Consider the following 144,179-nt stretch of genomic DNA (forward strand, 5'->3'; position numbering starts at 1 on the left):
GTCTTGCCTAGACCTTACGCTGATCCTGCTATGTACTCTGTCCATGGTGACCTATTTGATGGGGACACACAGAGGTCAAATGAAAAGTTATTAATAAGTGAATAAGACTGCGTTGTATGTCTGGAAGTTGCTATGAGTAGATCTTAAACTTCTCATCACAAGAAGCAATGTGGAGCTATGGGTGGTGATGGATGTGAACGAGTGCTATTCTGATGGTCATTTCACAATATAGACAGGTATCAAATCATTTTGTCGTATGCCTGAAAGTCGTACAATGTTATATACCAATTATATCTCAATTTTAAAAAAGAAGCTACTAGGAAACGAATTGCCCACAAAAGCATAAGGAACAGCAATCCTAGAATGATGGTACAGATTATATAGTGCATACGGATGGCTATTTCCCTCCTTAAAAAAAAAAATAAGCACCTCATGACACAGAAGGAAAAAAAATTGGGAACAAACGAGGGATTTCATAGTAATATGGGCAGAACTTTCACATGCTAACAGTCTAGCAACCCAGGGGTACTTAAGCTCAGTACTTAAGTATACAACCTGAGGTCAGGACTGTATTTACATGGTCTTGTTTTCTGTTTATAAAGAGCATCTTTACTGCCACAAACTGTCACCTCGGCTTTGACTACAAACCCACCAGGTAGGAATCATGGGAGCTTAGTCAAAGTGGGGGGGAAATGGCCAACCAGCTGACTCCGAACGTGTTTTTAGAGACAAACAGGGTTGAGGTGATGGATGAATTCTGTCAAAGGCCGAAACTGAGCGTTCTGCATCTCTAAATGCCATCCCCTGAAACACTGATACAACCATTTAAAAAGTCAGCAGGATTTATTATTTTTTTAATAAATGTATGCTCTTACGTTGGAGGTTTAATAAAACAATTTTTTTTCCCCCTATCACTTCCCTTAGCCGATATCGCCTCAGCAACGGTCAGGCTACTAATGACGTTTCTGGCAGGAAATATGGCCGTGTACTAGGCCTCCTTTTCTTATACGCTTTATCTATCCTTCCAAGTATTTCATGTCAAGCCAAGCTTTCTACTGGTTGCCAAGTTTTGTCAAGTCAGGTACTACAGCACCTTGGATTCATTCATTCACACAAGTGTGCATTGAGCATCAGTGAGCTAGGAAGTGCTACTTATCGTTGGGGAGACCCAATATATAAAATCTGTTTTGTGCCCTCTCGTTGGGGCAACCCCACGAGAAAATCTATTTCGTGCCCTCAGAGAGTTCACAGACTAGCAGGGGAGCCGAGGCAGGATTACAAGTCTCATATAAGGGGGAATGGGAGACGCGCCAACAGAGAAGTACAAAGGGCAACGGTGTTTCAAAGGAGAGTGAGATCATTTCCAGATGGGGAGATCAAGAAGGCTTCATGGAAGAAGTGGTATTTGTGCTGAGCTTCCAAGGGTAAGATTTCTCCTGGAGGATACGAGCGAAAGAAAAGGAAACCATGGTAGGTTCAGGACTAGCGAGAGTTGAAGCTCATGGGTGGATAAAGTAGCTGGGCTGGGAAGATATCTATCGTTTGAAAGGACAGAGGACTTTGCAAGAGAACCTGTTAACGTTTGTTAAGTTGGCCCCACTAACGCCCAGGGCTGCAGGAGCGCTAACACAGAGCAGAACTTGATCATGGTGGACTGAAAGCTGTAACAGAGAAGTTCTTCAGCGGCATCTGAACACGTAGCATTCATTCATTCATTTCTGTTTGCTTGAAACAGTACCGAGTGCCTACTCCGTGCGATGCCCTGGGCCAGGTACTGAGGGTGGTGCGTGGGGAGAAGCCACACAATGCCGAAGTGTATGATGTGGCCCCTTAGGACTTGACCATGTTTATTTCCTTCTTCTTGGTTGGTGAAGACAGTTAAAGGGCAGTCAGAATAGCCCAGAACCTCAGAACGTTAGATCGCGTTGAGGCCCTGGCCAGGTTTAGAAGCTGGTTTAGACATCCCAGTCTTCCTGGATAACGAGAGACACCAATACTAATAGCCAACGCTTTTGAGCTCTACTTTGTGCCCAGCGCTGGGCTAGGCATTTTGTATCTGTGACCTTTGGAGTTTGCACGAACGCTCCCAAGTGAGAATTGCTATTGCACCGTGCTGTCCTAACGTTAGGGTGGGCATTCTCACGCTGCTGAGTGTGTGTGTGCGTGGGGGTGGGGATGTCTGTGTGTGTTGGGGGCCGGTGCCGGAGAGCAGTGGGGCAAGAGGGAGCTTGTTTAGCAAGAGCATGACAAGTTAGGCGCGCCCCTTAGTCTGCTGAAGTAGGCCTACTTAGGACCACCCTGGGATGAACAAATCCTTAGAAAAGTCTCGAAAACCCATCTCTAAGAGGCAGATTTGATAGCGATGAAAGGCCGACCCCACGACCCAACGCCCTTACATCATAAGCCCCGACTCTGCTCGGGCCACACCAGATACTTTTGCGTACGTGAATTCAATAAATCCTCAGAAGAGTCTTGGGAGGTCGTGTTACCGTTTTTCAGATGATAAAGCTGAATCACAAAGAGGTTGGGACACTTCCCTAAGAGTATGCAGTTAATAGAAAACAGAACTGGAGCCCGTAATTCCAGGTTTCGCCCATATTCATTTCATGCTGACTCTAAGAATGAGGGTGCCATGTTTGGTCCCGGTACAGGGACGCTTGGACATCTCAGATTTTGGCGTCTGGTTGGGCACAGAAGCCTAACCTGTAAGCTAGGAAAAGAATACCCATTTACCCCTAAGAGCTGGTCGTCTGAAACTTGAGAGACAGAACGACAAAGAGAGAGAAGGGCGGGAGATTGAGAGAAAGAAGGAGGAGAGGGAGAGCAAGAGAGTGCCAGAAAGAGGAGTGGGGATGAGAAGGGGGTAGAGGGGAAGGAGTGAGAGAGAGGGAGGGGGAGAGGGCCCATGCCCACATAAGGCTCTCCATAGGTCAGCCTGAATTTGGACGGCGGGCTGAAGAGGCACAGTCAAGGCTCTGATAAGACAATTCACGTTGGTTGACCAAGAGCTGTCATTAATGCATCTTCTTTCGTTTCTCACCAACGTCAGAAACATCCCGCTTTTGCCTCCAATCTCCATTCAGCCTGGGTTGGGATGACTGTCCTCGGAGATTTATCTTACTCTGTGCACTCCTAGCGATAATAACTTTGGGCAACTCCCAATCTTGGTTCATCTCTAGAGTGGGGGATTGATACTAACACTAATTCTAACAACAGCAACAGCGACAAGAATAATATGTTTCTTATGGTTGTAATGATGAGACTGAACTAGGCAAAGGGGGCGAACTGTAATGAGATAGTTTCCCTTTATTCAAGGTTTCCGTTTGGCTTCCTGCAATTTGCCTGGTTTGGTCCCGAAGCAGACGCTCCTCCTTCTGACGCAGAAGGTCAAAAGCACCCTGACCACGGCGTCACGAGGCCCGCGCCGTTTACCTCACCGTGTGTCATCACGTAGACATTTCATCATGTCACATCCTCACCAGAAGAAGGGGGAGTACAGGATAATGAATATTTGAGAGAGGTTTTGTAACTTTTATGACAGCGTTGTGGCGATGGTCTATTTTATTATTAGTTATTTTGTTCGTTTCTTCCCGTGCCTAATTTATAAACTAAACATGATCAAGGTGCGTATGTATAGGAAGAAACGCAGTCCGTGTAGAGTTTGGCACTATCCGCGTTTTCAGGCATCCACCGGGGGTCTTGGAACAGATACCGCCCCCCCCCGTGGGTGAGGGGGCGACTGTACAGTTTGCAAACATCGGATTTTTGTTGCAGCTTCTCCATTCCACGCCACGTAAGGGCATCCTTCCTGGAGAAATTTCACGGTCTAAATGTCAAATTAGGTATTCCCCCCCCCTCCGAGCAGCACCCATCAAAGAGTTCACTGTCCAGAAATTCTTTGTCTCAGAGTTCAGGAGAAGTTACTGCTTGCTCTGTTCCTGTTACAAATCAGCGGACTCAGTCGCTTCCCAAAGAGTGAAACAGGCTTCTGATGGGGGGGGGGGGGCGGCTTTTTTTATTTTGTGTCTTAAGGTTTTTCATCAAGGGAGATGCATAGAAGGAATAAGGCTATGGGACATGATTTCAGATGATTAATTAGTATTCATTACTCCTCAGCAAGTCAGTAGTGATTTCCTTAGAGCTCATCCGTGATTTTTTGGAAGCTTTAGTTTTAAAGCAAAATACCCACGTCTTAGAATCCACACCGTCCTCCCTCCCCTCTCCCCCCAAATCTCTTTACTCTTCCGTCTGAATCCATGGTTTCTAAGAAGCTATCACGAAAATAGTGGAGCTGAATCTTCATGAAAATTCCTTTGGAATAAGCCGATTGTTTACGTTGATGTTGTACACTATCCTTGGCTTTACCCGAAAACAAAACAAATCATGTATTACTGGTAGGGTGATTCGATGTGTCATCGCCTGAAGCAGGCGGCACCCAGAACAGAAAGCATTTACGAGAACTAAATTGATCTTTATTCAAATACTGAGCACGAAAATTACCTCCCTGAAAAATTCAAAAGCCTTCTTTTCGACATCAAATGCCTCTTAAGAAACAGCAAACGGGTGGATTAAGTTCCCCACAAAATATGCACGGTTCACAACTTAAGTGAGAACGTGTGTCAAAGAAACGTGCTTTGGGTTTTCCTAGCTATAATGATGATATCGTTAGTGGAAATCCGTAAGAGGTCGCAGATACAGTGAGTTGACTTATTTCCAATGCTGCAAACCAGCGGAAGACCCTTCAGAAGCAGAGAGACCCTTCCGCTTGCTGTCTGCCTGAGCTTGGACAGGTTCTTTTCACTCTCATGAACTTCGAGGAGCTCATCTGCTCGAGAGATGAGCTTTAGTGCTTCACTCGCGGTGTCGTGTGGACGTACGCCGAAAAGTTTCTGCGGGTTTTCACTTAGGGTGAAGGTGGTTTGACAAAGAGCAGGGTGTACGCGTGTGAATGAGACTAGAATTGCTTATTCAACACCCAGTTGTCAGTGAGAACTCTGGGCGCCGGGGACGGTCTTCTGTGGTTGTCGCTACCAGCCTTCGATACATCTTAGCCCAAGACTGCACCCCGAAACCTCCTCACTTATGCATGGCCCAGCAGGGAGCATGCTCCCTGATCTCTTCGGAAGAACTTTTCCTTGACCAGAAGTCACAGGCCCCGGGCAACTCCTCGACTGCTTGCCGGTCTTCTCTGGCCATGCTGGGGAGCTGGTTCCATGGCCCCAGCTCTCCTAAGCACGTAGTCAGTGTTCCCAGCTCCCCCAGGACCCAGTTCTGCTGGAGAGGATCATGGCCGCTGTTCCAGGACAGGGGCCTCGCCACTGGCGAGGGTTATACATCAAGCACACGGTTCAAAGGTGGTCCCAATCCTTCGGCTGACTGCGTTGCCTCGACTCGGCTGCTCAGCGAGGAAGGACTGCTTAACTCTTCTTTGTGGGCCGTGCTCCTGTCTTGGCGAGTTCTATCCATTCCACGGGGATGGTTGGCTCAGGAGCATGTGCCGAGCCGTTTTGGCACCACTGCTGCGGTCTCCTTGCTCTGCTACGGTCTTCTCCGCTCTGGTGTGATCAGCTCTGTGCCCTGGCACTCTTTCTCTTTCCAGGGAACTGGCTTTGCGTCTTCTGTGAGCTTTTGGATTCTTGCAGGCACCCCAGCCCCGTTGAGCAAGCTTCAGCTCTGATCTGCGGTTCCAGTCACTTTCAATGTCCCCAGCCTCTGCTGCAGCGATCACAGCTCCAGAAATTTACAGGGCTGCCTGCCCAGGGTTCTTTCTGTCCGTCTCCTCTCCGCATGCCCAGACCATCTCTTTGTTCCCAGCTCAGTGGCTCCTGAACACAAAGATGCACCTAAGAGCAGGGGTTAACACAGCATCCTCTCCTCTGGAGCTCCCTCTTGTCCAACTCTTGACCTCCTTGATTAGGTCTCAATCTGCTTCTGTGAGGTACTGGAACTAATTATGCAGATTAAGAGCTTGCGCGCAAATTCAAATAATCACCATGGGTTAGAGTAATAGGAAATTCAAGTGGGTTTTCGCACAGGTCAGATCCTTTACATTAAGCTCCCTACACCCTGTCCATATTCTTTGTTGTTCAAAAAAAAATACATACCAAATATGTCTTGAATTTGTGGTAACGTAGCTAGGAGTTGGCCCTTTTTTCTGGAACGAAGAGATTTGGGGTTATGACAAAAATTAGCCTGTGGCATTTTGACAGCCACGTACTATGATTGGTCTGTGAAGTCGACTCCATTTTTATTTCCATCTCCATCCGTCAGTAACCTTTCTGAAAGAAGGGAAAATAATTTTCAAGCTTCTATAGCTCTTGCAGCAATGTGTCAAGTTACACGGAGATCATAAAAGAACAGTCGTTGCGGCAGAGTTGGCACAGACTTTGAGAGGTTCTCCATTGCGAGCTTTGCCTGCACCCGAGGCAAGTGCAGTTCTGGGTTTAGGCACCAGCACTGCTGCTTACTAGCTGTGTGACCTCGGGTAGCGACGTGGCCTCTCTGAACCTTAGTTTCTTCGCTTGTCCAACTGTTTACTTCCACACAGGGTCGTTTTGCTAACAGTAGTGGCAGCTTGCGTGTATTCAGCCTTGGAATAGCAGGTGCTGCGCTCAATTGCCCTCCAGGCATTATCTCATTTCATTCTTACAGCAGCCCTCAAGGCGTGTTATTATTATCAGACGCTGATTTTACAAGTGAGAAAAATGAGGCTCATGAAAATGGAGTCCTTTGCTCAAAGTCAACCGGCTACTAAGCAGTGGAGCTGAGACTTTGAACCCAGACGATGGCATGAAGCTTCCCAATGCATTTTGTTCTCAACCACTATAAAATGTTTCGGTAAGGACCGAATGGGGTAAAATTGACAGGGTATAGAAAATCATAACACCCGGGGCGCCTGAGTGGCTCAGTCGGTTAAGCGTCCGACTTCAGCTCAGGTCACGATCTCGCGGTCCGTGAGTTCGAGCCCCGCATCGGGCTCTGGGCTGATGGCTCAGAGCCTGGAGCCTGCTTCCGATTCTGTGTCTCCCTCTCTCTCTGTGCCTCCCCCATTCATGCTCTGCCTCTCTCTGTCTCAAAAATAAATAAACGTTAAAAAAAATAAAAAAAGAAAATCATAACACCCTATGAAATTGTTTATTACTATGAGAGCTGTACTTAATACCCTGAGGTAATCATGATCAGGTTTTAGTTTAGTTTTTAGTTTTATTTTTCTCAAGCTCCCTAAAGCTATAGATTCCGAAAGCATAGAAGGAGTTATGGCAGGATTATGACATACGGCTGGACAGAGCCAAGGCCCTGAGTCCACGGACTCTAAGACCGATGCCTCCATTTAATGTTCTCAAATGATGGAAGACGCCATCCATTAACTGCTGTTTTGCGGGGGACCTGATGCAGAGGGGATCTGTTTTTCCCCTTCATTTGAGGACCACTGTGAGCTGTTCTGACGATTTGAAGTTTTCCTTAGTTTGAGTGAGTCTTGACTCTGTTTTGGATACCGTTCCCAAGGAGTCTACAAATATCTCCAAGATGGTCATGAGCTTATCAAAAAAAACCATAGAGAACGCAAGGAATATTTAGTTTAAGAGAAACGCCTGTGGGCTTGTTAAAAGGTGGAAGAGAAGTTAAAAAATGAAACAAGGCCCACTAAAGCCTCCTGGTTAAGAGCACAGGCCTGCCCTGTAAGTCTCTCCCCTTAATACTTACCAGTTGTGTGACCCTGGGCCAGGTACCCGATGCCATCAAATCTAAGATGCCATCAATTATATGACACCTCATTCTTTTATATACCAATAAAAAAGAAGTTTCCAATTAAACCGTGACATAATCCCGTAGCAATAGTGCTATGCGATGGATGAGTCGGCTTTCGTTGCATACCTTGAAATTTCTTGCACGTTCGCCTGGAGGGATGCGGCAATTGCTCTCGCCTTCGATTGCTTCGTTTGGCAATCCTTTTGGATATACCGGTGCCAAAAATACAACAGAGTTTTCTTCTTGCCGGCATCTTTCTTCCCGGGGCCCTGTAAATCGCATAATTGTCACTTTGCAAGAAACGAAGGAACGGTATACATCCCTCTGACGATACGTATATTTGTTTTACGAAGTACGCGCTTGCCATTGTGCCATCCGGTTTCCGGTACCTTTCAGCATACACAATACCTCTTATTTTCAACAGCGATTCAGAGCACACCGTGTTGTAAACGTTTAAACTGACAATAAAACTCGCCACGTTAAGTGCTAACATTATATATAAGTGCAAGTGAATTGACAAGAGGGTCAACAAGTCTGACCAAGTAGACACGCGTAATAGCTACTATGTCAGGCTATTGTCTGGGCCACAGTGATTGTAAGCCACCATTGATTACAAGATGCATCCTGATTTCAGAAATGTGAAGTGTGTTCTTAAGATAAATGCAAGGGGCGCCTGGGCGACTCGGTCGGTTAAGCATCCGACTCTTGATTGCGGCTCAGGTCACGATCTCACGGTTCATGGGTTTGAGCCCCGTGTCAGGCTCTGTGCTGACAGTGCGGAGCCTGCTTGGGATTGTCTCTCTCTCTCTCTCTCTCTCTCTCTCTCTCTCTCTCCCTTTCTCTGCCCCTCTCCCACTCAAAATAAATAAATACACTTAAAAATTCGAAAAAAAAAAAAAAGATAAATGAAAGAGAGTCCCTAAGCAGTCTCAGCCTGTTTCCTGATTTGAAACAAATGAGATTGGTAACAGTATTTACTTTAAGGCAGAGCATGGGGATGCAGTGGAATCCTTTAGCATGATGTTGGGCACACGGTAAGTACTCAGAGGTATTAGGAAAATAAAAACTGCTACGGTGAACATCACTGTGGAAAACAAGCACAGATCAGAATATTAAAGGACAGCTAGGAATGTTTTAGCCAAATTCTAACGACATTATGGAGATGAAACCATAAAACATATTTGCTGACAGAGGCCATGACTTCATAATGGCACAGTGGCGAATTGTAAAGGTTGGTTGGCCTCTTGTAAACTGTTTAACTGGTTGTTGTTGTTTTAATTTTTTTTCACGTTTATTTATTTTTGAGACAGAGAGAGACAGAGCATGAACGGGGGAGGGGCAGAGAGGGAGACACGAATCTGAAACAGGCTCCAGGCTCTGAGCTGTCAGCCCAGAGCCCGACACGGGGCTCGAACTCACAGACCACGAGATCGTGACCTGAGCCGAAGTCGGACGCTCAACCGACGGAGCCACCCAGGCGCCCCTAGGTGGTTGTTTTAATGACAGCAAAAAAGTAAGCTTCCCTCATCTCTAATGGAGTACTTTTAAGATCCCCAAATAGCCAGTTTACTAAAACCCCACATTGGGACTTCTAAGCATTTTTTTCCCCTCATTTCAAATCTTTTATATATTGTAAAATGGTGCAACGGCTGTGGAAAACAGTATGGAGGTTTCTCAAAAAATTAAACTACCATATGATCCCCCAATCCCACTTCCGGGTATAGATCCAAAGGAAAGGAAATCCGTATCTCGAAGAGATACCTGCACTCCCCTGTTCATTGCAGCGTGTTTCACAAGAGCCAAAATATAGAAACAGCCTAAGTGTACGTAGATAGATGATTGGATAAAGAAAATATGGTGTGTGTGTGTGTGTGTGTGTGTGTGTGTGTGTGTAGAATGGAATACTGTTCAACCATAAAAAAGAAGGAAACTCTGCCCTTTGTGACAACACGGATGGACCTGGTGGGCATTTTGCTCGGTGAAATAAGTCAGAGAAAGAGACTCAAAGTCCGTGCCACAACACGGACAGCTGTTGCGAATGTGATATTAAGAAGGGGTTGTGGGGGCGCCTGGGTGGCGCAGTCGGTTAAGCGTCCGACTTCAGCCAGGTCACGATCTCGCGGTCCGTGAGTTCGAGCCCCGCGTCGGGCTCTGGGCTGATGGCTCGGAGCCTGGAGCCTGCTTCCGATTCTGTGTCTCCCTCTCTCTCTGCCCCTCCCCCGTTCATGCTCCGTCTCTCTTTGTCCCGAAAATAAAAAAAAATAAAAAACAAAAAAAAAAAAAAAAAAAAAGAAGGGGTTGTGGGGAAAAAAGCTTCAGTACCGTTTCGTTTTATAGACTTCAAACCGCAGAAGACTCAACAACATAGTGTTATGGGATACAAACATATATAGTAAATACTCTAACGAGAAGCAAGTGGGAGAGAAACACAAGATTCAGGACCGTCTTTTTACCGCTGGCTGCAGAGACAAGGGCATAGATCTGCCAGGGTGCCAACGGGGGGACTTCCAATGTCACGATAATATGTGTTTAATCCAGGATGCTTTATATCTCATACATACTCTTTTGCATATAATTTAACAGCAACCCAATTTGTCTTTCCTATTGAAGGCACGCTATTTTTCCGTCTCTCTCAACATCCAGTCATCAAAAAAACTTGTTAACGCTCCTCCTGATGTTCCGTCTTAATGAGGGTGAAGAGGGAAGCGTTTTCAAGAAAGATCACCTGCGATGCCCCCGTGTAGACGGCTCGGGCCAGGCGTGTAGAAAGCAGGGTGAGAGAGAATGTATGGGGAATATAAACAAATCGACTTACAGAATCCGGTTGTTTTCTCAGGTAATTGTCGATAGTTCAAAACACATTTTTGTTCAACAGCTTTTAAGAGCTGCAAACAGACTTACTGGCAGATTTTCTGATCTATTACGGCAATGGAAACCATCTGATGCCTGTTTTCAAACGTGTTTGCAGACGGCCAGAACTTATGACTCAATTAATAAAACAAACGTGTCTATGAACTTAATGTAATCCTTTTGACCTTAATAAAGTCTTAAATCCCGAGTAAATCTGGTTTAAGATTGAAAAATGTACCCAAAAGTGAAACATGCCATGCACTTTGCACTAGACTTTATGACCCTTGCCTCCTACCACTGCTCCCTGGCTAACTTAGTGCCACTTAAAGTGCTTCCCTTGCAGGTAGCAAATTATAAATCCATATCTCTGTAAGAAGCTCTCATCAGCCCACAGGCTTGGGCGTAAGTATACACACACACACACACACACACACACACGCACACACAGAGTTTTCTCTCATCATTGATTTGGTTGGCAGGTTTGAAAAATGACCAAGGACTTTCTGTTCTAATTCTAAATATCATTGTTTGTAATGATAATATGCCGTTCATTTTCCTGGATTTCCCGCTATGGAAATGCTAGACACATTACAATAAAATATATTCTTATGCAAATAGTCCAAATAGGGTTGTTGTTTTTTTTTTTAACCCCCAGAAGAAATGTCTGAAAGAACATCCTGTCAAAAGCAAAATACTAAAGTTTCTCAATAGGCCACTGTTCTTTATCTGAGCTCTTAAGTCTCCAAGTTATTATATTATTACTGAATTGAAAGAATCATAAAATAATACCGGATAGTCGGCCCCTCGCCCCTCCCCATACATAGCAATTACAACTGCCGCTGAAAAGGGCTGAAATTTTATCACATCAAAGAAGACACCAGCCAGCCATGGCGGCATGAAAGCCTTTCTGGAGTTTTGAGTTCGATTCAAAAAGGGACTTGTTTGGCATAGCCTTCTATTGTTTCACAGGCTTCTGTCAATCAGCACAGCGGTTAGTGAGGGGCTCCACGGCTTGCTACCACCAGCCAATAGGCAAACTGGTTTGGCCCTTTCAACCTAGCTGGTTATCTAATCTATTTTTATTATGAGAGGAGAGGAGCATCAGTGGATTTGGTCAAGGCTGAAATTAAACCTGGATGTTTTAATGACGGCCAAATCACGCCTTATCTTATCTGTGTTCCAACCTGTTCTGAATGATTATGTTAGCGGGGAGAGGAGGACAGCTCACTCAACTGGAAATCAGGAAATTCAGGTTCTGTTCTCCCCTCCCCGCCGCCCCCCCCCCCCCAGTCCAGCTCCATTGTTAAGATCTTTGCAAGAACCTTAAGGATCCTGGCTTCACTTGGGAACGTGGCGGTAGTTTCGTCTTGGAAGGAAGATTAATCATCTCTTCTACAAACTAATAGAACGGGACTGAAACTGAAAACACAAATGGGGCTCCTTGTGTGACACTTGGTATTCCCTGAAACTCACCTCAACTTGCTCTGGCGTTGCCAGTCTGGTTGATGATGGAAAACTTCAACCTACCACCGAAGGCAACTGAGTTTCTTATAATTTAAGGCTCTCTTTTAGGTAGTCGCTACAGGCAGTGTTCAGACTCCCTCTGTCAGGCAGGACAGATATATATCGTATATCGTATATATATCGTGTCAAAGGGTTTTCCCTTTCCCTCCACGCCCCCCGCAACCCGCCCAGTGATGTCTGCATGTGGACGAAGGCCTATGTATGATGGCGGCAGCGGTGGGACAGAGGGAACTTACGGTTTTTCCTGGGATATGCTGCGTCCTTCCGAGTTACAGAGCATCCAGTGCTAAAGCCTGCTGTAGCGGGGCGATCTCCCTGTCCTATCCACTGCGACGATGCAGGGCCCCTCTGGGGCTTGAGTTCTCTGAACCTCCTCGTCCTGCACCTGACCTGTCCCCAGTTCATTGGCTCCCTCAGTGTCTCCCGGACCCTGCCGCTCACATAGATGTCCCTCCTGCTGCTGCCACACTTAATGTTTCTAGTGTATTGTAATTATTCTTTCTGTAGGAGCGCGTGACCATGAAAGTGGACCACTACCCAGTACAAGATTCTCTCCATATATTTAGGATTCCTTTTGTTTGACCTACTCGGGGATGAGGCATCTTCTGTCTCGTTTCATCTGCTCAAAATGTATGCCCCTCACCACCAACTTCTTCCTCTCAGTACAGGAAGGATTCTTCCCCTTCCCTGGGTGGCAAATCCATGGTGTGACATATCCTTCGTGTTCTTTTACATCGTGGGTAATAATAAATCTCTATTCTCAGAGCCCCAAGTCTAAGTCTTGCTATGTAATGGAATTTCAAAGGAGATTTAGAGGCCTTCCAATGAACCCGGCTTCCAAGTTCGCTGTCTCGCTAGGGACTTAGAAGAATTTGGTTTGAAATCCAAGCTGAGCAAAGACTTCTTTGTTCTAGATTGTACTAGAAGCTCCCAGCCCCACCTCCCCCTCATCCCACCACATTGATCCAGTGGGAGAGGAGCCAAAGGGAAACATTTATGAAGAAGAAAGTATACATTCTTTCAATAGTTTCATAAATATTTATCTCCGTTATATAAATATATCGTTCTTTTCAACTATCGACCAAATTTTGATGCGCTAGACTGTCCGCTGGAGAGCCAGTAGGTCCCAGTGTGAGGCACCAGGTACCCAGTACGGGGAGTTAGGGTGAAAACAGGTCTCACCGGCCAAATAAGGCTTTTTCAAACAGAAGAGAAAGATCCAGAGTCTCTTGGAACTTGTGGCCCACTTGTGAAAGTGACCGAGAGTATGTGCCGTCTCAGAGTGCTGGCACAGTAGATGATACGGTTGTGTTTGAGAAGACTCTGGAAGTGTACATGAAACAGCACCTGAAAGTGTCTGTCTGAGGAGGCAGGTGGACACCATCACTGGACAGAGGGATGGAGACTCACAGCTGTGGCTAATGTCACACTCAAGCTTCCCTGTAAGTTGGTGCTGTCATTAAAAATCTAGAACCAGGGGAGCCTGGGTGGCTCAGTCGGTTGAGCACCCATCCTACTCTTGACTTCAGCACAAGTCATGATCCCGGGGTTGTGGGATCCGGCCCCAAATCAGGCCGCGAGTGTGGAGCCTGCTTAAGACTCTCTCTCTCTCTCTCTCTCTCTCTCTCTCAGTCTCTCTGCCCCTCTCCCCCACTCACTCATGCTCTCTAAAATAATCATTAAGGGGCGCCTGGGTGGCGCAGTCGGTTAAGCGTCCGACTTCAGCCAGGTCATGATCTCGCGGTCCGTGAGTTCGAGCCCCGCGTCAGGCTCTGGGCTGACTGCTCAGAGCCTGGAGCCTGTTTCCGATTCTGTGTCTCCCTCTCTCTCTGCCCCTCCCCCGTTCATGCTCTGTCTCTCTCTGTCCCAAAAATAAATAAACGTTGAAAAAAAAATTTTTTTAAAAAATAAAAAAAATAAAATAATCATTAAAAAAAAAAAAACAATCTAGAACCAAACTAGCAGTGTTTGAGAGGAAAGTAATGTAACAATCTTATACTTATTAACGAGATGGTCGGTCCACAAACATTTTTGAATTTGCTACATCTCAGGGTTCATGACCTTCCAATGTTATTTATCCCTACGGTTAGTATAAATCTTATTTTCTTTATTTTATAGTTAGAGATTGGGACCCAGGGAGGGGAAAAAAATGATTTTCTAAGGATGTATCTCAACTCATTACTATGTACCTTGTGGTGTTTCTGCGCTCTAATCCTCACATTTTAATTACAAAATGAGTATCTACATAAAACGTGTGGGGGCGCCTGGGTGACCCAATCGGTTAAACGCTGGACTTCAGCTCAGGTCATGACCTCGTGGTTCATGGGTTCGAGCCCCGTATCGGGCTCTGTGCCAATAGCTCAGAACCCGGAGCCTGCTTTGGATTCTGTTTCTCCCTCTGTCTCTACCCTTCCCCCGCTCATGCTCTGTCTCTCTCTCTCTCAAAAATCAATGAACACACAAAGAGACCACATTTGTGTTTCACAGGCACAGTATGATGAGGTCATCATACTGCCACACTTTGAAATTCATATCTTTTCAGACCCTGCAAGAGGCTGGAGAGAGCAGAAATTTTAAATCAAACGTGGTGGGAGTAGAAAAGCAAGGAACGTAGAAGGGAACATTCAAACAACTTTGAGATTCGTTTTCAGCTTTGGGGATTCTAAAGGTAATTAATATTTTTATCTCAACCTAGACGTTACATTAAATTTATTGAAACACCACTTCCTTGTGAGCTAGGAGACCTTGGTCTTGGGCCCTGCACCTCCACAAAGTAGACTGGTTGACGTGAACAAATCAGCCAACTACTCTAGATTCCAGTTTCCTTACGGGTGACAATGAGAGCGTTGAACTGGAGAATCTCTACGTTTCCCTCAAACATTCAGCGAGTCTTTGCGGGCTCCACATTCCGCACATCTATCATGTCTCTCCAAGTCTCCGATTCGATCAATCCCCACGTCCTGCTGACTCTTTCGTGAATATTGGTTGACTCTATCTATGCCCTTTCATCCCAGCTGCTGTTCCTCTTGTTGAGAGCCTCAATATCCTTCGTCAGCCCCGATTGCCTTGACTCTCTTGACTCCTTCCAATATGTCATCTTTAATGGTGTCAGGGTGATTTTTCTAAAACACTGAGTTGATCACTCCACGCTCTTGGTTATAAGCCTTCTGTGGTTGCTTCTTTGCCGTGGCATAAAGCATGCTTGCTCCATCTGGCTCCTCTCTTCTCTCTCCTCTTCTCTCCTCATTTTCAATGATTACACCAAGCTGTTCCTGTCACTCCTGTGCTTAAAACCTGCAGGCATTGTGTCACTATTCCATCCAGTGCCTAGTTCAGGGCCTGGCATGTAGTAGGTGCTCAGTAAAAGTCTGTGGACTGTATTGAATGGATTCAATTGTGAACGTGGCTCTACAATGGCTGTCTGTCGTGGCCATCACGCACTCTGAGGCCCTGCATCTGGAACCCCTGGTACGGGTTAGCTGTCCCTCCTCTCTGCTTCCTCAGCCCCCTCTGCCGGCTCCTACAGCAGCACTCATCACACTCGGTGATCGTTGTCAGCTTACCATTGTGTCCACTCGTACAGACACCGAATGACTTGGGGGTCTTGGTTAGCATTTTATTCCCAATCCCAGCACACAGCAGGTACGCAACCATGAAACGATAGAATAAACGGATGAATGACAGAAGACAAAAAGAGGACACGGTCATATGAACAAACCCCTCTTTATATCACACTGGCTGCTAGTTTTGCCAAAATAAAAGGTTCAAGCCCGTATTTAAAGAAGAAAGAAACTTTGCCCTCATAACAAATGTCCAGAAGAATGGGCTCTTCTGCTGTTCAGGCTCTGACTTCAGCCAGTTGACCCACCCAGGTGCTGGTGGAAGACACAAGCGTTGACCACCATGGCGGACGGCATCCCCAGGATGGGGAAAGGGAACAGTACTCCTCAAGGAGTAGGTGGGAGCTGGAAGTGTTGGAATGCTACACAAACCTTGGGAAAGGACAAATCATGAGAAACCACCAGGCAGCAAAGGCTGAGAACCAGTTTCCATTGTGCGATGGTGCTGTTGTTTGAAAATGAGAACGTATTTATTTTACACGCTATGGCAATTAAACAAACAAAAACCTATATGACCAAAAAGTGAAGATTGATACAGGCACTCAATGAGAGCAGGGAAAATTATACTCACGGAGGAAAAGATTCCATATGTTCTCCAATACCTAGGCACAACTGGGTGCCGCTTTAATGACTTTCCAAATGCACCCCGTTGCTCGTAGGTATTGAAGAACATATGGCACGTTTCCCCTTTAACTGTGAGTTTCCTTGCTTTTGTCAGTTGGTGTCTCAAGCTTAATGTATTTTAATGCAGCTTTTGTGGGTGTGAATCCAGTCCGAAGTTGTTATTAGAGAGGCCATGTTAATAGTATACGCAGATGTTATCTCTTCGTCTTCCCCAGATATGCTGTGAAAATCTACATACACGAGTCTAACTTTGAAATTGTTACTAAAGGCCCTCCGAGAGTTTCCAAACCGTTCTTCTCAGCTCCAAACCTAGCATGGATGATGAATGACCATTTAGTTGCCAATATAGCACAATATTTCAATTTCCTGCCTTCCCAAAGGTATTTGAAAGGTTGTACGAAGTTCATTCTCACAGTATGTGTTGTCTACAACGCCGTGATCTCCGACTGGCTAACCTTAACCAAAACCTTTTCAATTAACTCAACACATTCCTGGAGAAAACCAGCCCGCTCTAGGTTCTGTACAAATATGTCTTTATTGATTTTCTTGGCAAAGACTCTGTAAATGATGGCAAAATCTGTTCTTTTGGATGATGTAGAAAACGGAATATTGTCCGTGTAGGGCAGACACTAAATGAACAAGAAGGATGATCAACATTTTATCTACAAGAATTTACAGATTTAACTCTCTGTAGTTTTTTTGGCTTTTATTTTTTGTTTTTTGGGTTTTTTTTTTTGTTTTTGTTTTGTTTTGTTTTTGCACACACAGCCTCTGAGAATGTTAATGAAAATCTATAGGAAAGGATTAAAAAAAAATCCTCATTCACAGTCCTGCCACCCCCTGCAAATCAAATTGTTTTCGTCTTCCCTCATCCCCTTCCAGTCCCTGTCCATATGCGTACGTAATTTTTACATAATTACACTTCCAGCGTAGAAGCAATTTTGTAATCTGCTTTTTTTTTTTCTGTTGAAAATTATAGCAATTGGATTCTAAGGAAAGCGATATAGCACATTCTTGTGGACAAATAGAGCAGAACCCAGAGTTAAAAACTGAAACTCATGGACCAGGAGTTGCCAGACGGCCAGTGCCCGGCATTTCAAAGTATGGAAATGTCCTTGACTGGACTAGGTTGGCTCATCGGTTGCTTCTGAATCCTCATTGTAAGCAGGGGAGCCCAGAGAGGTCTGCTTGTGAGCGTCCCATTATTCTGAGAGCCAGGCTGCCCAGAGAGAGGAGCCTAGTGCGGGCCGGTGAACAACTCCACTTGGGACTTAATGTCATCCAAATAGAAGGAAACAAGGCCGATTTCTGCCAAGCCACCAGTAGGCGGACTGCAGAATGAGCATTTCTGAGATGTGTGACTTCTTGGAAAGCTATTCCTTTCTGTTGACCGAAGACCTTCAACTTGCTACATAGAGGCTAACTCTGTGAGACTAAGGCTCATTTTAAGGAGGGTGAACAGCAGCGAACTCACCGATTAGCGCTGCAGGTAGAAATTACGACCAGAGAGTATGAGAGTGACAGAATTCCCAAGGAAGGGTTTATACCTACATTAACGGATATGACACGTCTTACAAAGTACATAGATACGTGAGTTTAAAACAATCCCGCGTTTCGATCGAAATCCCAAGCTCTGCTTAACATTTCATCCAAGCAGTCGCCCACTGGAGGAAGAATAAGAAATGTCTCGTATCATTTTCACAGAATTGGCAATGTCAGAGAAATAGTTAATATCCAAGTTCGTGGGTTCTCTGAGCCCCTGTCCTCGAGCTAGTTTTCTCTGTTGATCCTTGGCGAGATTTAGCATCAAACAGCCCCTTCTGGATAATGCTGAGTCCCTTCAGCTAACTATGATGTTAGCCAGAATGTGGATGGCAGCTGTTACGTTTACTAAAATTGCGACAGACCGAAACGTGCACGGGAATTGATGACGCTTTCCGACAAGACGGAATAACCCTATTTAGGACGCAATATTGCAGAGATCTGAAGCTCCCCCTCCCCAAGTATCCTTAACAACAGAGGAGTGTGAACTCGCCAGGGGCCCTGGAGCAGTCTGTCACAAGCTTGAAACTTCTTTGAAGATACTGGTTTTTATCTTAAAGTATCATAGGTTTTTGCATACTACTCACGATACGTTCGTGTTTGTTTTGAGTTCTCAAAATACGTTGCCAGGTAAATTATGTGACTTTTCCTTCTAGCTCTTTAGGGAAAACAGATGTTCCAGAAAGATGACATGTTTAGTCTGTGGCTTACACCGGTTGCGTGCGCCTGTTGAAAGAGCATGGCATGTTGGTTTTGAGAGTTTCTTTTTCAACTATGAGACGATGCTTTAGAATCAATTAGATGCCAGGGATCATTGAATACCTGGAGCATTTTACCACTGAAATGCAGTCCACCGGATTACTAATATGAGATAATGCTTATAAAAACGCCTCAAAATAGTCCGTGGTGCCAAACTTGTGTTAGGTGCTAGCATTTGCTCATTTCGCCTTCCTGTCTACACAGGTCCCTTCAAGCTTCTCCAACTACCTCACTTGCTCCTGTGAAGTTTTCGTACTAGAGTTTTAGAAGGTGCTTTGAGGTGAGACAGAGCTAGATTTAAATCACACCTCGGTCGCTTGTCACTTACCTTCTCTGACACTCCGTTTTCTCATCTGTAAGGCGGGGAAAAACCACATCCACTTCCAAGGGTTGGAGGATTAGACGAGGCGACGTTGTGCGTATTGAAATATTAAATGGCCCTGATTTCAGTGGGTTTTGAGATTTCTTCCAAAACTGAAGATTATTTGTTTTGGATAGGGATTTCAAGTGTTGACCCTGAGTCCGAAGACTCGAATCATATGATAATAACAAATAGTGCCCTTGTCCCAGGCATTGTTCTAAGTGCCTTACAAATGCTAACTCGTTTAATCCTACCAGCAACTCTTCGAGGAGGGCGGTCTTACTATCATTCTTGCTGCATAGATGAAGACATTGAGGCACAGAGAAGTTAAGTAACTTGCCCAAGGCCACATAGCTAGTAAGAACAGGAGGCAGGATTTGAACCCAGGAAGGCTGCATTGCAATCACAATGTGTACACATATAATCTGTGTATATATACATAGTGTGTGTGTGTGTGTGTGTGTGTGTGTGTGTGTGTATGCTCCGTGTATCTGTCTGTCTGTCTGCCTGTCTAGTTGCAGTAATATCCTGTGTGAATGGTCTCTACATTCTCCTTTCTTGTCGTCAGGGTTCAAATCCCAGCTCCATCATTATTTAGCTGCACCTCACTTTTCTTACTTATAACACATGGACGTTAACAGCGGTCACTTTTGTGAGCCAGGATTCTTGGTTGCCGACAACAGCACCCAACTCCAATAAACATAAGCCAAACAAATTCTGTGGCTGGCACATCAGGTTCAGAGAATGGCAGAAACCAAAGGAAACTGCACGACCAGGTTAAATCCTACTCCTCTGTCTTTCTGGAAGCCACTTTCGCCGTCACCACTGATCACTTGATGTCTGTGCTGCTGAAAAGGCATCACTCGTTTCCCATGCCAAGTCCTCGGTGGGGTTATCCACTTAGCCAAACTTAGAGCACCTGCTCATGCCTAGCCCGGGGAGCACGTAGTGTCTGAGCTAGCGTTGGTTGTGGGAGGGGGAATCTGTCTTCCGTCAAGATTCACTCAATGGCGGGGTTTCCCAAAAGGAAGAACGTTCAGGCACTGGCCAGCCAAAAAAGCAAGTCAAAACCAAACGAGAGGAGCAAAAGCCGATGGTTCACCTCATAGATTTGTTGTAAGGACGAAAACGCAAAGCACATTGTAAGAACCCTGTAAGTGTTACCGTTATTATTACTTATATGCTCTCTTGTAGTGGGCTATATAGCATAGGGCTGTCTTTTCAACTCTGATTTGTGCCTTGTTGCCTAAAGTTTTCCGGTGGCTGCTTCTTTTTATTTATTTATGTATTTATTTTGAGAGCAAGAGAGAGCATGCGAGAGTGGGAGAGGGGCAGAGAGAGAGGAAGGGGGGGGGGACCTTCTGTGATTACTTCTAATGCCCTTAAAACCTTTTTATATTTGACTCTGCTTCCACCAGGACAAAACTAGCTGTAATAACAAAAACAATGATTTTACAGGGCACCTGGGTGGCTCAGTCGGTTGAGCGTCCGACTTCGGCTCAGGTCATGATCTCGCGATTTGTGAGCTAGAGCCCCGCGTCGGGCTCTGTGCTGACAGCACGGAGCCTGCATGGTATTCTTTCTCACTCCCTCTCTCTCTGCCCCTCGCGGGATTCCCTCTCCCTCTTTCTCTCAAAAATAAAAGCAAACAGGGGCGCCTGGGTGGCTCAGTCGGTTAAGCGTCCGACTTCGGCTCAGGTCATGATCTCACGGTTCGTGGGTTCAAGCCCCGCGTCGGGCTCTGTGCTGACAGCTCAGAGCCCGGAGCCTGTTTCGGATTCTGTGTCTCCCTCTCTCTATGCCCCTCCCCAACTCACGTTCTGTCTCCCTCTGTCTCAAAAATAAATAAACATTAAAAAAAATTGTTTTTAAATGAATAAATAAAAGCAAACAAACAATGATTTTATATTCACATAGCTCTAACTTGTTTAACTTGATAGCATCTCAATGAAACTTCACAACGGCCTTATGAGGTGGGACTTATTTTCCCCTATGTCCCAGATGAGGAAACTGAGGCTCAGAGAATTCATTTAAATCACCCAAGGTCATAGCTAGTTGGTGGCAGATCCAGGATTTGAATGCAAGCCTTCTGACTCATCCAGGACTTTTGCATAGGTGTCCGTTCGGGAGAGGAGGAGAAATCGCCATCCGCATTGGCGTCTTGTCGTGATTTTCTGTCCTCGGAGATGTTATATCTACCTTCCGAAACGAGTCGTTGATAGTGTAGGCTGACAATTAAGAGTACAGGACCAAATCTGAACTCAGCCTCTCCTACTTCTTGACTGTGAGACCTTTGGCAATCAAAACTCTTTCAGCCTCAGTTTCCTCATCTGTAGAATGGAGACACTGATACCTCGCCCATAGGTTTCTAGTAAAGGTGAAATTGGGTAATGGCTGGGAAGGGCCTGGCATAGTTCTTGGAACACAGGGAATGACTATTCAGCTATTATTATTATTTCTGGACGAATGTAGGAAAAGAAGGGTAGTGTAACGAGGTATCCACTTTTCATTAGTTTGGCGATCCAGACATCTCTCCCTTTTGCTTGAATTCTCCTCAGGTGCCTATATATGTGGTTTCTCTGCTTGGCCAATTCTTGAGAGCCTTACGAAGTCTAGCCTAAGCTTTATTCTCTGTGCAGTCTTCTAGAAGTACCAGTCTCATCAGTCTCTCCCTTCTCTGCATGCATGTCGAGTTGGCGTCGTCTATACCGCGTCACTACGTGCTTCTGAAATCTTGTGTGCATTCCCAGCTATAGTGCAGTGGACCGAGTGCCTGTGTCCCTTTAAAGTTCATATGTTGGAACCTGATCCCCAACGTGATGCTGTTTGGAGATGGGGGCCTCTGGGAGGTGACTAGATCATGATGGGGGGAGCCATCATGAATGGGATTCGTGTCTTCTGAAAGAGGTCCCAGAGAGCTTCCTCTCCAACTCTGCCATCTGCAACCCAAGAAGAGAGCACTCCCCAGAACTTGACCATGCTGGTACCTGGATCTTGGACGTCCAGCCTCCGGAACCGTGAGAAGTAAATATCTGTTGCTTGTAAGCACCCACCCCCCGCCCCCCAGTCTTACGGCACCTAGTATAACTAAGCTCAGACTAAGACAGCTAGATCGTAAGCTCGTTGAGGACATATATGGCGTCACTCTCTATTTTTCAAAACCCCCTCTCAAGTGTAATAATATGATAACCTCGTGGCCCCCTGTGAGGAAGACACAGAACAATGAGAAAGGGCCTCTCTTGTTTTCCTTCCATTCCTGTTCTGCTGTCTAGTAGAAGGGGTCTGTATTTCCAACTCCCTGTGCTAAAATTCCCCTAGGAATAGATCTGGCTTTAACTGGGCAAACAGAGAAGACTTTGAGCCTACAGACTTTAATTAGCATCGTACGTAAAAAGACAGGGTGTTCTCGAAGGAATCTGAAGCAAAAGGTCCATCGAAGTACCTTGGACAATGACTCCGGGCCTCAATCTGTCTTGCACGGTCGAGGAGGTCTTCAAGGATCTTTTCAGATCTGCTCTTCTGTGACTTAGACAACATATTGGTTAGGATAACGCTAGCTGCTGTGACCAGAGAACCCCCCGAAAGTTCAGCGCCCTAACAGCGTGGAAGTTTATTTACCGGTTGCATCGTGGTCCAATGTGGGCGTTTGTAGCCAACGGTAGCAATGACAGGGCCTTTCTCTGTGTATGCATATGTAGGGATCCAGGTTGGTGGAGATTCCGACACCTTCAACTTGGGGCATCCAAGGTTGCCCTGGGTGTCAACATCTAGCAGGTGGGATGGGAAAGAGCACAGAAGATTGTGCACAGGAGTGCCAGGCCTGGAAATGTTGCACATAACTTTTGTCCACTTTTCATGAGCTACGTATGACCGCTATTAGCCGCAAGGGAGGTGGGGACATGTCGTCCAGCTGGGTGCCAGGAAAAGGAGGGGAACATGCATATTGATGAAGCAGTCTTTGCCACGAGTAAAAATAATAAGAATTGTAATTAGCAGCTTGGGGCACTTCTCCCGTGTCAGGTTCTGTGCGATGTGTATTTCTATGCCTTCTCGCGTTTAAGCCTGGCATCCCTGATGAGGCGGGCACTATCTTGGGCCCCATTTTTTCGGACGAAGAAACTGAGATTCACATCATTCAACAGGCACGTGCTAAAGCTATGCTTTGAACCCGGGCCTATGTGACCCTAGAGCTGGACCTCTTGACCTCTATACTTCTGTACCTGTCCTATCCGATTATTCTAGGTTAGAATATATTCTACTGAGTTCTAACCTAACGGAAGCACAGACCGTTTAGTAAAAAGCTTTCTTTAGTTCTTTGGGTGTTTATGTCATGTTATAACTGGCCAGCTTCCCAGTTATATTTCAGCTCTCCACAGGCGAGCCTTCAAAAAGTGCCCGGAGATGAAATTTGCTGCTTCAAACAGATTCTTATCCACGGTTCCCAGAGCAGGGGAGACGTGGCGAGGGCAGGGGCCCCATTCTGCGAGCGGGGAGGGCCGTGGCGAACCCGCATTTCATACCAATCGATTGACCGAAGCTGGTGGCCTGACGGAGGAGGCTGAGAAGCCGGCTACGAGGCTAGCCAACGCCAGGAGAAAAACATAGTATCTTAAAGATTGGGAATCTCAGAAGCATTTGGTTTTCAACCTGCGGTCCTAGTATCTTGTACACACGCCCTATTTTCCTTACGTAGTTTCTCTCACTCAGACGTTAAGGTCTGAGGAAAACAACTACTCTGTCACTTAGTTCTTGTGACTTGGCCACAGTGTGAAATTGAAGATAGTCCTCTATGGCCCACCCTGCCCCCCCCACCCCACAACTTTCTTACCTCATAAGTTGTGACGCCAGAACTAGAGGTAGGGATTTTGTGTTTGCTGTTTAAAACCAGGGACGGCAGTTTCCAGCGTCAATGTGCATGGGAGTTCCTCAACGCAGGCCGCAGAGGAGGCCGTCTGCACCAGGGAGGGGGGGGGGGCACGGCAAATTCTGGTGCCGGTCACACAGCTTCGTTCCAAAGGAGTTCAGCTGCCAGCAGTCAGTAAGAAGACGTTTGTGACGATTGGTCGGTGGAGGGCGGCGAGAAGGCCTCAGGCAGGCGCCGGACACAGGCAAACAAGATGGCTCCTGCCCCCAAGGATCTCACAGTCTCCTGGGACAACACGGTGTGACAAAGGTTAGCATGGGGGAAGTGGGGGGGGGGCGCAGGAGCAGCCAAGGGTGTTGCCCTTATGCACTGAAGACCTAGGCTGTCCAAGGGACAGCCTAGGGTATGACAGGGGTGACCCACAGTAGTGAGTTTTATAGAGCCCTGCCCCAAACCTAAACGTCTCGACCCCTTCTCAAACAAACCTATGAAAACCGTGTTGTGGCAAGTTAGTATCTTCTCTCTTTTCTTCACAAAGGAATGTGTTTTCGTTCCCCTCGTAAATATTTCTTTGATATCCGCGCTAAGCAGGACACTGTGCAAGGGCTACGAAGAGACGTGTCTGTGACCCCTGTTAGGGGTAGGACCTAAGGAACAGATGGATAAATCACACGGCAAGCAGGTGCTCGAGACCCGCAGAGGGCATTATAGGAGCACAGAGGAGAAACACCTCATCTGGAGCGGGGACAGGGGGCTAAATGCTGTTAGTGTCCAAAGGCTCTTTGGAAGCGTGAGCCTGAGCGGAGTATTAAGGAGTAAGGAGTTAGCCAGGACAAGGGGGAAAGGACGCGGCAGGATGCGTGGGAGAGGACATTCTAGGTAAAGGGAATTGTGCAAGTATGTGGGTAAAGCTGTAATAGGATACTGAAAATTCTTCAGTGATTCCATTGGGTTCAATGGGTTTTAAACAGATAGATGATAGATGGATAGATAGATAGATAGATAGATAGATAATAGATCTGATTATAAAGATAACACAGATTCTTTGTGTAAAATTTGTGAATTCTACAGAAGCTCAAAGAAAAAAGTAGACACCACCCTGAATCCCTTCAGTCTGAAAGCATCGCCATTAACATCTTGCAAATACCTTTCATCCACATGACAGTATATTGTGATCATTTTCTCAAGTCACTGAATAATCTTGCCATCGTGATTGGTGGCGTTGGCCTAGTATTCCATTGGGTTTATTAAACCGAGCCCCTCTCGGTGTTTGTTTAGATTATTTATACTTTTTCACAAATATAAACAGGGCTCTCATCAACAACTTGTCATAGACCTCGTGGCCCAGGGGTTAAGAGCAGGGACTGCTTGGGTTTGGACCCAGGCTCTGTCATCCTTGGGCTACTTACTTGACCTCTGTGTCCTCATAGGTAGAACACGGATGAAATGGTACCATTCTCAGAAAGTTGTGATAATTAAATGAGTCGATGCATGTAAAGTTCTTAGAATGGGGCCTAATACCTGGTAAGTGCGCATCAAATGTTTGCTATTACCAATTTTGTATACTTCTGATCACTTCCTGAGGATAAAGTCTTGGAATTACAATGGCGGGGTTAAGGAGTATATTTATTCGTAAGACTCGTAACGCATGTCGCCGAATCGCTCTCTTCCCTCTTCCCCGTCGTGCATGACAGTGCCTTTTATCTGAGGCTCATCACGTGTCCTTCTGCAACCCTATACAAATGCTTCATGGGACAAGGACCGTGTCTAATCCACCATTGTACCCTTATTACCTTATCCCGGTGCCTGGTAGGTAACAGTTGCTTAATACGTATTTGTGAAATGAATGACCTACGTCAACCCTGGATATTTTTGTTTTAAAAGTGTGGCTCATTTTTTAAGCCAATACTTTCTCTGAGTTTATCTATTGTTTGCCTTTTAATATTGTCTCTGGTGTTATTTTAATTTGCATTGCTCTCATTAGCAGTGAGGCAGAAGACATTTTCCTCGTATTTATTGGCACTTTGTATTTCTTCTTTTGTGAATCGTCTGTTCATACCATTTGTTTATTGTTCCACTGTGGTGTCCGTCCCTCTATGACAGATTTGAAGCATTTTCTGTGCATTGGAGACCTTAATCTTTGTTCACGTCTGATCTCTTTCTCTGAGTTTGTCGTGTGCCTCTTAAGTTTGCCCATGGCCTTTTCTTGACATACAGAATATTTTAATATTAGATTGTCAAATCTTTTCCTCTTTATCTTTATAGTTTTCTCCTTGCTGCTACACAGTCACTGCAGTGAGCGCGTTTTCCGTTAGTTCTTGTGGTTTCAGTGTTTACCTTTAACTTTGTATATCGTCTGGAATTCATGTTGGCTCAATTTATCCCCAAACAGCTAACAACTGTCCCAGCATTTTTCTTTCCCCACCGATTTGAAGTAACATCCTTATCATGTGCCGTATGGCTATGTACTTTCGGGACTGTCTCTGTGCTTTCTTTCCTGGTGCCTCTGTAGTCCCATGCTGGTGTCATGGCATTTTAATTATTGTTGCTTTAACACACAGTGAGGTACCTGCTGGGGCAAATTCTTCTTCAGTACTCCCCCTTTTTGTTCAAAATTATCTTGGTTATTAAGTACATCAGTGAATATAAAAGTTGTGTTCTGTCCACAGGTATTCTGAGATTCACAATCCTCCGAAATATTTTTTATCTTCCTTCGAAACATGCAGGTATTTTTACAGGTCGTGGTCCTGGCGGAGGGCGACTAGAGCCAAAGCACATATGTTTTTCCCTCTGTGAAAACATTTCCAGTCCCTTGTTATACAGCGTATTGCAGAATTTTACCATTTTTTTAAAGTGTGTTTATTTTGAGAGAGAGAGAGAGAGTGCGTGTGAGCAGGGGAGGGGCGGAGAGAGAGGGAGAGAATCCCAAGCAGGCTCCGCGCTGTCAGCACAGAGCCCGATTCGGAGCTCGATCTCACAAAGTGTGAGATCATGACCTGAGCTGAAACCAAGAGTCAGATGCTTGACTGACTAGGCCACCCAGAATTTTACAATTTTTACAAGCTAGAAGGTGCCTTCAGGATGATCTGGTCCGGCCACATTATCTGACAAATGAGGCATTCGAACTTCAGCGGTCAGGTCGTTAATGGCAAAGCCAGGGAGAGAACTGAGGGCTCCTGACTCCTTGATGCCACCACAGAAGAGGTCGTAATGAATAATTATGCTATCATCTCGTGCACTGACATCCATGAGAGCATTTAACACGTATCCTTTGGTGCAGAATCCTCCTGAAATCGCCTTCTTCTTTGCCTTTTCTTCCTCACACCCCAATTTAAAGGTCTAAACAAACCGCTCTCTGCTTCTATCATAGACTTTATAAATATAAATGTTGTATGTAGTACATAGTATTTTACTGGAAAACTACAATAAGATAAATTTAGACGATGGTTTGAGCGTATAATTATAGCATGTCATGAAACAAAGAGAGTTAAAAATACAAAGCTAAGCCCACAGCAATAAATATTGTACAAGACGCTCATTACTTTACGGAAATCCAAAAGATTTTGCAAGACCTCTCTTTGAAGACTTTCATTCGGCTTTGTTAGTACAAAGTCATCAAATTGAGCTGTGCTTTTGGATATCCCCAAACTGTACCTTCTAAAGTAATTGTTAGCAGTTAAGGAGATTAGATTGCAGGGCTTTTGGAATAGATACGTAGCCTATCGTATTTAGCTCCCTAGGGCCTAAATCAGCTGACTGGCAACGACCAAAAATTATGTTGACCTCCACCATACATGTTGGCCTCTTGAGAAATGTTTGGATTATAACATTTAATGTTCTGAGCCCAAGTAGCATGGTTGTACTCCCAGCAACCTGCAGGCTCAGAGATCATGCCAAGTTGAGACGTAATTACGTAGCTAGGATTTAAATTGGGGGAGGAAGCGATGGGAAAGAGGATGGGAACCTACGATTCTCTTCCTGGTTGAAAAGATCTGATACACAAGTGCACATTTCAGCATCAGCATTCAGGAATGTTTTACGTCGCTCACAAAGGGAACCGTTCATAATAATGGATGCAGGAGACCTTGGCCAGTCTTGGGAGAAGAAATTGCCTTAGTGGAAGGAAGTCATGCGCCAGGGAACTCCTACTCTTGGGTTGTATTAAAATGTTATGCCCCTCATTTCCATCAGTAAGAGTTGAACACCCTTTGGGTATGTGCCATGCCATTAGGTATAATGGAAGCTTATGGGTTTGGGGCTGGGCTCCGTGGTGCGGTGGACGGAAGTTAGGGAAAAAGAGTTTTAGTTCCATTTCAGGTGCTATGAGTCTGGGCAAAGCACTCTCCCTCCTTCAGCTCAAATGTTACCCTTTCTGAGTCATGGACACCTCTGAGACCCTGATGAATGTCATGGCTTGCTGTGGAGAAATGCATACACGTCTGTTACCCCTCCCCACCCAAGCCCCCACACCACATTGGGTTCAGAATCTCTACAGGAGGTGATAGCTTAGATCCCTTTCTATACTATTAGGACCTCTGCTCAAAAAGCTTTCTTTACAAAGTAAATTACAGGCAGAAAGCCATAGAAAATATGAGAGGGTAGCAGCACCTGGCTCAGTAGGTAAAGCATCTGACTTCGGCTCAGGTCATGATCTCACGGTTCACGGGTTCAAGCCCCGCATCGGTCTCTGGGCTGACAGCTCGGAGCCTGGGGCCTGCTTCGGATTCTGTGTCTCCTTCTCTCTCTGTCCCTCCCCCGCTCATGCTCTGTCTCTCTCTCTCTCTCTCAAAAATAAATAAACGTTAAAAAATTTTTTAAAAACTATGAGAGGGTAGTCTTGAGTTTATAAAAATGAACAATATCCCCTTAATGGTTACATTTTTTCATGATGGGCTTTTCCACAGTGTGTGTGTGTGCGCGCGTGTGTGTGTGTGTGTACATGGGCACATGTGCCAAATTTGATGGAAGATGGCCAATATGAAGAGCTTCACCACCGTTTACTAAAACCATCACCATCCTCTTATTTTGGGTAACTTTGGTAGCTGGTCTAAGAAAGAAGGTAAATAAATAAATGACTCGGTCCAGTTGTAAGATTCCTACGGTGCATGATTTTCGAAAAATCCTGTATCTGTCAGTATTACGTATGTGGTGATTTGTTCATGAGGGATAGAGCATACCCGCTGTCGTGTTAGAGTTAGCCAGGAAAGTCTTTAGCTTTCTTGTTTCATCAAGTTATTCATTTTGAAATATGGTGATTAAGGGGAAAGCAAGAATATGCCTAGATTTTTAGTGGCCTGAGACAGGACTTGGCTTGAGACCTGCTCCTAACTCTCAGTCTCCACCTACCACCTAATTGCCTCTGTTTGCAGCTCCCAGTTTTCTTATCTAATGTCTTCCTGAAGATTCGGGTGATGGTCCAATGTGCCAAAGTTGAACAAGTGGTTCACATGCTGTGAGTATGATCTTGTTCTCGGAAAGCTAAAATACTACTTACTTGATCATGATACTTTGCCTTTTAGACACTCTTCAATGACTCATGTGGCTAGAATTTCCCACGTACTTTTTAATTGGATTTGAAATTCACGCTTGCACCTGCTGTTGGCCAATCTAAGCCCAGTATCATGTCAGGATGAAGCTGAAGACGTGTCATGGGGACAAATCTAAGGATCTTTGTCGCAACTGGGTTATATTTCGAAACTTTGACGAAGTTAACGCTCATATCCTCTGCATAGCTCTAGGAAGGAGTTCCAATAAAGTGTTTAATCCAGCTCCTTTTTTGAAACATATTTAAATCAAACTGTTACATGCAAAAAAGTAAAAAGAAAAGAAGAAGTCCGAGAGTGCTAAAAGGGCTTTAATGGACGACATTAGTCCCTTGCCCTACCCTGCCTCATCCCATTCCCTAGAGGCACCCTCTGTCAAATCTATCGCTATTTCTTCTGATATTTACCTCCATTCTTCCAAATTACACACACAGACACTTTAAAAAAAATTTTTTTTAATGTGCATTTATTTTGGGGAGACAGAGAGACAGAGTGCAAGCAGGGGAGGGGCAAAGAGAGAGGGAGACACAGAATCCGAAGCAGACTCCAGGCTCTGAGGTGTCAGCACAGAGCCTGACGCAGGGCTTGAACCCACGAAGCGTGGGATCATGACCTGGGCCAAAGTCGGACGCTCAACCGACTCAGCCACCTAGGTGCCCCCAGATACGTATTTTGTTTTGTTTTGTTTTTGAGTTTAGACATTACCTACTGATTTTTTTTTTCTTATGTCAAATCTGGATTTTAGCTCACATATATGCCCTCCTCTCCCCCTACCCCACCTCTTCCCAATATATCTCATTTTCCCCTATTCCCACCGGGACTGACTGCTTCACAGCTGATATCTTTGGATTGACCTCCACTTCCTTATTCTGTTGGGTTCTCTGCGTCCTGCACTCCTCTGTCATCTAGTTTCTTGGTTTGTACTCTCGCTTTTGTAGAATGCATCCTCTAGAAGCGTCTTGAGTCTGAGAATTTGGGGGGGGAAGACACATGCTGCACTTGCACACCTGAGACTGTCTTTATCGTGCCCTTGCTTTGTAATTTGGTTGCATATCAAATTCTAATTTGAGAACTGTCTTCACTCAGAAGTTTGAATGCATTGTTCTTCCAGTATTGATTATCATTTCCCCACCCTTTGCAGGCACTCATGTTTGAATTTCCTCCTCTCTAATGAGCCACTTATCATTCCTCCACCCCCTTTCTACCTCTAAATACTGTGTTTCGGGGATGCAGATCTAACCTAGTGTTTCATTATCCATTGCTGTGTGACAAACTACCCCAGAATACAGTGGCTTTAAACGATAACCGCATTCTTTTTTCTCAAGGTTCTGTGCGTTGGCTGGCCTCCACTCCACGAGATGTCATTTGAGACTGCTCTCAGCTGCGTGCTGGCCTGAGTTAAGGGGTGCTTGACTAAACTACAGTGCCCAAGATGATGCACTCACATGGCTGGCAACTGGTGCTGTTGGCTATGAGGTTAGTCAGGGCTTTTGGCCAGAGCGTCTTTGGTTCTCTTCCACGAGGCATCCCCATTGGCTTGGACTCTGACTGGATGGCACCTAGTTCCCAAAAGGAAGGACATGAATGCATGTTGCAAGGCCAGCCTACACCCGAGGGGTGGGAAAATAAGCACCAGGTGTTGGCATGAGGAACAGGGTGAGCAGCTGAAGCAGGAAGTGCTTGTGAGCGGCCATCTTGGGAGATCAGCTCCCGCGTCGAGTTTCCTCAAAGACAGTTTGTGATCCTGCCTGTTGTTCTTCTTAGCGGTTGCACGTGATTTTCCAAGAGGAGAAGGGGACAAATAGTTTCACCATCTTGAAATCAGAAACCTATTCAACTGCTTAAAATTATTTGCTTATTCGATATCAAGAGATTATACTTATGAGGTTTTTTATTTATTTTGGGGGGGAGAGGGGCAAAGGGAGGGGGGAGAGAGAGAGAGAGAGAGAGAGAGAGAGAGAGAGAGAGAATCTTAAGCAGGCTCCATGCTCAGCGTGAAGCCCGACATGGGACTTAGTCCCACGACCCTGGGATCATGACCTGAGCTGAAATCAAGAGTCAGACGCTCAACCAACTGAGCCACCCAGGCACCCCTACTTACGAATTTTTTTTTTAATCCTTGTTGAGACTTGATTCTTCAGACTGCTGCGGCAGGTTGTTACTCAACATTAATTAACCTTGGCTGCACAGAGCTGGCCAGTAAATTAAATTAAAAGGTGACAGAGAGTTGGGGAAGGAAGCTAACATCCATCCATCCATCCATCCATTTATTTATTCATCCTTCATTTGTAAAGAGATGTTAAAATAGAACTTTTTATGTCTCAGTTTTAGCTAAGGCTACAAAAGCCTGAGAATAACATCTCCAATTCTAAAGTGGGACCCTTTTATGGAGGATGTGCAATGAGGTTTGTAGAGACTGGTTTTGTAGTCCATATCCCATCAGCAATCCTGAAGGTATAAAGAGGGTTGAAAATAAAGACATAGGGAGAAAGACCATTCCTGGAATAGAGAATTGTTGGGTCGTTATAGCCTGCTCTGTCACTTTTCCACCTCGCTTCTATTAGGGTGGTTCCCCCACACCTTATGTCAAATGAAAGGGATTAGAAGAGATCATCCTGAGGGCTCGATATGTGTCCCTTGAAGCTTAGGAGACGTAGAACACAGGAATCTGATTCTTGGCTGAGGAATCTAGAGTCTGTGTCTGTGGACCTGAGGAAGAAGAGGAGGGGAAGAGGGAGGGAGAGCGAGGGTAGGAGTAAAAGCAACTGAGGGGAAAAGGAAGGTGTACCATTTTGCTGTTATGGATGATTTGCTTTTGTGCTTTGGGCTAGGTGGGTCTGTAGGGGAAAGTCATCTTGGAGACATCTTAAAAAAAAGGACTCCATCCAAGAGGCTGTCTGGAGGGGGAGGCAAAGTGTCCCAGCAGAACGTGGAGCTCAGAATCCCAGGACTGCGAGGTGGAGTCCTAAGAGGCCAACCCGAAGGGGAGACTCACAGATTAATGGGATAGAATCGAGAGTCCAGAGGTAAACCCATTCATCTATGTTAACTGATTTTCCACAAGGATGCCAAGACCATTCAATGGGAGAAAGGATAGTCTCTTCAACAGGTGGGGTTGGGACAACTGGATAGCCACATGCCAAAGAATGAAGTTGGACTCTTACTTTACACCATACACACAAATCAACTCAAAATGGATCAAAGGCTTCTATGTGACAGCTAAAACTAGTGGGAGTGGTAGGGCCAGGATTTAAATCCTGGTCTCCTTGGCTCGATAGCCCAAATACTCCCAACACAGTCCCTACACAGCCACCTCGAAGCCTGCGACCGCTCACCTGGGTTCCTTGCTGGGGGAAATCAGGCTGGATGCCTGAGGCTGTTAATTGCTGGCCGCCAGTGGATGAGCCCGCCCCATTCAGTCCCCTGCCTTGCACTCTCATTTCCTACCTCCGTCCCCATCCCCGTCTGCAGCTGGCCTAGGTCCTCCTGTTTCTGCGGGAGTAGAACAGCTGGGTTAACCCTTTCCTTCTGTTGGGGATCTCAAGGGAGGGCATGAGCCAAGGGCTGCTCCTGGAGAGGCCTGGCAATGCTTTTACTCTTCATTAAAAGTTTATTTGCATTATACACTTCATTATATGCAATTGGGTTTCTTATATGGCACTCCAGTGCATAAATGACTCCCTAGACGCATTTGTGAGTTTCCATTGTTATAATATAAAGGCTGGCCAAGTCACAAGGCAGACATGTTTTAAACTATTCAATTATTCCCAGTACGATCACCAAATCCAGGGGACGTTTGACTTTACACCCTCCACAGGATTGCTTGCTGGACAGCGTCAGTATTTCTATTGGTCAAAACCTTTCAGTTTTTGAATAGGAGTCGTCAGGACGTTGGAAAAGGCCACGGGTAGATAGCTACTCCCCTTTTCAATTTATTATGAATTGACTTGTACCTGTTGTACCGCGGGCTAGTTTACGCAATATAAATGGAGATCCTGGAAAGGCTGATAGTTTGATAGCGAGAAGATGATGGGGCCATGGGTATTGTGTCCTTTTAAGGGCTGGTGAGGAGACAGGCCGTCATGCATTCATTCACTCGCTCACTCATTTTCAACCGACGCTGAGCGTTGACCGTGTCCTCGGCACAGTACTAAGCAGCATCGGGACGCATATAAGATGTGATGCCGACCCTCAAAGAGCGCGCTGTGCAGCGGGGCAACAGGTAAATGTACGATTTCATTGTAGTGAAGTATCTGCCGTGGGAGAGGGACGTTCAGAGTATTATGAGAAAACAGACGAGAGAGCAGTGCCTGAAGAGAAGATGGTTGATGAAGAGCTGTTTGTTAAAGCCAGTACTTTTCTTAGCAGAAAGGCGTTTGGCTTTGGGGAAAGTGGGTGTTCAACTGGCTGGGATAGAGGTGGCCCCTACCCAGGGGGCCCTGGGAACCCCCATACTGTACGTGGCAGAGTTGCTGCCAGTCTGGTACCCTGCGCAGAGGAGGGCTGACTTCTTCAGGTGCCCGGGCCCGTTATGTGAGCACGAAGGACGTTTCTGTTCTCCCCAGTGCAGTGACGACGTCGCGTCACTTGCCGTAGCCTCTTGGTCCTGCCCCTGCTCTCCATCGCCTCTGCCACCATTAAGGTCCTTATTGCGTCCCTCCCGGGCAAGGGTGGCAGCCTTCGAGCCACTCTCTCCCTTGTCAGAGGACTCAGGTGAAGGAAAGGGCCGTGGCCGTGGACGCGGGGACCTGTTGCGCGGTAGGCAGCCCTCTCCTGGGCCTCTGCTCGAGGCCGTTCGCGAACCAGCCCATGAGCCGGAACCCAGACGCAACGGCTTAGCTTTTCTGTTTTCGGGACCCAGAGAGACATCACATTTGCCGGTGGACACTAGAGAAGTGGGTCTGAGAGCACGGATGTTTCATTCCTATTACCAAAAGGAGAGCTGGAGGTCCCCGGGCTCCTGATTGGTGGGAGGGTCAGGGTCAGTGACATTGTCATCCCAGCTCAACCATTTGCTAGCTGTTGGGACCTTGGGCAAGATACTTAACCTCTATCTGACTATGGTTCTTTTTATTTTTATTTTTTAACGTTAACATGGGAATAAAAATAAATTAATAAAAACTTAAATTCAGTTTTTAAAAAAATTAAAACTGACCTTTATGAAGACCTCAGAGAATTGTGAGGATTACGTGAGGTGATGCACAGGAAGCAATCGGAATCGTGACTGTTGTATAGTAACGAGAGCTTTTACGTTTATTGTTTTTGATATTATGGAGATCAAGTAGCTTTGTTATGATTATTTCTCCGATTTAAAAAAAAAACAACAATTTCCATATTGATAGAAGCTTCTAAAACTGTTTGATTTTTTGAGAGAGACGGAGCACAGAAGGGGCAGAGAGAGAGGGAGAGGGAGAGTCCCAAGCAGGCTCTGTGCTGTCAGTCCAGAGCCCCACCCAGGGCTCGATCCCATGACCTGTGAGATCATGACCTGAGACAAAATCAAGAGTCGGACACTGAACCGACTGAGCCACCCAGATGCTCCTATTTATTTTTGAGAGAGAGAGAGAGAGAGAGAGAGAGAGAGAGACAGAGGGGGAAAGAGAGCATGAGCGGAGGAGGGGCAGAGAGGGAGAGGGAGACCCAGAATCCCAAGTAGGCTGTCCGCGCAGAGCCCGAAGCGGGGCTCTAGTTCACCAACCGGGAGATCGTGGCCTGAGCCGAAGTCAGACACTTAACCAACTGAGCCTCCCAAACACCCTGATAGAAGCTTCTGGTAGTGTTTTAGGGTTACCAAGCAGCCAGAGCCTTCCGTGCAGGGTACAAACGCTTCCCGGCTCAGAAACACAGCGTGCTCTGTTGCCGAAATGTGTTTAAATCTATTTCCCAGGGACGTTCCGTTACTGCGGGTTCTTTCTCAGAGCTTGATCACGTTCAGAAATGGCAATATGGTTGTGTCACTTTCTTTCCGCCGTGGAGGAACGGACACGAGCAGAAATGGGGGACGGTTAACGGGGAATGCTCTCGAAGGCCATGCGAGCTGAGGCTGTGGCCAACAGGGAATGTTGAGGTTTCTGGGGGCTGTTTCAGGGCCAGTAACAAAGTGGAGTGTTTTGAGTCCGGTTCTCCCAGGGGGCTCCTACCCTTGTGATTACTCATTTGGTGTCCTCCGAAGCGTCTCCCCCGCCTGTCCTTTCTTCTAGAAGGGAGTCACGGTTTTTTGTGGGTCTGGTTCATGTAGGATGGGAACTATCCACTGCTTCAAGTAAGGCCAGAGTCTGGGAGTCCCCCATTCCTTAGAAACTAACTCTAAAGAGATGGGGGCAGGGTGAGAGGAGGGGCATTCTAGCTAATCCATGGTGATTTATACTTGGGTATGTCATCAGAAGGGTTCAACTCAAGGTGAGGTAATGGACCTACCACGACCTGTCGGCCTTGTTATGTCATCACAAGGAACAGCTTTTGCCCAGAACATGGTGGATTTCTTCCTAGTGATTCGCACATTCCCCGGGAGCCTCTCACTTGGCGTAACTCTCTGTCATCTTCCAAATGCGTCAGTGGCAATTCAGTAACACACACAGGTCGGGGCGCGGGTGTGTTTAAGCAAGCGCTTTGGCTCAGGCCTCTCTTCATTCCCTTGGGACAAAATCACGCCTTTCTCAAAGGGGAGGAGGGCAAGTCTGGCCCGAAGGTCGCCATCGCGGGTGTGCATATTTCTGCACAAAGGAGAGTGAGATCCAAGGGGCCTCCACCAAGAGTAGCAATAGGAAAAGGCACCTGACGTCTCCTGTGTATAGAGGGAATTTCCAAATGCGACCCTTCGCCCCCAGTTGCAGTGACAGGAGGGGCCAGCGGTAGCTTCACGGTGTAATACCCTGAGTCTCGTCTACTTGTTGCGGGGGGGGGAGAGAACAACGCGTATTTAGCAGAGGCAGCCCTTTATTTGATTAGCCCGGCTGTAAAGATTTCTTGTCTTTCGCAGCTACGCGGCTGTAAGAGAGGGCCTGGCACCTGAAGGCCAGCTCCTACTGGGACTAATTCCATCCAGACAGCTCCAAGTGCGTTCATTAGGGGCTGATTAGGTTTCACACAGGTGGGGAAGGTTAGGGGCACAGATAGGGAGGCGGCGCTGATGAAACATCCTCTGTTTCCCAAGTGAGGAAAGGAACCGGCTCCGCGCTCCTTGAGGGATGCCTGGCGGCGGCTGCTGGAGCTCCCGTCCCCTCCTTTAAGGGCAGGCCTCAGAACAAGTTGGGGAGAAGTAAGAACACAGAAAATAATCTATCTGAAGGCTGTCGAAAGAGATGCAAAGTTCCTAACCATCGCACTCAGGCCTGCGGATCAGAATGAATGGGAGAGGTTTTTGTTTTTTGGTTTTTTTTTTGCCCCCTAATGCAAGCATTGTACTCAGCCTGAAAATAGAACGCTACACCCATTCCTTTTCATTGTAAGGACTTTTTTTTTTCCTCCCCCACTGCAAGCAGCCTCCCCCGTTAGCCAGCTCTTCCGAAGCACTTTAATATGGTTTTGTTTGGGACCAAAGAATGCAAATGAGCTGAAATGCAGATTCCCCTCCGCTAACAAAATAAACAGCCTGGAGGCGCCTGGGGGGGGGGAGGGGCAGCAGTTGCGGGAGGGAGCCAAGGGGCACTCGAGTTCACCTGATAAGGGGTCCCCGCCACTTTGTTGCCTCCAGCCTCCCGGAGCACCCCACCCCACCACCTGGCCTTGCCCCATTCACCACTCCTCTCCCCTGCCCGCCCGCCGGAGAAAACTTTCCTGCCCAGCAGGTGGTGGGGGTGGGGAGGGGGCCCAGAGTGTTGTGCAAAGCGCGTCCCCCCCTTCCCCTCTTCAATTCATGACCTCACTGGTGAAGAGCCCCATCTTTATTATTGTTAGAGCTCAGCAAAGCCAGCTGGAAGCCAATCAGCGTGACTCCCCCCCCCACCCCCCACCCTCCACCCCCCACCCCCCACCCCGGGCAAATGAGGGGAGCGGGCGGCCTGGTCCTAGACTGATGGCCAGCGAGCCGGTCTGGGGCTTCAGTTCTGTGGGTGCAGTGAGATGTGCGGCCCGGGGCTGGGGCCCGGGGTGGGGGGGGAGGGGGGAGATGGATCCTCCGGGGCGGCGTCGTTGTACTTCTGGGGGAGCCCGTCCCCCGCTTGCTGCAGGGGCAGCTGCGGTGGGGGAGGGGCCGCCCATCACCGCTCTCAGACACAAAGGGCCCCCCGGAGACTCCTTGACTCTGGATGGCTAACCTCCCAGCCTCCTTCCCGAAGCACAGCGGTCCTGCCTGCTTCTGGGTAGGGCCACTTTATCTATGTGCGGGGGACATCGCCTCGGCGGAAGCGTTTCCCAGATCAGAAGCCAGCTCTCCAATAAGGCCGGCCCCACCCCGCCGCTCTTGGCCCGTGCCTGGAGAGGCTCCCCTTAATCTGGCACTCAAGACCCTCGCCACGCCACGCTCGCTGCCCCCCACCCCCCACCCCGCACCTCTTGCCTGGCCCCCAAGGGACCCAGATGGAGCGCCAGGGGCTGTCCTCCAGCCCTGCCGAGGGTAGCCCCGCCCCCACATTTGGACACATGTCATTTCTTCTGACCCCGGTGCCCCATTCACTATGTCTGTCCTTCAAAGGCCACCTAAGCCTCCCTTAACCCCGTGGGCCCATTCAGAACCTGTGCCTCCCCTGGACACCTCTGGCGTTTGTGGCCTCTCTGCCTTCGGGGCCCTTAGCCTACGTCTTCTGGAATGCTGCATGTGCGTCTCTCATGATCCTCTCCCCTCTAACCAACCGATGGCCAGCTCTCCGAGGGCCGAGCTTTTTCTGATCTCCCTTATAGAACGTCTGGAGTACCAAGAAGCTGGTAGGGAGCCAGTAAATAGCAATTCTATTTGACCACCTGTCGGTTAGCAGCCCCTGAGAGCCCGGCTGAATGTTGGTTTTTTCCCTCTCCCGGGGCCTTTGCTCACCATGAAAGGGGAAGAGAAACTAAAGGCTGTGTGTGTATATGGCTCACACACATACATATCTCCCTCATTTATTCCTTTCAGTGATTGCGTGAGGGTCGTTATTCCCATTGCATAGACGAGGGAAACCAAGGCGCGGAGAGAGAAACTTGCCTAGGTGTCCGCAGCTAGGAAGGTGCCGTGTTGGACGTGACTCCAGGGTGGTCTGATGCCAAAGCCAAAGCGCTTTCGTGCTATCATCCTGCCTTCCTGACTCTGAAGTACCGGGCTCCAGGTGGGCGGTGGGCGGTGGGGGTTGGGAGTGGAGGTGGGGCACCATAGTTTCCAAAGAATAGACGTTAAGTTTTTATTATGCAGTCCCATGTGAATCAATAAGCATTCGGTAGGTACGAAAGCATTTGATCCATACTGTGTTGGATACTGGGAGGGACACGGAGAAGAACGAGGCTTCTAGGAGCTCTCATTCTCACACAGGAGAAAATACCTATTGGACCAAAATCTGATAAAAAGCAGGCTCCGAGGGGCGCCTGGGTGACAGTCGGAGAAGCATCCGATGCGCGATTTCAGCTCAGGTCATGATCTCGCGGTTCGTGAGATCGAGCCCCACTGTCAGGGCAGAGCCTGCTTGGGATTCTCTCTCTCCCTTTCTCTCTGCCCCTTCCCCACTCATGCTCTCTCTCTCAAAATAAACTAAAAAACAAAACAAAAACAAAAAACAAAAAACAAAACAAACACCTGGCTCTGACAGTGAGCTATAGGTTTATGAGGAAATGAAAGAGGGATCAATTTTGACTGAAATTGTTGAGAAAGTCATCTTGGAAAAGGCGTAATTTTAGTTGAGTTTCCGTGGAAGGGTCAGATTTTTATAAGGAGAGAGAGAGAGAGAGAGAGAGAACCCCCAAGACTAGGGGACATTGAGAGCAGAGAGACTAAAGTTGGGAGGGTCCTAGAAGTTATGTATGGGGAAGTATTTGTTCCAGAGCCCAGAACCATTGGCTGAGTAGTGGTCACAAAATCCTAGGCCATACTCTGTCTACAAATAAGTGAGTAAGATTCTTGATCTCAGTGATGACAGTACCTGAAGTCTTCAACTCGAGTGGCCCGGAGCCCCCTGCAGTAGCCTAGGGCCTTCTCTTTGGACTCGGTGGCTTTGTGTAGGATCTTGGACTTCTCAGTCTCCTGAACTGTGAGACATCGATGTTTGCTCTTTCATCCACCCAGTCAATGATAGGCTGTTACAGCAACCTGAACGAAGACAGCAACCCGGTGCTAAGTGGGGTATAACAAATACCTAAAAGTATGGAAGTGGCTTTGGAAGTGGCTACTTGGGTAGATCCTGCAAGAGTTCGGAGGTGCATTCTAGAAAAAGCCTGTGTTGCCAGGAACAGACCATTGAGGGTGATTCCTCCGGTAGAGGTCCGGAAAGAAAAGAGGACAGCGTCAATCTTCTTAGAAAATCCCTGAGTAATACCGGCCAGAATGTTGGTAGAAACGTGGATGGTAAAAGATATTCTGATGAGGTCTAAGATGGAAACGAGGAGCAGGTTATCGGAAGATGAAGAAAAAAGGCTGTCCTTGTTATAAAGTGGCAAAGGACTTGGCTGAATTGTACTCATGTCCTAGTGTCTTGTGGAAGGTGGTCCTGGTGAGCTAGGAAAGTGAATTATTTAGCTGAGGAAATTTCTGAGCAAAGCTTAATCCATATTGCAAAATGGAGAAAACTAATGGCGTGGTCCAGCCACCATTTGATAAGGCGATTAGTGTGGACCAGCCCTCCCAATAGAAGCCAGGCACTATTCTTCAAGACAATGGAAGAATGACCCTGCAGGTGATGCAGAGATGGTCAGGGAGTGCATAGCCCCGGAGACGGAGACGGGGCTGCCTCTATTTAGGTTTCAAAGGCCAAGGGCAAGGCCTCAGGCCAGGAGAGCTGCAGGCACAGGACTCCGAGCTGGGACTGGGAGAGCCGCAGGTGTGAGTCCCCAGCCTGTGGGAGCTGCAGGGCTCTTGCCGAGTGCTGTGCGGGTGGGGCCCGTGCAGAGAACCGCCACATATCCAGCCTGTCTTGTTGGGGTGGTGTTACTACCCCAGTGGATCTGGAAGGTAGAACATCCAGCCAAAGTGGGTCATTCTGGAGCCTTAAGATTTAATGTTGTTTGCCCTGTTTGGCTGGGGACTTCACCTGAGAGCTGTGATCCCTTTCTTCTTTCCCGTCTGTCGTCCCTTGTCAATCCTAGGCCCCTTTTGGAAGCACAGAACTTCTTGGCTTCACGGTTCACAGCTCAAGAGGAGTTGCCTCAGGATTAATCCTAGCTGAGGTCTCGGCCATGTCTGATTTAGATACTTAGATGAGACGATGGGCTTAACACTTCAGATTTAATGCCGGAACAAGTTAAGACGGGTAGGGCTGTCCGGGTGGCATGGACGTATTTTGCGTGTAAGAAGGACGTGCATCGTGGGAGGAGAGGGGTGGCGTGGCGTGGGCCGAATATGTATGCCCCCCCCCCCAAACTTCACAAGCTGAAATCCTAACCCCGCAGTGTGATGGTGTTAGGAGGTGGGGGCCGTTGGGGGTGATTAAGTCACGGGGGTGGAGCCCTCATGAATGGGATGAGTGCCTTTATAAAAGAGGCCCCACAGACCTGTCCCCCCCCTTCCTCTGAGGGAGGACACAGCAAGAATACAGCCATCCATGAACACGGAAGTGGGCTTCCATCAGACACGGAATCTGCCAGCACCTTAATCTTGAAGTCCAGCACTAAGAGATGTTGGTTACTTAAACCACTCAATCAGTGGTATTCTGTTCTCACCCCACACACTGACTAAGACAGTCTGTACATGGGGCGGGGCGGGGGGGGGAAGGTCTGGCTTCTCTAGGATAGGCAATCCTGGTTGTTCTCCTAATTGCCCGTCTCCAAGCTAGAGGGTGTCCTGGAAAAAGCAGAGGCTTTGGAGTCAGACGGACGTGCGCTTGAGACCTCAGCTGCGGAACTTGGCAGCTGCGTGGTCTTGAACAAGTTGTTTTGCCTCTTGACGCCTCATTTCCTTCATCTGTAAAATGAGGATAGTAAGAGCTTCCCTGCTAGGCTATTGTGTGGGTTAAAACAGATACCATATATATGGTAATTGGCTCAGATCACATATAAATGGTAAGCCCTCAATATATAAAACTGATTAGTTACATTTTTGTGCTTCCATGAGAATTGCCCCTATTGGATTATAATCCACACGATGGGTGGGGACCATGCTTGCTTTGTCTAGCACCTAATACATCGCATTCCTGTTGTAGGTGCTCAGTAAATATTGGTTGGTTGTCTCTTGGTTGGTTGGTTGGATGGATGGACGGATGGATGAAACAGACACGGTCTAGCAAAGTGTCTTCATATATAGTTGACTCTTAATATTTATTTGTCACACTGACTTGCAACCAGACCAATTGGGTAAGGGACAGGGAAACAGGGAAACCAGAAGTTCAAGAATCCTTAAGACTTATATCAGCCATTTCTTTCCTCACTAATCTTTGTGAATGGAGAGTTAAAAGTTTCCCTTCTTCCCTTTTGGTGACCTGGTCCATCAACCTCTCTCTCTAAGACGGAAGTTTCAAAAAGGGTGAAATGCTAACTCCTCAACTGACAGAGTCAAAACTGACCAGCCACAGGGGTTTATCTTTTTAAGGTAATTGCTTGCTGCTAAGCTCTTTTTTTTTTTTTTTGAGAGAGAGAGAGAGAGAGAGCGAGAGAGCAGGGGACGGGGCAGAGAGAGAGAGAGAGAGGGAGACAGAGAATCCCACGCAGGCTCTGCACAGTTGCAGAGAGTCCAACACGGGGCTTGAACCCATGAACCGTGAGGTCATGACATGAGCTGGAATTGAGAGTTGGGGGGCACCTGGGCGGCCCGGTCTGTTGAGCGTCCGACTCTGTCTCAAGTCATGATCTCGCGATTTGTGAGTTCGAGCCCTGCGTTGGGCTCTGTGCTGACAGCTCGGGGCCTGGAGCTTGCTTCGGATTCTGTGTCTCTCCATCTCTCGGCCCCTCCCCTGCTCATGTCTCTCTGTCTCTCAATAAATAAACGTTAAAAAATTAGAAAAAAAAAAGAGTTGGATGCGTAACCGACTGAGCCACCCGGGCACCCCAAGTGCTAAGCCCTTGAAAGGAGCATCTTGTGGGAGACTGAGAGGGCGAGATACTCATTGATTACAGTGAGCTTGAAATATAGCTTTGGTCAGGTCCTGAGAGGCTTGAAACTTGCTCGAGATCTAACAGAGAGGAGAGGATAGTGTTTAATTCATTTTAGATGAAAATATGTTTTACATTTATTTATTTTTGAGAGACAGAGAGAGAGCGTGAATGGGGGAGGGACAAAGAGAGGAGACAGAATCTGAAGCAGGCTCCAGGCTCTGAGCAAGATGTCAGCACAGAGCCTGACGCGGGGCTCGAACCCACGAACCGCAAGATCGTGACCTAAGCCGGACTCGGACGCTCAACCGACCGAGCCACCCAGGCGCCCCATTTTAGGTGAAAATATAAATCTCTACCTTGGAATTGCTATTTCCTTTCCTTTTGTCCTTCTACAGTTTGAAACCAAATCCTTAACGGTTGCTTTATGCTCACCCAGTCAGCCAGCATTTATGTAAAAGGTTCAGCCTTCTATCAGACTTAGGTTTGTGTCTTCATTAAGCATATATTTGCTGAGCACCCTGCCAGTCTGGGATCCTTCTTTCTAGTGGCTCACGCGGGTTTGCCGAAGCCCAGGAAAGTCTCTGGTTAAATGGCATGACAATCTTTGTGCCCTAAATTTGACCGCAAGATTTTTAGACATGCCTCCGTCTTGTGAGAGCAGGCAGCTGCCTCCATGGCTCTACTGGAGGGACATGGAAAATAAGTGTACCCTGAAATATCCCTTTCTTCATTAGCAAGCTCAAAACCTCTCCCCTTAGTGTTACCAAGAAGGTCAATAGCAAGGGAGGGAGCGTTATCTTTTTTTGTAGAAAGATGTGGGTGACAAAAGATGTTTTATCTTTCCTATTAACATGGTAGCCCAGGTTCCTTGGTCTACTCAGCTGGGTGGAAGCTTGGCCTCTGTGGGGGCAAGATGGCTGACGCCACCTGAGTTGGGAATAGAATGCTTGTGGAACAACCATGAGATAAGAAGGAATGGAAAAGATTCCTGTAGGGCAGAGCCAGAGACAAATGTGATCTACTTCATAATCTTGCTTCCAGATGACCCTGTGGGTGAGCCTCTCTTGCAGGAAGGCAAAATGTAGTCTGAATAACTTCAGGTTCAAATTCACTGAAACCAATACTTTGGGACCGTTGCCTACTGTTTCTGTATGAATTGAGTGCTACTTTCTTTGTTTGTTCTATGATATAAGTGCATTCATGGTGCTCTCTTTACAAACATCATCAGTATTATCACCTAAACTTAAGTTCAGAGGTCAAGGTAGCCTTGTCCATAAAAAACAAAAAACAAAAAACAAAAACAAAACAAAACAAAACAAAACAAAACACATTGCCAAAAATCTTCTCAGATCTGGAGGAACTTATCTTCCAAAGTTCTAGGGAGGGAGTTTTCCTTCCTCTGAAATTCATCTGGGCAAAGTGAGAAGTTGAAAATGGGCGTGAATGATCCTTCATTACACATGTGTCAACCTTATCCCCACCCCCCCCCCTTGCTGGCCACGGCTCTAAATATATAAAGACATCAGGGTACAGGCAAAAGGAGACAGAGAACTGTGGAGAAAGCCAGGACAGACAAATGTGTGGGGGGCAGGGCAGAGAGAGAATGTGCTAAGGGAGGGGACGAGAAAGAGAACCAAGGGAATGGGAAGAGCTGTAAGGCGATATTTTGTTATATGTCAGGTGTTGTTAGAGGTGCAGATGATGTAGCAGTAAACAAAACATGCATAATCGTTGCTCTCATGGAGCTTACCATTCAGTGGGGGGGGGGGAGGTAAAAAATAAAAAAGATAACTCGCTGAAATACATAGTAAGTGTCAGGTGCGATGAAAAAAACTCACCTACGCAAGAATAGCAAAGCATGGGCCAGGGACTTGCTCTTAATTTGTTTTTAAGTTTATTTCTTTATTTTGAGAGAGAGTGCTTGCAAGCAGGGGAGGGGGCGGAGAGAGAGAGAGAGAGAAAGAGAGCGAGCGATCCCAAGCAGGCTTTATACAGTCGGCACCAAGCCCGACGTGGGGCTCGATCCCACAAACCGTGAGATCATGACCTGAGCCGAAACCAAGAGTCGAAGGCTCCAATGACTGGGCCGCCCAGGTGCCCCAGAGTAGTAGACTTTTTTTTTTTTTTTATCAGAGCTTTGTTTTGAGTCATTTTCAGATCTCAGTTCCTTGCTACAGGATAGTTTGAAGTCACTCCATTTGTCCAGCAAGTCTTGTCATATGTATTTATTGAAACAGGTCACCGTTCTGGTCTTGGAGCCAGAACACAGAGACTGTGAGAGAATATAATGGATATGAAGCTAAAAGAGACATTTGAAGGCAGGTGATAGAGGGGTTTTAAGGTCAGGCCAAGGACTTGAGACTTAACCCTGTCGAAAGGGCAGCCTTTGTAGATTTCTCAAGAGAGAGGTGATGTTATCAGATTTATTTCCTCAGGAAAATAAGGGAGGCAAGATTGTGTAGGATAGATGGTGGTGAGTAACTGGTGACAGTAGGACGTTTTTATTAAATAATTTTAAGATTGCAGGCAAGAGCAGAAATGGGCCGTGGCCGTGAACATGCAGAAAGACGGGGAATGGGCAACGCAAGCTATCGGAGAGGTTAGAATCCGCACGATTTGGTGGCCAATTGGCACTGTGTGGGAAGAGAAGATAAGGGAGTCCAAATGATTTCGAACATTCTGGGCTGGTAGTACCGTGATCTGAGATAGGAACCACCATGGGAAGAGGAAACCTGGTGCAGCAGGAGGCAATGGGGGTGTGTATTTAAGAGATGGGTTAGGTTTAGGGGCGCCGGGGTGACTCAGTCAGTGGAGCTCATGCTTCATGAGTTCAAGCCCCATATCGGTCTCTCTGCTGTCAGCGCAGAACCTGCTTTGGATTTTCTGTCCCCCTCTCTCTGTCCCTCCCCGCCCCTCAAAAATTCATGAACACCTAAAAGAGAGGGGTTAGGTTTAGACGTCTAGATGTGTCCGTGGAGACAAAATCCCCTTCTTCCGTGGGACTGACGTCCTAACGGGAGTGAGGTAGGGGGCATTGATAAACAAAAACAAAATAAGTAAATTATAAATCATAACAGAAGTGCTATGGAAGAATTCATTGAGATCAAGGGAATGCCTATGATGACTGCAGAAGAGAGGGATTCAGAGGGAGAGTGAAGAGGGAGAAGCAAAGAGGGCTGAGGGCAGACCCTTTGGGACATTGACGTTAAGCGTTTGATGGCTAAATAACAGTGATTAATCCGCAGAGGAGATGAAAAGTGAAGTAGAAAGGCTGAGAGGAGTACAGGGTGAAGGGAGGAAAATGTTTCAATCAGAGGGTATCAGTGTCAAATGATGCCAGGGGGTCAGAAACAGCGAAGGCAGAGATGAGGCCATTGAGATCAGAAACTAAGAGGCCATCGGTGAAGTGACAAAAACAGAAGCCAACTCATTCGGGTGACATTCATTCACAGTATGATACACAGTTGTAGGAGTTCAGAAAATAAAAGGTAGAGTTGGGATTGTATCTCGGGTTGGCAAGAAATCAAGTTATGGGGAGCATTTCTGGTTGGGGGATGGTGGGTGAGGAAGATACGGGCGTATCTGCTGGCCGAGAGCAAGGACCCAATGGGAAGGGAGAGTGTGATCACTTAAGAGGATGGAAATTGCTACATGATGAGAGAACCAAGAGTCTAAGAAGGATTTATCTTTTAAAGCTAAAAAACATTGTTGGGGGTAACATTGGAAGAAAACACCAACTATAACAGGAGACAAGGCAAGCGGAAGTTGAGTGACGATATGGGAAGATTATGGTAGAAGGAAACTGAAGACGTTTGCATTTTATAGCGTCACAGTTCAAGAGGCATGAAAAGGATCAGGAAAACGATTGCGAAGAGACAAATACGAGGATTGGGCAGTGTTGTTCTGGGTCCGACTGAGGTTGTATCTACGAGTGTGTGATGTGATCACCCAGCATGATGAGTTGCATGTGTGTTCATTAGGCTCTTTTATAGATGGGAAGGATTAAAATAGGGTCGCCTGGGTGGCTCAGTTGGTTAAGCGTCTGACTCTTGACGACGGCTTAGGACGTGATCTCACAGGTTCGTGAGTCACGCGTAGTCAGCGTGGAGCTTACTTGGGATTCTCTCTCTCCCTCTCTGCCCCTCCCCTGTGTGCCTGCGTGCGTGCTCTCTCTCTCAAAACAAATAAACTTAAAAAATAATAAAAAATAAAACAATGAGTGCATCAAGGATTGAGTTTAGCACAGAAGTCTCAGAAAGAGGATGAAATTAGGGAAAATATATTATCGTTGCATTTGGAGTCAAAATGGTTGCCTCTGGTTTCCAGAATGGGTAGAAATGGAGGTGAAAGCAAGTGATATTAGGAGACTAGAATAAGGGGGTATACATATACGAGTGGAAAGTCCAATGGAGTAGAAGATAGGTTTGGTGGGAGTGAAGGAGAGCAGAACTGGAAGACTTCCACTGCAGATGGAGGTAAGAGAGGGCATTTGTTTTTGTTTTTAATTTTTTTTTTAACATTTATTTATTTCTGAGAGACAGAGACAGGGCGTGAACGGGAGAGGGGCAGAGAAAGAAGGAGACGCAGAATCCGAAGCAGGCTCCAGGCTCTGAGCTGTCAGCACAGAGCCCGACGCAGGGCTCGAACTCACGGAGCGCGAGATGATGACCTGAGCCCAAGTCAGACGCTTAACCGACTGACCCACCCAGGTGCCCCAAGAGAGGGCATTTGTAAGGTTTCAGATTTCAAGGTTAGGACCATCTCAGGGAATAGCAAAGTCATGGTGTGGCTGCTAAGTTGATTGCTCAAGTTTAAAGCTCAAGTATAATGATGAAGGTCATTGGAATAAGGGAGGTTGCAATATTGTGATTTATAAGAAATAAGTATCTGGTCATTCAGATCTCTGATATGTATTTGTCCACGGTCCCTGGCTCATAGGTCCCCTCAACCCTTGGAATATCCTGAATGACGAGAGTGATGAGAACATCTTTTGTTATAATATTTGGTCTCTTGCTTCAGGAACTGAGAAGTTTCTGAAATTGCTTCAGAGCCATAAAAGTGAGATGGGTGTCCTGTCATTTATAACAAGTCCCTTTGCCCCATGACTGGGTTTATGTTCATGAGGTGACTTTCAGAAAAGCACCTTCGGATGGGGGGTGGGTTCCCAGGGGAACCAACTGTGAATAGAGGGTTGGAACTTTCAGTCCCACCCCCCGATGTGAGGGAGGAGAGGGGCTAGTGGTTGAATCCTTGGCCAACAGCTAATGATTTAATCAATCACGCCTATGTTATGAAGCCTGCGTAAAAACCCAAAGGACTGGGTTCAGAGAGTTTCCACATTGGTGAACACATGGAGATCGGGAAGAGTGGCGGCCTGGGGAGGGCATGAAAGTTTCGTGTCCTTTCCCCAGATCTCTTCATCTGTCTGTTAATTCATATCGTTTCTCATATCCTTTACTGGTAAACAGAACTGCGTCCCTGAATTCTGTGAGTCGCTCTAGCAAATAAATCGAACCTAAGAGGTCGTTGAAACTTCCAATCTGTATCCAATCAGTCAGAAGCACAGGTAATAAGTAGCCTGGGGCTCCCAACTAATGTCTGAAGTGGGGGTTGGGGGGAAGTCTGGTAGGACTGAACCCTTAACCTATGGAATCGGATGCTAGCTCTGGGTGGATAGTGTCAGGATTGAGTTGAATTCTCAGACACACTGCTGGTGTCCAAGAGCTACTTGGTGTTGTGGCAGGGAGAACTGTCCCCACCCCATTGGAATTGGGTCTGGGAACACCAACTCTAAAACTGAGGTCAAGGCCGGGGTCATGAGTGAGTCATCCACAGGAAGATTGAAGTTGTCCAAGACGGTAAGAGGAGGGGAGATGATGGAAAGACTGTGATGATGGGGGTTCCAGAATGTTCGGTGAATGCAAGGGAGTGGCTGTGAAGGAGATCTGGAGATGACCCTGAAGGAATGTTCATCTGCCAGATGCCGAGGGCTTCCAAAGAGAAGTTATCGGTGAGAAGGAATCTAGAAGGTACGGTGTGGAAGCTGGAAGCTCCCGCCAGTTTTCTTTACCTCAGGATACATGGAGTGTGGACGAATGAAGGGGACTGGGGGGTGTGGCTGCTCAGGCAGTTGGTCACCCTCCTGGAAGGTTCTTCTTAGGGAAGCCCATCTGCGCTTATTGGCGGGAGCTTGGGTTGTGGCTGAGGCCTGGTCGCGTTGCTTATAACGACGAGGCTTCTGGCTGTGGAACAGGGTCCACGTTTGAAGGCAACGTGAACATTTCCCGTTAGTTGACGGAACGGATGAAATCGTTCATGAGGTGGTCTGTTCTGAAACCGTAGTTAAGTGGGCGGTGCCGGCAGCGTTCCTGATGGTGATTTCCCCCCACCCCGAGATTTTTGAGGGGGGCCTGGGAGAAGGTTGAGGGTGTCCACAAAAGTGGTCAACGGTGCCGCCAAGCCGAAAACTCATCGGCGTTGCGTGTTTGGCTGTTCGGAGCTTTGTTTGCCGCTTTGTTTCTCTCTGTATTTGTTCGGCTCGCTCCACCATTTCCCCTTCCGGACAGGAGGCGAATATGAATATAGGCAATATTAATTAAAATACCCTCAAACCTCAAAGTCTCAGAACGTAAACGAGTATAACGTATACTGGCTGAACATGTGTGCATGTAATAGGGTCAATAGTGAAAGCCCCTGCTGCGAGAAGGCATAGCAAAGCATTTTTCGCAGACTTACTTCTGGGATCACTAATGATTAATTAGTGTGTATCATAATGTAAAGCAAATGTCACCCTAGCTACCTGGGGTTGCTGTCATGTGAGAGTGGAGCGAGTTCCCGTTGATCACCAACAGTAAAATGAAAACTGCCTGCCATCTTGTGGAAGATAGTGGGTATCTCACACCCAGCGCGGGGTGGGGGGGCGGTGGTGGAAAGCAGGCAAGTGTCTTAGCTTCTCGCAAGCTCTCTTGGGGGGTCTTCACGGACGCACTGTTTCCTGTAGGTAAGTGTGGCCAGAATTGAAATCGAAAAGATTGACCTCCCAATGCAAAATCGCACCATCGTTATCTCCTGCCTCGGCACCTATTTCGAAACTGAGGCACCGAGCGCCAACAGTAAAGGGACCGTGTCTTTCCATCGGGTGGCGGCTTCCTGAAGCACTGTGAGTTGGCCTGACCCGCTCAGTTTGTGGGCTAGCCCCGGGAGAAATTGCAGCTGAATGGGCATTTCAGATCGCCAGCTCAGAGGCAGAGTACAGGCTACGAAACAGGGGGCTGAATGCCAAGCCGGTGGTTCACGTATTTTTTCCACCGAAGCAGCGTTCTCGGCGCATTCAGGAGTTTAACCTGCTCCTCGGGGGCCCCTCAAATGGCTCTGCTCAGGCAGCCGTCAGCTCAGTTGATTACTGTAACTCGCTCAATCCCAGGAAAATGTGTGTCCTGGGGAACAAATAGTTATTCCCTAACTCCGATCACAATTGAGAAAACAATCGAATCAGTAAAGGGCCGCTTAGAGGAGACAGGTGAGCAGAGCAATGGAAGGAATTGGTGTTTGGAAAAGGAGGAAAATGAGCCTGTCTGCATGTTTTTTTAACAGGTGGTTTTGGTCAATTTGAGGTGGGCGGGAGTTAAGTGGCTGTTTCGTGAAATTGACGGGTCAATTTCGTCAAAATGGTCAATTTGGTAAACTTGTACAGACCCAGTCAGAGTCTTTTTCAGAGATACCTAGATCCAATTCTGTCTTATAGCCCCAGTCCTTAGCCCTTAGCAGTGCATTCTCTCTCTCTCTCTCTCTCTCTCTCTCTCTCTCTCGACTTCATATATCAAATGGACTTCTGAGTTTCAAGTTCATAGTATTCCTGACTTTCTTATAGTAGTGCAGGAGCTAATCTTAGTGATACTAAGATTTATTTTAAAAACATGGAAGGAGGGGCGCCTGGGTGGCTCAGTCAGTTGGGCGTCCGACTTCCGCTCAGGTCATGATCTCGCGGTCCATGAATTCGGGCCACGCGTCGGGCTCTGTGCTGATGGCTCAGAGCCTGGAGCCTGCTTCGGATTCTGGGTCTCCCTCTCTCTCTGCCCCTCCCCCTGTTCATGCTCTGTCTCTGTCTCAAAAATAAATGTTAAAAAAATTTTTTTTAAACGTGGAAGGAGACTATGTACTAAAAATAATGCATATCTAAACAGACTCACAAATTCAGAGAATAAACGTATGATTGCCTGAGGGGAGGGGGGTTGGGCACAATGGGTGAAGGGGAGTGGGAGACACAGGCTTCCAGTTATGGAATGAATAGGTCATGGGGATTTCAAGCACAGTGTAGGGAATAGAGTCAATGATATTATATGGGGTATGGTGACAGATGGGGGCTGCCCTTGTAGAGAGCATAGCATAATGTATAAACATTTTTTTATTTAAAAAAATTTTTTTAACGTTTATTTATTTTTGAGACAGAGAGAGACAGAGCATGAACAGGGGAGGGGCAGAGAGAGAGGGAGACACAGAATCTGAAACAGGCTCCAGGCTCTGAGCTGTCAGCACAGAGCCCGATGCGGGGCTTGAACTCATGGACCGTGAGATCATGACCTGAGCCGAAGTCGGACGCTTAACCGACCAAGCCACCCAGGCACCCCTGTATAAACTTTTCAAATCACTATGTTGTACACCTGAAACTAATGTAACAGTCTCTCAACTCTACTTCAATTTAAAAAAAAAAACTTTTTTTAAATAATAATACATCTCTGTTGATGAATGACTTAGGATAGTTTTTTTTAATGTTTATTTATTTTTGAGAGAGAGACAGCGTGAGAGGCGGGGGGGGGGGGCGGGCAGAGAGAGAAGGAGTCACAGAATCCGAAGCAGTCTCCAGGCTCTGAGCTGTCAGCCCAGAGCCCGACGCGGGGCTCGAACTCACAGACTGTGAGATCATGACCTGAGCTGAAGTCGGACGCTTAACCGATGGAGCCACCCAGGCGCCCCATACTTAGGATAGTTTTGATAAGAACTTAAAATTATTTGTGCTACTTTGCAGCCTATATTTTCGTCAAAGGGCTCCCATGCAAACTTTCCACAACAAATAATTATAGACTCATCAAAAATAAGAGGACACTCTCGTGGGGCGCCTGGGTGGCTCCGTCGGTTGAGCGTCCGTCGTCGGCTCAGGTCATGATCTCGCCGTTTCTGACTTCGAGCCCCGCGTCGCGCTCTGGGCTGACGGCTCCGAGGCTGGAACCTGCTTCGGATTCCCCGTCTCCCCCTCTCTCTGCCCGTCCCCTACTCGCGCTCTGTCTCTATCTCTCCAAAATAAATAAACGTTAAGAAAAAAATATTTTTTAATTAAAAAAAAATAACAGGATACTCTCAAACATTTATCATTCAGGAACCAGGTTATATATGCACGTGTAATCAAAAGTTGTATTTCTCCAATGAGAAACCACCCAGTCATACCATCAAAAATGAAAGGAATAAAAAACCACCACGTTCCCTGAGGAGAAATTACATCATTTGATGACCTTTCCTTTGTGTTTTCTTTTATCCAATTTCTTACGACGATTTCAAAACGTGCCCCCTCCTTATAAATTCTGATCCAAGCATTTTTATACCTGTTAGTTCTCTAGAAAGGAGAACCACATCTCCCAGGAAACTCAGGAGCATTTTGACACAATAACGGCCAATGGTAAAGAAAACAGTTTAAGTGTATTATAGTAGCGTCATTCTTTTTGGCTCTGTTTTGAGACGGCAAGCGTGAAACCTGATACACACAAGTTGGAACCAAACTAAAACGGGGGCGGGGGGAATTCTCATTTTCAATTACACTCTTGATGAGGTGCGAGTTTTAAATGCACGCTCTTTCAAGATACGAAGGTAGCTGTGTATTTTACCTGTAAGAATAAATGTCAGCCGTGAGTATTTCACGGTACTTGGAATTTAGTAGAGCTGGAGTTTTGGAAACCCAAATAAGAATTTATGTTTTCCCGCTGAGATCAAGCTTTCTGATGGGTGGAATATATTCTAGGTCCAAAAAGCCCAGTGGTGAGAATAAATAAAATAAATTGCTTCCCAACTGCTGAAAGAGTATAATGTTCCTCAGTCTGATTGCTAACAAGCTGCTGTTAAGGCTATTCTAGGACCATTGAAACTGTGGGTCTTAGCTTTCTCTCCCTCGGCATTAGATGATACACATCATTTAATACGAGCAAATTCATTAAATGTTTTACCCTTTTATAATTCCAGGCTGCTGGTGATGGACAGAGCTGTATTATAATAGGACGTGAAAGTTATTGGCATAAAACTATTTTTTGTCACTCGTTGGGAAAACGGAGTAGCTCACTTAAGGTTATGCTACCCTGGGGCACAGCTATTATACTTTTCACTAATGGAAATATTCTACTAGACCTGCAACGACTACGCATTTTGTTTGTTTATTAAAATAGTGTTTAAAACTACGCGTTTGTTACAGAAGGTGACACGCGAACCAGGAAAACAGCGAAAGCAGCCGCCTTCTGCATAAAGGGCTCCAAACGATAACAAATCCATCTGCAATTTAAATTTCTTTTTCTATAGGTATTATCTCAGGTCCTCTTTGTGTGTTTTCTCCTGTTTTTCTTTGTTAGCCGTGGATTGTGCAATATGAAGACGGTGCCTCGCCTTTGGCCCCCAGTTGAAGCAGGGCTCCGTGACATCAACGTCATCTTGTCCCTCCTCCTGATGCGTCTTTGTCTGATATGCAGTGTCATTTGGTGTCATTGTTTAGCTCAAGCAGTTGGCACTTGGGAAAGTCTGCGGAAACCTTTAATTCATCCAATCAGGACTGGCCGGGGGAAAAAAAAAAAACGCTCGCTAATACAGACAGCCCCATGCCTGGCTCCTCAAAAAATTGCACACGAATCTCAGCCCTGATTAGAAAGAAAATCTTTGGGGGTCACACAGCTGCCAAAGTAGGGGGAGGTGCAGAGAAGGGTAGAGGCGTAGAGGAGAAAATCTCCGAACAGGAATGACTTCAGGGGTCTAATATTTGTCGCCTTTAAAAGGGGGGCATTCGAGAGGTGAAAATAACCTGCTACCTTATGGAGAGAGAGGACGCTGATTATACAAGAGCCCTGGTGATATAAGTAGTGAAAAAGTGAGTCAATCAGTTGGGTATTTTGAACTCATGACATCAAACAACGGATGTGGCTGTTCCCCACCCCCCCCCCCGAGGTGACTCAAAGGACCATTCTTACCCCACTGTTCAGCCTCCGGTGATCGTGCAGGTGGTTCCCGCTCAAGACACGGCCGGAATTACATCTATCAGACGCCAGCATACGTTTCCATTTATTTTGTTTTTATTTCTTTGTTCTGTCGATTCCGACAAAAGACTAGGCAACTAAGTGGAAAGAAAACCAGTCAAACCAGTCATTGGGCTGGTTTCCTCCCTCCGTTTACTGGAGTGTGATGGTGTCCCAGGGACCAAACGCAAGAATCGGAGTTGGAACTTGGGTTGTGCCTTTGCCGAGAGCACATGTGCGCAGCGTGACTCAGTTGGCGGGGAGGCTGAGGTTGATTTAGGTTCGGTTGTTCATTCATTTATCCACAGTATTTTCTGTAAAGATCTAATTGGCTTTATTAAGTGATTCACAAAGCAGGCAGCATCCTTTCTAACAAGTCGAGGGGAGCTCTCTTTTCACCCACCATATTTCTTGAGCACCTGCTCTAGGCAGTCACTCCGCTGACAATGAACGAGACACATCAGTTCCTGGGATACAGCCGCCTTGAAGAGGCAAATTACATACACTACAGCATGCTACAAAATGTGCAAACTCTCTTTGACTTTGTAAAAAGCCTCCTCCCTTCTTCGACCCCCGTTTTCTCAGGTGGGATGGTGAGTGCCTGCTTCCTACACACTCTCCCGTCAGGTGCTGCTTTGAAATCCCAGAATGTTCTAACACTAACACTTCTGTGTTATGTGTCAGCGCTTAACTTCACATCAACTTGCAAGTGCCACTGAGTCTGGGAGCACGCGTGAAGGACTTGTCTGTGGCCGGTGCCACAAAGGCAATCAACAGTGCTCCAGCCCCGCACCTGTGGGTTGGCTTTGCTCCTGCCCGTGCACGAGGGCCTCGAACGGGCAGGCGTGTTAGCCCAGCCGTGACTGGGTTTGCCCTCGCTCTCCTCTTACATCTGCACCGTGCGTGGGGACCCCCCCCAGCTGCTGCCTCCCGCTTAAGACCAGCTTGAGATGCTGTGACAACCACCGCTGCTTTGAAAGCCACGAAAAAGGGACTTGGGCCAAGTTAAGGCCTCCTCAGTCAAAATAGAAAACACTGGCTTTGGCCAATCCTAGAGGTCAATTTCAACGAGACCATCTTCACTAAGAGAAATGACTCCCTATGTTTCTGTAACTCTGTACTCTTCTCACTCCACACACACACACACACACACACACACACACACACTTCCCTTTTAGGACTGAAACCTTCCTGATTTGGCTCTCGGCAATCTCTCCCCCCAACCCACTTACTGTCCAAATCGCTCACGTGACCGTTCGACCCTAACTCTAGTGTTGCTAATACAAGTCCTCTCTTTCTCTCACGTCCTACATCTAATCCTTTGGCGAGTTCTTTGGGCTCTATTTTTGAGATATATCCAGAGTCCGACCACTTCTCACCATCTCCACAGCCACTGTCCTAGTCCAGGCTGCCATCATCTCTCTCCCGAATTACTGCCATCATTTTTTAACTGTTTCTATTCTTGACCCCATGTAGCCTATTTTATACACAGCTGCCAGAGTAATTCTTTTAAAACGGAAGGTAGATTGTTACTCCTCTGCTCAGAATTTGCTATTGTCTTGCCATTGTCCTTAGTCATAGAATAAATTATTTACTGTGGCCTCCAGGGCCCTGTGTAATCTGCTCCCTGCCTACCCTCCAATCTCATTTTGTACGATTTCCCCCTCTGTTTCCTAAGCTCCAGCCACAGTGGTCTTCTTTTGGACTCTCAAACGTGGCCAAGTTCATTTTTAACTCAAAGCCTTCGTATTGGTTATTCTGTCTTCTCATCATGTGGGTCTTGGCTCAAAAGTCATCTCCTCAGAGGGGCACCCGGATGGCCCCGTTGGTTAGGTGTCCGACTTTGGCTCAGGTCATGGCCTCACAGGTCATGAGCCCGAGCCCTACGTCGGGCTCTGTGCCAACAACTCAGCCTGGAACCTGCTTCGGATTCTGTGTCTCCCTCTCTCTCTCTCTCTCTGCCCCTCCCTGGCTTGTGCTCTGTCTTATCACTCTCAAAAAAAAATAAACCTTAAAAAATTTTTTTTTAGAATATACCTTCCATGAGGACAGGGACTGTCTACCTTGCTAGTTATGGTATCCCTAGCACCTAGAACAGTTTCTGAATTATAGTCGGTATGCAACCAGTATTGTTGAATAAATGAATGAATGAATGCTACGTAGCAGGCACTATTATACAAAGAATTGGTGCAAAAAAGGGAAATTGGATTAATAAGTGACCTGAATAATGCAGATGGATATGCGCTTAATTCCGGGTAAGAGTTTCCTTCTGTGTTAGTGACATATACCAGGAATACCACAGGGCAAACTGCACTTGAGGTCGACAATGGATAAAAGTCTTAGATACTTCACCGCTGTGGCATGCCAAAAGGTGTTAGTATTCCACCCGCCATGAACGAAATGCTAAGCAGTGCTAAGTTTCCCAAGGAGGCTCTTGCAACTTTCCCTGACTATCCTCTTTCCTACCTCATCTGTCGAATTCTAAGAGAAACATGGCCAACGTGACGATAGTGGAGAGTCATTTACTGTGAAACAACCCCTCCAACTAACTACTATATTTACTACTCCTTTGCCACAATTTCACATCACCACCACCGTTAACCCAAGGAGGAGAGGAGAGGGATTGCAGTGGCTATTATGATGTGCCACCTGAACACCCCATTCAGTGCTAGCTCGGAGTGCTGGCTACTGAGGTCTCACAGCTGAGTCCCTCTCCAGGATCTGGCTTCATCTCAAGGGAACCACATCACCCAGCCTTATGCCCTTCCTCTGGCGAACAGCTCCTATCGAAAGACTTGATGTAGGACTACGGGACCCAGTCCCCTTGCCCCAGTTCAGGACAACTTTGAAGGGCCATCCCAACTCTATAACCCACCGTGGGATGGCTGAAGCCTCTTGCAACTGCTCGGTACTTTATAATCTTCCTGTGTCCAATCCTGTTTCCCCAGTTCTCTTAAAGGCGTTATTCTGAGAGAACTCTCCCTACCCTCCAAAACTCCTGTATATAGATTCCATGTCAGAGTGTATTTCCCAAGGACTCTGACTTAAGACTTGGTTCTAGGAAGAAAAGTCTAAAACCGAATTTTGGAAGTGGATTACGCACCAACGAGCTCAAATGGAGACCATTTCGCTGGTGGTAGGTGGAATTCTAACAACTTTTGGCATCCTGTAGCTGTGACGTTATTGAGACTTTTATCATTGGTGAACTGGGATGTGATACCCAGAGGACGTGAAGACACCGGCAGGAGCAGTATCTTGTGCATTTGAGTGTTCGGGTGAAGTGGGAATTATAAGGACTGGGGAATTGGATGGCTTTTCCGAGATGCTCTCAACACTTTTGACAAAGACAATGAAAGGCTAATGAGGGCCAGGAGCTGATTAAAGGTGGAGTGTGGATGCCAAATATCCTCGGCAGCGTGTGAAGAGACTCTCATGTCTTTCAGCTGAGAGGCAGAGAAAGTGGAGGATCAAGGCCAGGGCATAATTATAAGGATCCCAGGCCCGTGACTTAAAATTAAGTCACATCACCCAGTTGTGGACGCGCCAGGCCTCTTAAGGAAGGAACGTGACTGTATATACCAAGGGAGCCACAGGACCTATTCAACAGGTGTTAGCAGGAGCCAGGGAAGTACGGCAAAACCTCGGATCGTGAGGAACTTGGTCCTCGAGTGTTCCGCAAGACGAGCAAACATCTCTAATGAATTTGAGCTTGATAAATGAGGGCTGTCTTGCAATACGAGTAGTACGTGAGGCCGAACGTCACATGATCACGACTGACCCAATGGCTCTCGAACTTCGCTTTGACATACGGGTGCTTTGGATTACAAGCATGTTTCTGGAACGCATTACGCTCGCAAACCAAGGTTTTACTATGGTACTGGATCCTAAGTGTGCTGCATCGAGAGGTGCAAGACATAAAGTTGGATAAATGAGAACTTACTGCCATAAGATTACTTTCCCATGATGTAGGACTTACTCCGTCAAAGACCCTAGAGGGTAGAGCTAACATGCTGCCGGGAGGACTCTTCGAAGCTTGGGAAATGTGACCGTCCAACACCAAGTGAAATCAAAATGCTAGCAATTACGTGGAAGATGGTGGAAGAGGGAACCAGAGGTCTCCAGAATTGGTCATGCCGATGAAAGGGAACACGGTGCGAAACGGGAAAACCGCCCCCCACCGGTCAAATATCTTGGGCAAGAAGGACGCCCCATTTCCCAAAGCAATGAAGAACGTGCTGGTGAGAGGGGTACCACCAATACTGAGGAGCTTATTGGCTGTCCTGTGCAGACCAGGGCTGACAGTAGGAACTGCTATAATAAACTTGGGCTACTTGATGGCAAAGGTGATGGTAAGATCTGGACGAAATAGGGGCTGGGTGTCAGTGATTCGCTCTCAGGAGCGAAGCGGATGCAATTATTGTAATGAACAGCAATGTCAGAGTGGCCATCCGGGGGTCCTGACCCGCAGAGAGCTGGTGAATGGAACACGTAGGTAGATGAGAAGCCAGCAAGGTTTTCCGCTTAGTGTTACAACGAAATAAAAATAAAAATAAAGAAATGGATCTTCAGAAAGGGGAGCCTCTCCAGTGAAAAAACCACTACTCTCTACACAGTCTCCAGCCCTGAACCTGTTCTCAGATCTGACACCGAGGCAAGGAGAAAACTCTGTCATGTGGCCTCCAGTCCTTCCCTGAGGGGACTTAAGACCATCTACCTGAGAAACTATGCGGTGGGGAAAACGGAGTCCCCGAGTGCTTGGAGGATCATTAGGATCGATTGGCATTGGTACCCGGATACCGGAAGTGTCATCGTGGCTCCTGTGTTCGAGCGAGGGATGGGTGGGCCGGGTCATCAGCGGCGTCCTGGCCCAGGCATAGCTCGCCTAGGTGCACTCCATCCGTGGGTTCACTCGGTGCTCATTACCCCAGTCCACGAATGTGTCATTGGAGTGAATATTCTGATCCTGAGTCTGCTTTTGCCCTTGGAGCCCAGGTATCGTGCTGTGAGGAAGCCCGGGCTACGTGGAGAGGCCACGCGTGCGGTATTCTGCTCAACAGTCGCGGGCCCCTGGCAAAACACCCGCCACTAAGTATCCGACGAGGGGGTGGACAAGTGTTCGGATGCGTTTAGCACCCGGGCCCAGCTTTGGCCTGAGGCCCCACCACGCTCTGTCCAATTCGTGACCCGTAAGAAAGGCTGAGAGATAATAAATGATTATTATTGTTTGGAGCCACTAAAATGTGGACTAACTTGGTCTATAGCACCAGATGCTAATCCCTTTGTACTCCGTAGCCCAGATGAGGGACTGGTAAGGACTAAGGCACTCGTTCGCCAGCTGTGATGGAGTACAGGCGACTCCCCGAACTCGGGGAATGTCTCTTCACCCCATGATGAATTTCCCCCCAGCAAAAGGAGCAGGCGATCGCCTAAGGTTCTGGCTCCGTCCCTGAGGCAGCCTGCATCCAGGGAGCGGCTGGTGCGGCTTTATGTTTTTATAATTTCTTAAGTTTATTTATTTATTTATTTATTTATTTATTTTTAAATTTTTTTTTCAACGTTTTTTATTTATTTTGGGACAGAGAGAGACAGAGCATGAACGGGGAGGGGCAGAGAGAGAGGGAGACACAGAATCGGACACAGGCTCCAGGCTCCGAGCCATCAGCCCAGAGCCCGACGCGGGGCTCGAACTCACGGACCGCGAGATCGTGACCTGGCTGAAGTCGGACGCTTAACCGACTGCGCCACCCAGGCGCCCCTAGTTTATTTATTTATTTTTGAGAGAGAGGGGGAGAGAGAGAACGAACGCGAGCGGGGAGAAGGGGGGAGAGAGAATTCCAAACAGGCTCTGTGCGGTCAGAACAGAGCCCGATGCCGGGCTCGATATCCCGAACCATGAGATCATGACCTGAGCGCAAATCAAGCGTCAGATGCTTTACTGACTGAGCCACCCAGGCGCCCCTGATGCAGCTTTATAAAGGCAGGACCCTCTTGCCTTAGTTCAGGACAATCCTGGAGGGCCACCCTGACTCAAGAGCAACCTTTGGGATCGTTCGAGACTCCCGTTGCCAACGCATCATCCTTCCCCCTCTGCCCAGTCCTGACAGCGTGCCCCTCATAAATGTTCCGCGTGCAAATTTTCGTCTCAGGGTCTATTTCCCAGGGAACCTGACCTAAAACGGCATGTAGGGAGAAAGGGTTATAGCAGCACCCTGGGGTGTTTTAGAGGGCTGCTATATAACACGGGGTTGGATTCATCCTTTCCAAAGCATGGCCGGCGAGGCTAAGAGCTTCATTGTCTAAAAATAGGTTGTCTGCAATCCATGCTACCTTTACTGTCTTTCTCCCCTCCCACTGAAGGCAGAGTCCGATCTTACACCCACAGACCTGTCTTTGGAGCTACAAATCCCCTTCCAGTTCCAGACTGGCAGCAAAGTACAGGGACCTCCACTTTTACCAAATACTCTTCTGGGATTTGGGGCTCTGAGAGAGAAAAACGAAAAGAAAGAGGAAACCTGTGTTTTCCCAGCTGTAGTGCTTTTTACAACTTTCCCACTTCAAATCTTAAGTAAATTTGGTGATTTTAAGTGATGAAGAAAACATCAATTGTACGAATATAGAATGTTACCTTTATATCTTTATTTTGGTGTCCAAGCACAGGTAATAATAAAACTACAAACGTTTTAGCAGATAAAGATAATCTTAGAGTATACTGTCTGATGAGCGGTTCTTGAGCTGAATTTTCTTTTATAAAAGTTTATTTTGAGAGAGAGAGAGAGAGTGAGTGGAGGAGGGGCAGAGAGAGAGGGAGAGAGACAATCCCAAGCAGGCTCCGCTCTGTCAGCACAGAGCCCGATGTGGGGCTCGAACTCACGAACCGTGAGATGATGCCCTGAGCCGAAATCAAGAGTTGGGTGGCTAACCAACTGAGCCACGCAAGCGCCCCTTGAGCTGAATTTTCTCAAAAGAGCAGCGAACATAGAACACAGCACCGGCACGTAAACTGGTCTTGAATTGTTGGGAATTGCTTTGGACCTTGGAGAAGGATGATGCTGGTTAAAGTGCCGGTCAGATCCCATTACAGATCCTAAGGACCTATTCAACTCCTTTCTGTGATAATGGCATTTGGTCGTATTGAAAAGGACAAGAAAACAGTGGCTGGTGCACATGCGTGGTAATGAATTTTGACCTAAAACCCAGCTGCTGTGGTTGGGGCTCCAGGCAAATTATTTTCTTTCATATCTAAGTGTGAAACCAGTATTCTCTGGCATTTGTTTTTCAGATGATATTTTACAGTTTAACGTAATTTTTAAGGTTTATTCGTTTTGAGAGGGGGAGTAGGGGAGGGGCAGAGACAGGGGGAGAGAGGGAGAATCCCAGGCTGTCTCGGCGCTGTCAGCATGGCGCCTGACGTGGGGCTCGAACCCACAAACTCTGAGATCATGGCCGGAGCTGAAATCAAGATTCGCGGGCTTAACCGACGGAGCCACCCGGGCGCCCCAATTTAGTGTAATTTTTAAAAGACCAGTTTGCTCCTGGCTTCAAGGACGATGTTTTCCTGTTGCCTTTTTCCTAACTAAACAACTTTTTTTTTCTCTACAAATCTGCCTGTAACTTGCTGGATGATTTTACCAAATTGCATTTACGTTCTCTGCCTTAGTTTACCCCTTTTTACAACGGAGATTAATAGCAGAGTGGCAAAAGGCTTTGAATGCTTACAGAGAACCTTTATCTTCCAAAGGATATGAGGATTAATACCAAGACTATTATAAACCTAAGATTCTAGGGCAGAAAATAGATAGAAATAGAAAGAAAATAAGCGGATAGGGATCTAAAAATAAATGGCAGCATCTAGAACCAGATACTGCTTTGCATGTACATGGGGCTTTATCGTATACGGTGTTTACATACAAGAGATGTTGGGAAGGGGGGGTGCTATCAATTTCCTTTTTTTTTTTTAACGTTTATTTATTTTTGAGACAGAGAGAGACACAGCATGAACGGGGAAGGGTCAGAGAGAGAGGGAGACACAGAATCTGAAACAGGCTCCAGGCTCTGAGCCGTCAGCACAGAGCCCAACGCGGGGCTCGAACTCACGGACCGCGAGATCGTGACCTGAGCCGAAGTCGGACGCTTAACCGACTGAGCCACCCAGGCGCCCCTCAATTTCCTTTTACAAAGAAGAGAGCTGAAGTTCAGAGAGGATAAGATTCTTACTCACTATCTCCTGAGTAATGACACCAGAATTGGGACCCTAGGTGTTCTATTTAGAAAGTCCAGGGATCTTTTCCCTAAAGACACTAAAGTTGCCTTGTAAAATGCAAGAAAGAGAAAGCAAAAGTGAATTAAAGAAAGTCCCAGAACACCGTAGGGAGTAAGGAAAAGCATTCAAACAGACATTTTCAGATACATGCATTTTTTTAAATGTTTATTTATTTTTGAGACACAGAGAGAGAGCAAGCATGTGAGCAGGGGAGGGGCAGAGAGAGGGGGACTGAGGATCTGAAGCAGGCTCCGAGCTGACAGCAGCCAGCCCCATGTGGGGCCTGAACTCATGAACTGCGAGATCCTGACCAGAGCTGAAGTGGGACGCTCAACCGACTGAACCACCCAGGCTCCCCAGTACATGCATATTTTTTAAATGTGTTTTTCCCGCTTAAAAAATTTTAGGGGCGCCCGGGTGGCTCAGTCCTTTAAGCGTCCAACTTGAGCTCAGGTCATGATCTCGCGGTTTGTGAGTTCGAGCCCCGCGTCAGGCTCTGTGCTAACAGCTCAGAGCCTGGATCCCGCTTCAGATTCTGTGTCTGCCCCTCCCATGCTCATGCGCTGTCTCCCTCTGTCTCTCAATAATAAATAAACGTTAAAAATTGAAAAAAAATCTTAGCTGACACTTGTAAGATGAACTGATCATCCTAAATTCTTTTTCCGAGAAATCCAAGGCGACATAGAAGTAATATTCATTGGGACCCCATGTGTCAAGCACTGTGCAAGATTATTTACAGAATTCGTTTTTGTGATCTTCGGTTACCCTGTTATTTTACACGTGAGAAAATTGCAGTTCAGAGGGGATAAATAACTTGCCCAGAGTTCCGTAGCTTATACGGAGCTTCACTGGGATTTCAGCCCCGGCTGTCTGACTTCAAAGTCCTTGTTACAATTAATCAACTAATCAATTAAATTGATCAATTAATCAATTGATTAAACAATTAATCAATTAATTAATCTCTGCTGACAGCTCAGAGCCTGGAGCCTGCCTCAGAGTCTGTGTCCCGCTGTCTCTCTGCCCCTCCCCCGCTTGCACTCTGTCTCTGTCTCTCTCTCTCTCTCTCCCAAAAATATATAAAACATTAAAATAAAAAAGAAACAAAAGTGTTCGAGCCCCGCATCGGGCTTGCTGCGGTCAGCTCAGAGGCCTGTTTTCAGATCCTCTGTCTCCCTCTCCCTTTCTGCCCCTCCCCCAACCATGCACACGCGTGCGCGCGCGCGCGCGCGCGCGCTCTCTCTCTCTCTCTCTCTCTCTCTCAAATGAAACAAACATTAAAAAAAAGTGTGGTCTGTGGATTAGCACCATTTTCATCAACTGGGAGCCCAGCACAAGTACAGAATCTCAGGCCACCAGCCCCGTCCTACTGAATCAGAGCCTGCGGTTTAAAAAGACCGTCCGGTTACTTGCATACCTAGTAAAGTTGGGAGATGTTCTTGTATAGGTCGTCAGTGCTCCAGGGAGTAGACGGGAGGTGTCAGGGAGGGGATGCCTGGACCCACGTTTTGAAGCAGGGGCGGCTGCATGTTAACTCTCCCTATTTCCTTCAAGCTGGCTTGTCTCTTGTGGAAGCCACTTCTAGTCCCCAGAGGGTCTGGGGAGGCCAGTACGGGACCAGTGATGGGAGGATCGAGATAGGGTTCTCTTTGCTTGAAGTATAAGGGAAGGGCTCAGGGAAGCAGTGTAAGGAACTGAGGGGTGATAGACGTGCAGGGATGATCAGAGGGCTCCGATTCCCTTCCCTCTTCCCTTGCATGATCACCCCCTCAGGAGTCGGGGAGGCCGCAGGCTGCTGTGTGTGTGTGTGTGTGTGTGTGTTGCCGTGTGTCTTTGGATGTGCGTGTACTTGCTTAAGCCTCTACCTCCGGACTTCTCTACTGCTATAAGCCTAATTGGTGCATTTTAATAATAAAGTCTCTTTCCCAAGAAGCTCATACCGGAAAGCTGTGTTTTCTTTGGTAGAGCGGCGTGCAACTCGGTCTCCAGTACAATTTCCGTTTGCTCTGGGGACTTGAGAACACTCAACGTCTTGCCCTTAACCAAGCACCGTTCTCATTAGGAAAACATTGCAGTAGGGAGCCACGCGAATGTCTGAGAGGAACGCATGCATTCTCACTTTGGAGCTTTTAAAATCGAGCAGGTTGCAGAAATGCAGATTACAGACGTATATCGCGTTAAAATTGCTTTTGCCACTAGAAAGCTAAAAATAGCCCTCGGTTCGAATTTCCTGCTGCTTCTTTCTAAACGAAGGAGTTAAAGACTGAAAGGCAGGTGGACGCTGCCGCTCCTTTAGAATGAGATGAATAGGGGTTGATGGCAGGAGCTACAGGGAAGCTATTGAGGCTGCAGATGCAGATGCTGCCCTTACTTCCCACCAAGTTCAAAGTGGGGCGAAGCTGCCCGGGTAATTGGCTATGAAACAGCAAACCCTCTGGATAAAAATGGCCCCTGCGACTTAATTGCCCATGGTTCTGGGCAGCGGGTAGCCACCTGGTTGATTAGTGACCCTACCTATATTCACAACCACCCAAGTTTAAGTGCGAGTGCAATTGTGAGGACACTGGCACCGAGTTCAGTCGGGGGCCTCGGAGTCTCAATCAGTTCTGACCACCCCAGGTCCAGGTCCCCCACCTTCCAGATCTAAGCAGATGGTCCTACAAAGCCCCAAGGCAAAAGCCCATTTTCCAATTAAGCGGGACGAGGTCATGCATATTTGTAAAATAGCAAACCGCAATAGCAACAACTGTGATGAGAGAAAGGCATTTTATGTGTGCGGCACTTGATAATTTGCCGAGCCACTTTCCCTGGAATTTCTATTGTGGTCTTCACAAAAAGCTTGTAACGCGCGGCTGATAGTGCCCATTTTCTCGCCGGATAAACGAAGACTCGGTGAAGGCAAGTGAGTTTCACAAGGCTGCACGAGAAGCGGGCCGCAGAGCGGCACTCAGATTTGGGTCTTTTGACACGAAATCTCAATCTTTACGCACGGTGGCATTTCGCCCTAATTCTCTCCTCCCTTGCACTTCTGCAGGACACTGATAGGATGCTTGACTGTCAGGGAGTAAAAGACGGCGATTGCGATTGGTGGAGTCACAGACTCGAAGCCCGCGGACGACTCCCACACGGGTAGCTCCCGCTCAAAGGTATTCTGTGGCTGCCGCAGTCCTGCAGACCCGCGAGGGAGGAGAGGATTAGGGCGAGACGCTACCGAGTGCGCCAAGCATCGTGCAAAGATGCCACGTGTATTTGACTCAGGGAAGCCGGACCTTACAACTAACTCTGTGAGGCAGGCTTTGTTTGTTTTACCAACGCTTGCCTCAACTGTATTTTTTTTCCCAACTGCACTGAGATGTAATTGACAGATAAAATTGTGTAACTTGAAGGGGTCCACTTCTTGATGTGAGCCATTTATATATTGCGATATGATTAGCGCCATAGTGTGAGCTAACAGCTCGATCCAGTCATATAATTACCATTTCTGTGTGTGTGTGTGTGTGTGTGTGTGTGATGAGAACATTTAAGATCTACCCCTTTAGAAACTTAAAAAAAATTTTTTTTAATGTTTATTTATTTTTAGAGAGAGTGAGAGACAGAGCGTGAACAGGGGAGGGGCAGAGAGAGAGGGGGACACAGAATCCGAAGCAGGCTCCGGGTTCCGAGCTGGCAGCACAGAGCCCGACAGGGGGCTCGAACTCGCAACTGGGAGATCATGACCTGAGCCGAAGTTGGACGCTTAACCCACTGAGCCACCCAGGCGCCCGTCCCCCTTTAGAAACTTTCAAGTGTAGAGTACAGTATTGTTATCTATAACCGAGATGCTGTGCACCAGATTCCCAGAGCTTATTCACCTTTTAACTAGAAGTTTGTACCCTTTAATGAACCTTTCCCCCATTTTCCCTAACCCCCAGCCCATGGCAACTAACATTCTACTCTCTGTTTCTAAGAGTTTGGCTTTTTTTTTTTTTTTAATGTTTATTTTTGAGAGAGAGAGAGAGACAGAGTATGAGCGGGGGAGGGGCAGAGAGAGAGGGAGACACAGAATCTGAAACAGGCTCCAGGCTCCGAGCTGTCAGCACAGAGCCCGACGCGGGGCCCGAACTCACAGACTGTGAGATCATGACCTGAGCTGAAGTCGGACGCTCAACTGACTGAGCCACCCAGGTGCCCCTAAGAGTTTGCCTTTTTAAGATTGTACATGTAAGCGATATACGGTATTTGTCTTTCTCTGTCTGACTTATTTCACTTAGCATAATGACCCCCAGGACCATCCACGTTGTCGCAAATGACAGGATTTCCTTTCTCCTGGCTGAATATATATATGGTAGAATATCCTTTTCTCTCTCTCTCCCTATATCTATATTTATATCTATATCTACATATCTGTATACGCATACGCATACGTATGCGTATATGTATATGTATATCTCATCGTCTTTATCCGCTCATCCATTGGTGAACACTTAGGTTGTTTCCATATCTTGGCTATTGTAAATAATCTGCAATAAAAATAGGCATGCAGGTATCTCTTTGATAGCCTATTTTCTTTTCCTTTGGCTCTATACCCAGAAGTGGGATTGCCACAACATATGGTAGTTTTAGTTTTAGTGTTTTGAGGGGCCTCCATATTGTTTGCTATACTGGCTTCACCAATTTATATTCCCACCGACAGTGTATAAGCGTTCCCTTTTCTTCCCATCCTCACCGACACTTGTCATCTCTTGTTGATAACAGCCATTCTAATAGGTTTTGACTTGCATTTCCCTGATGATTAGTGACGTTGACCATCTTTTCGTTTTCCTGTTGGCCATTTGTATGTCTTCTTTGGAAAATGTCTGTCCAGATCCTCTGCCCATTTTTATTTATTTTTTTTTATTTTTTTAATGTTTCTACTTATTTTTGAGACAGAGAGAGACAGAGCATGAGCAGGGGGCGGGGGGCAGAGAGCGAGGGAGACACAGAGTCCAAAGCAGGCTCCAGGCTCCGAGCTGTCAGCACAGAGCCCGACGCGGGGCTCGAACTCACGGACTGTGAGATCATGACCTGAGCTGAAGTTGGATGCTTAAGCGGCTGAGCCACCCAGGCTCTCCGTCTCTGCCCATTTTTAAATCAGATTTTGTTGTTATGGAGTTGTATGAGTTCATTATGTATTTTGATATTAGTTCCTTACCTGATATATGGATTTCAAGTATCTTTTCCCATTCTGTAAGTTGCCTTCTCATCCTTCTGATTGTTTCTTTTGCTGTGCAGGAGGTTTTTAGTTTGACATAGTCCCACTTATTTATTTTTAGCTTTGTTGCTTGTGGTTTTGAGGTCACCTTCAAAAAATCATTGCCAAGACCTATGTCAAAGTGCTCCCCCCCCTCCACTGTTTTCTTCTATTAACCTTAGTTTCAGCTCTTACATTTAAGTTTTCAATCCATTTCAAATTAACTTTCGTGAGTGGTGTAAAATAGGAGTCCAATTTCATTTTTCTGCGTGTGGTTATCCACTTTTCCCAGCACCATTTATTGAAGAAACTATCCTTTACCCATTGAGTATTCTTGGCTTCCTTGTCAAATATTGGTTGACTATATATGGGGGGATTTATTTCTGGGCTCTTGATTCTGGGCTCTTGATCCATAGGTATATAGGTTCCATTGACCTATATATCTATTTATGCCTGTACCAAACTGTTTTGATTACTATAGCTTTGTAGTATTGTTTGAAATCAGGAAGTGTGATGCTTTGTTCTTCTTTCTCAGGATTGCTGTAGTTATTTGGGGTCTTTTGTGGTTCCATACAAATTTTAGAATTGTTTGTTTCTAATTCTGTGAGAAATGCCATTGGCATTTTGATAGCAATTGCACTGAACATATAGATGGTTTGGGGTAGTGTGGGCATTTTAATAACAGTCCTTGGACAGTGGGCGTCCTTGTCTTGTTCATGACCTTGGAAGAAAAGCTTTCACACCTTCACCATTGAGGATGATGTTGGTCATGGGCTTGTCACATATGGCCCTGATTGTATTAAAGTATGTTCCTTCCACACCCAACTTGTGGAGAGTTTTTATCATGAAAGGATGATGTATTTTGTCACATGCCTTTTCTTGGTCTGCATCTGTCGAGATGAGCATATGATTTTTATTTTTCATGCTATTAATGTGGGAGTCACATTTATTGATTTGCATTTGTTGAATCTTCCTTGCGGCCCAGGGGTAAAACCCACTTGATCATGGTGTGGGATCCTTTTTACATACTATTGAATTCAGTTTGCTAATATTTTGTTGAGGATTTTTGCATCTGTGTTCATCAGGGAGGGATACTGGTCTGTAGTTTTCTTGTAGTGTCCTTCTCGGGCTTTGGTATCAGGGTAATGCCGGCCTCATAAAATAAGTTTGGGAGAGTTCCCTCCTCATCAATTTTTTGGGAAGAGTTAGAGAAGGATTGGTGTCAATTCTTCTTTAAATCTGTGGTAGAATTCACCAGTGAAACCACCTGGTGCTGGGAGTTTTTTGGAGGTTTTTGAATATCGATTCAGTCTCCTTAGTCGCTATTTGTCTGCTCACATTTCATTTTCTTCCTGACTCAGTCTTGGCAACTTGTATGTTCCTAAGAATTTAACCATTTCTTCTAAATTATCCCATCGGTTGGCATATAATTGTTCACCGTAGTCTTTTTTGATCCTTGTAGGTAGTTTTTTATTCCCCATCTTACAGTTGAAGAAACGGAGGCACAGAGAGATTAAGTAACTTGTTCATGGTCATACAGTGGCAGAGCCAGGATAGAAACCCAGGTAGTGCGGCTCCCGAGTCTACGATTGTAGCCCTATGCAAAATCACGTCCCCATAGTAGAAGTTGGATATCCATCCACAGGTGTAAGGCACACATGCCAAACTGATCCATATCAATCCTATAAATGCCCCAGCCAGTAAGTGGTGAGGGGCGATGGAGGAAAGCTGAGCTTAGCTTATGACCTAGCAATGTACCCCTTATTTAGATTGCCCAGGGACACGGCTAGGTATTTATTTGCCTTTCTGACTTTGGCCCACGGCGTCTGAAAAACATTTTTCATCAATGGATATGGGTGTTATAATGTCCCCAAATATAGGTATATAAGTGAAAGTGGTCATAAATCATTCTTGTCTGCTCCTTAAAGCAAGTCTCCTATTGATTTCTACTCAGTAGCAAGTTTCATTCATTGTATGCAACTGAACGAACTAAATCTTTTCTTTATAAATCAGAACAAAACAATTGATACTCAGTTGATTCCATCCAATCTCCTCCCCAGTTACTGAGATTTTTCTACATTTTGTTTTATTTTTAGTTTTTCATGTATGCTAAGGTTTAAGTTTAGGAAGCAACCGCTGTGAAGAAGGAAGCCGGAAATAAGACAGCAATGTTTCCAACAGTTTAGAAGTGAAGACATATATTCCAGCAACAAATCGCCCGGCTTCAAATCCCAGCTCTGTAAGCAGCTGGGAGATTTAGCTGCTCTTTGCCTCAGTTACCCATCTGTAAAATGAGAATAATAGCATTCTTTACTCATTCTTGGATGAGTAAATACATATAGGTGCTTTAAACGGTATCTCAAAGGTAAATTCTCAATACATATTAGCTGTTATTTTATTAGTTGAGGCCCCAGAAAAGCACAATTTGAGAGGTCCTTAAGGACCGTATCCATGATGTTTTCCTTTGGTGGAAGACATATATACCACCCTCACGGTGGGTTATATCTTTAGAGCAAGAAGGGAGTAAGTGAGTTATGTTGGGACTGGGCTAGGTTGAGATACACAAGTGGGTCGGTGATCAGTGTCTTAGGTGGGAGAATGGCTTTGAGGTGATAGTCACTGTCTAGAAAGAATGCCGTGATCTAGGGTAATTGTGTTAGGGTTGCTGACCTTGCTGTTGACGAACGATTGTTAAAGACGAGGTCTAAGACGCATTCTGGCACAGATTACCTGTGCAGTAAATGTTGAATGAGGGATTGCATAATATATACAATATATTTACACACCCCAGTTAAAAAAGTAGAGCGTATATTTTATCCTTTACTGACGTCAACGTCAGGAAAGTTACTCAGTCTCTTTACCCAAATAGGCCACCATCTAACTGAGACAGTAACAGGCTTGTAGACTTTAGATTAAATTCCAAGGTGAGCTTTATGACAAATCAGCGTGAGTTTCCTGCCAATGTCCACTTCGCATTCATCTCTGTAAGTTAAATATTTTTTTCTTTCTTGCCAAGGGATCGGGCTCAAATTGCTCAAAGCGCTACGGCGTTAAAGCCCTTGGAAGCAGCTCTAAACCGATGACAAACGGGGAGTCGGTGGATATACAATTGAGCCTTGAACAGCGCAGGGGTTAGGAGTGCTGACCCTCCTAGCAGTCAGAAATCTGCCCATAACTTTTGACGCCCCCAACCCTGAACTCCAAATAGCCTGCCGTTGATTAGGAGCCTTATTCATAACATAAACCGTTGATTAACACATTCTGTATACGTATTAAATTCCATATGCTTACGATAAAGTAAGCTAGAGAAAAGAAAATGTCAGCAAAACCATAAGGAAGAGAAAACACAAATACTGTACGCAGAAGGACGGAGTTCCAGTTGTCCACACCGCTTAGCTGGCTTGATCAGCGCAAATTTTACTGACTTCCTTTCCTTTGCTGTCGCACGTGCCCCCTTTCCTTTCAGGGCTTTCCAATAGCCTACTTGCGCTGGAATCCTTCTTTCGGGGTCCGTGTGGGTGAGGGTGGGGCCTCACACCAAGATAGAAAATAATATGTGCTAGAAAACAATCGAGAACCATTTAACTGATCTCCGAAAACAAAATTGCCCTTTATCTTCCCCAAGTTCCTTTTCTTGCTCTAAATTGGAACTGGAAGGGTAGACCTGTCGCTCTGCATGTTGTTTTCTGTTGCTGCTTTTTTGATCTTTCTCGCCCTCCCACTCTTCCGTGGCGGGTAAAGGCAAGACTTCAAGACCTCAGGCAGCTAGGCAGACTTCCCTGAGAGATAGGCCAGTAAGGAATTGCATATGTGGGCCAAGCACACACAGCCTTGCTTTTCCCGGCTCATGTGAGAGGAACACAGTCTCTCAGTCTGAGTCTCCCTTGACAAGTGAATTTCTTCTGTCGTAAGACAGGGGCCTCGAACACGGGCCAGCTCCAGGGCAACACTCATATTTTTGACTCTTCTTGCATTCATTTCCAAAGGGTCGATTCTAAATATATTCTAGTGCATGAGGAAGAGGAGATAAGAATGATTTCATTGTGTAACTTCACAAACCTAGGAAGGTTTGCAGGTTATTTAGAAGCCTGAGCAGCTCTGTATGAATTGAGTCAAGAGGTTCGGCTGTATCCACATATCGTGGTGGCTGTTTCCCCTAAGGCTGTCGTAGGGAAGAAAGAAAGTACAGATCTAATTTTTCTTGAGCTCACAGCTCTGAGATGAGTATAACTTGTTCAGACCTGGCTTATATATATATATATATTTTTTTTTTTTTAAGCTTGGGACTTGCAATTTCTCAGTGCTGGAGTGGGCTTTGGGTAAGCACGTGTCCTTTGCCCTGGCAAGAAGGAGGTCTGTGGAAACTCAGAGATCTCACTGGTCATTGACGCAGCCTTTGTGAGTCCCTAGAATGCGACACGTTTAGGTTAACTCCCACCACTGTATCCAATCTGGATAAGTCAAGGATTAGATAAAGAAAGGAAAACCGTTTTTTGTCTGTTTTACTCCCAAGATAAATGTCTAAAGGGTTAGTCAATCAGGAACCTCTGCTCATTTCCAATCTGGTGTACTTGTCGTGGTGTGAAATGCAGGAAAAGAAAAGAGAAAAATTAGTCGCTGTTCTGTAGAAGCCTGAGAATGTCTTTGAAAACAGACCGTTGAAAAGCGATCTTTTAACTGTTTTTTTTTTTTTAACGTTTATTTATTTTTGAGACAGAGAGAGACAGAGCATGAACGGGGGAGGGCCAGAGAGAGAGAAGGAGACACAGAATCCGAAACAGGCTCCAGGCTCTGAGCTGTCAGCACAGAGCCCGACGCGGGGCTGGAACTCACAAACCGTGAGATCATGACCTGAGCCGAAGTCGGACGCTTAACCGACTGAGCCACCCAGGTGCCCCGAAAAGTTATCTTTGAATTGCACTCCTAGGTATTTATCCAAAGGATACAGAAATGTTGATTCGAAGAGGCACATGCACCCCAATGTTTATAGCAGCACTATCAACAATGGCCAAAATTATGGAAAGAGCCCAAATGTCCATATATATATATATATGATGGAGTATTACTTGGCAATCAAAAAGAAGGAAATCTTGCCATTTGCAACCATGTGGATGGAACTGGAGTGTCTTAGGCTAAGTGAAATAAATCAGTCAGAGAAAGACAAGTATCATGTGGTTTCACGCATGTGGAATTTAAGGAACACAACAGATGAACACAGGGGAAGGGAAGGAAAAGAAGATGAAAACAGAGAGGGAGGCAAACCATAAGAGACTCTTCAACACAGAGAACAGACTGAGGGTTGCTGGAGGGGGAGGTGGGTGGGGGGATGGGCTAAACGGCTGATGGGCCCTAAGGAGGGCACTTGTGGGGATGAGCCCTGGGTGTTGTATGTAAGCGATGAATCACGGGGTTCTGTTCCTGAAGCCAATACTAATGGAAACTTGAATTTAACTACATTAATTCTAAAAAATAAAATTGAAATTTTTAAAAAGGGATCTTTGGTCTTTCTCTGACTTATTTCACTTCGTCTAATACCCTCAGATAGTCAATAGTTTAATAACATGGTTTGGTGACAGATGGGGACTACACTTAGGGTGGTTCGCACTGAGTCATCTACAGAATTGTTCAATCAGTAGACCGTATACCTGCAAGTAATATAATACCGTATGTTAACTATACTTCAATAAAAAATGAAATAAATAAAATGTCTCCTCCTATACTTTCCCCTTCAAAAAACGTGATCTTTTAAAAAATGAAGGAAAGCAGATTACTGGAAAATGGAAAACGATTGCAGAGCTGCAGCACTGCAGCATTGACAGTGAACCTGGAAGTCACCCAGCCCAGCGTCCTAACCAATACAGGACCCTCCTCTCGAATCCTGAGTATTTCCAGCGATGGCATCTTTACCACCTCTTCAAGACGGCCAGTCCCTCTCTGGATAGCTCTAACAGATAGAAAATGATTCCTTATCCTGAGCCATTTTCACGTTAATGCATATGAAGATAGAAAAAAATCCAGCGAGCCATTTGCTAACAAAAGATTCCGAGGCACTGTCTTTATGATGAGCAACTCATGTTAAACCAATTTAATTTCCTCCCGCGATAGAGTTGCAGGTCTTGAATAAAGAGGAGAGCAATCAGTGTAGGACACATCTGGACTTCGCTACAGCTTTGTGGATCTGCAAGGCATTTCCATTAATGAGTTAGGGATATCATGTCTGGGCTATACTATTATAGGAGTCTTATTCCAAGGGCGCCGAACAATGCTTAGGGAGGAACCTGGGACGATATATCCCAGAAACCACATAGGTTTGTCCAGGAGCTTTAAATCTTTTTTTTTCCTGGCAAGGTCTGGAATGAGAGAAATAAGAGAATTCCTACTAAATTTGCAGAAGACAGCATGTCGGGAAATGGGACTGGAGGATAGGGGAAATAAAAGCTGAAAATTCCTTGCAAGGCAAGAGCAGCATCTGAGGTGACCTTGACCAATTAGAAAAATGGTCTGTCAGAAAGAGGCTGACATTTGATGTTCAACAGGGACAGCGCTGGGCAATCCACATGCTTCCCAAATCCAAACCACATGAATACCTGCCGAGGACTGGCTGGTGAAGCCATCACTCTGAATCACACCTTGAATAAATGGAAACAAGACAGGGCCATTGTTTAAAGAGCTGGTATAAGCCTGGGTTTTGCGAACAGAGTTATGATGTACAAAAGCCAGAACATAATGCTTCTGCCCTATATTCTGCATTAGTAGGGGCTTTATTAGATACGCTCAGGCATACCGCATGTCGGTCTCCGTATAAAACGTGGAGTGGAGAAGCTGGAGAGACGATCAAGGTAAGAGGGATAAAAAGCAGTCCTCCTACAGAATATGTGAGAAAAGTTGAAAGGACTAAATTTATTGGAAGGCTCAGCGTTGACTCCTCACTTGCCTTTCTCTCAGCCGATTTCTCCAAACTCACCTGACTTTAACATCTCCTCTCCACGTTGCTCATGAAGTTCTATCTAAAGATGTCCCTGTTCAGACCTGTTTATCAGGATATTTCAGACTGGATTGGATTGTTTGGGTTGGCCGCATGTCGTGTAGAGAAGCCAGAGTGGAAGAAAACATTTGGTGCCACGTGATACGCCTTGTACATAACACCGGGATGGCACACAGTAGCTACCTAATGACTGACTACACGCGAAGGAACGGGAGGAGGGAGTCACCTAGATGGGTTTTTTTTTTTTAAGTCTGGTTCCTCTCTGTGTCAAAATCAAGTTAATATAAGAATGCCAAGAAGAAGAATATGATTAATTATAAGCTGTAAGTTGCCTAAGGCGTTGGGAGGAATCTCTGGAAAAGCACTTAGAAGAAAGGGAAAATGTAAACCGAGGACAGTATTATTGATGTCTGTAATTGGTGACATGCTAATATGATTTAAGACAATTATTTGTTTTGCTAATAACTCTCCTTAATTAACCTGCCTGAATGTGTCTAACGCACCTTGCCTGATAACCTGGTACATACTAGATGTCAGATACATGCTAGTTATTGTTTTGTAGATTTCAGAATATTTCTTCAATTAACCCAATTATACTAGCATTGATTTCCCTGATTCGGCATTGACATTTCATGCTGTGCTCTGAACTCTACTGAAAACATACTATAAGAATTTACTTAACTACCTTCCGAAGCGTAGAGTCCAATGGCTATCCAGTTTAACCTTTGAGGACTATTCGATTTGAAAATCTAGTGAAGGGCCTTTCCATCAAGATTGGGTACAAGGCATCAGCAATAGCCAAAGTATGGAAAGAGCCCAAATGTCCATCGATGGATGAATGGATAAAGAAGATGTGGTATATATACACAATGGAGCATTAGTCGGCAATCAAAAAGAATGAAATCTTGCCATTTGCAACTACGTGGATGGAACTGGAGGGTATTATGCTAAGTGAAATTAGTTAGAGAAAGACAAAAATCCTATGACTTCACTCATATGAAGACTTGAAGAGACAAAACAGATGAACATAAGGGAAGGGAAACAAAAATCATATGAAAACAGGGAGGGAGACAAAACAAGAGACTCATAAATATGAAGAACAAAATGAGGGTTACTGGAGGGGTTGTGGGAGGGAGGATGGGCTAAATGGGCAAGGGGCATTAAGGAATCTACTCCTGAAATCATTGTTGAACTAGATGCTAACTAATTTGGATATAAATTTTTAAAAATTCAAAAATTAAAAAAAAAAGGTTGGGTACAAGGCAAGGATGTCCTTCCTCACCAGTACTTTTCAGCATTGTAGTGTAAGTCCTTGCTAATCCAATGAGGCAAGAAAAGGAAATAAACATACAGATTGGGAATGAAAAAATGAAACTGTCTCTGTTCACAGATGATATGATCACTTATGTAGAAAATCTGGAAGAATCCACAAAGATACTGCTGGAACTAATAAGTGATTATAATAAGGCTGCAGGATACAAGGTTAATATACAAAAGTCAGTCACCTTCCTGTATGCCAGCAATGAACAAGTGAAATTTGAAATAAAAAAAAAACACAATGCCATTTTCATTAGCACCCCCAAAAGTATAATACTTCAGTATAATCCAACAAAATATGTGTACGATATATATGAGGAACACTGCAAAACTCAGATGGAGAAATCAAAGAAAAACTAAAATACGTGGAGAGATATTCCATGTTCATCGATAGAAAGACTCAATATTATCAAGATGTCAGTTCTATAGATCAGTGCCATCCCCAACAAAATCCCAGAAAATTATTTTATGTATATTGACAAACTAATTCTGAAGTTCATATGGAGAGCCAAAGGACCCAGAAGAGCCAAATCAACACTGCAGAAGGACAAAGTCAGAGGATTGACATTACCTGACTTCAAGACTTATTCTAAAGCTACAGTAATCAAGGCAGCGTGTTATTGGTAAAAGATACACAAATAGATCAACGAAGCATAACAGAGAGCCCAGAAATAGACCCACCTAGATATAGTTAACTGTTCTTTGACAAAGGAGCAATGGCAATACAATGGAGCAAACATAGTCTTTTCAACAAATGGTGCTGGAACAATTGGACAGTCACATGCAAAAACAACAACAACAACAACAACAACAAAAGAACAAGTCTAGACACAAACCTCACACCCTTCACAATAATTAACTCAAAATGGATCATAGGCCTAAACGTAAAACATAAAATTATACAATTCCTATATGGCAACATAGGAGAATACCTAAATGAATACTCTAAATGTCTGCTCGGTGAAAGACAATGGCAAGAGAATGAGAACACAAACCACAGAGTGGGAGACAGTATGTGCAAGAGAAGCATTTGTTAGAGGACTGTTATCCAAGATCTCCAAAGAACTCTTAAAACTTGGCAATAAGAGCACAAACAACCTGATGAAAAAACGGGCCAAAGACTTCAACAGATTCCTCACCAACGGAGATAGGCAGATGGTAAGTAAGCATATGAAAAGATGCTCCATATCATAGGTCGTCGGGAAAATGCAGATTAAAACAACAGTGAGATATCACTACATACATATTAGAATGGCCGAATCTGGAACAGTGGAACAATCTGTTGTCAGCAAGTGCTGGTGAGGATGTGGGGCAACAGGAGGTTTCACGTATTGCTGGTGAGATTGCAAAATGGCACAGCCACTTTGAAAGACAGTTTGGAGGGGCGCCTGGCTGGCTCGGTGGTGAAGCGTCCCACTTTGGCTCAGGTCATGATCTCATAGCTCGTGGGTCCGAGCCCCGCGTCGGGCTCTGTGCTGATGGCTCAGAGCCCGGAGCCTGTTTCGGCTTCTGTGTCTCTCTCTCTGCCCCTCCCCCACCTGCACTCTGTCTCTCTGTCTCTCTCAAAAATAAATGAACAATAAAAAAAGTTTTTAAGGAAGACAGTTTGGAAGTTTCTTACACACATACACAAAATCCTGCACACAGATATGTATATCAGCTGTATTCATCATTGCCAAAACTTGGAAGCAACCAAGATGTCCTCCGGCAGGTGAACGGGTGAATGAACTGTGGTCCATCCAGACAATGGCGTATTCTTCAGCACTTAAAAGAAATGAGCTATTGGGCCACGAAAGGCCTGGAGGAACCTTAAATGCATGCTCCTAAGTGAAAGAAGCCAACCTGAGAAGGCGTCTCAGATTCTAACTTCATGACATACAGAGAGAAACCAAACCAAAACAAAACTATGGAGACGGTAGAAAGATCCGTGGTTGCCAGAAATGGGGGGGGGGGGGGGGGTGGGGAGGATGAACAGGGAGAGCAGAGGGCGTTTAGGGCAGTGAAAACAGTCTGTATGATACCATAATGAAGGATACATGGAATTATCCATTTGTCCGAATCCATAGAAAGTAAACATCAGGAATGAACCCTGATGTCAGCCATGAGGTTTGGGTGGTTGTGGTATGTCAATGTACTTTATCAACTGTAACAAATGGAGCGCTGTGGTGAGCAATGTTGATGGAGGAGGCTATGTGTGTGTGAGTACAAGGGGTACGTGCGAAATCTTGGTACTTCCCTCTCAATTTTGCCGTGAAGAATGCTCTGAAAAAATTAACATGCTTAAAAACATCTGAGTCAACTTGAGAGAACCCCACTATTAATCCTTCTCGAACAATGGGAGTCGGTACCTTCTGGATCCTTCTAATGTTAGGGCATACGGTAAAAGTGTTGCACATAGCAGTGATCGTCAACTAAATGGTAAATTTGTTGAGTTGTTTTCGGTAATGGGAGCTATCCTGGGCGCCTGTGATAACCGCTCTTTCAAGGTAAGGCTTCCTAGAGATGACGACAATGTAGTTTATAAGGGACATTTTTCGTGGAACTGCGAAGAAAAAGTGTTAATGCTTTGTAATGTAAATTTCAGCTAGGTCGAGTGTTCTGGTCTGGTTGACAAATTCCTGCGGCTGGAGAAAGGGTTGCAGGCGTTAAGTGGCCAGTCAGTGACAAAGGGCTCATTTTCTTCACCACCACACCCACCTAGGTCTGGGAGGCCGTGTGAGATTCGGCGCAGTTTAGCCCCAGTAAAAGGAAGGTTCCTTGAGCAATGGTTGCAGCGTGTTCTGCCAATGGAGTTCTGGGTGAGCAATCAGAAGAGGCAATTCACTTCTTCCTCCTGAGGCAGGAAGCGCAATATTCAGTCGTCCTGCGTTCTCAAATATTCGTAATCGATCACTGTCCCCGAACAGTTCTGCGCAGAACTAGCGTGATCGTTTTTTTAAAATATTCATCAAGGGGCGTCTGGGTGGCTCAGTCGGTTGGGCGTCCGACTTCAGCCCAGGTCATGATCTCGCGGTTCGTGAGTTCGAGTCCCGTGTCAGGCTCTGTGCTGCCAGCTCAGAGCCTGGAGCCTGCTTTGGTTTCTATGTCTCCCTCTCTCTCTCTCGGCCCCTCCCCTGCTTGCGTTGTGTCTCTCTCTCTCAAAAATAAATAAACATTAAAAAAAAAGATACATTGTGCAATGGGATTCTACTGCGCTACAAATCGGGGTGACCACCCATCCTGGTTTGCCCTGGCTCATCCCATATTTTGAACCGAAACTCCTGCTTCCTGGGGAGCTCCTGCAGGCAAACCCAGTAGCCTGACTGAATAACACTAACCAATGTGTGACCTTGGGTAAGTCCCTTGTCCCCAGGCCTTAGCTCTCACCTCTGTGCAATAGGGGACCTATGCATCTATGTGCCATGATTCTATGGAAGTGCGTCCTCTGGGTCTGACTCAGTATCTCAATTAGACAAAGATCCCTGAAATCGGCCCCCAGAGCTACAAACCATCTCCAAATATTCCTACCTTCCTTGAATAAAGAACTAGGCTCCTTTTACTTTGTACCCCTGTCATGTTCTTGCGGTAGTAAGTTCCAGAATATTTCTTCTCGTTCTGTCAAGTAACACATCTACTTTGCATTCTGGACGTTCTCCCTTTTCTTTCTCCAGTTTTTAAAGCGTCCTCCCTGGTTCTGGGACAGGCTGGCTCTTAGTAGTTTTGATGAACACACACACCCATGTTCATGTTACCCACAGTGCTCGTTCGCAATCCCCGCTGTCTGGTTTGAAATGTGTAGTTGATGAATTATTGATGAATGAACACAGGGCTCTCTGAGAGTCTTTCCTTGTCTGTAAATGGGGGTAATTATACCTGCTCTCAAGGGTCGTTGTGGGGATTCAATGAGATTATGTATTGGCAAGAGCCTAAGACCGCCTGTGTCCTAGTGAGCCCTAGGTAAACGCCAGGCCCCTTCCCAGGTATTCCCACGCGCTGACTTAGCACCTTTTTCTGCCGCCACCCTCCTCCCTTTCCCCTATTTCTTCAACTTTCTGAGGGGCGCACTGCCCCCAAACGTTGTCACCTTCCCGATCTTTCCGCTTGGAGTTCAGCTCTCCTTATTTTGTACCTTCGCAGAATCCTAGAATCCTACTTGTCTTCATTCTGCTTTACGTCACAGGCTCTGAACTCCTCCCTCTGCGCTCTGGTCTGTGGCCTTTCGCAAACCACGCTTCTGCCTCTCGAGCTGGCTCTCTGCTCGGCTTGGCCATCAGGGGTCACAAGAGGGAGACTACAAGGCCAGAGAAGGAAGAAGGGACCTGCTCTTCTGTTTCCTCCCAGGGGGCTTCCTGCCTGCTTGCTAACCCTGTGACGATCACCCCACCCTGGCTTCTTTCCCTTGGCGGGAGGCGTCCCTGTGATGGCCGCGGCCGAATCCGGTTTCCAGTTTCAACAACATGAGGGCCAGCCAGCAGCCTTTCCTCAGGGGTCTGGATCCCGAACCCACAGAGGACCTTCCCTGAGAACAGAGACCCCGCCCCTCCCCCACCCGGGGTTGGGGGTGGGGGAGGGCGTGGGGTTGAGCGGCCCTCCCTCCCGACGTGTCGCGGTGTCAGTTCTGGAGGGTGGCCGTTCCGCACGTCCGGGTCTCAGTGGTGCCAACCTGGTCCCCTCATCCCCCCCGCCCCCACCCCTGTGGGTGGCAGCGGCTTCTCACGGTCCTGAAGCCCTACTTCTGTGGTAGCCTAGAGTCCTCATTTTCTCCCTTCCGCCATCTAGGCGACAGCTTTAGGCCTAGTTGACCATCCTTGACGCTAAATTCTGCCCAAATAATTGGTGTGGTTTCTGTCTCTCCTCGGACCCTGACCATTACCAGAGAGCTGGTTACAGGAGTCACCCCACCATTCTCCTTGAGTTTCTTGAGGGTGAGACCTGTCTTACTCATTTTCATTTCATTGCTCCCGACTTCCCCCACACCCACGATACCTGATACAGAGTCAGTATCAATAAACGCGCGTGGCTCTGTTTGGTTGATTTGATTGGACGGATTTGGTGAACCCGAGAAAATGGTTTCATTCTGGCACACGTCACTCTGAATCCTGAACAATACCAGCCCTGGTTTTGGTATTTTTTTTGGTATTTTGGTATCCTTTCCCTAACTCAAGGATAGGGAAGCAGATCATTGACCTAAAAAAATGTGTCTCTGTTCAATCTAACTTTCTCAAAGTGTGGTCCTGGAACCATGTTATGATCTATTTAAAAAACAGATTCCCGTGTGATTCTTTGAAACACTATAAAATTTAGGGCCATATTTAGCTCAAGAATGACCTGAAGGTCCACATATATGACACACGCTTTCTTATATTTTTGGGTCTTTGCATCAACTCTTTCCTTATTCTTTTAAAAAAAATTTTATGTTTATTTATGTATTTAGAGAGAGAGAGAGCAGGGGAGGGGCAGAGGGAGAGGGAGAGAGAGAATCTCAAGCAGGCTCCGCACTGTCAGCACAGAGCCTGACGCGGTGCTCGAACTCACAAACCGCGAGATCATGACCCGAGCTGAAGTCAAGAGTTGGGCACTCAACCGACTGAGCCACCCAAGCGCCCCTCTTTCCTCATTCTTAAAACATACCTCACCTCCTTTCTTTGAGCCCTCCTCTACTCCCAAGGCGGGATCGGGTGCCCCAGCTCTGTGCTCCCTTGCCGACCATCTCCACATCCCCCCCGATGGTGGTAGTCATTGCACTATCTATGATTCTGCCCTCCCCGGTTGGCTCGACCTCCTTGAGGGCAGGGGCCGCCTTTCATTTCCATACATCTATAGAAGGAGTATGGTAGGCACGGAGTATTCTTTTGAAAAGCAGATTACTTAACGATTCGCATCATCAATACTTGGGATTTGATTACCCATTTATTCTCCTCCACTGTTTGTTCCCATTCCTTGGCCTTCTAAAAATTTCTCATCATTATTGGTAACTTGCAGTTACTCTGCAGATATCCTTTCCTTTAATAGCTTAGGAAGGGTTATTAAAAATCGCCTATCCAAAGGAACTTTTGAAATAGACTTATTGTTATGTCTGTTTTAATTATTACACAGGAGAAAGGTAACTTTGGGCTTAGAGGAGGGCAACAATCAAAGAGCCCCACTTTCAGGTGACCTGTGTTTTCTCTGATTTGGTTCTTACAACAACCTAGGTTTGAGTTGGTAACAGCAGACATCAAATAAAGTGTACAGAGAGGGAATCTGAGAGAAAGATTATGTTCACAGCGATTTCCAACTCTATGGGAAAGTGCATAAATTCATGGGCTGGCAAGGAAAATTGTCTCCCTTGACTCTTTTGTGGTATAATGAGGACCTTCTACATATTTTTAACATGAAGCCTTTAGAAGCTAGCAACAAAAAGGGATCACTTATATTTTTAGGAATGGATGTTTTAAATCAGTTTTCCAAGTGACAGAAGACTTTCGTATTTCCGTGGCTTCGTTTTTCAGTCTCCTCCGAGGAGATGTATGGTTCTCTGTGAATTAAAGGGATGTATAGAAATGCAAATGTTGCAGATTATAAAATTGTATAAAAGGACCGTCTGCCAAATTGATTTCAAGCTATAGGGGACGTTGTCTGTGTGCTTAAACAAAAAGGAACAGGAAGTTAACAAAAAAAAAGAAAGGAGGGAGATTTGGGCAAAGAGCTTAATGCCGAAAAGAGGGAGTGGATGCTTGGCTTACTTAATAAAAACGGATTTGTATAGAGGCCAGACATCAGATTGTTCAATTTAATGATTTACCATCCTTACCATATATATATATATATATATATATATATATATATATATATATACATATATATATATATATTTACTTTCAAATTGCACCAACTGTATAAAGTATCATTCTTTATTTCAAACGTGGAACAGTGATAGAGATCCTAATACAAGCTATACTATGGGAAGGAATTCATGGCATACACATTATATTAAGAGCAAATTCGATGTCGATCCAGATATGTGTGTGTGTGTGTGTGTGTGTGTGTATACACTGACTTGAGAGTTCTCTCTATATATATCAAGCCCGTATTATCAGAATTATTAAGATTATGCTGACAGAGGGGGATCATTTAAAAACTCATCAGAGGTCTTATTTGAAGAGAGGTGGCAACATGGATTAAAAGGAACAGTGATTAGTTTTAGGGAGTTGCTAATAAGGCTTATAAACACAGTGAATATCAGTTTCTCTAAAGTCTGGAAGCTTATTTTCAAATTGTTCTCCCTCTTCCTTCTCTCTATGGTCAGCACTCTGGAGAGAGGTGCTCTTTTCATTTGTGCTCTCTCTTTTCATTTGTACATGGGAACCCAAAGTGGGTTCTAGGGTTGAAGCATTTTGGAATGCTGACTGATTGATTCGTTGGAACATTATTCCCCCCTCCACAGTCCCCAGGGTCTTGGCTTATGCCTCTGGGATCCCATCTAGTTCATTCCGCCTTTTGTTAATTTCAAAAACAAAGAAGCCAGTTGATTGAACAGTTATTATATGCGGAGCACCGTGTCAGATGCTGCTATACAGGGAGAGGATACTGGGATGAATAAGATATCTGCTCTCGAAGGAGTTTATAACCGTATGGTAGAGGGAGACTTGCTTTCAACTGTTACAACAGAGGGGCGCCCGGGTGGCTCAGTCGGTTGGGCAGCCGACTTTGGCTCAGTTCGCGATGTCACGGTCTGTGGGTTCGAGCCCCGCGTCGGGCTCTGTGCCGACGGCTCGGAGCCTGGAGCCTGCTTCCGATTCCGCGTCTCCCTCTCTCTCTGCCCCTCCCCGTTCACGCTCTGTCTCTCTCTGTCTCAAAAATAAATAAACATGAAATAAATAAATAAATAAACAAACTGATACAACAGAGTGGGCTGAGTTTGAGGCAGGGGAGGGAAGAAAAGGGCAGGGTGTGAATAGCCGGTTATTGTGAAATCCTAACTCTCCAACACCCAAAACGAACTATTGGTGATGTGATATGCTCTAAACATTGGGGCTATTACTGTTATAAGCCCCACCCGCACGAGTATTACTCAGACGCATCTCAGTAATGTTGATGAACAAGGAAGGCCCCTTGACAAACTACAGTTTTCTTCCCCAGTACTAACTTCCACGAGCATTTATTTTTCTTGTGGTTTTGTATTCACCCAGTCTTGCCATCTTTATGTCGTAGCCGGAAATAAGTCACGGAGAGGTTCAGATGGCATTTATTAGCCTATTAAACCCAGATGACTTCAGGGACACCTTTTCGAGCACCCCAGAAACTCCTGCAAGCTTTAAAAACTTCTAGAATGCAGCGTAGGATTCTAACCTTTCAGCTAAGAGCACTGTAAATATCGCCCATCAGTCTCTTTCTTCAGAGCAGTATTAACAGCTCAATCAACCAACTAACTGAAAGGACAAATGACAGAGCTGGTAACTTGCCGTGTTATCAAAGCTTCGCTAAGCAGCTCGGAGAACACCTTTCCTAATGAGTGAGGCGTCAGGCCCTAAGAGCTGGTTGGTTTGGGTATGATAATCAGAAGCGAGGTAGTTAAAAGGGTTGTTAATTGAAAAATCCCTGATTAGGGGTCAGGATGAGACTTGCAAGAGATCTGTAATGACAGGGTGCTTTGGGGCAATGTGCTGGCCTCACACAATGGGATATCCGTTAGCGGCCATTGTCAAGTTTCCTTTGGTGTCGGAAGTGCAGGGTGACTTCAGTCTCTGAAAATTGGAAGGATGCTATTCGTCATTGGAAGCCCAGGTAGTCTTTCCAGGGTGTTAAATTCAAGGGCATGTGGGGGGAGATGGGAGTGACAGGACACACAGGTGTGGCATATTGAAGGAAGGGTTTTCTCCTCTCCCCCACCCACCCCCCCCCCCGTGATCTTGTCGTGCATATGCTTGCTTATTAATTGCCCTATCCTGTGTGACCCAGCCGACAGGAATACCGCACTCTTGTACCAAAGCCGGTACAGAGGTGGGGAGGACTGGGAGACCCATTTTACTATTTGTCGAGATGCAAGGGTGGATTTTTCAATCATTTTGGGGAGGGAGTGAGAAAAGCAAGGTCTCTGTTTCTGTGGTCTCTCAGTAGTTTGGTGGAAGTAACTTCTCTCGGTTTTCCTAGTCAGTCTCTGGAGGCAAGTTATTTAAGGCTGTGCCTAACACAGTACCTGCCCCACAGTATTTTTTAAGATGTGTGATCTTTTTTGTCCCAAGGAGAAATGCTTTTCTTTCTTTCTTTCTTTCTTTCTTTCTTTCTTTCTTTCTTTCTTTCTTTCTTTTCTTTCTTTTTTTTGTTATTGTATTGTTAACTAAAGGTATTGTGGTAATCACCTCCCAATATATGGAAATCAAACGATCATGCCGTATACCTTAAACTTACCCAGTGATGTATTCCAATTATTTCTCAGTAAAGCAAGAAAAAAGACATATACGCAAACCGTGCTACTTGTCTAGCAAAATTGTAGTCTGGGCATGATACATTCAGGGATAACTGGCTAGAGAGAATGAAACTATTCGTATGAATGATAGTCTTTCAGCTCATGTGGGGCAATGTAGCCATTTCATTAAAATGGTAATCACCAGAACCTTTGAAACAACACATCTTGGCTCCATTCGTATTTGGGCCAATTGATTCATCTTAGAAGGAACATAGATCCTTAGTTCCAAATCACAGGCTTTCTGTGATATATATAGAGAGAGATAATCGAAATTCAAAACATTCATCCCAATATCAGTTCATTTATTCAACATACATCGGACTTCTGCATTGCATGAATTATTGTGCTAAGCGAAGAGGAATGGTTTTCCAAGGACAAGAACCTTGCCCATCTTTCTAGATTGTAGCCCCAGCATCTAGCTTAATACATAGAAGACATAGCATATACTTACTAGACACATAGAAGATACAGCATATATTTACTAGATGCTTGTTGACAAGGGGATGAATGGATGAATGAATGAGGGAGAGAGGTGACAGACACACAGAAGTATCATAATGCCAGTTAGAGTGGAACAAATGGTACAAGCTTCGTGCTGTGGGCACCAAGAGAAAGATGCCGTTAACTCCAGCTTGGGTAAGGTTGGTCAGGAAAGGCTTCAGGTATAACCTAACATTTGCACTAACACTTCCAGGTTGAACAAGATAGGCAACATGCACGCACCACACAGAGGAAGAAGAGAATTCAAGGCTATATAGTAACATGACAAAGGTTGTGGCACTGTAAAAGCACGCGCCGTGGTTTAGTAATGACGAGAGTGCCAGCGATTGGAAGGGCAGGGCCAAGTCACGTGAGACCCGCAATGTCCCAAGATGTGCCCCATGGAAGGTTTCAGAAGACACTAATAGGATTCAACCTACTAACCAAGGCTTTCTTAAACTCTTAAGCGCCTCTGTTGTAAACTGTGGGGAGTCTTGGCTTTTATCGAACCTACAGTTGGGGTCTGCGGGACATTGTCATTTCCTTCAGAAAGTGTTTTCCTCACCCAAGTCAATGCCCCTGTGTATTTCCCTCATCGTAGAATTTATCATAGCTGTATTATAATTGCTTATTTAGGTTTTGGTTTCCTTCACTGGACTGAGAGCTCAGTGAGGGCAGGAACAACGTCTACACTGTTTATCACTGTAGGCTCAGCGTCTAGAACAGTTTCCGGCACAAAATACAACCCGCCCCAAGAAATGAATGTGGGCCTTCTTGTGGCGGGTTGTATTTTGCAGAATGGCCCTACCCACACATTCACCCATCATTACATTAAAGTAAAGGGCCATTCTCTCTCTCTCTTCTTTCTGTCTCTCTGGCCCTGGCTCTGCTGCTGTCTTGGAATGATCCCCTGTGGAAGCCAGCCCCGCCCCCCCCATGCTGTAAGGAAGTCCAAAGTTGCCCATAAAGCGATCACACCGGAGAAACACATGGGGAGAGGAACCAAGGCTCCTAACTCATGGCAACATGAACCAACGGACATGTGAGCGAAGGAAACTTCAGATGATTCCAGCTCCCACTCGCTGGGTCTTCCGGCTGAGACCTCGGACATGCCGGAGCAGATACAAATCCATCCACACTGTGCTTTGTCTGAATTCCGGACCCACAGAACCCATGAGCGATAATAAGTGATTACCATTGTTTTCCAGTACTAAGTTTAGTGGTAGGTAATAGATGTGTCAGTAAGAGATAATAAATAAGGTACGTGTGTTCCGTAGACCAGACCGGTGGTTCATGACTTCTAAAAAAAATCTTAGATCCATTTGAAAATCTGGAAAGCAAAGATGGCCTCCATTTTCCCTGCCTCCTGGTCTTTACAGCCTCCCCCCTTTTTTTTTTTCAATATCTATTTATTTTTGAGAGAGAACGACAGACAGAGCAGGGGAGGGGCAGAGATAAAGGGAGACAGAGCATCCAAAGCAGGCTCCGTGCTGACGGCAGAGAGCCCCATGTGGGGCTCGAACTCACGAACCATGAGATCACGACCTGAGCCAAAGGCGGACGCTTAATCCCTTCACCGCCTCCCTCTTATGTGCGGGCAGGACCTGTGGCTTGCTTATAAACAATGGAATATTGTTCGTCACCTCCAGTGATTACATTACCTTATATAATACTCCCTCTTGCTATCAGACTGACTCTAGAGTATTGCTCTTTTTTCTTGGTTTTGCTAAAGCAAGCTGCCATGATTCCTACAGCCACGAGGAAAGGAATCCTGCCAACAGCCAGAGTGAACGTGGAAGGCTTGGCAGCTATGGATCCTCGTTGAGAAAAATGTGGAGAGACTCACACGCACATAGAATTCTTACGTAATATTTTAGGTTGTTTCGCGACCCCTGATTCCCACAGATGGCTCCTAGGTTCAGAACGACTGCTCTCGCTTGTTTGCAGAAGCGTGCGAAGCCTGGAAGATTTTCTTTGTGATGTTCTATACTGAATATTTTATTGACTTGCTTAATAGTTCAATACCTTTTAATTCAGCGTTTTATACTCCAGGACTGCATTGTCTCTGCTTCTGCATCTTTGGAGGCGGGTCACTGGTACGGGTTTCATGCTATTTTTCCACTCATAGAAGGAATCCACTCCCAATCACTTTCTCTGTCTCCCTCCGCTGCCCTTCTAGACCCCAATCCAGGGGAACATCAGCGGACTTCAATAACCAGCAAACAAACCGGAAGAGCCGACAGAGTGAGGCTAGCGAGTTAATCGCTGAGTAAATGCTAAGGAACGCAATTCGGTAGATGGTTTGCATTTTTCTTATATTTCATTGGGAAGTTACATTGAAGACACAACCAGGTTGTTTCTCTTGATCATAATTAAAATGCAATACAAACAAAAATCTCTCTTGTGACCTCACTTTTAAAGCAAGTAGTTTTCTCCACCGTCTTTCTTCGTTAATAATTGCTGTGCTCTAATAAAATTAGAGGGTGTGGCAAATAATGCTTATCATGAATTCTCTAACACTGGCACGCAAACATCCTGACTAAAGCCAGCGATCTATGTTTTGTCGTTGAGATAAATGTTTGTCGTTCTCGCCTTTTATTCGGACTGTCCGTTTCTTTGCCGGGGAAGCACAGTCAAGCTCTGCCAGTCTCAACTCCCATTTTGGACGGTACTGAAAGGAAGGGTCCATTCCCGCCCCCCGCCCCCCCCCAGGGACGGATGGAATTGTAGGGGGAGCTCCCGCGCATTGAGAAGCATGGGACACACCTGCTTTTTGCCTTCTCTTCGTCCTCAATCATGCTTTGAGGAGCTTACCCAGAGAGGGCCGCAAGCAAGCGTCCCCACGGCTCCCTGGAGCCCGCCTTCTGCACTGGGGAGTATCTGACTCATGGAGATGTCCTCGTCTGCACCCCACGTGGAGAAAGCCTACGTCTGGGCCAAGTGCGTAGGGTGTCGAAGACTCCACTTGCTTGCTTCGTAAATGACCGCGATGCAAGTCACGGGTAGGCGTGCCGATTGACTTAATCTGTCTCTCCTTTCCCAATCGCAAACAATTTGGCTTTGCCCATTAATTTTTGTAGATACCACTAAAAGGAACACCGTAGCTAATGTTCTATCAGACCCAATTACGCTAGTGAACTGCTTCTATTTTTTTTCTTTCATGCTGTGGCATTTCCTTTCCCCTGAAAACACTCTTTCGCTCAGTCTAGCAATTAACTGCTTGAACAGTATAATAAGGAAGCAATTAAGAGGTGACAGAGAAAAATTAACACTCCATTTCACATTAAAGGCTAAGTGAGTATCCTTGCCATTGTGAGTTAAATGTGTCTTTGAAAACCTGTAGTTTGGATGTATTTTCCTTTTGAATAAGGAGCCCAGCTACATGTTTTTTGTCTAGCATCCCAATCTGAAAATGGATGATAACTAATTGGGTGCTGTCTGCTTAAACAGGCTGTATTAATTGTAGTTTGCTCTCCTTTAAGTGTCAAGGAAAACAAAATCTTTGTAATGTGGAGGCATAATGTACGGCTGCCTTCATTTGAATATGCAGGCCATGTCCTAGTGCAAATAAAGCAAACTCCTGGATGCAATGTTGCCATGGCAGGCAGCATTTGCATAATAAATAACAGCTATCATGAGACTTTCTTTATGAAGTTCTCTGTTGTGTTGTCAGCTGTAAGAGCCTCCACGAAAGCAGCCAATATTGAGGCAGGAGAGTGTGTTTCGCTTGCAAATGCAACACCCCAACCTGAGTCACTGGCAAGAATCCATTATTCTAGGGTTGCTGGCTAAATGGGACGGACTGTGTTAAGTACGTACGAGGAATACATAGTGAGGAACATCAACACGCATGCCCGGGATGACAAAAATACGACTTAACTCCAAGACGTTCGGTTGGGTTAGCTCAGGCACATATCGTTAGCTTGCTCTTTCGTGCCAGCATCGTCTGCCTCGCGTAAGCCCGGGTCGGAGAAGTTAGAAACATCCCTCTTGTTTCTGGTGATAGCGGACTAGAATGATAGTTTAAGGGGTGTGGGACATTCTCAATAGCTTTATCCTATGAAGTTCAATTCTCTTACTGTCCTGAGGCTGCTGGAAGTTTCCTGATGCTTATTTGAGAGCTTTCCTTCAGGGAATGTACCGGTTTGCTTTGAGTTGGTAGTAGCACTTCTCTTTTACCACTTTCAGAAACCCTCGTTCACTGCTTACTCCCTGGGACTCAGAAAGACGGAGCGTTCATTGTGTGCGTGTGTGTGTGTGTGTGTGCGCGCGCGCGTGCTCCCCAACCATTGACTGAAGTTCATGGAATGAGATTCCTGAGGGCGTTGCCTTACATGGATTTGCGCATTCTGCCAATCTCTTTGGCCCCTGACCGCTGTGTTCAGTGATAATGTGTGCCTTATTTCGTGCGAGCCTTACAATCCGTAGACACTCTACTTTTGGGCCTGAGAAAACCGAGTTGAATTTTGTGTCCTTTCACTCCGGAGCTCCTGATCTTTTGGCCACTTCGTGCCCCGAGGGCAGAATTTTTAAAAGCGACCATTAATGAGACCTTCCTTAAACAATGACCATTTTAATGACCGCAAACAGCGCTGTATTTTTTTTTTTTTTCTAAAGCCAATGAAAATAGCAATATTCACGACTCTAGGGAAGAAAGGTGCAACAAATCTGGAGCTGATTCTCACCTCTTTATAGCCTGATTTACAAGGGCAAAGACGTTGGAAAGAAGTCTGCTCTCGATGGAGGCCTAATGGGTTGTCTTTTATTTCCAAAAAGCAAACAGGAACGAGGAATAAGAAAAACACCCAACAGCAAAACCTCAACAACTAAGCTATTAAAGACTATTTACTATCCTTTTTTTTTTTTTCTTTAACATTTCAGCATCTTAAAATTTCCTTGCTTGTATGAGAACTTGATGTTCAGGTACCTTTATAGAGCAATTTTCTATAGCCGAGTTACACATCTTATAATAATGACTCATAATGGAAGTAGGGCATGAGGTGGCTACAGCAGCCGCAAAAGAGCACCATTCAAATATGCCATATTCCAAAAATAAAATAAACACTTGCGTAGTTCAGCTTTTAAAATGAAATCCTTAAAAGCCAGGCATCGGTGGCAAATACAGTAATAATATTTAATAACTGTGGAGAGAGTGGTGAAAATGGCAAAAAGTGACCAGTTGGAAAACGAGGGCAGGTTGTGGAGTTAAGATCTGTCTCACACCTTCCAGAAGGATTTCGGTATCCAAAAGCATTTCTTGCAGCACAGTTTTCTTTTTCTTGTCTGTAGATTTCTTACAATGTGTGATCGGCTCTGGGTTGGGAGGCGGGGTGGGTTTCTTCCGCCCCCCCCCCACCCCCCCGCCCCGCTTCTATCCGTTTTTCTTGTAAATGAACATTTCCCTTCCAGCTATTTCGTTGCCTATCCAGCCAAGTCATTCTTGGATTCTTGAAGTCTCTCTTTTCTGCACCTCGACGGGAGTTATAGTACCGAGTCTGGCTTTCCTTTTACTCTTGAAAATCCATCTTGGCAAAAATAAAATCATGGTTCCCTCTCGTTACCCTGATAACATGCCCGTCCTTTGATGTGAGGCAGTAACAAATCCATGTTTCATTATTGGTAAGTAGCTGGACTCTTTCCCCATTAGGAAACTGGACAGCATCTTCCCCAGTGTCCACGTTCTCACCCGCAACCACACTTCGATGGAGACTTTGAAATTCAGCTACAGCTGTGCCCATTTGCTATACCACCATCCGGTCAGGAACTTGCAACAAAACCCTCCTTCATCTGATCATCAAGAGGCAAGGGGGACGAAAGAAAGGAGAGCATTTATATCAAAGATTTCAAGTGACCCCACTCATGTCTGAGACCCCACGTACCGTACGTGTGTGTGTGTGTGTGTGTGTGTGTGTGTGTGTGTTGGCGGGGGGCATGTTTACAAGTCTGTGCGAAATGCCTTTTCTCCGGAAAGCATGGCAACTTCGCACAATTTTCAAAGGAGGGAGAGACGGGCATTCTGTGACGCAGTCACTGTTAACAAGTGAACGTTTGCGTCCCTCCAAACTTCACGTGTTGAGATCTAATCCCCAGTGGGATGGTATTAGGAGGTAGGACCTTTGGGAGGTACTACACTTGATCTTAGCCAAAAGGCCGAGAAGCGATTGGGAGGTAATTAGGTCATAAAGGTGGAGCCCTCGTGAATAGGATTAATGCCCCTTACAAAAGAGACCCCGGAGAGCTCTCTCTTCCCTTCCACTGTGTAAGGACCCAGCAGGAAGACACCCATCTGTGAACCAGGAAGCAGGCTCTCACCAGAACCCTACTAGGCTGGTATTTTCCTGTAGCAGCCTGAGCAGACTGGCGGTCAGCCCCACGCATGCCAAATGGTAGGAGCCGATGGGTCCTAACTCTCTGGCACACTTAATGCTCCCTGAAGAAGGGACACTTCCTTCTGATACCAGCCCTTCTCTCCTTTTCTAGACTGCTGCTCACTCTGGCCTTCTCTGCCTGGTTCCTAAAGCTCACCACATCCATCACCCCGGAAACAGAAACAACAGGTTCTTTAAGAAATTCTTCCCGCCAGGATCCCTGAGCTTTTCCGAATGCGTCAAGGACACGATAGCCAACGCACTAAGGCAATCCTTTGTCGGGACGTGTTCTGTTAGGCTTAGTCCATTGCGATCATCCAAGACATAAGAGGAGAGGTTCCGAACACTTCCAGGATGAAGGTCCCTTTTTAAAAATATTAGGTGACTCCGCGTGATCTGGCGATCGATGAGGCACAAAACACTTAACTATACAACTATGACTCATGAGCGTGTTTATGTAAAGATGGAGTTTTGCGTCATGAAATACAAGGAGATAAACAGCCGAAAAGCAAAAAGTAGTGGGAAATGGTGATATGTGGACGTGAGAAATAGTATGTATCCCGTCCGCATAGAATGCACCGTGAGTTTTTTCCCCAAGGTCCCTGGTCCTCAAGGTTGGGAATCTTGAGATGCAAGGGATTTCCTCTTTAGCCAAACAAAATACCTGCAGGCCCTTCCGCCCTTCTGTTTCCCTGATTGCCCCTCCCTGCTGGTGGTCTGGACCCCTCAGACCCCTCCAGCCGCTTACTGAACAGCCGCACCTCCGGGCAGGGCGACAGTTCTCAGTTCCAAAGCCGGCAGAGACTGGACGCATGTGTAACTCACCACTCTTGCGATAACGGAGTCCCATGTGCTGTGGCTGGCTTTTCAGTGTCTGTCTTCTCTCAGCCACTCGTAGAAAGAAAAAGCCAGGTCTTTTTTTTTTTTTTTTTAACGTTTATTTTTGAGAGAGAGAGAGAGAGACAGAGCACGAGCAGGAGAGGGGCGGAGAGAGAAGGAGACACAGAATCCGAAGCAGGCTCCGGGCTCCGAGCTGTCAGCGCAGAGCCCGACGCGGGGCTCGAACCGATGGATGTGAGATCGTGACCTGAGTCGAGGGAGGCCGCTTAACTGACTGAGCCACCCAGGCGCCCCAAGCCAGGACTTTTGTAATGACTTTCTCCATAGTCATCCGCCTGTCCTACAAACCCCCCCCCCCACCCCTACTTAGCCCACCACACACACCCACTCACGCCAGCCAGTTTCTCTCCTAAATCCCAGACTCTCTGGCATATGCCCAGCCTAGGGCAGATTCAGTCACCTTTTCTTCTCCTGACATTCTAGGCTGAATTTAATCCTTCCGCACACTCCTTCCTCATCAGATACCTTAAAAAATGCTTCTCGTTGTACTCCTTGTACTTGTGACACGTGTGCCACCATATCTGCTCGGTCCCCTTGGGGTGAGTGTGGGAGGCAACAGGGCAGACGAAGGAGCTTTCGAGCTTCTATCCCAGAGCCATCTTTCCGACCCTCAGATCTCTTCTTCCCCTTTGTTCTCTTTCCTGTCAGTCAAATTCTGTCTCATTACAGATGAACATCTTCAAGTACCCGCATTTACATATAACATCCATAAGATAACTTTTGTCTACAGCAAAAAAAAGGAGGATGATTACATTTCACGTATAATTGAAAATGGGGTTGTTCATCACGCACATGAAAACCTCAATCAATTATTTGTAATTTGTCTTTGGTCCTCACATCAGTGCCTCGCTGAAGCCTTTCACTGAATGTGAACGTCTCCTACCTAGTGAAAGAACTTTCTGGTAATATATTTGTATTCATTATGTAATCATTGGGACCCGGTATAAGATATTTCGCTCTCTAATTCTGATGCTGTCAGTAAAGCCTCATGGAGCTACAGCAGAATTTAAAACACAAGCAATAGAGACTTCAGATAGGAAGGCAAAATGCCACTGGGAAAAACCAGAGTTAGCTGGCCTTTATGGCCTTATAGAGTCTTACCCTGTATTATCGCAGGGCTTAAGAGTATCTTAGCCTTTCAGAGCTCGATGAAGCTTTGAGATCACGTGGCTCTACTCTAATTTGGAAAATGGAGTAACTGAGGCCCTGGGAGAGAAAGGAACTCATCTCAGGTCATATGCTACTCAGTGGCAAAGATAGGAACCAAAGTACTCAGTAACAGCTAAAAATTAACACCAGAGGGGCACCTGGGTGGCTCAGTCGGTCAAGCACGCGACGTCTGCCGTCGGCTCGGGTCATGATCTCACAGTTCGTGGGTTCGAGCTCCGCATCAGGCTCTGCACTGAGCGTGTGGAGCCTGCTTGGGATTCTCTGTTTCCTCTCTCTGTCTGTCTCTCTCTCTCAAAATAAATGAATAAACTTAAGAAAAATTAACACCGGAAATGTGGTTGAATTTCAACACCCTGATTGTCCCAACAAGGCGAAAGAAGAAAAAAAACAAAAACGCGTAAGGAAAAAAAATCCGAATCGTGGGTTTGTTACTTACAGCCACGAGTACTTGCTTCGGTTACAAATGTGTTTCTTTCGATTTGTGACCCCAGATCTAATGGGAAGCAGGTATGTTCTCGAGAGCGCGCCCTTAAAAGAGATACCGGGATAAAGAAATTTATGGGAAATCTATGTGATTGGGGGTCACGGGAGTTCAGGCCCCATGAGTGAAAGAAAAGACGTCTCACGGAAGACGGAGGGTTGCACTGAGAGGCACTTTGATCAGACGGCAGCGTAGAAAAACTTACGTGGGAAGTGACCTTTCAAGTGGGACAGTGATTACAGGCTAAGAGCAGCTTGTCCAAAGTAAAGGGCAAGTACCTACGCCCCCTTCGTAGAGATGTCCACGCAGAAGCTACCTGGACCTGGACAGTAAATGCTTTGATGGAAAACAAATGACGTCTGGAACACGAACGGCGCACACTTCCTTCTATTTTGAGCACCCCTCTGAGCAATTGATGTGTTTAAGCCTTTTACTCCTCCCCACTGTGCCGTAAGGCAGTTATGAGTCATTTCCCAACCGGGGAAGCTGAAGCCTGAGAGGTGACGTGTGTGAGAGGCTGGGGGCTGCCGTAACAGAGCTCTGCAGGCTGGGGGGGGGGGGGGCTCCAACAACAGAAACCGGGGGTCTCGGTTCTGCGCTCTAGAAGCCGGAGATCATGACGTGGGCACGGCCGGCTCCTTCTGCAGCCGGGAGGGAGAATCTGTTCCAGGCTTCCCTCCTGGCCTTCTCCCTGCATCTCTCTGCGCATCCTCCTCTTTCTGTGTCCAAACGTCCCCCTTTTTTTTTTTGTCAACACACTGGTTATATTGGATTAGGGCCCGCTGTTATTTATTGTTTTTTTAATTAAAAAAAAATTAATGTTGACTCAGTTTCAAGAGACAGAGAGAGCAAGCAGGGGTGGGACGGAGAGAGAGGGAGACACAGAATCCGAAGCAGGTTCCGGGCTCCGAGCTGTCAGCACAGAGCCTGACATGGGGCTCGAACTCACGAGCTGGGAGATCATGACCTCAGCCGAAGTCAGACGCGTAACTGGCTGAGGCGCCCAGGCGCCCCAGGGCCCGCTGTTACTTTAACTTGATTATCTCTATAGAGACCCTCTCTCCAGCTAAGGTCACACTCCGAGGTACCGAGGGTTAGGGTTTCAGCATATGAATTTTGGGGGCACACGATTCAACCGGTAACGCTAGGCAGTGGGTTCAACGTCGCCAGCCAGTAAGTGGTGAAGTTGCAGTTCAAACCCGGGGCAGTCTGGGCCCCGGAGTCTGCTCCGAACCATTCCTTTATAGCATCTCTCAATTTTAACCTCAGTATCGCTAGAGGTTTATACCAAGTGGGACAAAACTTGAAACATCTGTGGGGCCTAGTGATGCAAACACGTTTCCTTCCGATGCAAAAGTTGCCTGAAATTGACACCAGACAATGGCGATGCCTCGAACGGTGTCCGGGGGGAGCCATCACTTGGCGGTCAAGGATGAGGCTGCCTTCCCTCCCCTGACTCACCTCCCGTTGTGCACTACACGCAGCCTTTCTTCCAAACCCAGCCATTGCCTTGCCCCGAACGCTTGTGCCCGCGCCTTTTCCCACCTCTGGGACTTCGCCTCTGCTATTTGTTCTAACTGGAATGCTTTCACTCTCTCGTGGGAAAATTGTATTAATCCTTCAAAGTTTCTCTCCAACCTCATCTCTCTCTTGAGATCCCGACCAAATGTGGTCTTTTCCTCTTTTGAACTCAAAAAACTTTTTGAGGATATCGTAGCAATTCATAGCATAATTTCTTTCAGGACACTTGTATCCGTGCACCTTAACCTTTTATTTATTTTTTTAATTTACTTATTTCTTTTTGAGGGAGAGAGAGAGCACGCAAGCAGGGGAGGGGCAGAGAGAGAGGGAGAGGCAGAATCCCAAGCAGGCGCTGTCCTGAGGACACGGGGCTTGATCTCAAGACCCCGGATCATGATCTGAGCTGAAATCAAGAGTCAGACACTTCACTGGTTGAGCCACCCAGGCGTCCCTGTGCCTGTTAACCTTTTAATCTTCCCCCCTCCAATTCCATTCACACACTCCCACTGACAATACCTTTCATCACCCCGAGTGCCTTTTTTGCGCAATTCCAGATACTTTATTTAAAAAAAACTCCCCCGCTTTGGGTCACCTGGGTGGCTCAGTCGGTTGACTCTTGATATCGACTCTTGATATTGACTCTTGATATTGACTCTTGATATTGACTCTTGATATTGACTCTTGATATCGGCTCAGGTCATGATCCAGGGTCTTGGGATCAAGCCCCACACGGGGCTCCGTGTTGACTGTGGGGCCCGTTTAAGATGTTCTCTCTCTCTCCCTCTGCCCCTCTCCCCCCAACTCATCCTGTCTCTCTAAAATAAAAAAAAAAAAAATTAAAAACCCACTGAAACAATGACAAAATTTCCCCCAGCTTTATTGATCTATAATAGACAAATAAAGTTGTATATATTTAAATAGGTCTACACTGTCAAACGATTACCACGATCAACTGAATTAACATATCCATTTCCTCACATAGTTACTTTTTTTGTGTGGTGAAGACACTTAAGAGCTACTCTTTTAGCGAATTTCAAGTATACAATACAGCGTTATTGAATATAATCGCCATCCAATGTACATTGGGTCCCCAGAGCCCATTTATCCTACATAGCTGAAATGTTGTACTCTGATACCATACCCCCATTTTCCCCACTCCCGCAGCCTCTGGCAATCACTATTCTACCCCGTGCTTCTATGCGTTTGACATTTTTAGATTTCACATACCATGCACCATTAGTCTTTCTGTATCTGGCGTATTTTACTTAGCATCATGTCCTTAAGATACATCCACGTTGTCACAAACGGTAGGGTTTCCATCTTTTCAAGGGCTGAATAGTACTCCGTAACGTATGTATATGGAATATATATATATATTTGCAATATACCTGGAATATATATCACATTTTCTCTATCCATTCATCTACGTCCCCTTAGATTGTTTCCATGTCTTGGCTATTGTGAAAAATACTGCGATGAGCATGGGAGTGTGGTTATCTCTTCAAGATATTGATTTCCTTTCATTTGGATCTGTACCCTGAAGTGGGATTGCTGGATCATGGCTTGACTTTCGTTATCAGCCCACAAAAGTCACCCCCCCACACATTCTTTTCTTCATACCCATATCTTTCTTTGCATTCTTGAGACAGCTTTATTAACATCTTTGACATATAAAGATTGCATATGTTTAAAGTATAGGGGGTGGGGCGCCTGGGTGGCTCAGTCGGTTGAGCCTCCGACTCCTGCTCAGGTCATGATCTCACAGTTCGTGGGTTCGAGCCCCGCGTCGGGCTCTGTGCTGACAGCTCAGACCCTGGAGGCTGCTTCAGGTTCTGTCTCCATCTCTGGCTGCCCTTCCCCCTCCCTTCCTCTCTCTCTCTCTCTCTCTCTCTCTCTCTTTTTCTCTCTTTCTCTCTCAAAAATAAATAAATGTTTAAAAAAATGAGAACAATAAGGTATGGGGCGCCTGGGTGGCTCAGTCAGTTAAGTGTCTGACTTTGGCTCAAGTCAGGATCTCACGATTCACGGGTTTGAGCCTTGCGTAGGGCTCTGTGCTGACAGCGCGGAGCCTGCTTGGGATTCTCTCTCTCTCTCTCTCTCTCTCTCTGACCCTCCCCACTCTCAAAAATTAAATAAATAAATAGATAAATATTAAAAAAAAGTAGGGGTGCCTGGGTGGCTCAATTGGTTGAGCATCCGACTTCGGCTCAGGTCACCATCTCACGGTGTGTGAGTTCAAGCGCCGCGTCGGGCTCACTGCTGTCAGCCCAGAGCCCGCTTCAGATCCTCTGTCCCCCTCTCTCTCTGCCCCTCCCCTGCTCATGCTCTATCTCTCTCAAAAGTAAACATAAAATAAAATGACTGTATCATGATCAGGACAGTCGTCCCTAACCCACATGTGCTCCTGCCAGCAGGTCATTAAAGCCCCTCATCAGAGCACATAGCTTGGTAAGTAGGGCATGGGCTGGATTTCAGCCTCTCTGCAACCACCTTGGCCTGGAGCGTTTGTGCAGTGAGCAACCTATACAAACGTATACAGTGGCCATTTTGGTGTCCGCCAGTCATATGCATATTCATAAGCACTTCATCTGACAGCCCGTTTCTACACGCATGCAAGGATACATTGCCTGACTTGGGCAGACTCGGTCAAAAACAACGCGATCACTTTGCTCCACCAGGACGCCCATCGCTGCTCAAAAATCGTTGTATTTGGTTCATTTGGATTTCCCAGAACAGCCTTGCCGCGAGTCGTTCCAAACTCCCCTGCTCGCTTCCCAAGAGCGGTCCTACTCCTCACCTCCTACCGTGTAGGACGCATGTCTTCCATCTCCTCAACACGTCTTTCCACGCACCTGTTGCCTCCTCACTTCCCCACCAGGTCTCAGAGGAGAGCGTGCTTCTTCTCTCCCAGGCTCCCCCCGCTCCGGTGCTCCTTTTCTTTTAATGTTTATTTAGTTTTGAGACGCACAGAGAGACACAGAATCCCAAGCAGGCCCCGCGCTATCAGCGCAGAGCCCGACGCAGGGCTCGAACTCCCAGAACGCTGAGATCACGACCCGAGCTGAGATCCAGAGTCGGCCGCTTAACGGACCGAGCCACCCGGCGCCACCCACCTGCGGTGTTCCGAACGCGCTTGTCTCACCGCTTTCAAGGTCGCGCTTCTCCCGTTGCCTCCTTTGTCAGCTCTCTCCAGTCTCTCCTACGAAATACATTTTATTTAAAAGGCACACGGCGCCTGTCTCTTGAAACAGACAAGCCGTCACATTCTCACTTGATGCTACTCCCCAGTTGCGGGTTAATTGGGGTTTCTTTTTCTCATTCTCTTTCAGCCCCTTCTGTCGATACTGCGTCTCTCTGCCCCTGTGCCCCAGCCCGCCGGCAACCTGATTCCTGAGCCTTGCACTCCCCTCATACTTTTAGAGTTGCGACCACCTCTCCAGACGCAGTCTCCTGGCCCTGCGGTGGTCCTTTGCGCCATGAAACTTCTCGCCAGCTTCTCTGAACGCCGGCTGCCCTCTCCTGCTTCAAAACGTTTCCTTCCTTACAAATCTGGGACTTAGAAGAAGCCTGGTTCTCCTCCTGTCTCGGTGAGAGAGCACCGCCCTGTGATTCGTTTGCTGTCATCCTTCAGTTCCCAGCTACCCCCAACCGTGGCCATTGCCTGGGATGCCATTCTGTGCCCTCTGTAGAAGGTACAGGACCCCAGCCCTCAACACTGGACGTTTTTACTGAGTCGATCCTCCGCAACGCGGTCCTCCCTTGAAGCTACTTCTCTTCCCGACAATGACTCTGAACTTCAGCGTTGCCTTTGACTTCTCCCTCTCGCCGCCACCAATTCTGTGCTCGAGGCTCAGAAATCCATGCTCACGTTAGCGTAAGAAAAAGCAATGAGGAGGCCACACCTGCCACCCATACACACAAGTCACAGAGGGCGTTCTCACACCAAATCTAAGCGATCGGGGGGTTATTTACTGTTTCAGCACACTACGTGCTCAGGCTCGGATCACTGAGAGCGGACATTAACAGACCCCTTTGGAGCTGCGGCCTGGCATCTTAATAGCATTACACTGTAGAATAGCCATCTTATGTAACGGTTTGAAATCTGGGATCCTCCTTTCTTCTCATGCAGAAGAGAGCAACGTTCAAACCACGTTAATTGATGTGTTTTGATCAAGAAGAAGCCAAGGTTCGGCGTGAGGCTTATTTCCACAGTGACTAAGTGGAAAAGTCAACACATCAGTCTTCCCGAGCCCGCAGAACTCGCATTTCCATTCTTCCGTCCCGCAACTGACATTAAGTAGCTCAGATTCAAATGCAAATGCCAGCACGAGAATGCAGACACACTTTGAAATCAATAACATCGTTTTGTCAGGCAATTCATTTAGTATTTCTAAAAACCCGTGAAGTTTAAAAAACAAGGGAGTTGAAAGCTAGCTCTCCTGTTCCTCGAGTTTTAATGAGCCTGTTCCTTGCTGTGGGACAGAGAAGCCCTCATTATAACTTGTCAATAGAGCATTGGCACCCACGATGGAGGGAGCCCTGTGATCCCAGTTAATTTTCTTTCCTTTTTTTTTTTTTTTTCCAATCTGGATATAGTTGAAAAATCTTCTAATGGGAAAACTAGCCGTCTGTTTGAACTGTTGCTGTTGTTGTTTTCTTCTAAATCATAGACTCGTCTCCTTAAGAATAGCATGCTACTCTTACTGGGCTGGTAAAATGTGTTTGACCGAGACTCTATGGGCTGCGATAGTATGTGCCCATAAATGATATGCAACTCTCCTCTCTCTCAGATGAGCTCCCACACCAGACCTTAGCCTTTGAAACAGGAAAGATAGGATGTAGGATTCTATTGCAGAGCGGGCTTTTGGAGGTAAAGGCGAGAAAAGGGAGACAATTGGTGGGGGTGGGGGTGGGGAAGCAATTCACCTACCCCTTGACATTTCACTTGACATTGTAGCCCTCAAAACCCTCAACAAGCATGAGACGAAGCACAGTCCCCATCTGATCTGAGCTAGGGTTTGTGGTTATCATTGCTGGGACTCATCGATGACTCCGTACTGCTGCGCTACAGAGTTCCGGAAAAAAATCTCCCTGCTTCTCCCTCCACAAGCCCTGATTCAAGGCAATCTGGTGTGTGTCAGAGTCGTTTGTATTCTACCAAAAGTCTCCTTTGGTTTGGTTTCGGGGACGGGCTGTAACATCCTACCGGTTTAGTGAGGTGCATTCATTCAGCAAACGCAGATTCGGTTCCATGCCCCTTGTTATAAAGACGCACTGTGTGTCAGGCACGGGCCGGGCGCCAGGATCGCACAGGAGAAAATGCAAGTTGCAAAGTGATCGAGTCCATGCCACCAGCCTGCTTAGCGATGCAACATCACCCACCGAAAATTTGATGATGTTTGCCGCGTTTGGAGAGGTTTTTTTGGTCCTGATGAGACTCCAGGTTCTGCAAAGCACTCTGTTAGTCAAAGTTTAAAATACAGGGTACCTCAGAGCATACTCCGACTCCGGGCTTTCTTCTTTACCGTATTCTAGAAGCAGGGTGCCAATGGGCTTTACAGTCGCAGACGTTCAAGTTAGAATTCTGGCTGGATTTTTGGTAGTTGTGTGGCCCTGAGCAAGTGACTGCGTCCATGAGTTTCTGAATCTGTAGAATGGGCGTAAGAGTGGTCCCTCATTCCCAAGGATATTGTGAGACTTGAATGGGCTGACGCCTGGACACAGTTTGTCATTGTGGCCAAGGGTTAGTCAGTGTTCAGCAAATGTCAGCCCAGACTTATCGTTCTGGGTCCCTGCTTAAGAAAACATACAAATAGGGGCGCCTGGGTGGCTCAGTCGGTTGAGCGTCCGACTTCGGCTCAGGTCGGGCCGATCTTGCGGTTTGTGAGTTCGAGCCCCGGGTCGGGCTCGCTGCTGTCACTGTGGAACCTGCTTGGGATGGATCCTCTGTTCCCCTCTCTGTGCCCCTCCCCCCACCCCCTGCTCACGCTTTCTGTCTTTCTCGAAAAGAAATATTTTTTAAAAGGGAAACATACAAATAAAAATGATATGGGGTTCTTGTCCCAGCTTTAAGATTGGCCCCCCTGGTTGAAGCTGCTAGTACCTGGAGTGACAGCAGGTGCAGTAGGCTCATTTCTTGGCATGACATTGTGAGCTCCCGCGCATGACAGTCACCCCGGGTGCCCCGCAGGGTCTGGGAGCACCCCACTCACTTCCTGCACGGTATCAGGGTAATGCTCTGCTTCCAGAAAGAGTTTCCAAAGGCGGCAAGAATGATGTCCCAGAAGGCCTGGTAATGATTTGTTACCCAGAGTTTGAAATGGAATATGTAACTGCTGAGGAGGCAAAGTCTCCTATTAACCCCATAGGGGTTCTCTTAACTGTGTAGAACTAAAGAGATTGTCACTCAAAAGAGATCTTAATTCTAGGGTTTATTCAGTTATACTTTTTTTTCCCCTAGCAAAGACGCTGAAAATGTAGAAAAAGGAAAGATCAAGCATTTTGCCATTACCGTTCGAAATTTCTTTGAACTTGTTGACCCTGTGGTATTCTCAGAAGCATCTGAATACTCATTACAAAACTACCCTGCATTTTTAGAACACCTTCTGTATGGCAACCCAAAGCACTCCGCGACACCGTACAATCTCATCCTGCGTCGGTGACATTTCTCTGCCATGAAGTCAAGCACAAGTCAGATTAGTCACTTCACTCTGCTAGCCACAGAAGATCGCGTCCCAGTGACATTTATCTCTCTGTTCCCAGCGTTCCTTGATGTATGGATTCCCGGGAGATCTGAGGCCAAGGGTCTTACACATTAGAGTCTATTTGATGGCATTTTTGTGTGCCTCCTTCTGGCGGCCAGGGTCAAGGTGAGTTGCCCCTTAGTTGGCTTCTCCCCGGACCAAACAAGAAACAAAAGTGGGGCGAGGGTTGAGGGCCCTGCAGGAGAATACCCTATTCTACTTTCTCGATTCAGCCCGTGAAGACCACTTTGCCACAGTGTTACCCAGCCAGGCTCACCCAGTGAGGTAGGGTAGCCGTGATTTGCCTACAGCATCTCTCAAAAGATACTAGTGTCAAATCAGTTTATTCCCCGGCTGTGTCCTGTGAATACACGGTGTGAAACTGAGTCCATTTTTGTTTGTTTGCGTGTCCGTTTTTTCCCAAAGCCGCTTCTAGCCAACAAGCAGCGTGTTGCGATGGAATGCTTAAAACGGCCTCGGGATTCAGTCTGGCTTCTTCTGTCCCTTTAACTTCCTCTGTTGCTTTTGCTTCGTAGAATGAGTTACGTTCTCGAAACAACTCGAGGGGTCTGCGCGCACGCGCGCGCGTGCGCGCACACACACACACACACACACAAACACACACCATGAATAATGATGTGGAGGACAAAGGCAAAATGAAATGTAGATAAAATTAAATTTCCTTATAACCAGCAGCCCATTGAGAAATACTTGTGGGGGCAGAGTATGACATTTCTCCAGGAACTCCCACTGTCTTAATGATAATGCCTTGCTAGAGGGAAAAACCACCTTAGCTTGACAATAATAGCTGGGCCTTCAGGATCCTGGAAGTCTTCTTTACCATATGAAAATCCATTTGGAACCTTCCCTAGACTTTACTTTGCTGAATAAAGGCATTGGTTCCTTGGCCGTTTTACTTTTAAATACCTATTCGGCCATTTCAGGTGTCACCTCACCAAATCTCACAGCTTTTGTTATACTATCACCCAAATGATTTTAACGGAGTCTTTTTTTAAAAAAAAAAAATCTTTTTTAATGTTTATTTTTGAGAGAGAGAGACAGCGTATGAGTGGGGGAGGGGCAGAGAGAAGGGAGACACAGAATCCAAAGCAGGCTCCAGGCTCCGAGCTGTCAGCACGGAGCTTGACCCGGGGCTTGAACCCACGAACCGGGAGATCGTGACCTGAGCCGAAGTCCGACGCTTAACCGACTGAGCCACCCGGGCTTAGTCATGAGTAAACTTCTATTTCTCTATAGCAACAGTGGATATAGACCTTAATAAAAACCTCACTTTCCTTCCAGACATACTCTCTGATGAACATAGAGATTACTGTATCCATTTGAAGATGAAGATTTATTTGTCATTGGTTCCCTTGCCTTGCCGTTGACTCTTCCTGGCTTTCTAGAGGAATATCCGTTCATTCAGTTGCCTTTTGAAGTATCTGTCCTTGTGCATATCGGGAGCAGTTGTGACCCTTGTTGGACAAAACGTAAATAGAGGTGGGTACAAAGAGGGACTCTGAATCATATGCTTATCTGCATCCCTATGTCACTACCTGCCCAGCTGGGCCCTGAGGCCCGACTTTCTGTGCCTCTTAGTCCTCATTTCTACCTACCGAAATTCCAGCTATCTTCTAAAGTTATACTTTAATTTCTCCGCATTAACACCCTCCCCTCCCCCGCCACCGCCCCGGGGAAGGGATCCGTTTTACACGAAGGAGCTCAGAGGTCACCTAAACTCCGTGGTTCTCAACCTGGGCGAAACGTTGGAGTCGCTCGAGGAAGTTTAGAGGAAACGTCAACGTCCGGATCCCGAATGGGGTCAATTCAATCAAAATATCTTGGTGCGAGGTACAGCCTGGGCACCAAGATGTTTCAGAGGATGCCAGCGGCCAGAGAGGATAGCCATGGCCCCAAAAGTTCCATGTGGCTGCAGCTCGGAGAGTGTGAGGGTGCAGGGTAGGGGCAAGGAGGAGAGACCGGAAATGTTGGAAAGGCTCAGCTTATAATCCATGCCAAGGAGTTTGGCCTCTGTCCTGGGGGCCCTGGGAGCCTAAGAGGGGTTTTAACTGGGAAGCAACATGAGCAGTTTGGTGTTCAGGGAACGTTTGTTATCGGACAGAAAGTGATCGGCAGAAGCATCATTCCTAACCTAGACGTGCCAGGCCCCATGCCTCCCGTAAGCACAGGCTCAGTATCTTCCCCTAAAAACCGGCACAGGAATTCTTTTTTCAGACGGCGGGTTCTTCTAAGCGAGTTTTAGAGGGGAAGACCGTTCACGATCAGCTTCTGGATCACCAAAGAGCTAACCTTGATGGAACGGAGCGCCTGCCAATTAGCCGACAAAACCTTGCAGGCCAAAGCTTACGTAAAGGTCCTCCCTTGCTCTGGAAACAGAGACCGGCAGCTGTGGGAAAACAGGTCTGGACCCTTCCCTGCCCTGGTAAGTGGGGTTCAAGAGTCCAACACGGCTGTTCGTTGAATTGAACACTGCTTGTTAAAATTATACTCGAAATAATGGTCAGCAGGCAGGCCTTTATTTTCCGACTCCCTACTTCTTGGTGATATCATGGGTAAGCGAGGCCGCCGGAGGGGTGACCTCTGGATGTGGCATTATGGGTGTGCACACAGAGACATGTACAAATATGGTCCGCGGTTCATTGTGATTTTTGGAGGGGCTGGGGAAAGATTACCAGCCGAAATAGTGTAAGCCGAACCTGACTGAGGTGTTTTCAGTGGCATCGCCTTCGTAGTGATGATGCCCGTCGTCCGCACTGGGTCAGGGAAATCGTCTGCCTCGCACGGGCAGCCTTCCTTGTGATGCCAAGGAGGGCGGGTGCCTGGGCCCAGTTCAGAGTATACTCCAGGGACCCTCGCGGTGGGCGTTTCATGGCTGGAGTCTCATCTCCCCCGCCTCCCGCCAGTGCCAGCTTCATTTTCCTCTGATTCAGAGAAAAACAGCACATCTGTTTGAAATTATATTTACTTTACATTGTCACCTGGAAGAAAAGGCTTCTGCTCATGAAACTGGTGAATTAATATGGAGCGCTTGGGACTAAATGTGATGGATACTCTCAGCAAACACCTGCACCATTAAAGGCAATTTTCTGAGACCAAATGCTGTTTTAGGGAAGATAGAAGCGACTGTAATTGAAGTCTTGGGGAAATGTGACCCTTTATGCCTTCTCTTGCACAGAAATCATCGCATGTCGTTATGTTGAGGTAAGCATAAAATTTCAATTACATTTTGGCATCTGAACGTGAGAATGCCGCAGTTTGGCCCCCCCCCCCACATTGAATTCTCTGCCTGTATCGGCTGTTTATCCCTTCCTTTCCTGGGCAAGAAAGATTTAGGGATTAAACAACAACAACAACAACAACAAAAAGAAATTACCAAAAACAAGAAATCGTAATCCATGTAATTACTCTAATTGGCTAATGGGGGTCTTTCCTCAATAGCAGATAATTCTTTGCCGTTTTACAGACACGTGTTTACACTTCCAAAGGCTTCTGTGAGAGGGGGTTCGCTTGTCTGCCTCGCCCTACGCGGCTGAGCCGAAAGCACGCATCGCGCACATCCTTGGCAAACAGACGCAGCCCTTGAATTTTCCTGCGCGCAACTTATTTTTCTGAAGTTTCCACTCCATTTGTTTGTTGAGACGATGCCTAATGAAGTATTCACCGATGCCAGCGCCGCTAATAAAACGTAAATCAAATCGGGCTCTCCATACCATTCGTGCGCTAGAAGGAGGCAGCCGTGAGAGTTCCTGCTTGTTTCCAGCTGTTTTCTTGTCATTAGCTTTTAATTTCAACAGCTACCTCCTCGGGCCGCCCCTCTCTTTTCTCAGCGCAGGTATTTGTGCTGTTCGCGTGATTGTCAGTTCTGTTCTGCTTGAGAGGTTTCAGTGTACGTTGCCATGGTTACAGGTGCCAGGATGGGAAAGAAATGCGCATTCTTGACTCTACGGTACATCGAAAAGGAGATGCGTCTAACTGGATTTCAAGGAAAGGGATATTTTAACACAGGGTGGAGTGCACACCCTACGGGACACTTGGGAAGCCAATGAACACTGTTAGTGTGATACGGAATATCACCTGAGCGAGTAATTTGGGCAGTTTGAGTAGCTCTCGGCGCCGCCGCCGCAGACCGCCAGTGTCGTCTGTTTGCCTGCATTTGTTGTTTTCTCCCATTCCCCAGCAGTGGGGTTCTGTAAATTTGGTGACATGGCAGTGAGCGCTATAGTCGTTCAAGGGCCCGGGGACACGGGGCTGGCTCTGAGGTTTTGCAAAAGCCCCCCTTCTCGTTTGTCGCCAGATGGGTTAGGGGACGGCTCGGGGGGACTGGTGGTTTCCCTCTCTCCGACGGGAGGGGCTCTGGAAAGCTGGTCGCGGGACGGACCCCTCGGCCTTGCTGTGATGCTCTCTCTGTGCCCACCTTGCTGCTCAAGACGGTCTTCCCTTCCGAGAGCAGAGGCTGCCACTGCTGTCGCCAGTCTCTCTCCCTGCGCCCATCCTTTGTGCGTCTAGGGCCCGCTTCTCGTCTCTTTCCTTCGCTCGGCTTCCGTGGTCTCCAAGGCGGCCTCCCCAGGCTCCTGCAGCATTCGCTCCAAGCTTCTGCTTGCTCGCTGTGTTCGGTTCCCTCCTCGTCTCAGTGACGCGAGGGAATGAGGACACTGGTTTCCTTTGTTTCAGATACGCTTGAGTTGGACGAACGCCGGACTGATCTTTCTCTCTTCTTACCGCTCTCCGCGCGAGGAAAGCCCCTGTGTTTCCCTCCTTGGTGTCAACACCGTCCTTGGGAATAGAGCGTCGTTGGCTGAGGGCACGCGCGGGGACACTGGAGCCCAACTCCCTGGGGTTCCAATCTCAGCCGTGCCACTTACCAGCTCTGTGACCCTGGGGTATTGTTAATGAGTGGTGAGGTTACGGGTCTCCGTTTCGGTTACGGGTCTCAGTTTCCTCATCTCTAAACTGGGATTCATAATTGAAACTATTCCGCACAGTTTTTATTATCTATGTATCTATCTGCAGAGAGAGAGAGAGAGCATTAGGTAGGTGCATATTAAGCCCCGTATAAATGTTTGCTTTTACTCAGCAAACATTTATCTTCAACTGCTTGCCCAGCTCCATGCTTGGCCCTGGGACGGAGAGCAGGGAACCAAACGGAGGTGTCATCCTCGCTCTCCTCCAGCCTGTATCTGTTCTTCTGTCCGCCTTGGGGAGCAGGCATGGCAAGCAGGAAGGAAGGAATTACAATAAGGGGCGATGAGAGCTAACAGTTCTTGCAACCTACAGTTTTCAGAGCTGTCTAAACATGTCATGTCAGGAAAAACACCTGTGTAGCCATGACAAGGAATTCTCTGCTCTCTGAAGTGTTTGGGGTCTACACAGACAGATCCGTGAATGAGGGAAGATAGTTGGCCTCTCAAGAAGAACTCCCACAGAGGGTTCAGCCCGGAGGGGCCGTGTGACTGACAGCAATAAAAGTTTCACTTAAGCCAGAGTCGGCCCGAGACTTTCTCGCTTTTACAAACAACACAAAGGATCTAATTCTCTCTAATAAGCACAGCTACCAACAGCAGCCTGTACAATAACTTTTAGAAACCTGACCTTGTGACCCAGAGGCCATCCTGAAACCACCGCACCCGCCTCCCCCACCCCTTCCCCCCCATCGCTCAATAAATGTCCAGCCTGATCTATTGTCCCACGGAAGAGAAGGCCCATGGAGTAATTAACAATCCCCTCTCTGTTCTGCAATACTTACTCCAAACGTTGACCATTCAGAGGCTCTGGAAAGACTAAGCAAAGATGATGTTCTTACCAGGTGATTAGATGACAAAGAGCCCGCTACCAGCCTTCCGGAGCACCATTGAAAGCCGACCGAGCCTCAGCATTCCTGGAAGCCGCGTAATTAAGAGCCGGCCCTTGTTAAAGGACCGACTTCTTCCCACCCTAGAGGCTGGTCTGCTTACAACAGGGCCGCTGCGAAGGGATTGCGCCGTTGACTTGTTTTGAGTCTATTGAAAGATTGGAAACTGTGCGTTGCGTTAATGCTCCTGGTTGCAAGGGGGTGGTTCAGCAGCCGGCGTACCACTCTGGTAACTTGTTATCGGGAGAAGAAAAACAAGCCCTATTATGTAGGCTGGTGGAGCTCTTGGCTTCCGACCTGTCCTCGTAGAAATTTCCCGGCGGTAACTTTTTGTTTTTTCCTTAATTTATTTCATTCCGAGCAGTATCTGTGATTGGTGGAAACCGGGAGGAGCTGAGGTTCAGGGCTCTAAAGGGGAAGGCTTGGGCTTTGTTTGGCCCCTGGTGCCAGGACGGAGGGAAAATGGCACACGGGCCCGTGGCCCAGGGTATGATGGGCTGCGTTGGGTTGGAGAATTGCCTGCAGCAGGCAAATGTGTCTCAACAGAAGAAGGGAACCACCGGCCGGGACCAGCGAGACAACATCCGTTTTCAGAGTCACGGTCAAGTGTGAGGCCACAGTGAAGGGTCGAAGCAGGGAATCAGAAGCTGGGGATATGAGGGCCAGGAGGCAGTAAAAACAACCCTTAAGAGGGGCGCCTGGGTGGCTCAGTCGGTTGAGCGTCCGACTTTGGCTCAGGTCATGATTTCGCAGTCTGTGAGTGCGAGCCCCACGTCGGGCTCTTTGCTGACAGCTCGGAGCCTGGAGCCTGCTTCGGATTCTGTGTCTCCCTCTCCCTCTGTCCCTCCCCTGCTCATGCTCTGTCTTTCAATAATGATTAAACGTTAAAAAATTAAAAAAAAAAAAAAAAAAAAAAACCTTAAGAGCTCGGCCTCCCGAGACAGGCTACCCGGGTGGGCGTTAACTTCTGGCTTCGCCCCCTCCCTTGCTGTGCGACCTCCGGCAGTTACCTAACGGTTCTGTTTCTCTTTGCTCCTCCAGAAAATGGAGGGAAAATAACACCCCCCGCATGTGCCACTCATTGACCTGTTTGCTTTTAGATTTATTTCTCCCCCTTTCCCTACCTTAAAGGTCCCGGGGACTACCAGTAAAGCTTTGGCATCCCGGCACCTAGAATGGCAAAGGCACGTGGGAAATGTTCAAGATACGGTGGTGTCTGAAAAGCAAAGGGCCGAGAAAGAGATGTGAGGCGGTCGAGCACTGTGAGCGAATACGATGAAGAGATTGAAGACCGAAGCGCAGTGACCTTGCTCCCGGCGGCCCCCGGGACCGGCCCCAAACAGCAACTTGGGCAGCTATCCCCACAGCCTGCCTGAATCTGGGTGAGGGGAAGAGACAGTTGTCCAAAGTCGCCAGCTTCTATGAGCCATGCCCTTCCCCGGTCACCAGAAGGGCGTAGAGGTGAGGCAGACAGCCGCCCAAACACGCTTTGGCCACAGCCAGCTGGTGTGCCGTGAACGCGTTATGGGACGCGGCACCGGGCAAGGCGCGTTCGTCGTGTAAATCTGATAGAACAGGATTTAAGTTCCCCGCGCGGCCACTTTGTGGCCGTACGACCACGGGCACCCCACCAAATGCTCTTCGCGCCTCAGTGTCCTCGTCTTCAAAGGGAGTGACGGTAAGACTTTGGGGGCCATTGTGAGGATTAGATACACCACGCGGGAAGCTGCTTGGGAGGTGCTAGCTTCTATCCCTCGTGCTCCCAGCGCAACTGCAGATATCATCAGGACTCCATGCTACTCGGGTCATTTAAGTTGGGCTACAGTGTCACGCATTCTCTTCAAGTCGGCCGTCATTTGCTTTCCCGTTGGCCACCTCGTTCTTCCTTGCGGGTTCACCTCCTGGTTTGGGGCGGGCTTATTTAGCCGATTTATTTGGAACTTTGGCAAAGGGTGCTCCCCTTCCGTCCGTGTGCTGGCCGAGTGCGATCAAAGTCCGCACGTACAGACAAAAAGTGGGCTCGGCCTCCTCGAGGCCGGTGTCGCTGTCCAAAGAAGCCCAGCGGGCCGTGGCAGCAGGCATCCCAGGTGGCGCTGAACGTGATTCCAGCCTGTGGCCAGAGAACACGGGGCAGTGTCCGCCTTCTAGGAAGGAGGGCTCACAAGATGGCGGCCGGGGGTCATGGCTCCCTCCGGATGAGCCTCAGATCGGGATAGAGCTCATTGCCCAGCAGGACAGTAGTAGAAGTTCATAACGGGGACGGTTCCATAGATTTGTGCGTTGGGAACACACGGCCGTGAATGGGACTTGGGCACGATGGTATCTGAGCTTAGGGTAGCAAAGTTACTACTAGGCCCGACCAGGTGGTGGCGCTGAGTCTTCTAGGGCCTTCCAGGCCCCGGGGGGTTACATGGATGGTGCCTGTAGTCGCTCCCGCCCGACCCTCCGTACCGAACAATCATAGTTTCTGCCCCTCCCGCAGCCTGTTCTCTTATAGATTACTTTGTGTTACAGGCCTTGCTGGTGGGCCAGCCCTAAGCAGACAGGTTTTATGCCCCACGACCCCCCTCCCCCACCTAGACACTACAGCTCTTTAAAAAGCAGGTGGAAACCTGACCAACTGTTTGCCTCGAAGGTGGCCTGGCACAGACAGCGGTTTCCCCAAAGAACAAGCTAGACCAGCCAGATTCTTGCGATGGGAAAGGTAAAGAGAACTACATGGTAATGGATTCTAAGGCGTGAAAGTTCCAGGTAGAAGGGGTTATGAGGGCCTAGGAGCAAGCAGAAGTCATCAGGAAGTAGGAACTCGGAGTAGACTGTAGCTCAGTCTTACAGAAAAACAGAGGAAAGCGGAAGGAAGCCGGAGGGAAGTGAGAGAAGGGAGAGAGATCAGGTTACAGGTGAGTCAGACTAATAACATAGCACTCGAGAAAAAGTCCAAGAATTCCAGCTGTCGAGGTTCCCACAGCTGTCCTGGGTCCACTCGCGGTGACCATAAGGCCTGGTCGGATGACGGTCGGATGATGGTGTCTGGGCGGACAGTTAAGGGACAGACAGCTGATGCGACCGAGAAGCCTGCATTCTCATGCTGCATCCACGCTGCTGCCGGTGCTCCCAGGGCGGCACCCTGGCTTGTGTGCTCACTGGGGGGGCCTCGGGCTCCTTCGATCTTGTAGCTCGGCGCTCTTGGTCCTTGGAGCCCTCTCCGATCTTGTAGCTCGGCGCTCTTGGTCCTTGGAGCCCTCTCCACTCAGCCAGTGGATGGTGAAAGCGACACGAGGGAGGCACCCCTCGTTTTCAGCCACTCTGTCCTATAATCGGACACACTCCAGCTTCTCCGCATCCCTTTGGGCAAACTAGCTTCCTGGCTCTTTCTAGGTTCCGGGAGGCTGGGCAGCCTCGTTCCAGCGACAGTTCTATACTTTGTCAGCTGACCTTCCCTAACACAGCTCTTGAATTCCCTTGAACCGTCTCCCTGATTGTCCCTTATCTGTACTATCCTCCCTTCTTTCTGCGTGCTTCCCTTTGCAAGTTACAAACCCCCCAACCCCAGTGAGATCTTTCGCATGCCATCCAGCTAGGTTTAGCGTTCTCTGCGACGTGCTATGAAAATCCCAGGGAACTAGACTCTTAGGCTCAATGCCCTACTTGGGCCACTTCAATTTCGCGATGATACTGGGGACCTGTCTGCCATCTGAATCCTGTATTTGTGAACCAGGCCAGCCCTGGGTGGGAGGGAGAAATCGAGAGGCAGATAAAGGGCCATGAGGTTGAAGTTTTCCGCCCCCACGAGGAGGGACAAAATTGGGATTGGAGATCCTCTACCGTGATGGTTTTTATCAATGTTTTAGATAGAATTAAGCATTTTTTTTCCTTTCGTGTTGCTTAAACAGTATCAGTTTAGCACTCTCAGATTCACTGAAATATGAATAAACAGAAAAGCCAGTGTGAGCCGCGACTGAAGGGCGATGACCATAGCTGTTTTATCACGTAGCTCTAGCAGGAAATCGAAGGACTATGCCTTCTCTAATATGTATCTTTCCAGCTTTAATGGTTTGAAAAAAGGTTGAAAAAAAATTTTTTTAGAGTCTCCTGTTGCCTTTCAGATGGAACCTTGTTTTTATACCCCAAAGCTAAAACGGAATTCCTTTCCAGAAGCTCCCTCCCTAGGCTCATCCTAGAGCGGTCCCCCTTCTGCCATTTACAGATTTAGAGTCTGTCTGTCCACTGTGGTCTGGACATGCAGACATGCACTAATAATCCCAGAGCGGTAGAGACACCGTTGATGAGAATTCCTGAACTCCCCTTCCGAGGGTAACTGGGGTGGGACTCCCTCAAGATTCCAAGTGGGACAAGCTTAGCAGTCGTTCCTTAAGGGGTTTGCGCCAGGGCAAGGCTCTACTTGAGGCTTCTGGTTGCTGAGAGAATCATCGAGTGAGTCTGAGCCAGAGTCCTTAGTGGCTGTAGAGGGTCGCGCCAGAAAAGCAAGTTATCAGATGCCAAGCCTAGAGGGGTAATATTAGGGCTGTAGACCAGTGACCAAGCTGAGTTTGGGATTCTGGAGAAAGCAAACGCAGAATAATTCGTTTACTCACTCAGTCACTTGTTCACCAAATACTTCCTGAGCATTGATTATATACCACGAATTGCATGTGACCTTGCTGGTGGTCGTTCACGTGGGTCAGCCTCATTTAAAGGCGTACCTCCAAGCAAAGATGGTCTGAATTTAAATCCTGGCTCAGCAACTTACTATGGGTGTGACCTTAGACTAGCTATATAACCTTTTTGTGTGTCAGCTTCCCATCTGTAATATGACATGTAACAAATGACAATAATAAAATGACAGGGAACAGAAACGTGCCTCACAAGGTTGCAAGGAGGATTAAACGAGAAGTCTCATAAAGCGCTGAAAACCTGGCCCCAGGGGGTTAAGCATGCGTACATGTTTATCAAATCACTAAAATAGAGTTGGAAGGGACCCCTGTTTTCAAGTTGAGACGGGGTAGACATTGGACCCAAAAGATTCCTTTTGTATTGTACGAAGAAAGGGTCCGAAAAGCAAATGACTGACACGTAGATTTTAGGAATAATTTTCAAGCCAGGAAGTGAACATATTCCTTCTATTTTATTGCGTACGTGTTTTGCGCTCTGCTTTTTAACCACAAAAGATCTGGTGTCTTACGACAAAAATACATTCAACTATTCCAAGCATGAGGGCCAACATAATTGCTGTGGACGAGCTTCGAATTTGGTCCTCAACTTTTGAGTTTCGAGCGGTGACGGGAAAGAAGGAAACACAATCGACTGTGCAGTTCTCACCATCACTGAGCGGGAAGAACACGCATTCAGTACTAGAAACCAAGCATTTTTCCTGCAGTCATTGTAAAATATGTCTCACGTCGGGTATTACATGAGGGACGTTTGTCGCAACAAACATTACCTGGGTGCGTACGTAGGTCCGGAACCAAGGGGATCTGGTTTCGCTTCATTACTTGTTAGCTCTGCGATCTGGGGCATATAACTTAAAATTTTCAGGACTCTGTCTCATCTTAAAATGGGGATGATAATAGCTCCTACATCCTAGAGTTTCTGTAAGAATTAACTGAGATATCAAGTATTTAATATAGTACCCGGCAGTATCGATCCCTCCATAAATGGAAGATCTTTTTTTTTCTCTCTTTCCTTCTCCCCTCTTCCTCTTCTTTTCTTCCTTCCTCTTTATAATCTCCCCATCTTCCACCTCCTCTCCTTATTCCCACCGTCTGATCTGTTGTATTTGGAAACAGCCCCTTCATATTCATTCTGGGTGCGTATTAATGACGACAACAACAACAGCTAACAGCTCTACGGCACTCACTATGTGCCGGGTGCTAGTCTAAGCATTTTATATCCCTTGATTCGTTTAATTTCTGTTTAAAAACTAGGCCAATTATGTACAAGGGTGAAAGCCATGTGGACTATTTAAGGCAGCGTGTTTTATTGGAGGTCAGTGAAATATCAACAGATAGTGTCGACTAAGTTATGGGGACTTACTGGGTATGTTTTCTTCACACGTTCCCATGGACTTGCCCCTTCTTTGGCTAAAAGTGGAAGCTTGGTCGCTTGAGTGTCCACCTCTTGATTTCAGCTCAGGGTCGCGGGATCAGGCCCCACATCGGGCTCCGTGCTGAGCCTGGAGCCTGCTGGAGATTCTCTCTCTCCCTCTGCTCCTCCCCTGCTCGTACGCGCGCGCACACACACACACACACACACACACACACAATCCACCCCCCCCCCTCAAAAAATAAAGTGGGAGCCCAAAGGAGAAGGGAGGCCTGGGGTGGTTGGCTTAGGCCAACTCAGACCTGTGCTTTATGGATAAGGGCTCTCACTTTCCTTGGCTTTGCCTTTATTTCTAGACCCACTTATTCAATCACAAGCCTAAGTCTCAGAGGCCCAGACAGAGATGTGATTCTAATAGGGGTTTGTATCCTGGGGTCCAATTCGTATGATGCCCCCGCAGTGTGTATGGTGGGCTACATGGGGTCTGGGAACCTTGTGAAATTATGTATGACCCTGTGTTTATATGTATATGTTTCCAGGGTGGTTGGTAGTGTATTCAGATTCTTTCAAGGGATCTTGGCTCCCGTGATGTTGGCAACTACTATTGAAAAGGAACCAGTGAGAAGACTCAGCAAGGCAGTGTCCCTCCTTGATGCGGGGATTTTCTGGGAGAGACTTGGAAAGCATATGTTATTTGTCGTAGGAAATTGCAGCAATACTTGGCCAGACGGTCGGTCAAGGGTATTGCTATTAGGAATTCTGAGATAGCGATGCTGCCTTCGCTCTTAAAACCGACAGGAACATAGGCGTCAGCCCATGGATGTGAGGTGGTGACTTCGGTAGGCTCAGTAGATGGAGAAGAGCAGAAGCGTATTTGGGTTTTATCAGAGCATCTGTGTACCTGCGACAAATTACAATACGTGTAATTGATACTTGGTTGACCCTGCTCAGGGCCCTTTCCTGGGGTCACAGGCCACTTGTCATGACTCCATAGCTGCCTAGCGGCTCTGTGGCCCAGGCCACTCATTCGACGAGTATTTGTCCTGGGCCTACACGTTAGAAAGCTCCCTAGGGGACCGCAAAAGGCAAAAGATAGCCAGAGGGGGACGCCCGGGTGGCTCAGTTGGTTGAGGGTCTCACTCTTGATTTCAGCTCAGGTCATGAGCTCACAGTTTGTGAGTTTGAGCCCCGCGTCGGGCTCCGTGCCGACAGCCCGGAGCCTGCTTGGGATTCGCTCTCTCCCTCCCTCTCTGCCCTTCTCCCCACCGCTCGAAATACATAAGCAAACATTACAAAAAGATGAGCGGAGGAATTATAATAGCAACACATACTCTGCTTCAGGCACTCTTACAAATGTTTGACCTCTACTAAGGAACTTAATGTCACGACAGCTTTATGAGGTAGGTCCCACTCTCCTCGTCACTTGACAGAGGAGGGACTTGGAAGACAGAGAAGTCAGACAGTTTGCCTAAGGTCACACAGTAAATGGCATAACTGGGACTCAAACCCGGGCAGCGTTGCTCCCGTGCCAATGTCCTTAACCATCATCCTACCCTGCTTTACACTTGGACACTGGAACATACTGTGTCATTGCTACCTGTGTCCCTGAGTATGTCTTCCCATAAAGATGGGAAAGAGCCTTTATATAATCTTTTGGTTTCCCCTCTGGACCTAGCACAGAACTATGGGTATCTAATAGGCCCAGGACGAATACTCGTCGAATGAGTGGCCTGGGCCACAGAGCCGCTAGGCAGCTATGGAGTCATGACAAGTGGCCTGTGAACTGAGAAAAGGGCCCTGAGCAGGGTCTGATGATGGACTCAACCAACTCTCAATTACATATATTATAATTGTTCACGGGTACGCAGATCCTCTTATATTCATAAAATAGAAATTTATCTAAAGATGTTACAGGGGCGCCTGGGTGGCTCAGTCGGTTGAGCGTCCGACCCCGGCTCAGGTCATGATCTCACGGTCCATGAGTTCGAGCCCCGCTTCGGGCTCGGTGCCGACAGCTCGGAGCCTGGAGCCCGCTTCGGATTCTGTGTCTCTCTCTCTCTCGCTGCCCCTCCCCCGCCCATGCTCTGCGTCTCTCTGTCTCTCAAAATAAATAAACATTTTTAAAAAAGGGGTTACAGAATTCCTAGTAGCTCTGTGTTACTATGAATTGTCTTAGTCAATGGATACTTAGTCAATGGATACTTAGAGTGTAACTTCTACCATTGGTGATGTTTTTATAAAAGAGTCATTTAAAATTTTTTTTTCAACGTTTATTTATTTTTGGGACAGAGAGAGACAGAGCATGAACGGGGGAGGGGCAGAGAGAGAGGGAGACACAGAGTCGGAAACAGGCTCCAGGCTCCGAGCCATCAGCCCAGAGCCCGACGCGGGGCTCGAACTCACGGACCGCGAGATCGTGACCTGGCCGAAGTCGGACGCTTAACCGACTGCGCCACCCAGGCGCCCCCATCCATTTACTTTTTAAATCAATATCTATCTTCATATTTAAGGTTGGTTTCTTGGGTGTCAGGATGGCCGAGTGGTCTAAAGTTGGTTTCTTACAGACAATATATAGTTGGATCTTATTTTTTGATCCATTCTGACAAACGTGTCTTAATTGGTGTACTTAGATCACTGACCTCTGAAGTGGTTATGGATACATTTGGATTAATATTTACCATATTTGTTCTGTTTTCTCTTTGTTGCCCTTGGTTTTTCTTCTTATTTTTGTCTTCCGCTCTTTTTTCTGCCTTTTGTGGTCGTAACTGAGCATTTAATAGTATTCCATTTTCTCTCCTTTTTTCCTAATGTTTATTTTTGAGATGGAGAAGGGGGGGAGGGAGAGCGCGCAAGCAGGGGAGGGGCAGAGAGAGGGGGACAGAGGATCTGAAGCAGGCTCTGTGCCGACAGCAGAGAGCCTAATCCAGGGAACGAACTCAGTAACTGTGAGATCATGACCTGATCAAAGTCAGAAGCTTCACTGACTGAGCCACTCAGATGCTTCTCTCCTTTTTTGTAGCATAGAAGCTATACTGTCTTTATTTTACTTTTTTAGCGGTTGCCCTAGAGTTTGCAATATACTTTTACAACCAATCCAAGTTCACTTTCAAAGAACACTAACACGTCACAGGTAAGGCCAATAATAACACATATTATGATACTTTTTATATCACACTTATAATATATTCCTTCCTCCTATCCCTCGTATCATCGCTGTTATTCCTTTCACTTGTACATAAGAGTATATATATACGTATATATAATCAAATACTTTGTTGGTTTTATTTTGAACAAACTTTTATTAGATCAATTAAGAACATGAAGAATACAGTTTTTATTTTATCTTAACTTATTCTCTGACTATCTTCTGCTCTCCCTTTCTTTTTTAATGTTTATTTTTGAGAAAGAAAGAGAGCCAGAGCGCGAGTGGGGGAGGGGCAGAGAGAGAGGGAGACACAGAATCGGAAGCAGGCTCCAGGCTCTGAGCCATCAGCCCAGAGCCCGACGCGGGGCTCGAACTCACGGACCGCGAGATCGTGACCTGAGCGGAAGTCAGACGTTCAACCGACTGAGCCCCCCCGGGCGCCCCTGCTCTTCCCTTCTGAATGGACACCTGTGTGTCTGACCTGTACCGTTTTCCTTCTCTAAAAAGAACCTTTAACATTCCTTGCAAGGCAGGCGTCCTGGCAACAACGTCCCTCATGTTTTGCTTTTCTGAGAAAGTCTACATTCTCCGTCACTTTTGAAGGATCATTTCACACGATGCAGAATTCTAAGTTCGTGGGGTTTTTGTGTCTTCACGCGTTAAATCTTTCACTTCTCTTTTTGTTTGCCTGGTTTCGGAGGGTCAGTTGGATGCAATCCTCATTTTTGCCCTCTACGGGTAAGTTATTTAAGTTCTATTTTTTCCTCCGCCTGCGTTCAGGATTTTATCTTCTCTTGTTCCTTTCCCCCAAGTTTCAAAATGACAAGCCTAGCGGTAGTGTTTTGTGTTTGGGGGGTTTTGCTTGTTTTTTCTTTTCGTTTTTGTTTGTTTGTTTGCTCTCTTTTTGGTTGGTTGGTTGGTTGCTTTTGTTTTTGACCTTATCCCACGTGGTAGTCTTTGAGCCTTCCTGGCTCTGCGTTTTGGTGTCTGCCGTTAACTTTGAGAAAGTCACGGTCATTGTTGTTTCAAATGTGTCTTCTGCTCCTGGCTCTCCTTTCTCTCCTTCTGATACTCCCGTTACTCAGAAGTCACACCTTTTGTAGCTGGAGCTTCTATTGAGACATCCGCCAGCTCAGGGATTCTCTTCCTCAGCTCTGTCCTGTTTACCCATAAGCTCATCAAGGACACCCTTCATTTGTTACAATTGTTTGATCCCTGGTATTTCTTTTTCATTCCCTCGGAATGTCTGTCTCCATGCTTCCCTGGCCCATCCGTTCTTGCACGCGGTCCACTACATCCATCAGAGCCCTTAGCGTGTTCATCATAGTTGTTCTAAATTCCCGGCCTGACGAGTCCGACGTCCCTCCTATCTCTGAATCTAGTTCCGGTGCTTGCCGGAACTGGTTTTTTTTTTTTTTTTTTTTTTTTTCTTTACCATTTAGCAGGCTTTGTCATTTTTTCATGACGCCTGGGCCTGAGGTATTGGGTAACGCAAGCCGCTCTAGATAGGCCTTTGTTGGTGTAGTTAAGGTGTAGGGCAGGGGCGAGTGTTTTATAGTCTAGTCCTCTGATTAGTCTTTTCGTGAGCCTGTGATTCCAGACGGCGAACTGCACCTGCACTTCTCGGTTCTCTCCCCTCTTTCGTGGGACAGGATAGCTGGAGTTGGGCATTTCCTCCCCCCTCCCCACGTCTGTCAAGCTCTGGTTAAGTAGTTTCTCCTGAGAGCAGACCTTGTTAAGAACAGAATGCTCTGCAGTATTTCAAAATGGCCCCTTCCTCTTTTTCTGCTGCAAGCATGAGGGGGTTTTCCTCTGATACTCCATTTGGGGCTCAGGTAGAGCTCCAGGAGGTAAAGCTCACAAAAGTCTGTGCGCGTGGGGGGGTGGGGGTGGGGGGGGGATCCCTGATGATTTGGCTCCCCTGGAGTTTTTATCTCTCAGGCTTGTCTGCACTCCAGCAACTCGTGAATTTTTTTTCAAGGCTTTTTAAAAAATGTTTATTTATTTTTGAGAGAGAGAGAGACAGAGACAGAGCAGGAGTGGGGGAGGGGCAGAAAGAGGGAGACAGAGAATCGGAAGCAGGCTCCAGACCCTGGAGCTGTCAGCGCAGAGCCCAAAGTGGGGCTTGAACTCACGAACCGCGAGATCAGGACCCGAGCAAGTGGGATGCTCAACTGACCGAGCCCCCCCCCCCCCAGGCCCCCCAGCGGTTTGTGAATTACAGTTCAGGGTTACCCACTACGGAACTGCTTTCCTCAGCCGCTTCAGCTCAGGTAAGTTTTGATTCTCTGTCATCACCTTTCTCTCTGATCTGGGGGGAGCCGTAGTTTGCCCTGTGACCTCATTTCATTTACAGGCCAAAATGCGTTGTTGGTTTTTCAGCTTGTTTCGTTGTTGGCTTGTTACCAGGCTGGAGTGGCGACTTGTAAACTTTTTACGTGATGGACCAGAAACCGGAAGTGTGTCTTCTTCCTTTTTTGTGCCCCTTTTACTCCATTTCCTTCCTTCTTTTGTGTTTGACTAACTGGAGGTATTCTTTGGATTCTCTTCTCAGTTCTTTTCGCGTGCGCATTAAAGGTCTTTTCTTAGCGGTCCCCGCAGAGGCTATGTTGTAAAGCAACGTCCTAAATTTAGCACACTCTAGCCTTAACTGCATACTCTGCTCCTATACTGCTCTGACCCTGGCCTCTTATGTTATTGCCACAAGTCACATCTTTACATATGGCGTGCCCACCAACAGCCGTTTGTAGTGTTTTGCGCGTATGTGTCTTTTCATTCCTATAGGAGCTGAAAAGCTCCTCTATTCGTAAAACAAAAATACGGTAACACTGTGCTTCGTATTTACCTGTGTATTTACCGTTACTCGACTTCATCTCTTCATGAGTTCGAGTTACTGGCTGGGATCCTTTCATTTCAACCTGACTGACTCGCCGTAGCATTTGTTGTAGGGCCAGGCTCCGGGGTCGTAAACCCTCAGGTAGGGTTTATCTGGAAAGGTCTTACTTTTCCCTTACATTTGGAGGTGTGATTTTGCCGTATGTGTTTTCTTTCAGTCACTGTTACTCAGTTCGCCAATTCAGATGCTAATCTCTCCCAGGAACACCCTGACAGACACACCCAGAAATGACGCATCACTAGCTCTGTGGGCATCCCGTAGCCCAGTCCAGTTGAGGCAGAAAATTAATCATCAGAAGCACTGTCAAATGTCACTCCTCTCCCCTCGGGCCTCCGTGATTTCTGATGAGAATCTCCGTTATGATCTTGCTGGGGGCTCACTTGTATATGATGAGTCATGTCTCCCTTGCTTCTTTCAAGACGGTCTCTTTGTCTGGGGGATTTGACAATTTAATTAGAACGTGTTGGATGTGCATCTCTGTGTTTGTGATTCTTAGAGCTCGGCGGGCTTCTCGAATGTGTCGCTTTGTGTCTTTCATCAAATCTGGGAAGTTTCGCTCATTAGCTCTTCAGATATTCTTTCTACGCCTTTCTCCCCTCATCTCTTCCCGGGACTCCCATTCTGTGATGTTGGGATACACAGTGCTCTCCGACAAGTCTTGTGGGCTCTGTTAATCTTGCCTCTTTTTCTTTCTGTGTCTCACACTGGGTAGTGGGAGTTGCCTTCTCAAATCTTCTAAGGTACTCTCTCGTGAATTTTGGATTTCAGTTCTTGTATTCCTCCGCTCCAGAACATGGTTTCTATCCTTTTGCCGATACTCTTTTATTTGTTCGTACATCATTCTCCTGGCTTCTTTTAGTCTTTTATCTGTGATTTCTTTTTATCTCTTTGAGCATATTAAATAGAGTTGACTTAAAGCATGTGTTTAGTAAGAAGTTCAATGTCCGTGCTTCCTCTGAGTCGGTCTGTTTATTTGTTTTCTGATTGGACCTTACTTGGTGTCTTGGCATACTTGATCCTTTTTGTTGAAAATTGGACTTGTTTCACATTCTAATGCGTAATGTGGGACATAGGCTCCCTCTACCCGCAAGCTAGTTTTTGGTGCTTGCTGTGTGCTGTCACTATTGGCTTAGTGAGTTTTCCAAACTGCTTTTGTAAGAGCTGTATTCTTGGTCTCGTGTGAACATTTTAGCATATGTTCAGCTCGTGTTTTGACAGACATTTACTTGAATGGCCAGAAGAAGAGAGAGAGAGAAGAGAAGGGAAGGGAAAAGAAAAAAGAAAAGGAAAAGAACAAAGAAAGAAAACCTCTGACACTCTGCGGATTTACTCTGTGCTGGCCACTTCCTTCAACACTTAGCTACGCTGTTGACAACTCTGCCTTAGCCTTCACTTCTTTGCGCCAAGCCTACAGAAGGAGGCTTGAGGTCGTCTCGGGTCTTTTCTTTTTTTCTTTCTTCTTTTGTAAATTTTTAATGTTTTTATTCAGTTTTGAGAGACACAGAGAGACGGGCTGTGAGTGGGGGAGGGGCAGAGAGCGAGGGAGACACAGAATCTCAAGCAGGCTCTAGGCGCTGAGCCCTCAGCACGGAGCCCGATGCGGGGCTCGAACTCAGAAACTGCGAGATCGTGACCCGCACCAACTCTGGACGCTCAGTCGACTGAGCCAGACTTCAGGCTGCCCCTTTAGGCTGCCTCCAGACAGATTAGACTAGACCGACCCAATTCATTGAGAATAAGGTCTGCTCCGCTCCCTCTGGAAACAAGAACCAGGACTCACAACCGCGACCGTGGGCTGCTATCTTCAAGACTGAGGCTGAGCCAGGGAGGGAGGTGGGGAAAGGGACAAGTAAAAATGCCACAGAGCTTTCCTACTCTTTTTAAGGTGCCTTTTTCTCGATTCAGCATTCACCTGGTTGCTGCGAAACTTGGACCGTTTCACAGAGTTGTTACAAAGTTGATCCTCACAATTTTTGCCTGATTATTCGATGTTTCTATAGAGGGGTGGACCCTCCAATACAGCTACTCTGCCCTTTTCACTGATATCATTTAGATCTATGCTTTTTATCTCTTTTATCTTAAAAGAAATCTCAAGCAATAGACAAACGAACGAACGAACAAATAAAATAAAAAATCTCAAGCCAGTCGTGGGTGGCTGTGGGACTTCAGCGAAAATTTCAGGCCTCTTTGGTAAAGGTCAGCTTGCTAGCAGATATGAAAAATAAACTCATTTCACATATCTTTTATATGGTATTCCTTTCCAATATCAGTGTTTTTACTCGTAACATGGAAGAGGGTATTATTGCATGGTAGTTAAGAGCATGGTCTTGAATGGAAAGATACGGGAACGACTGTTGTCTCTGCTTTTGCTAGCTGTTTGACCTTGGGCAAGTCAGTTGATCCTTAATTTCTATGAGTCTTAGTTTCCGTGTTTGTAAAACGGTGACACTGATTCCTACCTCCCTGGGTTGTAGTGGAGAGTAAGGTAATGGATGTGAAATATACATGGCACATATCACATTGTGCTTGGCATTCTCCATTTTGCCTCTAGATCTACTCTACACTGTCATCTGCCCTGCATTTTATCCTGGAAGGCTGACTACTGTGGACAACCTCAATGGGCTCCCTGGCCCTTGGGCTTCTGGTTTGGTTTGGCCAATGGGATTGCCACCAGGAAATCCGAAAAGGAGATGAGAGAGAATTTAGGGTATTTGCTTTCTGGTTCCCTCCCAACCGGGGTGCAGTTAGGCAGTGACTTTGTTCACCTACCTAAGGCCATCTTTCTCTACCTCTGGATGCGTTGCCTTCCTTGGTTCATATCCCTACATCCTTGGATTAAACTCTCTTCACGTATTCCTCTTGAACATGCTATCTCTTTTCCTGTCAGAGTCTTGCCTTTTATGGGGATCCTCAGCAAATTGTAATTCTGGTGTAATTTTTATTTTTATTTAATGTCTTATTTATTTTTCAGAGAGAGAGAGAACAAGCAGGGGAGGGACAGAGAGAGGGGGACCGAGGATCCAAAACAAGCTCTGTGCTGACAGCAGCGAGCCTGATGTGGGGCTTGAACTCATGAACAGCTAGATCATGACCTGAGCTGAAGGATTGCTCAACTGACTGAGCCATCCAGGTGCCTCTTTTTTTTGTTTGTTTGTTTTTTTGTTTTTTTGTTTTTTTATTTTTGGGACAGAGACAGAGCATGAACGGGGGAGGGGCAGAGAGGGAGGGAGACACAGAATCGGAAACAGGCTCCAGGCTCCGAGCCATCAGCCCAGAGCCCGACGCGGGGCTCGAACTCCCGGACCGCGAGATCGTGACCTGGCTGAAGTCGGACGCTTAACCGACTGTGCCACCCAGGCGCCCGTTTGTTTGTTTTTTAATGTGGTGTACTAATAGTGCCTACATCATAGGGTTGACGTGAGGACCGAATGCGTTAATGCATGTAAAGTACCTAGAAAAGTTCTGGGCACTGAATAAAAATTTTACAAGTGGTAAATGAGATCATTGGAACTCATGTGGTCTAGGATTGTTTTGGGGACCCCTGTCTCAGGCAAGGGCGGAAATCCTATAGATAACAAGCCCTGGTTTCAATGTGTCTGCCTCGTCAGATGTCGCGGCATAACCCCAGAATTTGGACAAGTCCATGATGAATGCATTGGCTCTGATGACGAGGGCTTTGGGTCTTCCCAGGTGGCCCCTTGGTCCGAGCTTCATGTTTCATGGGAACATACATGGTATCCTAGGCCTCTAGAAGTCCTGACGGATCTGGTGGAGGCTTTTACAGAGATTGCTGTGTCCACCAAAAGAGATTTTGTGGCACAGAGTACGTGACCACAAGTGTTTTCGAAAAGAGCACAGAGGCGGCATGATAACCCTCCTTGGGGCAGTCAGGAGGTGGCAGAGAAGTCAGTGAAGCAGGTGAAGCGGTAATTTTCCGAAGCTCCCGGATAAAGCCTACGCTCTACCTTTATGTCCAGTGGCCTTATAAAGTAATAAGCCAGGCATCATTGACCTTATTTCCTAAACGAGGAAACTGAGGCCTACGGTGACACATCTAGAAAGTGGAGCTGCTAAGAACCTCAACCAGATGTTTCTGACTCTTGGTCCAATTCTCTTTGAACTAATGGTACTTCTCATTCCTGTGACTTAGTTTCCATGATTTAGCTTTCTGTGAACACAACAGCGGTCAAAGGCAGAGGAAAGGGCACTAGCCAAACATACACCAGTGGGAAGGAGCATGCTAAACCAAGAGCTCTTCGGTGACTAGATAGATGGATTCAGAGTTCAGAAAGACCAAACAGATCCCATCCCCAGCACTGGAAGTAGTTTGATCATAGGTTGAAATAGCTGGAAATGAAGCTGATGAGTATGGTGAGCTGGGGGAGAATTGCTCTCTTTCACTGGACAATACACAAAAGTCATCGTGCCCTCACTATACTCTGACAGAACTACACTCTTGGCTCCAATAATACTTGGGTACATTGACTAATTTTTTTTTGTTGTTGGGAGGACGGAGCCCAAGAGCCTGATGCTAAGATGTTGGCCACGCTTGCATTTCTCAAGTTAAGGTGGTGGGGCAACCCTCTTCGTGATGGTTTTGCAGGTAGCGTTCAGGCGTGGCAGGGTCTGTAGATAGGAAGGAGATCCTATTGGGTTGTAGGTCTCCTTAGCCCTTGACTCTCATATCGGAACCTAGTTGGGTTGGTGATCCCGAGAACTTATTGAGAACCTTGATGAGTATAGTCAGCAAGTTCTTACGCATGGCTCAGAAATGTCATGACACCCTGACCTACTTTTATCAGCATTATCTTTTAACTGTGATAACAGTACAATTTCCCTGTCATAGGAATTACTCATCGTGTTTGAATCCCCGTGGTATAGTCATTCACTCAACCAATATGGGTTGAGCCCCTCATGTATACCATGTACTTTGGGAATCTAATGGTGAGCCAAAACACGCTCAGAGTCATCTTCATGGAACTTTCGTACTAGAAGGAGAAAGAGGCATTCATCCACCATTGATTGCTGGTGCCTATGCTCATTCAAATGCCTAGGGCTTTGACCCCATCTTAAAAGAAGAGCTCTCTGATTTGGGCTTATCTTAGGGGATGGAAATAAAACTGATATTTGCTGATCGTCTCCTTTACACCAGGTACTTTATTGACCTACACGTTCGCACTTAATTCCCATTTGCGAGGAACGTATTATTTCTCCTCATTCTTACAGACGAGGAAATGTTGCTGCCTCCAACATGAGGCAGTGCAACATCACGACTGCTCATAGACTCAAAGGATCTTGGCTTCTCTCTATAGAAGTTTTTATAATCTTTGTGATCAGTTGAGAACTCCATTTATTAAAATAAAATAAATTGTAAATTATCTCAGATTCATCCATTGTCTCTCCCTCCCCCAATCCTGTTCCCCAGTTCACCTTTAAGGATCGTGCTTTGTCTTCCACTGTGCCGTGTGTGTGTGTGTGTGTGTGTGTGTGTGTGGCTCGAATATTGACGAAAAGGTTGACGGTGTTCTCAAAGTGCTGCGAAGAAAAGGAAACTCGAAAAACAGAAAATAATTTCTCGTGAAAGGAAAGCATGTCATTTCCCTGAGGAATAGAATACTGTTTTGTAGCTTAGTTATGTCATTAGCCATCAAGCTGGGCTTCCCTGCTGTAAAAATATTCTTTGCAAGCAATGTAAGTTTAGCTGGCCTTGACTTTGTTTGTTGTTCTAAATGTGATTGACATAAACATTTATTAGCCTGTTACATGGTGAATAAACAGGATTGTTAGGGAGGTTGTTGCTGTATTAATTTTGATTTTATTTCTCCGTTCCTCTTTCTCGTTTGCCCCTTCACCATCCCATCCGAAATAGCTTTAAGTGTGGAAGCTCAACAGTGTCCACCAGTGGCCAAACGAGGGAATAACCGTGTGCGCACGCAGGAAAAAGTAGGAGATTGAAATGCGGGTGGTAATGACTCTCTCTAAAGACTGCCTTACGTGATGTGAAAATGACGCTTCCAGGCCAGGCCCAGATTTTGTGATGGATTAGAGAATAGGGTTTTTTTTGGGGGGGGTGGGGTGGGGTGGGGAAATCTCCGTTCCGTATTTGCTTAATGAAGAAACCCTACTTCTGTAGAGGATTAAAGCCACATTAGAGAGTTTTCTAAGTTGTTAAAACTCGTCATGTTCACTACCACTTGAGTATTACTGGAAACCAAAAGTGCCTTTGTTTTCAAAGCCCATCTTGTCCTCAGTCGTTACCAGAGATTCCAACTCTTCTGGAGATGTTTTAAGGATAGTGGAGGGAAATGTATATTTGATCTCCTGGGGCAGTTATTCTCACGCTCTAGTGTGCATAAGAATGTCCTGGAGAGTGTGATAAAAATGCAGAAATAAAAAAACACAGTGCTGCTGCCACTAAGACCCCACCTTAGGAATGAAGGACTTAGTCCCCCAGATGCTGGGAGTGCTCTGCACTGCCAGCCTACAGCTTCCAGTGCTTTCTGGGAATTTCCCTCAGTTGAAGACCTCATTGAAGACCATACCACATTCTTAGCATAGGGAACCTCTGGGGTTGATGCCCTCTGAGATCTTGAATCCTGACATTCCTTGAACCCTCTGCTTTTGCAGAAGACCACGTTCCTCCTTGTGAAGAGACGGGGCTTTCGCCTTAGTGGGAGACAACGCAGAGGCTTCTCCACCTCAAGGAAACATCTGCCCCCCGCCGCCCCCCGAGATCTGACCCACCTTACCTTATAGCCGGGAGGGCAATGACTACAGTCACCTGCAATGTAATTCAGGTGGGGCATGCTTGGCTTGCTAAAGGGAGAAGGGGAGCATGCCCCAAGGGAGCTGTAGGACTTAGCTAGCGTGCATTGGTGACATGTACCAATGGAGTACTTATTGGACTAGGTTCTAAGGGATCTAGATTATGGGTCAGAGTGGGGGGATAAAGCAGAATGTGGATGAGTTAATAGGAACTGCTCTTCCGGGATGAAAGATTTAATACCTTGCCAAAGACCCTGAGACCCAGGGTAAACATGTTGGTAAGATGACTCCTAGAAAGCTGGAGAAAGTGGGACTAACAGCCACAGGGATGGAGGCATCCTCGATACGTTTATGTAGAGAGAGGAAACCCTGTTCCCCAGGCGGACCGGGAGGATATTCCATTTACCGAAGCGATACGGAATGGGTTGCCTAGTTCCCAGATGTGGGCCTGGTGTCTGACCCAGCAACTGTCTGAAGGGGAAGCTGATTCCTTAGGAGGAAGGACCCAGGAATATCATGGAAACGTACACTGTAGTGATTCCTCCAGTCCTTCCCAGAAAGGACACGTGACCACACGGGGGAACTGAACGCTGAGGAAAGATGAGCACCCAACCATTTTGAGGACGAGTGGACACAGCGTTCAAGTTAATATGGGTATCCTGTGATTCAAAGTATTATCATGGCCCCATTGTTAGAAAGGAGTTATATGAGGGCCAGATAATAAGTGGATTCTTGGCCTAACGCTGGTTCACTGTGAGTCTGCTAGGACCATGGACCCATCCATTGTTCGTTTCCCTATTTCCTAGTCTATAATTAGAATGGACGTGGGGTGCCTGGGTGGCTCAGTCGGTGAAGCCTCCGACTTCGGCTCAGGTCATGATCTCACCATTTGAGGGTTTGAGCCTTGCGTCGGGCTCTGTGCTGACAGCTCAGAGCCCGGAGCCTGCTTCAGATTCTGTGTCTCCTTCTCTCTCTACCCCTCCCACGCTCACACTCTGTGTCTCCCTTTCTCTCTCTCTTTCAAAAACAAATAAACATTAAAAAAAATTTAAAAAGTTTAGGATGGACATACATGGTTTGTGGGCAAAACTCCTGTGAAGCAAGAGTTCTTGTAGTAGGGAAGGCCAAATAGAAGCCTTTGAAATGTACCTCCCCTATGCTATACTTGACTAAGGCAATAACTTAATTTAATTCAACAGTATTGCCTCCAGAAAAATGAAATGCATATTTGAGGTCATCTAGTGACCATGCTTTATATCAGTCTTACCAAGAAAAAGGTTGGAGCAGGCCAAGAAGTCAGTCAGTCTTACCAAGAAAAAAGTTGGGGCAGGCCGAGAAGTAAGTCAGTCTTACCAAGAAAAAGCTTGGGGCAGGCCAAGAAGTAAGTCAGTCTTATCAAGGAAAAAGTTGGGGCAGGCCAAGAAGTAAGTCAGTCTTACCAAGAAAAAAGTTGGGTCAGGCCGAGAAGTAAGTCAGTCTTACCAAGAAAAAAGTTGGGGCAGGCCGAGAAGTAAGTCATTCTTACCAAGAAAAAAGTTGGGGCAGGCCAAGAAGTCAGTCAGTCTTATCAAGAAAAAAGTTGGGGCAGGCCAAGAAGTAAGTCAGTCTTATCAAGAAAAAAGTTGGGGCAGGCCAAGAAGTAAGTCATCGTAAGTTGGAAGCAGCACATCTACAGGCAGGAGAGAGCACGAGTAAGACGAATGAACAGTTGCCCAGACTCCCATGTTATTCACTGTTATTACACCAGCTCCTTTTCCTCAATCCATACTTACGGCCGCATAGGAAGTCTCTTATGATTAGCTGATGGAGAGGGAAAAAGCCAAGGTTAAGTCATGGTTGGGTCATCTAGGTATGAAGAGCAAACCAGCCAGGCTGCAGTTCAGCCCCCATTCAAGGGTGGTCTTGAGAGACACTGGAAGAAGTTTTCCCAATGTCTTGGCAGAGCTTTGGGAGATGTACCTAGTCATCTATTTTGTGTGGAGAAGAAAGAGTAGAAGTTTAAGATTAGAGCATCTATGGATGAATCAACAGTGACAAATCATTTTGTGAGCTAGTCGGGAGGCTTCAAGGAGAAAGATTGGAAGACTGAGCATAGAAGGTTTAGGGTCAAGCCATGTGGATGGACTTTTAGGAGTAGATCGGAAGTGTGGATATCTTTGGGTTGCATATTCAGAACACAGAAGAGACATTAAAGAGACACAGAAGAGACATCAAACAACCAAGTAGGTGTAACAAGTTGGCCAGATAATGGTAGTGAACCTTTGTCATCAGCCACCCCAAACATGAGCTCCCACTCACCGATGTTGATCTTGCTGTATCACTGCTGCAAATGCCGAATCTGTCAGGACCAACTCTGAGTGTTTTATGTGGCGTCTTCTCTTGAGGAGACCCACGGGCTACTTGATGGAAACTTGACTACGTTGGACCCCTTCCATCCTGGAAGGGGCAGAAGTTTATCTGGGCTAGAATCAGCACATCTTCTTGGTATGAGTTTGTCTTTCGAAGGCAGATGCCCAACTGACTGAGCCACCCAGGCACCCCAATATATTCTTTTTTTTAAAAAAATGTTTATTTATTTATTTTGAGGCAGGGAGGGTCAGGGAGAGAGAGAGAGGGAGAGAGAGAGAATCCCAAGCAGGCTCCGTGCTGTCAGCACAGATCCTGACGTGGGGCCTCAACCTCACAAACCATGCGATCATGACCTGACCTGAAATCAAGAGTCAGACGCTTAACCCGCTGAGCCACCCAGGCGCCCCTGTAGTACGTATTCTTAGTCAAAGACATGTGTAAGGTGCTGTGTTCCCAGTTGGTGGAACACAGGAGTCTGGCAACCAAAGTGGCGAAGTATGAGCGTCCCTGCTCATCATCAGTTCCAGTAATCCACCTTGGGGACTTGGTGCTTTCCATCGTATTTATAGGTTCGGGGGGATTCGATGCTCTAGTGCCCCAAACGAACCAGCAGGGGAGAAGAGAAGTGACCATTTTGGCAGGGGTAACTGATTCTGGTCATCACGGAAGGAGACGGAGCTACCATTACATAACGGGGACGGGAAGGAGTATGTGTGGCACCCAGGCGACCCACCTCTTGGTACTACCTTGAAGTGCCAATTGGGAGACACAAGGACAATTGCAGCAGCAGCCAAAGCCTGAGAAAGGACCAATGGCCGCTGAGGAACAGAGGTCTGGGTCATGCCACGAGCAAGCTGTCTAGACTTGCAGAAGAGTTATTTGCACTTGGGAGGAATGTAGAATGGGGCAGTAGAGGAGGGAGAGGAGGAATATCATTATGGCCTTGATTCTAGCCACAGCAGCACTGTCCTTTAGCCCACTAACCTTCTTAGAAGTTTCCCCAAGAATAGAGGCTTACCAGAGTCTTGGAGATGTTGTTCCCAGGAACTTCTCTGAAAAAGTAGATCCAGACACCATAAGATATAGACGGTCGCGGAGAGGGGAGGATGGCACCGAGCCCACTCTCAGGCTAACGTACTTGTGCTCCAGCAGCTAAGAGCACCACTCGGTTGTCAGCCCTGCCCAGGAATCTCCCTCAGCTGAAGAAAGCCGTTCCTCCTAAGGTGAGGCTTGCCATCTTGGATTGAACCCACAAGCGATGCCTGAGTGACGATGGGCTACAGAGACCTGGTTCGCCCACCTCAACTCAGGGCAACTGTTAAAGGGCCATCTCTGCTTCAGCGCTCACTGTGGGGTCAGCTGAGCTCCCTCCTTCATGCCTTCATGGTCTTCAGATGACATCTTGGGAAACACTGTCCTTCTAAGACTGTTTTGATTGCCTCCTATTCACATTCTTGGTGAGAGAGGGATCCATTAGGTTTGGGGGGCCCCGTAAAGCCCAAAGATGACAAGGCCACACATAAAATTTTAAGCCTTACAATACAAAGACGTAGTCTTCTAGAAATCCGAGTGATCATTCTCTCCTCTGCCATGCAAAGTAAGGACTTCCCTAGAGCTCCTTTAAGGGCCTGCTTTCCACCTATGAGTGGGAAGGGAAATTGAGGACCTTTTTATTCTTGAGTTTCTTTTAATATTTATTTATTTATTTTGAGAGAGAGAGGGAGAGAGAGAATCCCAAGCAGGCTCCGTGCGATCGGCACAGAGCCTGATGAGGGGCTCGATCCCACAAAATGTGAGACCGTGACCTGAGCTGAAGTCCAGAGTCGGACATGTAACTGACTGGGCCACCCAGGTGCCCCTTATTCATGAGTTTTAAAGATTTGTTAAGGAGGTAGATCTCCTGTGGAGTGTTCTTATCACAATCAACTAAGTAAATACTAAAATATATATAAATAAGAATAAAAATATATGTTGAAGGTCAAAGCTAAATTTTATTCAATATTTGTTTCTCATTTAAGTTCTGCCCTCCCCCTAGTAAGAGTGAAAAAAAAAACACATGTTTTCCTTCTTTAGCATTTCCTCTTTCTCAGGCTCATAGTCTGGGGTGGTCGTTGGGGTAACGCTGAGTTAGCATAGGCCCTTAGCCATAGCGTTGGGATAAGGAGTGCTCATGTAACCTTCTAGAAATGCCCTGAAGGCTACTGTGCAGAATCACACATATTTCAAAATGGGAAGTTCCAAGCCACCCCTTCCCCCATTTGCTTTATGATGCTACCATCAGGAATTTCGTTCAAAGTCACAGAAAATTTAGGTAAGAGAGATTGCTTTAGGGGTACCTGGGTGGCTCAGTCAACAGAGCATCCGACTCTTGACTTTGGCTCAGTCATGATCTCACGATTCATGAGATCAAGCCGTGTGTCAGGTTCTGTGCTGATAGCAAGGAGCCTGCTTGGGATTCATTCTCTCTCTCTCTCTCTCTCTCTCTCTTCTCAAAACAAGTAAATAAACTTCAAAAAGAGAGAGATTGCTTTAAACTTCCATGCAGAGAATTCTTTAGTTACCCTTTACATACAGTTTCCCTCTGTGGACTGTGATTGTTTGGGTGTTTTTAGACGATAAGTATGCATAAGGTGGCCTTAGTGTTGCCTGGGAGGGAGTTGAATAAATTCGCACCGCCTGCTGGGGCCCCAGGAACCCAGCTGTGCCTTTCTGAGGATGCCTCTCAATTTTGTAGGCACTGGTTCCCAACTTAACACATTAGAAACACCCAGGGAGTTTATTATTATTATTATTATTTTTCAGTGTTTGTTTATCTTTAACGGAGAGACAGACAGACAGAGCATGAGCCGGGGAGGGGCAGAGAGAGAGGGAGACACAGAATCCAAAACAGGCTCCAGGCTCCGAGCTGTCAGCACAGAGCCCGACGCGGGGCTCGAACTCACGGACCGCGAGATCGTGACCTGAGCCGAAGTCGGAGGTCACGAGACTGGGCTCTCATCCAATGTGACTGTTGTCCTTACAGAAAGGGGACGTTTGGATACGGGGACACATACATGCAGAGGGAGAAGACAATGTGAAGAGACACGGGGAGAAGACGGCCATCTGGAAGACAAGAAGAGAGGCCTGGGACAGATCTTTGCCTTACGGCCGTCGGAAAGAACCAAGGCTGCCAATGCCATGACCGTGGACTTCTAGCCTCCAGAACTATGAGACGATACATTTCGGCTGTTTAGGCCACTTAGTTTGGCAAACGAAAATCGGCTCAAATTTTGGCATCCCTGGCTCCCAACGAATATCCTTCCACTGTGTCACGAGAATGCCTCCCCCTTGCCGGCACGTGCCATCTGGATTTATTGCCCCCGCACTCTTCTTTGTGTTTGTCTTCTACTAGCTTTCTGGTCTATTCATTATATGCATGCAAGTGCCCCAACCTTCTTTGTTGTCCCAAGTGCCATTATTGTCCCGTAAGACTTCATTGTCCACGCAGACAACCAACCGGATGGTTCCTGGTCCTCTTTAGCAAATGAAACTTGTTTCACTTCAGCTATTCCTATAGTCACCCTGTGGACCTTGTAATCGCCAAGAAGTTGTTTTGTTTTGTTTTGTTTTTAACCTCTGAGATCCTGACCTTCAGTAGCTCATCCATTGACCGCAACCCCAGAGCAAAGGGTAATTAATCTTCCTCGCCGATTCTAACCAAGTATCAGGTAGAGTTAAGCTACTGCCTTTCTAGATCCCTCAGGCTTTCATTCCTGCCGCACCTGCTAGGGGGCTTCAGTGAATGGAGAAGGGAAATCCAGGACATTTTAGAGCTTCTCAAGGCTCCTTGGGCTGGCATGACTCAGGCTCTTCCGTTTATGGAATAGCCCTTCCGTTTTGTCTCCCTCTATACCACACCCTTTAAGATAAACTGGTGGTTTCTTTGTGTTAACACATGCGAGCTCGATCATATGTTAATGTGATCATGTTAATACATGTTGACATGTGTGAGCTTGATCAATTCAGTGATCCGGGTTTGGAAACAACTGTATTGACTTATTTGATTTTATTTTTAAATGTTTATTTTTGAGACAGAGAGGGGGGGAGACAAAGCCTGGGCAGGGAAGGGGCAGAGAGAGAAATGGACACACAGAGTCCGAAGGAGGCTCCAGGCTCTGAGCTGTCAGCACGGAGCCCGATGTGGGGCTCGAACCCACAAACTGTGAGATCGTGACCTGAGCCAAAGTCGGATGCTTAACTGACCGCGCCACCCAGGCACCCCCGTATTGACTATTTTAAAGGACAGTGAAACCTCACGTGTTGCCAGAAGGCCGTTCTCATCCTCCTCGTTCTTTTGCTAGTCACAACACTCTATTCCTGTCGAGCATTCTTCCTCTGCTCTAAGTGGTTGGGGTAAAGCTACTAACCAGTCCCAGCCACCTACCTGCCACCCCAAGCCATTGGCTGTGAATGGGGTCTAGGTCCGGGCAGAGCACCCCAGACACAAGGATTGGTTCAGGGCTGAATGTATCACCCAGACAGGGCAAAACATAATTCTCCCTGAGCCTTTTCTTGGGGAGTTAGCCAGGAAGACTAACTTTTTCTCTATGGTGGCTGAGCTGGACAGACTTGAGGGTAGCTGTTTTCCCCGACCTGTGGAGAAGGCTTGTTTGAAGAGGAGAGCTTATGCAGAGAGCAAAGAGCAACGAGATGTGGCGAGGAAAAGACCACACACACATCATCGTAACCATAAAGGCTCTGCTTAATGCAGAGGGTACACTACCTGATATTCCAGGTAGAGAGAGCCAGTGGGGCAAATCCAAGCCCATGTCCTAGAGAGGGAGCTTAAAATCAGGAGCCAAAAAAGACGTGATATCCAAAACACCAATGGAAGGAAGCAAGCGTTTCTGCGAAACAACAGAACCAGGAGCTGCGAAATAGAGGGGAAACTGATCAGAAGTGGGAGAAGGTCTGAACTAAGTAAAGAAGGGCCCGGTGCGGGTCAATTTCCCTTTAAGGATCTCTAGGTGGGTGGGTCCTAGAAGTGTCAGGCTGGCTTGAAGATACAGAATGAAGGGACACTGCTCTGCCCCACCCTCAGCCCCTGACAGCTAGGATTTGGCTAGCCTTTTGGGTGCAGGGCTGAAATATAGTCTCGGATCTTTTCAAAAAGGGAGGCTTATGTTGCTCCCCCTTCTGGGCCACCCCTCCCAGTGAACTAGATGATACAGTAGAACTGGCAATGGCATTGGTGGCAACGTAGTATCTGTTTCACTTTGGTTTCCTGCCTTGAGCTGTAGGCATGAAGCAAAGAGGACAGTTAAGCAGGTTAGTTGTCGCAGCAATTAATTCATCTCGTAAACATCCATCGAGTTCCCACCGTGTATAGTTACTGTGCTAGAAAATGAGAATATGGCAGTGAGTAACACAGACGGGAATCCTGTTTTCATGAGAAACCCGCATGGTCTCTGCTGAGAGATCTGGTACTAGCCTTACAAGGGTCCCCTTGTACCTGAGGGGTTTGTTTTCTCCCGATGCTTTCAAAATTCTCCTTCTTTTCTCTTTGATTTTTGACAGTTTTATTATAGTGTGTCTCATTGAAAAACTAATTGGCTTGAATCTGTATTAGCTTCATGTAACTGGATATCCATATCGCTCCCGGATTTGGGATGTTTCCAGCCATTTTCTTTCTTTCTTTGTTTTAATGTTTTTATTTATTTTTGAGACAGAGAGAGAGACAGAGCATGAGCAGGGGAGGGGCAGAGAGAGAGGGAGACACAGAATCTGCAGCAGGCTCCAGGCTCTAAGCTGTAGGCACAGAGCCCGATGCAGGGCTCGAACCCACAAACTGTGAGATCATGACCTGAGCTGAAGTCGGACGCTTAACCGACCGAGCCACCCAGGTGCCCTGACCACTTATTTCTTTTAAAAAGTTTTCTCCCCAGGGGTACCTGGGAGGCTCAGGTCACAATCTCACGGTTCGTGAGTTCGAGCCCCGTGTCGGGCTCTGTGCTGACAGCTCAGAGCCTGGGACCTGCTTCCGATTCTGTCTGTCTGTCTCTCTCTGCCCCTCCCCCGCTCATGCTCTGCCTCTCTCACTCTCTCAAAAATAAATAAACGTTAAAAAATAAAATAAAAAAATAAAAAGTTTTCTCCCCGTTTTTCTCCCACTTCTCCTTCTGGGACTCCAGTAATGAATGTTTTGTTGCCGCCAAAATTAAAAATAGAACTGCGACATGATCCAGCAACACCATTTCTGGGTATGTATCGAAAGGAAACAAAATAGTATCTCAAAGGGACATCTGCATTCCCATGTTTATTGCAGCGTTATTCACGACAGCCAAGATATGGAGATAACCTAAGTGTCCATTGACAGATGAATAGGTAAAGAGAATGATATATCATGGGATAGTATTCAGCCTTTACAAAGCAGGAAAGCCTTGCTTCTGCAACAACGTGGATCAACTTGGAGGATATTATGCAAAGTGAAAGAAGTCGGGCAGAGAAAGACAAATACTGGATGATCTCCCTTGTGTGTAAAGTGAAAAAAAAAAAAAAAAGCAAAAGTTGAACTCGTAGCAACAGGAAATAAAAGGGTCAGCGTGGTTACCAGTGTGGGGGTGGGGGAATGGGGAGCTATCGGTCAGAGTATAAACTTTCCATACTAAGAAGAATAAGTTCTGGGGATCTCATGTACAGCATGCCGACTATAATTAGTAATACCATATTGTATACTGGAAATTTGCTAAGAGTAGATGTTAAGCATTTCCACCACACATATACAAAAAGGTAACTATGTGAGATGATGGATGTATTAATAAATTGTTTCACAATGTATACGTATATCAGATCTTCACATCGTTCGCTTTAAATATATATAGGGGTGCCTGGGTGGCACAGTCGGTTAAGCGTCCGACTTCAGCCAGGTCACGATCTCGCGGTCCATGAGTTCGAGCCCCGCGTCAGGCTCTGGACTGATGGCTCAGAGCCTGGAGCCTGTTTCCGATTCTGTGTCTCCCTCTCTCTCTGCCCCTCCCCCGTTCATGCTCTGTCTCTCTCTGTCCCAAAAATAAATAAACGTTGAAAAAAATTTTTTTTTAAATATATATAATGCTATTTTTCACGTATACCTTAATAAGGCTGGCAAAAACGTAGCATTAGCTGGGCCACAGACATCATGGGATACTCTGATCAACTTTGACGCTTGTTGAGAATACGCTCTCACTCATAGCCAGAGCAAATTCTAGGCACCTGCAGGGATCCAGCTTCATGAACACTGAGGTTCTTCTAGGTGGTTCTGATAGACAAAGGATTAGCTGGCAGATAGACCGAGTAATGGTTCCCCCCCAAATGTCCAGGTTCTAATCCCTGGCACCTGTGAATGCTTTACTCTTACACGGCGATAGGGATTTTGCAGTGCAATTAAATTACAGATTCGGGGGCAGGGAGATTATCCAGGATCATCTGTGTGGGGGTCCAATCTAATCCTTGCAAGTGGGAAGTAGGAGGGTGAGAGTGAGAGACAGATTGGAAAATGCTCCGTTACTGGCTTTGAAGATGGAGAAGAAAAGGCCATGAGCCAAGGTATCTGAGCAGCCTCTAGATGCTGAAAAGGCAAGCTTCTCCTCCAGACCTTCCAGAAGGAACATAGCCCTGATGACACCTTGATTTTCACCCAGTGGGGACCTGCTTTGGACTTCTGGCCTCCGCTATTGTAAGATAATAAATTTGTTGTTTAAAGACACTAAGTTGGTGGATCTGGCCTTCTGACTCTGACAGTGATTCTGTTCGGGGCTCTGTGCGCGACACCGTTTTCAGTCCTTCGTCGTGTATTTTGGGGGCATCTGCTGTTCATCTGGCATCTCACACTGGGCCGTGAGAATATGAGGCTGAATCAGGCATGATTCTTCCCTTAAGGAGTAACCCGTCTCAAAGGAAGTCAATTAAGTGAGCTTGGCCATGACATTAAGTCAGTGTGATAGTGTGCTAAGGTAGAGGTGAGCTCAAGGCCCTGAAGAAAAGGGCCACCTCAACCAGCCTGTGCTCAGCCAGAGAAGGTTCCTGGAGGAGAAGGAAATCGAAGCCGAAAGCTTCATTGCGGGTTGGCGATAGGGAGCAATGTGGGATGGGAGAAGGGGGAAAAAGGGAGGGAATGGAAAGCAGATATGCCCCTAAGCCCCAAGTCAATTACAGTTCTGGTGTAGGGCAAATGCCTCTTTCTGCTGGTTTTCAGAGCATTTGTTCAAGATTCCACGAACGTCCTGGAGTTGGGGGGAGAGAGACAAATGGGCATCGTCAGAGGCAAAGCTAAGTTTTCAGACCATCTAGTCAAGATTCTTGATCGCAACGACGAACGACAGACACAGTCTCTGATTGGGTTAAGAAGGTAAAGATTTATTAAAGGAAAAAAAAAAAGATGAGCTACCACAGGACAGACAACCCGTTCCCCTGCCGCCCAGTAGAGAGGTGCGTCGTGGGGTCTGCAGCCAGTGAAGACCAAGGATGATAGGGAGTGGGGGTGTGGGTATCGGTTGGCTGCGGTCACCTGAGGGGTTCCTCAAGCTGAGCTGGTCAGGGATGACTTGGGACTGAGGGGCCGCCCGGCCACCCAAGGTCACACTCCAGGAACCAGCCGGTTAGCGTGTGGTTCTCGACGCTGATGTCCTTGCTACCGCTCTCACTGCCGGGGGTTTCCAAAATGCCCCGTTTCTCTGTGCCATTTGCTTCAGAACATTCGAGTGGTCTAGTGCAGATCAGACGCCCGCGGGCAGGGAGGGCAGGTATCCTGCCTTTGCGGTTTCCTTTATGGGGCTTGGAGCCCCGCGTCCCCTCCCCCCCCAGGCTGACAGCGGGAGATTCCCCCACACGGAAGAATGGGCTGTGGATGCTGCGTCGTTAACTGTCCCCTTGCTGCCCACATATGGCAGAGTGGAGCACTGCGGCTTTGCAGTCACGGGGCCAAGGGGGACAGGGATGTTCACGCTGAGCTACCCGGCGGTGGCTTGTGAGTGACAGGCTCCCCCCCGCCCCCTGCACCAGATGCAGGTGTCCACCCATCCATAGATGAGGCTGAACTGGGTTACCAGGCTGGTCGGTTCCCCAGAATCCGCGACGAGAGCCGGCCATTGCCAGTGTGATTAGCAGGCCACAAACACACTGGCAAGTTCGTGAGGTGTATACCCAGCCCGGATCACGGACGGAGGTGCCCCGGTGCCGGGGGTGCCGGCTGGCTGCGGTATCTCCCAGAATCAGCCGTCCTGGGACCGTGTGCCCGAGGCGGTCTGTTCTACATGGTGGCACACAGTTAGCCACCATGTCAGACATGGGGCACGGGACACGATCTTCCCCTTTCGTAGGCTCAGTCACCGGCTGACTCTGTTAGTTATGCCTTCCCGGGCAGGGTCATGAACTAAGTCCCAAGTTGATCAAAATCCCTGTGTAGTTCTGCCAGCAGAACATTTTTTTTTTATGTTTATTTATTTTTGAGGGGGGGGGGGGCAGGCAGAGAAAGAGAGCGAATCCCAGGCAGGCTCTGCATTGTCAGCACAGAGCCCGATGCGGGGCTCGAACTCACTAACTGTGACCTGAGCCGAAGTCAAGAGTCCGACGCTTAGGCGACTGAGCCACCCGGGCGCCCCTTTCCCAGCAGAAATTTTGAAGTTACTCAATGTAGAATGAGAGGGGAAGAACTCAGGCTTTGGGGTTGGACCGATTTGGGTTTGAATCCCTGCTCTGCCATGTCTTAGCTGTGTTATCTTGGGTCTGTTGCCTAACCTCTCTGATCCTCACCTTCTGCATATGCAAAGTGGGGATGATCATAGTATCTGTCTTGCAGATATTTTTGAGGGTGTTGAATAAAAAACAATACTATGTATAAAGTCTTAGCACAGTGCTTGGCACATAGCGAGCAGTTGTTCACTATTATTATTGGTTTTGTTTTTGTTTGTTTTTTAGCAATGTCTTCTTTTGACCTATCAAGTAAAGCGTATGTCACTTCCTTTCTGGTCCTACCCCCACCACTAAAGCCTGCTTCTTAGGTGACCGTAAGGAACTGAACACTTCCGTGTTCACCGGGCTCAGGGATTAGAAGGCAGCTGTCAGCTTAATTTTGTTGCTATGGTAACAGGAGTTCCTATGGAATTAGTAGTTCAGAGAAAAGATCCAGATTCTTCTGTTCAAAGTGGCAGGCACCAGATTGTAAACAGAAGAAGAGGCGGGCAGAAAAACCGTCGACAGGCTAGGGTTTGTGGGGACTGGAGAGGGACTGGCTCTTAACGCAGGAGAAAATCTAAAGCGAGGGAAAGGCTTCTGCAGTCACCTCGTTCTGCCCGTACCTGTTTCTGCGTCTGGTTCCCCCCCAGACTTTGTGATCTTCGCGGGCAAAGATCTCGTCCTCCCTGCCTTTGTCTCCTCCTCGCCTGGAACATAGCGGGAGCATCACAGTTAAGAATATGAATCTTGGGGCTCCCGGGTGGCTCAGTCGGTCGAGCGTCGGACTCTTGGTTTGGGCTCTGGTCGTGATCCCAGGGTCGTGGGATTAAGCCCTACATCGGGCTCTGGGCTGGGTATGGAGCCTGCTTAAGATTCTCTCTCTCTCTCTTTTTCTCTCTCTCTCTCTCTCCCCCACCCCGTCCCTTTGCCCCTCTCCCCTACTCACACTCGCTTTAAAAAGAAAAAGAATATTAATCTGTAGGCCAGGTTGCCCTTGTTGGAATCCCAGCTGTGCCGCTCAGCAGCCGTGTGAACTTTCACACGTTACCTAACCTCTCGGCGTCTCTGTTGTTTCATGTGTAAAATGAGGCCAAAAGTACTACTTATCTCATAGGGTTATTTTGATGTTCCTGGATGCAAAGCACTTAGACCGGTGCCTGGTAGATGTGAAGAATCATATGAGTGTTTTCTATCATCATCATCATCATCATCATTATTTTCGAATTCTGTCTTTAGTGTGGCACACAAGGCCCTCCGGGATGGGGCCCTCTGGCCTCCCTCCCCGGCTCGCACCCTCCCTCCAATCCACACTTTCCCTATGCATACTGTGATATTTACAGTTCCCACGGCCCGCCGGGCTGCTGTTTACCTCCATGCCTCAGCTCCATCTCCCGGCAGCCTCTGCCCAGATGGTCTGTCACGGGCACGTTTAAGTCCTTATTGTCATTTAGAGAGAGGTAGACAGCGAGCAGGGGAGGGGCAGAGAGAGCAGGAGGCAGAATCCCAAGCAGACTCCGTGCTGTCAGCGCAGAGCCTGCGGCGGGGATCGGTGTCACAAATGGTGAGATCGTGGCCAGAGCTGAAATCAGGAGTCAGATGTTTCGCCAACAGAGCCACCCGGGGGCCACCAAACTTCTTTCCTTTTTAATCTTTATTTACTTTTGAGAGAGAGAGAGAGTGTGTGAGCCGGCACACAAGTCAACCAACCAACAAGTCAGAATCTGAAACAGGCTCCGGGCTCCGAGCGGTCAGCACAGAGCCCGACGCGGGGCTCGAACTCACAGACCGCGAGATCATGACCTGAGCCGATGTCGCACGCTCAACGGACTGAGCCACCCAGGCGCCCCTGTCATGTGAACTCGTCCTCATCTTCCAAAAGCTCACCTCGAGGGCAATTTCATCTAAAAAAGTACTCCTTCTTTTGTGTTGCTTCTCCTGACACAGATAGGCATACACAGAACATCCTCTTACCCATCTTTAGGTACCTGTCTGTCTGTCCACCAGAATATGAGCCACCCAAGGATCGGGTCATCTCTGTCTTATAGCACTTAGCGCAGTGCTGGGCACATATTAGGCCCTCGACAGATGCTTATTGCATTGAAGAATGAACGGACAAACGAAGGAAGGGAGGAAGGCATGTCTTGAATGTGGCTGGAGATACTGCTGAGGCGACCGAGTGAAGACTAGTGAGGCGAGGATGAGTAGGCTTGGTTTTCCAGAGGAAGATCTCATCCTCTGCGGAAAGGGCTTGCCTCTATCCGGATTAAGAGACCCTCGGGCTTCTTCCTGATCATGCCCAGGGTGTCGGAGAGACCTGCAAACTTCTAGAAGTTGCTGTGCCTGGCCAGGCTTGGAAGCGCCTCACCTGACCGTCGGAAGTACTCCGGAATGTCACTGATCCTGGGATAGAAGTGACTGAGGACCATGGGGCTGTTGCTGTCATTGGCGTTGCTCAGCGGCAGTATTATTCTCGGATAAATAAGAACCACTCGCAGGGGCGCCTGGGTGGCTCAGTCGGTTAAGCGTCCGACTTCGGTTCCGTTCGCGATCTCACGGCTCGTGGGTTCGAGCCCCGTATCGGGTTCTGACACCTCAGAGCCTGGAGCCTGCTTCACGTTCTGTGTGTCTCCCTCTCTCTCTGCCCCTCCCCCGCTTGTTCTCTCTCTCTCTCTCTCTCTCTCTCTCTCTCTCTCTCTCTCCCCCCCTCAAAAATAAGTAAATAAACATTAAAAAAAAGAAAAAAGAAAATAAAGGAAGAAAACCATTGAATGAAGAGACTAGTTCTAGAATGATGGGCAGGCTTAAGGAAACACCGTAGGATACTGAAGCACCAGGAATCTGTCACTGTGGGAAGCCCTCCCATCCCTAAACCTAAAGGGACAAGCGGAAGGGACGGAATTACGAGAACCTGGAGCCATGGAACAGAGGCCACCAGGCAAGATTTACGGCCAGTGATGAATGCAGTCACTGTCGGAAGCATGAGAGGTAGGGATAAGTAGCTGGCTTCTTTCTCCTTCCACCCTTAAAGCTCATTCGAGCACTTCCCTTCGGTGAAACTGAAATGAAAGGCAGAGAGCAAAGGGAGCCCACATTTTACAGTCTGTGATCACCTTCCCGGGACACAGAGCTGGGTGCCCTAAGGACAGAGAGTGGATGGGGTAGGGGACACTAGAGAAGGGTCACCAGAGGTAGCAAATAAAAATACAGGGAATGGGAACTTAGGAGACAAAACAGAGGAACATATAGGAAGGGGGGAAAAAAGAGAGAGAGGGAATCAAACCCTAAGAGACCCTTAACTATAGAGAACAAACTGAGGGTCGGTGGAGGGGGGTGGGCGGGGGGAAGGACCAGGTGGCCGATGGGTATTGAGAAGGCACCTGTGTTGAGCCCTGGGCGTTATATGTAAGTGACGAATCACTGGCGTCTGCTCCCGAAACGAATGGTACACTATATGCTGTATGTCAACCAGCTGGAATTTAAATAAAATCTTGGAAGGAAAAAAAAGAATACAGGGTAGGCACTTCAGTTTGAATTTCAGGTAAATAAGGGAAACCGCTTGGTCTGAGTATGCCCCATGCCAAATTTGGTACATACTTATATATTTAAAATGATCGTCTCTGATATTCAAGTATCACGTGGCATCCTGCATTTTATCTGGCCGCCCTAACCAGAGAATAAGCAGCACAGAGAGGTTTTTAACATGTGGTTCCGTGAGTAAACTATATTCAGTCTTCACGACAACCTTGTTGGTAGGTGCCGATGGCCCCATTTTTCATATGAGACCCTGAGGCTAAGGGAGGTTAAGTGACTTGCCCCGTATCCCACAGCTAGGAAGCAGCAAGGCGAGGATACGAATACACATACAAAAAACCGATAGGATGTACCAGTATTAGTTGTTTTCTCGGTAATACAGTGTGCTGCTGGTCAAGTGAGGAGGTAATCCCTTTTCTTCTTGGGCATAATCAGAGGAGGGTTTTGTGGAGGAGAAAGTACGTGAACTGGGTTTTCCTCGGGAAAGAACAGATTTAGCACGATGCGGGAGGCAATAAGGTCCAAAGAGAGGAGATTCGGACAGAATCGCAAGGAGACCAGTGGGGTTCCAGCATGGCCAGAATGCAAGTTGGGGGGGGGGATTCCAGAGACAGTTGGGGAGATAGGTTGGGGCCTGAGGGGGATGGCTTTGAATGCCACAGAGAAGCAGTTTTTAAAAAGCAAGTATAAGAAAGCCATCGTAACTCTGAGCAGAGCAGAACAGAATCAGACTGGTGTGGGAATCACATGGGCTGAATTAGAGGCGACAACGCGGGCATAAGGACCCGTCAGAGGCCATCGCGACAGATCAGATGAGTGTTAGAAGCAGGGTATCGGGGAAGACGATGTGCTGGATGCCTGGAAAAGTCATGGATGAAGTTTGCCTGCAAGACGTATACCCGGAAGTAAGTGCAGAGGAGAGTTGTTCTCATTGGTGGCCATTATGCTAGGAAGCAGAGAACAGCTGGGCAAATAGAAATTGCCCTCCATCAGAATACTGTCTTTGTCTGTTCAGGTGGCTGTAACAAAAGGCCATAGATTGGAGGGGGTGGGGGTGCTTCTAAGCATAAGCTATTGATTTCTCACAGTTCCGAAGGCTGGAAAGTCCAAAATCAACACACCGGCTAATTTGGTGTCCGGTGAGAGCCCACTTCCTGGTTCATAGATGGCTGTTTCCCCCCTGCGTTCTCACAT

The sequence above is a fragment of the Lynx canadensis genome, chromosome X, assembly GCF_007474595.2.
Source record: "Lynx canadensis isolate LIC74 chromosome X, mLynCan4.pri.v2, whole genome shotgun sequence".
NCBI classification, from domain to species: Eukaryota; Metazoa; Chordata; class Mammalia; order Carnivora; family Felidae; genus Lynx; species Lynx canadensis.